At 41.6% G+C, this 144,179-nt stretch overlaps 5 protein-coding genes across 12 annotated transcripts in view; all 5 read right to left on the bottom strand.

The window, feature by feature from the left end:
* The window catches only part of c5h6orf89 (chromosome 5 C6orf89 homolog), a 7,441-nt gene extending 6,218 nt beyond the window's left edge, over positions 1-1,223 (bottom strand). Inside the window, exon 1 of one of the 2 annotated variants that reach the window (XM_085776952.1) lies at positions 1,073-1,223. The gene's annotated coding sequence lies outside the window, so the exon portion shown is untranslated. The remainder of the gene's footprint in view (positions 1-1,072) is intronic. The other variant, XM_085776951.1, reaches the window with a different exon arrangement.
* A 748-nt stretch (positions 1,224-1,971) lies between these two features.
* Positions 1,972-14,678, bottom strand: LOC146987665 (DNA damage-regulated autophagy modulator protein 2-like). The gene is made up of 8 exons (XM_085776949.1): positions 14,454-14,678; positions 8,194-8,395; positions 7,903-7,970; positions 7,232-7,374; positions 6,207-6,384; positions 5,358-5,440; positions 4,325-4,417; positions 1,972-3,553 (listed from the first exon to the last, which is right to left on the bottom strand). The coding sequence occupies exons 2-8, from the start codon at positions 8,322-8,324 to the stop codon at positions 3,419-3,421; spliced, it is 831 nt and encodes a 276-aa protein (XP_085633075.1). The 5' UTR covers positions 8,325-8,395; positions 14,454-14,678; the 3' UTR covers positions 1,972-3,418.
* Positions 14,679-15,991: 1,313 nt separating this feature from the next.
* cept1b (choline/ethanolamine phosphotransferase 1b) lies at positions 15,992-25,745 on the bottom strand. Of its 4 annotated transcripts, none has more exons than XM_085776946.1 (10): positions 25,564-25,745; positions 23,406-23,698; positions 22,766-22,940; positions 21,630-21,777; positions 21,405-21,546; positions 19,696-19,780; positions 19,226-19,357; positions 18,778-18,936; positions 18,458-18,583; positions 15,992-18,148 (listed from the first exon to the last, which is right to left on the bottom strand). In XM_085776946.1, exons 2-10 carry the CDS (start codon positions 23,594-23,596, stop codon positions 18,026-18,028), a joined length of 1,281 nt encoding a protein of 426 aa, XP_085633072.1. In that variant the 5' UTR covers positions 23,597-23,698; positions 25,564-25,745; the 3' UTR covers positions 15,992-18,025. The 4 variants fall into 4 exon arrangements, with proteins under 4 accessions (XP_085633072.1, XP_085633073.1, XP_085633074.1 ...); XM_085776947.1 differs by having other exon boundaries at positions 23,406-23,687; XM_085776948.1 differs by lacking the exon at positions 19,696-19,780 and adding an exon at positions 20,783-20,867 and having other exon boundaries at positions 25,574-25,745.
* Positions 25,746-27,983: 2,238 nt separating this feature from the next.
* Positions 27,984-30,600, bottom strand: pth4 (parathyroid hormone 4). Its single transcript, XM_085778066.1, has 3 exons — positions 30,430-30,600; positions 29,117-29,205; positions 27,984-28,713 (listed from the first exon to the last, which is right to left on the bottom strand). The coding sequence occupies exons 2-3, from the start codon at positions 29,200-29,202 to the stop codon at positions 28,443-28,445; spliced, it is 357 nt and encodes a 118-aa protein (XP_085634192.1). The 5' UTR covers positions 29,203-29,205; positions 30,430-30,600; the 3' UTR covers positions 27,984-28,442.
* An 8,501-nt stretch (positions 30,601-39,101) lies between these two features.
* On the bottom strand, positions 39,102-128,900 carry LOC146987662 (plasma membrane calcium-transporting ATPase 1-like). 4 transcript variants are annotated; one of them, XM_085776942.1, is made up of 22 exons: positions 128,248-128,900; positions 95,108-95,551; positions 83,388-83,585; positions 82,833-83,090; positions 81,825-81,950; positions 80,937-81,062; positions 77,947-77,982; positions 71,182-71,355; positions 68,321-68,535; positions 67,926-68,168; positions 66,637-66,878; positions 66,283-66,520; positions 61,019-61,198; positions 59,353-59,440; positions 59,058-59,164; positions 55,198-55,389; positions 52,778-52,991; positions 52,457-52,668; positions 51,557-51,664; positions 50,120-50,302; positions 46,556-46,769; positions 41,705-42,608 (listed from the first exon to the last, which is right to left on the bottom strand). In XM_085776942.1, exons 2-22 carry the CDS (start codon positions 95,301-95,303, stop codon positions 42,604-42,606), a joined length of 3,555 nt encoding a protein of 1,184 aa, XP_085633068.1. In that variant the 5' UTR covers positions 95,304-95,551; positions 128,248-128,900; the 3' UTR covers positions 41,705-42,603. The 4 variants fall into 4 exon arrangements, with proteins under 4 accessions (XP_085633067.1, XP_085633069.1, XP_085633068.1 ...); XM_085776941.1 differs by lacking the exon at positions 46,556-46,769 and having other exon boundaries at positions 39,102-42,608; positions 128,248-128,846; XM_085776944.1 differs by lacking the exon at positions 77,947-77,982.
* Positions 128,901-144,179: the final 15,279 nt, after the last annotated feature.

Here is a 144,179-nt window from a genome sequence, read left to right as displayed (position 1 = left end):
TTGGTAGTGGGGCAAAACAAAGCAAAAAAATAATAAAATAAACTGCAAATAAAATTTTTTTAGTACCAGAGCACCAGCGTAGTTATTATGACTGGTTTGGTCAGTCTGTCTTGTGTTTGTGTGTTGTGTCTGTTTGTGTATGCGTGCATGTGTGACTGTGTGTGAGTGTCTGTGTGTGTCTGTCTGTGTGAGTGTCTGCTGATGATCCCTTTTTGTTGTTGTTGCAAGAATAAAAACAATTTAAGTGAGGTGAACAGACTGAGAACTTTATCTTATTGGATATAAGAGATGATGACAAAGTTTTTCTTTAGGTCAAAATTAGCAGTGGCAAAAAGGTAATAAGTCGCAATCCATCACAATATGTTACTGCAATTCTCAGGATAATCATATAATGTTTAATTAATAGTGTGTCATGGGACCTCTGTTGATTCCCATCTCTACTTGATGGACTTTGATTATTAACAGAGACTGTTGGCATTTATTTTTATCTATTTTCCTTATTGTCTTGTTTGTCATGTGTGTAAGTGGAAAATAAAGCAGATGGCGAGTGACATGGACACTGTAGCTACCATAGACTGTAGGTACTGTAGCTACATGTGCCCAGAGTGGTGTACCGTTTTCATGAGGCAAAACAGCCACACTATGACAGAAAGTGGCTCAACAACATCAGTACACCGGTGGACAGCGGTATCTGTCAGTGGGTTACAGTGTGTGACAGACATAAACCATGGATGTATAATAGATCCATGACATAAACATCGACATGAATATGACACAGTATCTGACATAGAAGCATGAACAACACACCGTTTACAGGTGCCATTAACTCAGCTGGTCAAACGGTGGTTCAGGTGAATTCACAAAAGCAGTGAGATGGCATGTTGTTAACTAAATTGATTAACAGACTATAGATATCAGCGAAGGCTTAGTTAAAGTAGCGGTGAGACCAAATAAAAACCTGAGTGACATTGTTGGAGTAACTGTCAACAGTTCACTGACAGGTTAGCTTGTCCATGCTAACCGTAGTTAACTATTATAAGGCGACGTCAAGAAATAAGCTCCAGAAACAAACCTCACCTCAGAGCGAGGTCCACCGCCGCAGCGCACAGCCTGTCTCTCTCTCTCTCCTTTTACAATATGCACAAATACATTTATTTAAAAAAAATAAACAAACTTGCTAGCTGCTGAGCATGTCTACCACCAGCAGACGGACCTCTTCTTCTCTTGCGTTAGCGGCAGTGCTGGCGTCACTGTGCGTAATACCGCCTCCACAGGGCGAAAATTGAACTACATGGATCACCAATCCTGATCCTAAATATTCCTAAAATGATCATCATCAACAGCAATGATAAAATAAAATAAAATAAAATAAAATAAAATAAAATAAAATAAAATAAAATAAAATAAAATAAAATAAAATAAAATAAAAATAAGAACAATAATAATAATCATTTCACATATTTTATTGTGACTGTAGTTGTACTACTCTCATTTATGCAATTAGTATCAGTTCATAACTTCACTAGTTTCTGTGATGCCTGCCAGGTTTTACATGGGTCGTTTTTATGTAGAAATTGTAAACTTGATGATCATTGTTCCAGATAAGCTACAGGGGAATGGCTGTGTTTGTACTAACTCATTAATCACAACTCACAAGTATCATTGATTTACAGTATTTCTCCAATATGCCACAGGAGATGGCGAGGTTGGCTGCTTTGCTGAGTGAAGATACTATCGTGATCATAATTCACAGAGAATTATGTTTCAGATTAGAGTCAGATTAAATTGCAATGACAGATCATCAATCATAGACTCCACCATGAAAACAATATCAGTGAGTTAATGTGGTTAAATATTGATACAAATGTATCTTCAATTGTGTAGCTAGTAGATCTGACATAAATAAGAGATTTTATATTTACATGATGTGACTAGGTTCCACCTTGAAGCATAAGTGTCACCACCAGTAACTACAAGAAGAAATAAATGTTTATTTTCAGCAAACAGTACAGCATATACAAAATAGTGAATAGGTTTTTATCTGATTAAATATCAATGTTTATTTGCAGATACAGTTTGTTCTCAGTTAACTGACAGTAAGACCTGGTAAGTCTGAAGTGTGCCATTTGAAAAATTAAAGATGTTTTATGAGATGTAATTTAAGGACAGTTCTATCTATAAATCAAATAGTTATGGTCAAACATTAACAGGAATCTGACCAGGCAGAGCTTTGATGCCTCACCTCGTACAATTAAGGAGTTTCTGACCATTTGTAGCTTTACAGAGCAATGTGTTTTCTGAAAGGCTCATTTAGTAGCAACATGATGCAAAGCCCCAATCATTTCACATTTCACTGCATGACCTGCAAGGGCAGTGAACAAAAGGGCTGCTAACTAAATACAGATGTTTAAGAAAATCCAAAGGCAACAAAGGAAAAAACTCTGATATGAACTCTAAAAATGAAATGTTGAAAACATCTATGTTTAAATGCATTCGATCAATTATAATTAAAAAATTGTAAAGCTGTACAATTCTAATGGCAGACACTTCATTTTAGCACAAACTGACTCTCCAGCAGGGGGAGCTGTTCACTTATTGTCAGTCCTACACCCGACCTCAATAAAAAAACAGAGGAAATCTTTGAAACTTAGTGACTGAACCAAAACAATGGCTGGTTTCAGAGATAGTTAGTTATAAGTATTAAAGGCCATAGCTACAACTTTTTCATCAAAAGGATACATTTTTCAAAAATAATGCATCCACAGAATGTCTAGAGGGGTGCAGAATAAAAGTATTAATTACTAAATTAGTAAGAACAGACTGTAAACTCAGTGCAGCTCTGAGTGCTTCCCCCATAGAGTTAATCAATCTATTATTACTTTATTTCCACCAAATGATCGTTGGTGGGCTTATAGAGGAAAAAGCGGGTGTCAATAATAAGAACAAGTAGAAACTCTTTAAACTTTCATTGATATAAAGTGCAGCTGGTGGAAAAAGTCGCTGAGCAGGAACCATTAAGTTTGAAAAAGTGCAAAAGCATCACATTTGTGGAGTTAGTTCATCCAAATAATAGAAAATAATATTAAAACTCCTTCCTCTGGTGGTATGATCAGAATTTGGAGATATGTCCACCCTGGTACAGTCGAGGTGAAGTGAAATTTGACTTTCTCATTTTGTTGAGACTGACTAATGCTGTGGGCACCTCAATCTAAATCCCATTCACCTCCATTATAATGAGGTCGAGGCAGAAAACTCCACATAAAACCATGTTACTACTAGAGGGAAGGCAGAGGATATGTTTTTGGTCAACTGATCCCTTTCACAGCCACCACAGCTGTTTGTAAAACTCCCCATAAAAAGCTTCTTAGACATGAACAGAAAAGGTGAACATTTGGTGTAAAAAAGCAGCTGCTGTCAGTCACGTTCCTCCTGCCAGCAGTGGAGAGGACTCATTGGCGTCATGTTTGAGATGATGTGATGCGACAACGTGTCCGTGTGGCCAGTCGTACAGGTGGCTGCTCTGCAAATCCACCTCTGCTCGTAGGGTTATTTTCTTCCAAAAAAAAAAAAGAAAAAAGGTTGAGGTTAGGATTCATTAGCAATTTGTCAACCCAAACCTTTACTCAAAGAGTCTTTTTCTCTTTGTGTCACAGTGGTTGACGGGAGGACTGACACCACTCTGAGACGTTCATACATTAAATATGACGTGGTTAGCCTGGCTTAGCCTTGGAGCAGCTAAACCACTATCACCCAGAAAGCTCTTGTCACTCACGTCACGTCATGTCACGTTAATCTCACCAAGAACCAGACATGGAAAATGGAGAACTTGTTCTTTGGAGGAGCTGGAGCTACTTCTTCCCAGGTGCTGTTACTTATTGCTGTGGTGGCAACATGTGTTTATCAGTTCATGTTGTTGTTGTCACTGTGAACAATCTCCACCAGAATCAGAAACTTGTACCAACCATGGCTCTGGCTGTCCACAGGTGGTGTTACATTACAGGAAGAAGCACATCAAAACTTCAAAACTGAAAGTGAGCCCAAGCATGTAGGTGCAAGCCCTTTTTGTAGTATAAATAAAGCTAGACTGTACAAACATAGGAGTGGTGGTGATCTGCTAATCTACCTCTGTGGAACAAGGCAAACAAGACCTTGTACAGTGTGATACATCTGAACATAAAGTGTCTCTAACCTGGACAACCACAAAAATGTAACATAAGAAGTTCCTTAATATAAGAGTAAACAACAGTAAACAAATTGACTTGAAACAAAACAAAGTGGAAAGACCTACAACTGAAGCGAAGGGTGACAAAATCAGACCAAGTACCTGAAAGTCTCTGATGTATGTGAGGAAGAAGCTGATGAAGGAAAAGGCCAGAGACCATTCAGAGATGGTGCTGATGATGTGAGCCGTGTAACCCTGGGAACAAAAAAACAAAAATTTACAAGCCTGAATGTTGTGCCTGTACATCCAACTTAAAGGGCTAGTTCAACATTATTGGCCTATTGCCATAATCCATATAGTTTTAGGAGTAGGTTTGTTACCTTTAATTGTCGGTGCAAGCTATTTTTAGAACGGCGGAGCAGAGCCGCGAGCTGCTCATAGCTACGCTACGGAGGCTCATGGGATTTTTTGGTTTCCCTCATCAAACTCATCAAATGAACAATCCAACAACTCCAAAACGCTCTCATGGACAAGTTGTGACCTGCACATTCACCACACTATGAGATAATAACGGAACGTTACAAGTTGTTTTCGAGGTAAATTCATGCAAAACAGCTGATGCACCTTCCCGTCGGGGCAGTTCTTTGGCAAGCAGTCTCTGCATTTGCCTTGAAAACAACTCTGTTTCATAACGTTCCGTTATTATCTCATAGCGTGGTGAATGTGCAGGTCACAACTTGTCCATGAGAGCGTTTTGGAGTTGTTGGATTGTGTATTTGATAAGTTTGATGAAGGAAACCAAGAAATTCCATGAGCCTCCGTAAAACTATAGGGATTATGGCAATGGGCCAATTTGCCAAAAATGTTGAACTATCCCTTTAAATACTTTGAGGTGAAGCTGACCAAAATGTGTAATAACTATTAAAAATGAAGCTGCAGCTGCTGTAGGAAACATTTACTATTTGTCCAGTCTGATCTTTACATCTTTTAACAGATGTTGTGATTTAAATGTTTTGGTCCATTTAGACAAAGTTCTTGTGAAGCTGCGTTTAACCTCCGAGAACTTGGTTCACACTTCTCAAAGTATAATTTTAGTATCAATGCTGAAGTCAAGCTCTCACTCTCTCTCTCACACACACACACACACACACACACGCTCACACGCAGGGAAAGAAAGAGAGAAGGGACGACTGACTGTCTCTCCAGGAATCCAGTGCAGTTTGTGCGGTACGTCGACCCCTGGCAGGCTGCTGTACATGATGACTGATGATATGAACACTGACAGGCTGTTAAGGCTCACAGCTTCTTCTTGAGACATGTTCTGCTTCAACAACATTTCTCTTGTCCTATTCGGCTTGTGTTAGTATTTTCCAAAAGTGTGTGCTGCTTCTCATGATGCATGTTTTTAATCAAACACATAGCTTAAAGCAGAAGTAAGTGGTCCGGTCGTTTTCGCTAATGCTGCGTTCCAGGCAGGCTTTTGAAATCGTAAATTACAGCTTCAAGTCACAACTTACGACTTTGTAGCGTTCCAGGCAACCCACTAGTGTTTTTCCGACCTGTTTTACCGGTGAAAATCACTATAACGGCCACTCGTAACTTCCGACCGGTGAACTCGTACCAGATCGAACTGGTACCACTTCACGGTCGGAAAAATACGAGTTTCCTTGAACGCACCATAACAGTCCTCGTCCCTACGTCGCCACATTCACGGCGTCCCTTGGCTGCACACACAGCCCTGCATGCCGTTCTCTCTCCTCATTGGATAAAAACTGTAGGATACGATAAATGTTTTCTCTTCGGCTCAGAGCAGAGCAGAGTGACTGACAGACCCGTGATTCAGTCCAAACACTCTATGTAAGTGATTGCTGTCGGAAGATATAACTATTTAAGACTTATATTAACACAAATATATCACTTACTTCTGCTTTAATTTCTCTGCTGGAGGCTTTTAGCATAAAAACTCTTTTTCTTTCCTTAGTTATTACAATCACAGTGACTTTGCTCTTGGAGTCGTGTTGCTGTCCCCTGTGGTAAAGGATACTGCTGATGATGCTGCCCAGCGTCCAGACTCCGATGCCGAGCCGCACCAGGTAGATGGTCTTACTGTGGACGTGAGGCTGCATGTTGAGCGACATCAGCGTCTGAACCAGGATGTAGAGAGCCCCGACTCCGAAGGTCAGCACCGCGCCCACCAGGTGCATGGAGAACAGTGTGGTCTTCTGCTCCGACACACACACACACACACACACACATACAGATTCACAGCTGATACGTTAAAGGGATAGTTCACCCTAGAATGATATTTCGCTCATTATCTACTCACCCTCATGTTGACTAAGGGCTGGAAGAAGTTTCAGAGTCCTCCGTCCCTTCTCTGAGTTACAGGGGGTCTCGGCATAGCAGTGCATGTCCATATAACGGTTGTAAAGGGACACCAGAGCTCTTCGTAAAAAAACACACACAAAAAAACATCCAAATACCTCCATGATGCTCGTATGTAATGTCCGTCTTGTGCTGAAGCCCCAAATTGCGTAATTGTCCCGAAAAAAATTAAATAAGTCTATATTTTAAGCTTGTTTGTAGCGGAAGCTTCTCTAAGCTCCTCTTCCTGGTCCGTCCAAATCTCGCGTGATTCGCAGTAACCGCACTGACGCCGGCGCAAATCACGCGAGATTTGGACGGACCAGGAAGAGGAGCTTTGAGAAGCTTCCGCTACAAACAAGCTTAAAATATAGACTTATTTAATTTTTTTCGGGACAATTACGCAATTTGGGGCTTCAGCACAAGACGGACATTACATACGAGCATCATGGAGGTATTTGGATGTTTTTTTGTGTGTGTTTTTTTACGAAGAGCTCCGGTGTCCCTTTACAACCGTTATATGGACATGCACTGCTACACCAAGACCCCCTGTAACTCAGAGAAGGGACGGAGGACTCTGAAACTTCTTCCAGCCCTTAGTCCACATGAGGGTGAGTAGATAATGAGCGAAATATCATTCTAGGGTGAACTATCCCTTTAACACACTGTGCAGGTGTGAATGAGTCCACGTCGGGCTGTGCTCACCTGGAAGTTGGCGACCACGCACATCCCCAAGGAGCTGATGACGCCGAGCAGCAGGCCGAAGCCGTTCAGTCTGTGGAGTCTGACCTTGTCTTCACCAGTCAGAGCCTGAACCTGTTTGTAGCGCACATACACTGTCGCCATACCTGCAAACACACACATACACAGCAATCAATCAACACATGGGTTTAAAAAACAAATGAGCATAAAAACATTTGAAAATGAATGAATGTAGTAACAAATAACTAAGTAACAGTTTACATTTTATTCTACATCGACATATCTTTTTACTTCCAACACCATTTTATTCACTTTGATGTATTATTTAAATAGTTTTATACTGTTAAAGGGATAGTTCAACATTTTGACAAATTGGCCCATTGCTATAATCCCTATAGTTTTAGGAGTAGGTTCGATAGCTTGAATATAATTTTAGAAGTTGAACAATGGGAGGAAATAAGCAAAAATCTTATCAACCACACTACATTGCTGTCATGAGATGCCATGAGGTGTCATGAGACTGTTTCACAGGATGTAGTTTGAGTGTGTGTGTGTGTGTGTGTGTGTGTGTGTGTGTGTGTGTGTGTGTGTGTGTGTGTGTGTGTGCGTGTGCATGTGTGTGGACATTTCAAAAAGCTGTTGAGAGGTTGAGACTTGACCTTACAGACGGTTACCTAAAAAAGCTGACACATCCAGCATGATGCCGAACACACATCTCTCTGGTGCCATGGTTCCTGTGTCGCTGTAACACGCAACAAAGGCAAAGAGAAAAGTGGCAGATTGAGTTAAACAGAAAAAAAAATCAAGTTTACTATCAGTTAATGTGATGAACCATATTTTGCCACAAGAAGTCAAATAATTTCATAAGTTTCTGATGAATCGGTTTGAAATGAAACTTAACTAAATGAAATTAATTACAATTATTTTGAGACTTGTGTGTGTAATGTGTGTGTCCAGACTCAGACCTGATGTATGGCACAAGAGGATCCACATGTCTCAGGACCACCGCCGTGACATAAGCAAAGACGAAGGACGCCGCCGTCCAAATGACCAGAGCAGCGGGCAGGAAGCACAGACCCTGCTGGAACCACCACATGGCCTCTTCACCCTGTGTACGTGTGTGTGTGTGTGTGTGTGTGCGTGCGTGTGCGTGCTGCTGGCTTCGTCCTGTACACAACACACAATGAGTGACACGTATCAATTTATAGTAGGCTACACAGTGACATCGAACATCTCTGCTGCAGTTACAATAATACAATAAAAAGATAATGATACAAACTAAATCAGTTTTCCTCGACAGTAGCCGACTACAGGATTGTGAAACAACAAATCATTAATAATCCAAACATGTAGACCCAAATGATATGGAGTAGTAGACCAGGGGTCTGAGACTTGTGTTTATATTTGATAAATATTGATCTGTTTTGATAAAATATCCGGCTGTGATGCCATTTGAGGCTGATAGGATCTTGGTGAAATAATGTGATGGCCAACCTGGGCCAGTTTAATAAATTGATAAACCAACAAAGAATGAATTAATTAATTAATACATCGTTTATTAAGCCACTTTAAACACAAACACCAGCATATTCCATCTTTTCTACCTTTGCTCTGTTTCTTAACTTTGTAATGTGAATCCCTTTGAGTTTAAGCCTGTTTAAAGCAGATAACAGCGGCACGGCCGTTTCGGCTAATGCTGTGTTCAAGGCAGGCTTTTGAAACCGTAAGTTACAGCTTCAAGTCACAACTACGACTTGGTAGCGTTCCAGGTAACCCGTAGCTCGTGTTTTTACCCTCCTGTTGTCTGTGAAAGTTCCCTATAACGGCCACTCGTAACTTCCGACCCGTGAACTCGTACCAGATCGAACTGGTATGACTTCACAGGAAGGAAAAACACAAAGTACGAGTTTCCTTGAACGCACCATGAGTTAGCAGCCCCCGCCCTTGTTTTTTTTTTTTATTTATTATTTTTTTTAACAACTTTATTTACAACAAGAGTATACACAGGACTGAATACAGTTAGATGAAATAAGTGTATACAACATTAATACACAACCAAACCATCATAAATACGCCAGGGGATGACAGCAAGACAGAAAAAACATAAACTTAAATAAATATTTTGTAAAGCTTACAAAGATCATACGTTTTAACAGCTTTTTTATTCTCACAATCACAGAGGGAGGAGATATATTGACCAACATATGCAGACAGTTCCAAGAAGTTTGGCTTCTTACCAGAAAATTTAGACTTATGTATATAAAATTTGGATAAAATAATTAACAAATTAATCATATAAAACTGAGAATTTAGTTTTTTATCATATTCAGTGTAGCCAAACAAAACATTTTTCCAGCATAAATTAAACTGGGGATAAATATGATCACTGATAAAGCGTGCCAGTCTGCTCCAAAGTTGTCTTGTGTGTGGGCAAGACCAAAATAAATGAACCAAGGTTTCATTGACAGAGACACAGTGGGTACAGTTCACATCAATGTCCTTCTTAAGCCTTTGTATATAATGATTAGTTGGGTAAAATCTATGAAGCATTTTAAATGAAATCTCTTTGACCTTGTTGGTTAAAAAAAACTTATTAGGTAGTAGCCAGACTTTTTCCCAATTAATATTTCCAACAAATGTTGACCAGTAGGATAAAGCAGAGGGTGAACTTACAATGTCTTGTTGAAATAGTTGACGAATAAATTTATTTTTATTTTTATTATTACCTGTGAAACAAGCTTTCCCCATTACTGTTTCAGTAATGTTCAAAGGTATGGGCAAATTGTTGTTTACATTAAGATTTTTAAAGAGAGGGGCGGTGCGTGGCGCAGTGGGTAGAGCGGCCGCCCCATGTAGAGGCTACAGTCCTCGCCGCAGGCGTCCCCGGTTCGAATCCCGCGTCGGGCAGACCTTTCCTGCGTGTCATTCCCCCTCTCTCTGCCTCCCCATTTCCTGTCTATCTCTACTGTCATCACTATCAAATAAAGGCAAAAAGCCGAAAAATATACTTTAAAAAAAAAAAAAAAAAGATTTTTAAAGAGGGAAATAATACCCGAGGGCACAGCATCAAAAACAATAGAAAAATCCTTGGGTGTAACAGGGATTCCATACCGTTGCATAAATTCAACATATCTGTAAAGACGCCCATGTCGGTCAAACAATTGACTCAGTAAAAGTATATTGTTATCAAACCATTGTTGGAGGAAAATAGATTTGTTTTTGTACAAAAGATATCTATTGTTCCATATAAAGAACCTATGCGGAGAAAAGTTATGTTTGTAAATTAAACACCATGCTAGCAGCATTTGTTTGTGGAATGAGGAAAGTTTGAGAGGAAGTTTGTCAGCATTGTAAGTGCAGAGCAACAAGAACTGGAGCCCGCCGACTGAAGAAAAAACATAATGGGGAATAAAGTTCCATAAAGAGGTTGGAAACTTGAGGTAACGCTTAACCCAATTAATTTTGAAGGTGTAATTTAGGGAAGTGAAGTCCAAGAGATTAAGGCCGCCTTTACTATAATCATTCATTAACACAGATTTTCTAAGATAGTGAGTCCGGTTTTTCCAAACAAAGTCAAATAAAATTTTGTCTATAGATTTACACACACGACTTTCAATTCCTAGTGATAAGGCAGCATATGTTAACCTTGATATACCCTCGGCTTTTGAAAGGAGTATTCGACCTCTTAAAGACAAGTCACGTAAAAGCCACTGATTAAATCTTTTTTTGGTTTTATCAATTATTGAAGTGAAGTTATTATAACATCTTTGGGATTCATTTTTATCAATGATGATACCTAAATAAGTAACAGAGTTCTTTATTGGGATGTTAGAGATTGACTCAACACAACAGTCCTTTATAGCTAATAGTTCACATTTTTTAAGATTTAACCGAAGACCAGACGCTTTACTAAATTGTTCTATAATATCTATAGCTAAAGACACTTGAGAGCTGTCCTTTAAAAACAATGTTGTGTCGTCAGCCAGTTGACTGATTAAAACACTTCTATCAGCAATAAGGATACCTTGCAGATTACTACACTTGATATGATCACATAAGAGTTGGGCAGCTAGCAAAAATAAATATGGAGATATTGGGCAACCTTGCCGAACACCGCGTTTTACAGCAAACCTGGGAGATGAACCAAATTTGAGTTTTATTGAACAGTTGGCATTATTGTATAAAGTTTTGATGGCATTACAAAAAAAATCACCAAATCCAAAATTTTTTAATGAGTGGAAGATAAAACTGTGCTCCACAGTATCGAAGGCTTTGAAGAAATCTAAAAAAAGCATAAAACTATTATCAGAGATAAGGTAAGAATAATCAAGCATGTCTAAGACAAGTCTGATGTTGTTGGTAATGTGTCTATTGGGCATAAAGCCTGACTGCGTTTCATCAATTAGAGTATCTAGTATTTTTTTGATTCTTCTAGCAAGAATTAAAGCTAAGATTTTATAGTCGTTATTAAGAAGGCAAATAGGACGCCAGTTGTCAATGTAGAGAGGGTCTTTGCGTGGTTTGGGAATTAAATTAATCAAACCTTGGGTCATACTACTGGGAAATAAACTTTCATTAAATACTTGCAAAAGAAAAGGTGCCAACTGTTGGGAAAATAGTTTATAGAATTCAGAGGATAAACCATCTGTACCAGGGGTTTTGTTATTTTTTAGAAGATTGATACAGTCACTGATTTCTGTTTGAGATAACGGGAGATCACAGAATTTAGAATCTAATTCCACTAAATGAGAAGTATGTTGTAACGAATTTAAAAATGATAAAGTGTCATTTTCAGAATATTCAGATGTGTATAATTTTTTGTAGAAATTGGAGCAAAATTCAGATATGATTTTCGGGTCATCTGTTTTATTATCATTAATAATTAGTTCATTAATAGTGTTTGTTTTAGCATGAAATTTCTCTAAATTGAAGAAGTATGTGGAGTTTTGTTCTCCTTTTTCTAACCACTGTTTCCGTGATCTTATAAAAGCTCCTTCTGCCGCCCCCGCCCTTGTCAGGCATCAATTGGTCCTCGTGCTACGTCACCACATTCACGCGCATCCCTTGGCTGCACACACAGCCCTTCATGCCGTTCTCTCCCCTCATTGGATAACACTTGTATCCCACAAGGAAAATTTTCTCCTCGGGTTACAGCAGAGCAGAGTGACGGAGAGACTCGTGTTTAGGCTGAAATACTTCATGTAAGTGATTGCTGACGGAAAATAGGACTATTTAGGACTTATATTAACAAAAACATTCCACTGATATCTGCTTTAAGTCTGAAAATGTTCTTTTAGACATGTTTCACCATTTTCCAAAACCTGGACCAAACCATTATTTGTTTACTCAAGAAGATAATAGATGAATGCATTAACAACGATAGTCTTTGTTAGTTACTGTAGGCTACATGATCATCACAGATTAAATATGAGATTTGGTAAATAAACTGTGTTGTGATCATTAGCTAACTCATTGATGACCTTCAGAGAACATAAATCAAGGTATCAGCTGTAAGGGATTAGTCCATTAAGATTGTATCCATATGGGATGTGGTCATGTGATTTCCTACAAACTCATCCCACATGAGCCCAGACAGGCTGCACGACTGCAGATGGGATTCACTGTGTGTGTAACTTCAAATCATAAAAAAAGACAATGGAATGGCAGATTATAAAAATCACTTCCTCAAAAACCTCTGCTTTTCTCGCTGGGGAAGTGAAACAGGACAAGAATATATGTTCCACTGTTACTCTCACCAAAAAGTCCACCCACTCACAATTTTAGGCTTTTTGAAAAACTAAGCTGCACATATCACATTATCATGTATCACTAATAAGGCACCAAAGCACACAGCACACGTTAATTCTTTCTATCATCTATAATCATATTATCTAGGCTATCTATCATCTCTATTGAATACAACTGTTATAAATCAATAGTTCCCCACAGTTTTAACAGTTGGACCACACAGCTAGAGGACTGAGGACATACACATGAGCAGGGTTGCCAACTTTTGGTCCTGGGCTGGAGTGAGATTCTGTTGGTCTGTTAGCGGGGGGGTGTCTATAATAATAATAATAATAATAATAGTTATGTTTATTGTAGTTTTTCTCTCTCTCTCTCTCTCTCTCTCTCTCTCTCACACACACACACACACACACACACACACTATACCTGCAAACTGAGTAGGCTAGAGGTGTAATAGGTGACAAAATATATCCCTCTAGGGGGGTCTGGGGGCACCCCCCCAGGAAAAAATAGTGATTTTAACATGTATTTGTAGCATTCTGATGTACTCTGAGAAGAAAATAAAGGGAAAACACAACATTTGCTTCAGATAAGAGGGAAAAAAGCAGATCTGTGGTTCCTATCATTGTATGGCTGGAGTGTATGAAACTGGTCTAGTGGGGAGCTGTGGCTTTTGGCCTGGACCAGCCTATTGAGCCTATTAATATATGAAAGGACAGAACAGACATGTCCTGTGATTTTCAGTCTTCTACTACAGCCTGATGATACAAGTCAGGTCCTGAAATGTGTGTTTCTCTTCTGTAATAAACATTCTACATACCCATTGCGCACACACGTACACACAGACGTACACACACACACACACACACACACACGCGCACACACACACACACACACACACACACACACACACACACACACACACACACACACACACACACACACACACACACACACACACACACACACACCTGTTGCTGCGCTGTCTCTCTCTCCTCTGCTCTCTGGACTGAGCTGCCTGGCTGTACTTTTGTGCTACCCAGTCTGCATCTTGATGTTATAGTTTTCAACGGACTGGCCCAACCAGCCCGACCGCAGGCGTCAGTTCGAGCCGCGTTCAGTCTGAAAACATAACTCGGTCAGGTCAGGTTGTGTCTCGGGCTTCGCTCTCTCCCTCTTTTTTATGACCATCGGATTCGGACCAAGTCGGGTCCAGGCTTCAGCACCGTGCCGCTGTTGGTGGAGGGGTGGGGGGGTCGCGGATCGACAACTCCCCGTCCTACTGTGCTGTGAAATTTTTTTTTTTTTTTTTGCCAAATCGCTTGATTTTGGCGTGAGAATTGTTTGAGTGGCGTGAGAGCGTGAGACAGGACCTAAAAGCGTGTGACACACGCCAGATGCGTGAGAGTTGGCAACCCTGCACATGAGGTAAAGCAGTTTCTATCGCACACACACTCAAAAACGTAATGACACTCACGTTATCAGAGTCCTCCTGCAACCATAATCTGCTGCGGCGAGAGAAAGTAGGCTCCTCGATCACTTCGTTAAAAAACACCAACCTGGTAACCAGTCGTCGGTTAAAAGTAGATTAAAAGTAGATCATCATGGGTGGGTGTAGTGTGAGTTGTGTGCGTCAAATTGCCATTTAAAACCAGTGTTTAAGTTGTCACGGCGCTGCCGGGGTCATAGACCGTGTGATGTCGCTCTGTCAGTGCAGTGCGCATGCGCCGCGACTGACAAGACAACAAATACGGCTGCGCTCTCCGCCCTGAGCGCTGTCTCGCAGGTGCAGCGGCAGGAACAGCGTCGCTCTCTCTGTGCCATGGTGGCCTGAGTCGGGACTGCAGGTCAGGGGAGGCTCAGATTGATGCAAAGATCCTCCACACAGAAGATCACAGTGTTAGCCTGCAGTGTTCCGCTATGAGATGGTAGACACTGCCTGACATTTTATGTTTATTCAATAGGACAATGAACAGAGACAGGAAAACCTGGAGAGAGACTGGGGGAATGACAGTGGTGGTAAGTATCGTCTCGGTTGGGAGTTGAACCGGCGATCACCACTTCATTCTATGCCAATACACTCAACCACCAAACACCCCGTGTATTGAGGTTTTAAGATATTCACTTCTGAGAGTTCTGCCTTCAGTCCAAATACATTTGACAATTTAGTTTGATGTGCTAGAAAAACTAGTAAAATTACAACTGTATTCTCATTAAATAATTTTCACATTCAGACAAAATGTAAAATTAGATATTACATCTTTATTCACTTATTGCCTTTTGAATCAAAATACAATTTTAAAGCTTCAGTTTTGTAAACTTACTGTATCCCTTAAATGTCCATTTCAAATTTTCACAACATTACAGTAGCCTACCTTTGATTTAATGCCACCACAGAAATTGTGATTTTGCTTTCCATTAAAATTCTGTCTTAATTCCTCTTTTTGAAATTTTCTACTCGAAAATGACAAAATTACCATCATATTATTGGGTTTATTTTTTCAAAATTATCTCTTTTTTTCACAATCTCATTCTTTGCACCCAAATTATCATAATTAAGCCAATAGTTTTCCTTGATAACCCTCAACACATTGTGATACAATTTTAAAACAGAATAATTTTTCTTGAATAAAACTGTAACTCTTATGTTTTAAATTATTTTAGATTCTCATGATACCCTATAATTTAGCATATCTTTCTTTTAAACATCCATTCTTTTCTTTCAACTTGCTTCAGTGATTTGGGTGAAATGACCCTTTAACACTTCTCAACAGTGTTTAGAGAACTGTAAATTCTAGATCTTAGTCAACATTTTAAATAAACTATAAAGGTTTAGTTTCTGTAGACGGGACCATTCAATAATAAATGTAACAGGTACAATACGTAAGAGCCAGTGACTGATCTATGCTATGCTTGTCCACATGAATACAGAAGACAAACACACGCATTGTGCAGAACTACAGCAGCATCAGATGGTCGAGGGGGAGGTGGAGGCAGAATGAGCAGCAGCCACACTTGAAATAAACAGGTTTTTATTAACTGTCAGGGACAAAGTTTGATCCGATTCTCATCAGTCACCACCTTGAAAACTGTGATGTCATCATGTGACCTCATCTCCTACACATTCAGTCCACATACACCTGTTCTGCTTCAGCAGGTGTGGTTTTGAGGGGGAAACTTAATTTGTGTTAGTGACAAACACATTTTAGCAACAGTGTTTCGGTTATGAAGACTCATCCACCGACGACACAGGAAGGAGTGCAGTGTTCACACAATAACCGTCATGGCAGGAGGCGGCGCTCAACGCTGACGATGAGCCAGATCACAATCTCTATTTTCATTATTGACAATAAATCCCATGAACTGATCCAACTAATGCTTTATTTTATGGCTCTGTTACAGTACTTCCCAGCTAATTACTGAAATGTTTCTTCATTTCCCATTTACTAAATACCTGCTAATTTTTGGGAAATTATGAAGGTTTTCAGAGAAATGGCTGGAAAACACGCAAAAAATGCAGTGTTGCCAAGTTATTACCTGATATATTTAATTTCTCTATGCCACTGAGCTCCATTATTGTCCACAAATTATTTTAATTAAAAAAAAAAACACACATTGTGACTGACAAGTTCCTTCATCGTCGTGAACACATACAGTACATTATTTAGACCTGATTTCACATAAACCATATTGCTTGAGCAACATTCAGTCAAAACCTCAGTCACCAGCTGTTTTAGAAAACTGCTGAGCCTTTGATGAAAAAAAGAAACTAAACAGGAAGAGAAGTACTTGTCATGGGATTTGTTGATGATAATGAAAATTTTAAAATGACACCAGGTAGAGGTAAAGAAAAGGAGTGATGAAGGAGTGACAGTAGAGTGATATGTAACAACAACAACAAAAAGAAAGTTGAAATAATAACCGATTCAAAGCAGCTACATTAAATTTACTCCACCTCTGTTCTAATTAACCCTCACCTGAACCCAAAATGTGAGAAAATCCAAACATTTATGTTAATTGTTGAGATCAAATGTCGACTCACTCGCTCTCAGACCTTTTCATCCACGTGTACAAAGCTCTGACTGTCTTGACTTAAAATATATTTCTTCATGTGCACACAGCGTGTCTGTTTTAACTTACAATAAAGTGAATGACACATTGAGAAGACTTACCCCACGAAGCATTAACCAAACCGGTAAATTTAAATGAATATTTAAGTAAATAATATTGCATATGATAATAATTAAACATAAACCCCCTCCCCATACATGGATTGCAGTCCAAGGTCCCACATGGGCCTTAAACCAAGTGGTTACAGTCAACAAACCAGCTGAAAAACAGACAGTAAATAATAATGAAGGTTTGTTCAATAAAAATATTCTGATATGTAGAAGAAAAATGTAACAAAGCTGGTATTAAGTTTCCTCCAAAACCGCATTTTTGCTGATGTAAAACAGTCACACAGTTGGTTTTGCTTTTTTTGCATAATGTGCAGGAGATGTCGATCTTTTAAAATCATATACATGAAGGAAGTTTTCATAAATGTGTCGAAGCAGGATTTTTTAAATTAAAAGAGAAGCACAGACACCGTAACAGTTTGGTATTTACAATAGCAAAAAGGTAAAGTTATGCAAATATTACAAAAATTATAATCATGAAATGAAAAGATTTTGATTCGTTTCCTATACATTTTTTTCTTGCACACAAACAGTTAAAACAAACTTAAGTCTTTCTCCTTGAACTCACTGAGTAGCACCTGTACTCTCCTGAAATATCTGCTCTGTGTAACCATGAGTTTGTCAAGAGGAGAATTATCGTTACTGGGGCAGAAGATGAAACTGGTACAAATTCAATTCTGCACTGGTGAAAAAGAAACAATGACAGTAATACTCGAGTATCTTAATATATATTATTTGTCCTCACATTCAGTTGGCAGAAGCACATACTTTACACCACGTCATCCCCTGCATCTCTACATGGAAAACAGAGGGAAGAAAAGATGAGTGCGGCTAACGGGAAGGGACAGAGTCAGTAATGGCCGGCATGTCCTCAGTGAGGAGCTGAGCTGAGGACTGAACAAGGCTTGATTTTGAAAACAAAAATGTGAAGATGGCAGGCAATCTGGTTGCAAACACTGACACAGTAACGCACCAAGTCAAAGAAGGAAATGATCTGCAGGAGAGAGAGAGAAACAACTAAATCAATATTGACTGCTTTTAATCTAATGTATTTTATAATCTGACATCCTATCGCACAGTTACGACCTCTGGCTTTATATTTCATATTTTCATTCCTTACATTTCACATATTTTCACTATTCTTGTCAGGAGTTGGTCTTCCATACAACAAAGAAAATGAACCATCATAAAGGAAATATAACCACGAGCCAGTAAATATCAATGTCACTGATTAAAATTAATCTGATACGTGTGATTATTCCTGAAAACATTTATCTGGAGCTGGCCCCATGTGTGTACTTACCAATGCAATCCACAGCACCAGGTACTCGTCAATAAAACTATTGAAATACTGATCCAGGAACAGTAGTCCTGGGCCCAGGAAGGCTAAATCGTGAAGATGCATCTCACTTTTTGTCATATGCGCTACCTGTGGACAGACAGACAGATTTTGGTGAAATCGTTGCATTGCATAATGTCCAAAACATGTAGATGAAGGTGTTGTGACTTTTATCTTAAATGTATTGGTCAGCGAAGACCACTAAATCAAGAACAATAGCTTATGGGAGCTCAGCATTATGTTTGACCTCCCTCTCACAACAAAGAGAGGTGTGTTTGACTTACAACTAATTTATTGGTGATTTTGGCAGAGACGAAGCCGAACGCCAGGATATAAAGACACGGATGTTTCTCAAAGAGCTGGACAGCAGACTTCTTGTATATCATCACTGCCAAAATTATAACAGAACCAATATGTAAGACTGGAGAGAGGACGCTGGTTCCCTGAGGGCAGAGACAAGAAAAAAAAAAACAACAGGTCAAAAGAGATTTTTTCTTCTCTGAAATGTTATATGTCAGAACATGAGGCATTTTGTTCCACACTATAACTACCTGCACATTAAACTGACCTCTGAGCATGAGAAATATTAATCGAACAGCTATAAACACAGAGTAACATGTGCCTAAAACTTTTCCTCTCCATGTTTCTACTGATTTACTTTATTGAAACCCACAGCTCTGACAAAACCCCTAAATGCCAACAGGAAATAAATCAGAGGTTTCTTCGACTTACTGCTATTGTGGATCCGTTTTTGCCCACACCTCCTGTGAAAATAACTCTGAAGTAATTGGTGCAGGAGAAGATGGCTCCTAAAAAAGTGCAGATGGCAGGAACCATTTTCATCTGGATATTTAGGATCGGAATCTGGGAACCGAGAGATTAAAAACACTAAAATTAAGGACTGATAATACACCACAGGGATTTACATCAAAGTATGTGCTGATCGTACGAAAATTTTCCATCTATGTTTGTATGTTAGTACATTCACCTTTACATTGACAATGGAAGCATCATCATGAGTAATGTTAGAGTATTGCAAAAAGCGCTCTAAGTGTATTTGTAATGACTACGACAGTCGAAACTAAAATATTGCAGCAGTATGATAATTATCTTAGAATTACCAACATTAATATTCACAGTCACAATTATGCCATCATTTTCTTTAATCTCAGTCTGTAGGAATTAGAACCAATCACAATTACCAGTGACTGCCACAAAGCAGATCCTCCCACGGCGGCCAGCAAATACATGATTATAATGAAGATTTGCACCTCAGTCACATCAATGCTGAGTGGGAGGAGAAAGCAGAAAGTTTTATAGTGAGGATTAGTGATGTCTACCAGCACACAGTCATCCTGCAGCCTTCCCTCCCCACAACACACTGCTGAACAAGGAGCTGATGGGACACTGTTGTGCTCCTCTGCACAACAAAGGGTTAATTTGGAGGCTCGGGGAAGTGGCTACGTTAGAGGGGACAATCAGTCACATTTCACTGGCTCCGTCAACAAAACAATGGTGGTTTAACAGCGTTTCAAGTGTTAGTGATTCACCCAATCAGGCCTGCTCCCTCTGTCACTGCTGGTCACTACAAACGGCTCAAGCACACAACTCACCACAAACCACAAGTTGTCTTTTTTCCATTTGAACCTGTTTGCACACTGGGCAGTGCCAGGCAAAGTGTTTCTCCCTGGTCCTAGTCTTTATGCTGAGCTAAACATTCTGGGTGTGTGTATTTACTGAGACTGCAAGTAACACCCATTTATGTCCAGTTGATATTTCAAATGAATTTGATGATAATGTGCTGCATAATCTCCAAGCCTTTGCAAAATCAATATGTCCGTCACAGTCTGTATTATGTCCTGTTATGTTTCAAATTCATATTTCAATTATATATACAAAAAAAAGCAAGTCTCACATGTACCAGTCTAACATACAGTGGGTATCGTCTTAGCAGTGTTAGAGATTACAAAGCAAACATTAAAAATGATCAATATCGGCATTCTAATGTTAGTGTTTACTTCTGAACTCAGCAACACGGCTGTCTGTCAATGTCAAAATCCACCTTAGCAATGAAATAACACTATGATCTTTGGAAGACATTCACACAGTGTTCCCACAGTTAGTTTCCGTCAGCCGATGTTAGTGAAGGGTTGTAATTTACCGACTGCACCTTTCAACAGGAGGGACTAAATTTAAATTCTACATGTGCCTCCGTGGAGCTCAGCAGCAGTCAGTGTGAAGGCAGGCGGCAGTGAGCCATGCAGCAGCAGCAGCAGCCAGGAGGTTTACCATCATGTTCCACAGGCATGGACCCACAGTGGCTGTGAGCATCTGTAATCCTGCTAGACAGATCTGCACCTCTGTTATGTCAAATCTACACACAGATACATCCACATTTACTGGAGCTCGACCCCACATGGAGCCACTGCAACATACTGAAATGACTTCCACTACAATACAGCTAGTTGTGCTATCAACCTGGTTGTTTAACTTCATGTAATTAACACAAACAAAACAGAAACTCTGAATAAAAGCAGGTGTTCAAGGCCAAGTTTCACATTAAAAGTTGTGCAAACAAATGAAGAACAGCCAAATAAAAAGGAAAACAGTGTGGGGGTTAGTTGCTTTCCTAGCTGAGCACTTGCTTTATCAACTCTTGACTCTTCAAAAAAAGTGAATGCAATATTAAATCAGTATCACACTACATTCAACGAGTCTCCTTATGCAATGACTTTCATGACCTCTCTCCTGTTTTCATTGGCTGAAACAGTTATTGTATTGGTACTACAACAAATAATAACCCCCAGACCAGCTGAGGATGAACTGTGATGCACGACTGGAAGTTTTCTTTTCACTTTTAAATAAACAAACAAATCAAAAAAAGGAAATGAAGCAGCTTTTGTAGACTCACATGCCAAACCGCAGTGTTCCTGACACGTATGTTTGCCAGTGGGCACAGTAGAACATAAACATCCCAGCGAAGCAGCAGAAGAACATCCAGTCCGGGTTGGTGCCCAGTTGCACTGCTATACTGGTTCCCAGCACCACAAACACTACAAGGACAATTTCAACAACACAGGCTGTTTAAACAGAGACTGACTGAGATACTGCAGAGGTGGACAGGAGACTGACTAACCTGTGGAGAGGGAGTCGCAGCCGTGGTCAAACAGCTCGCCCAGCGGAGAGCTGCTATTGGTGCGTCTGGCCTGCTTCCCGTCTATGGCGTCCAATGACTGGTAGACAAACAGACCCACTGCACACAACAGGTACGCCCAGAGAGGAGCCTGAAACAACACACACACATATGCTGCCTCAAAACCCACCAACACACATTGTGCAAAATATATGTCATTGTTGTCTCAGATGTCCCTTTTCCAACACCGATGGGTCATCTAATGGTTATTTCCATTGTCCAGACTTTCCTGATTAATAGAGTCTGCTGTAAAATGTGAAAATGTGCCTTCAGAAATCTTGTTTCATTGAACTTCCATTCACACCGTAAAGATACTGAGGTTATTATGGTTTGACCAAGAAAAGCCTGAACCGACCTATATTGAACTGACCTGTATTTTAATCACGACCGGATAACTTCATTCATTGACCTTGTTTCACCGACAGGTGGGCTGAGATTTCATTCAGTGTGTAGTGGACAACTGTTTCACTTTAGGCAAATCTCCAGGCCCAAGTAAGTGATAAAATTACTGTTTTGGGAGATATAACTCTTTCTATTCATTAAATAAGGTTTGATATTTTATATATGGACTGGTCTATGTTAACATTAATTAATCAGCAAAACAATTAAATAATTTCTCAGGCTTCTACCTTACTGCTTTTCTTTGATGTGACAGTGAATTATCTTTAGCTTTAAAAATACAGATTTGGAAGAATTTGCATTTTGGTGGATTCTGACTGTAAATAATACATTTTTTTTTTACCATTTTGTAACATTTTCTAGATCTAGATCCTAATTATGCAAAATCTTCTGTCCAAGTTTTAAGATTTAATGGATGTTAATAATAGTAATAAACTCATCTTTCAAAAACATTTTTCACACATAAATTGACACAGATCATAGTCTCTCAGATTCCTGGAAATCTTTTAATGTCAAAAATCTGCTTAGATTGAGTTTAATGGACAGTTTACAAGGACAACTAAAAGTAAAGCAAAGAAGCAAGTGGAGATAATGTGAGCGCGATAACTGTCTGCGTGAATGTGATCTGTAGCCTTTTACTTGTATGCATGTTTTAAAATGAAGACTGTCTCATGACTCACCTGTTCAGTGGCAGTTGGGCAGTAGTAGACAAGCACAAGGGTGGTGAAGACATTGGTGGCGAGGCCGATGATGGTGATGAGGTTGGGGGCAATCCAGGACGGGACTCGTCCTACCAACCATTCCCAGTAACGCTGCATTAGAGGCTCGAGCAGGGAGCGTCCAGCACTGCTGTACCTGCAGAGACCAACAACAGCCAGGTGAGGACCTGATGACTCCAACCTCACCCACCCAGGGAGCTCCAGAAACAGTCCTGTCATCGTAATTAGCCATTATTAAAACTATTAAAGCTGACCAGTTATTGGTTTTTATATTCAAATTGTGGTATAAGAGTGAAATTTGAATTATATCTAGATACAATTACAGAATGTTAACATGCTGACCAAGTGACAATTCAAATGTCAGTCATCAAAAACAGAAAATATTACAAAAAGTTTACAAAGATATAATTTGGGGGGTTGGAAATCACATCATATCATTTTAAACTGTCAAACTGAAAACCTCTGATTTCGTCCTCGGTCTGTGGAGCTAATGTTGGCTCAAGCAGCTACTTAACAGAGCTCTCGACTGGAGTCCACGGTTGGCCATGGTTTGCTCAGAGCGCATCTCTGCCGCCCGCACCACAGGGCTACATAGAGTTACCTGTGCTCCTCCAGTCTCTTCAGCTGGTGTCGGGACAGGGGGGGTGAAGGCAGCTCAATCAGCCTGCGCAGCACTCCGGGGGCAAGCCAGCAGGCTGCCTCCATGCCCACGCCCTGCCCAGGCTCCTTGTCCCGGCCAAGGGCTCGGCGAGAGCGCAGGCCCCCCCCTTGCTGCTGCCCCGTCGTGCTCATGGAGCCCTGCTGCCTGCTGGTCTGGTCCGGGATGGCTCTGCCTCTGCCTCTGCCACTGTCCTGACGGAGGGGCTAACGATCCACAATGGGGCTGGATGATACCTTAGAAAGAAAAATCAATTATCATCATGCTATTGTATGAAAATATCACATTTGATGAACACAGCTCCAGGTCACCCATGAAGCTTTTTACTAGACTGCAATGATATGAAATAATTTAGCAACTAATCCTGTGTTCTGTAAACTGTCAAACCCGAATGATGTCAAAGGACATTATTTCAAATTTTGTTCTGTTTAATGTGACCACAATCTGTTAATGACTGATCATTTCCATATACAAAATAATTACTATGTACTGTGTGTCAATAACAAAATGACAGCTGGTGCACTTCAAGTGAACTCATGTTATTTCATGCAGCTACAGAAGAGAGCTTTCAACAATGTCACAGGGAGTCCTCAGTTCAATTGGAAAACACTGTCAGAGCTGATTCACCAGGAATTTAAACAAAACGAAATAACTATATAACTTATTATAATTTATGAATGAATAAACAATACTGTGTCACGTCATAATTGTATTGAAAGTACCTGTGTCGGACTCAGTGACATATAGGAAAAGTAAGAAAAGTAAAAATTCTGTTTCATAAGATTACCGGTACTGCAGATGTTTCTTTCTTCTGCTTGAGCAGGTTGGACAGTAATTTTAGGCTATAAAGCCAGTTTTACAGGTCAAACACACCTGCTCAACACACGTGTGCTTCTGCAGGCTGAAAACTAAAGCATCTGTGTAACGCTGATCTCAATGCTTGTTTTTTTCACCTTAAGCTGACAATCAATTGTAGGCTGTATAATTTGAATACCATTAAATGATTGGATTGTAAAAGGTGCGAAATCCACTGATAACAGATGCACCTCAACACGGAGATAACCGGTACTGTGTGTGATGTGGAGGAGTCAACAACGACACTCCTGAAAAGGATGAATAACTAGATACTTTTAATATTAGTTCACTTTGGTTGTTTTCTTTGCTTAAAATTTCAGTTGTTTATTACACGATGAACTTCCTGTTTACCAGTGTTGACAGTGTTTGACAGGGCTGACTGGTCAGATGGTGTGTACTTGAATTCCAAGAAATTCCCAGGATTGATTGTTGAACTGTACATTTATATGAAAGTCCCAGTGATCAGATGACAACCAGAACTAGTATCACTGCCCATTTCCAGCAAGAGAAAATGTTTAAATATTCGTTAAATCAAATCCAATACATAATAGGCCTACCACCTTCTATAAATAAATTCAGTGATTTTAAAACTTCTACAGACCTACAAATACTTACATAGCATGTACACATGTACATGATATCTCATCTCTTCCAGACTAGGGTTGGAGTACAAGCACCAAACTGACCAGAACCTGCCTTGAGCTGTCACACGTGTGATTGTCACATGTGTTGATGTTAGTGTTGTTGATTACATGAGTGCCCGAGCAGTACAGCGGTATCAGATGTCTGCCCCAGCTAGCACACACCTAACATGTTACATTTCCTGTGTACAAACCTGTCACTGGCTTCAATATCCAGCGACAGCTAAGCCCTGCTCAAATCAACGACGGTGTGAAACATCCGCTTCATGGAGCGCACTGACGACACTCCGCTGTTTCTTGTGACTGTCAGCGACACATGAACCACCGAGCAGCCGCTGTATCGACCTCCCTCGGCGGCGTGCTAACGCTGCCTAGCACACTTGCTGTTGGCTAACTTCACTTTAGTGCTGCCGGTGTTGAAGACGAGCACGCCCTGGACTGGTTGTAACTTGTTCTGTGTGGCTTGTTCTCACCCCTTTAGACTCATGTTGTTGACAATATCAATTATATCACTGAAATAAAATGACACAGCTGCATCTGACACCTCCCTGTGCGCTAGCCCGAGCTAGCCTGGCGAGCTAACCCAAAGAGCCGACGGATGTAACACCGACTGACCTGGCCGATTAAAGGACGAGAGCCGCGGACAGTCCCAGAGGAGGCGACGGCGCTTCAAGCCGGCAGACAGCACTTCTCTGCGCCCGGTTACTTTTTGGTTTTACCGTTATGAATTAAAATACCGACGACACGTTTGCAGCTGTAGGTGGATCACCACGACCGGTGTCACTGTGGTTAACACAGCAAGCTAGTTAACGGTAGCAGCCGTCAAGGAAGTCTCGCGATAATTACTCGGCTTCTCCAGCTCTGCCCTGAGTTTAGCCTCGCAGGGAGACACCTTCCACCTACAAGGGAGAAATTTGCCTGGAAAGCCCATGGATCTATTATACATCCATGGGAAAGCCTCAAAGGTTTTCTAAAACTGAAACTGAAAATAATAAGCAAAGAAATTCAAAAAGTGATGATATGGCCCAAGCCTCAAACCCCAATTCTAAGCCCTGAAGCTGCTGACACTGAGCTTTCTTGAAGATGCAGGTCGAGTTTAGGATGAAGGGGGAACTTCAACGATTGGTTGACATTGAAATTAATTCTCAAAAAGACAAAAAACAAATAAACAAACAAACAAAACAGAATAAGGTAGAGACATTTTTGCATGGAGTGGCTTGTCTTGATAGGTCATGACATGTCATGACATGGCTTGTTTCTTTTTGTTTTTGGATTAGAAGTACAAAAGACTCCACCTTCCAAACGTTTTGTACAACAATTATATGTCTAGCTGCAGGGCCCATGCAGGCAGCACCCCTGTAATCACCTTAGCTGACAGGCTTCTGCAAGTTATAGACCTTATATAACTGTGTTTTATTATTTAAATGGTCGGTCAGTTGTGAAATTTAAGCAGAAAGGTAATCACACAGACCACATCCATGCATCCATAACATTTAATATAAATTATCACAAGATGAAACTGCAGGCACTCAATCATTGTTAAACAGTCACACGTCTCTTGCATGCACAAAGAGAATTAATCAGACACATGAAATTCATTAATAAGGTCATCCCATACACTGATTCAGTCCGGAAGTATAGTTCGCACTATATCAAATTATAGAAGAGGAGTAAACACAGTAGCCTAGTACAGAAGTGCTAAGGTTTTTTTTCTCTTTTCAACCAATTATCTGTACTGAAGAAACAAATGAACATGTAGATTCTGTTCATGGATAATATCACACACTGCAGCAAAGAGCATAATAATGAACATGCACATTTGTATACATGCTGAAAACTGAGCTTGCACAAGACCTTATGTTGATGATACAAAATGTTAAATACACACACAAATACTAAAATGTAAAGTGTTCATATTGTGCATTATTTTCTGCCTTATATTTCCCTTAGCCACAAAACTGCATCAGTCCCCCTGTCCATGGCAGCTACAGTTTTAAATAAGCTATTTGTAGGCTACATTTTGCTAATGCTGCATAGCCAGTGTTATCATTGACAGCTGTGTGGTCACAAGTTAAAAGAAAACATTGCAAGTTGAATGTCAACTAAGCTCCTTTACTGTACTGATTTGTCTCCGGTGGCGTAAAGAAATTAATTCAATTCATTTACTTCATTTACTTCTTATACTGAAGTTGGCATGCTAACCAGCAAACCCCAGTTCAGCCAGACCATCTTGTCTTTCCAATACAGAGTCACTGCATGCCCCGAGGACGTAGCACTGCTCAGTGGTCAATTTATAACCTTTAGTATGGTCAACACAGTAATGGCTGAATCTCTCATAAACAGCTGTTAACGCAAGCGTTGGCTATTTTGGAAGAGCAAAACTTAGAAGCAGTGTTGAAAGGACTGGTATGGGTTTTCAACTTATACATGAATGAAGGTGTTTTTGTTAGTAATAATTCCTCCTGTCCATACAAGCTGTTCTGTGATTGCAGTAGCTAAAATACTAGACATCAGCTGAATTTAAAATGAGGCTTTAAGCAGGCGGACAGTGTCTAATGTACTTCTTCTTGTGTGTTACTGGTTAACTAGTTAACTACAGCAGACAGTTCCTGAATGTTTTGATATAGCCTACAGTTTTACTACCACTTTACATTGTCTGTTGATGATACAGTGATAGTTTTAGGCAGCAGAGCTTTGTCTGAATCTTTGGGCCGATGTGACAAAATGAAGTCACTGAAATTACAGAAATACAAGTCTAAATAGCCAAATACAGCTTGAAGGAAATGTAAATGCCATACATGGGTATGTTCTGAAGCACTGAAAGCAGGAAGTGTTACTTCTTGTAGCTACTACTGTAGACTACCGCAGACAAGTCATACGAGGGTTGTTGGGGGATGGGGGACCGACAGCTCAGGACTTCACAGGACTTATATCCTGATTTATTCACGTTAAAACCTTTTGATTTGCTTTGAGTAGATAAAGTATGCCAGTGGTACAATAGTGTGATGACAAAGTGCTAAAGGAAGGACTTTTCAGATTTTCAGACAGTGCAGAGTTTGTTGGAAGAGATTGGAAATGCATGCTTGAAGATAGTGGGAGATAAAGCAATCAGGTCTGGGCAGTACAGATAATTAATTCAATCTAATTAAACTTTAGTTTTTGTGTACAATATTAACAGTGTTTAGCACAGTTTAGCACAAGTTGACCTACAGATTTTGTCATGTTTTGGTTTTGCTGTATTTTGTCTAAACATCAACTTTATCAAAATTGAGAATTGTCCCCAAGCTTGAAATGAATTTTTATTTTTTGTTGTATCACCCAGCCCTTGATTTAAAATTAACGTGACTGAACATGTACAACATACAAAATATACTATGTATATATCTATTCTTTTTCTGTGGCTGAGCCCATTGACAAACCTTATTTATTGTTCAAACGATCAATGCAATTTATATTTTCTTAATGTCTGTGCTCCAGTGTGGTGTTAGGGCTCTCTGTCTGGCAGCTGGGTCAGGTAGGGGTTAAAGAAGTCTCTCAGGAGGCTCTGCACCCGGGCGGGCCGGGGACTCCCAGCAGCAGAGACCAGCGCCGGGTTCAGATCCAGGTTCAAGACCTTTGTGGGGTTGAAAGCAGCAGAGCGGGTCTGGGCAGTGTGGAGACCCTCGATGGCGCTAGACAGCCAGATGAGCCTCTTCAGACTCTGGATGTTTCGGCCACGGTCGTGCATCAGCTGGTGCTCGGTCACAGCTCGGCGGCTGTGAGGAGACGGAGGAGAGAGAGCGGAGCATCATCTGTCAGTCACGATCAGCACATCCTCACAAATCAATCAACACTCAGGTTTCAGACAATTATACAAGATGATATTTAAAAGCTGAAAATCATCAGTCTGAAGTTATGGTTGAATAAATATTCTATGACATTTTCAGTGAATGATTTAAGTTAAAACCAAACCATTTGATCATTTTCTTATGTCACTGATAAAAGAAATCAGAGAGAACAGGTTCTAATTTCGTTGTTTTGTTTTGATTTTGAGCATGAAATTTACAATGGGAATCTCTCCCCCTCTTTCACTACCACCTTTTTTTTTCAAAGCTCAGTTTTTCAGTGCATGCAGAGCAGAGCAAGTCTGAAAACAGCATAGAACTAAAAATGTCCCACCTCTCGTTCTGTTGACACTGGCCTGCTGCACAGATGACAAGAAGCATGACAGCAAGCCACTGCACAGGTCTGTGGGACATCTGCATCTTCTGCAACAAGACAGAAAGGCACTTACTGTACATCAAAACCTGTAAAGGAAGTTTACTGGAGAAACCTTTTCTTATGACACATTTATCTTGTTACCTCCCTGATTACCTGAGGTCAATTATTAACTCAGTTCAAATATATAAACCATAAATTACTACTCTGACAACAACCCATGAATGGTCAAAAAAACTCAAATGTTCAGATGCCCCCTTGACCTTAGTCAGATCAAACTGCTGAACAATGGAAAACACACCAACAGGCAGCTCATCATCCAACCAAATTATTTTCAACAACACATTGACATCCCGATTTATTAAAAGGGAAATCTTCAAATGTTGTATACAAATGATCTATTGTATATTATCATTGTTCCATCTTTTATGATGCCTCGTCACACCTATGCTGTAATTAGTACCCTGTCCATTAGTAAAAAACGACAACCACATTTTTACTCTTCAGTGCTGAAAAAGAGCAGAAAAATCATAGGTAAATATGAATCACTGAGTGAAAAAAATAGAAGCCAGAAAAAACTATTGTAAAATATTAATTTCTCCCAATTCACAAAAATGTTAAAATTTCTCAGTAAAACACAGGGCGACCCATATGCCCTGCAAGTCGAATGTGTCTGTGAATGGAGAAGGATTTATTGTACATGTGTTACTTTTTACTTCCTGTACAGTGTCTTTGAGTTCTTGAAAAGCGCTTTATAAATAAAATGTATTATTATTATAGCTATATATTTTTGTTTGACCACTGGCTTTAATGTCAGCAGGATGATCAGACGCCAAATCTCAACAGAGTGAGTGACGAATGGATTGGTTCGATTCCATCGCCAATTGACCTTTCTATGTGTTTGCCTCTGTCCTGTCTCCAGTCTATCTACCACTCCATAATTTTCTTCTTCTAAATGTGAATTTTTGAATCTGACCACCAAAGAAAGTAAGTAAGAAAAGAAAGACATTTTTTAAGGTAAAGTTCACTTTTACAGTTTCCTATTATAGAAAAAAAAACACAGAAATAGAGCACGATGGTGTTCTAACCACCTAAAAACAGGAAAATCTGTTTTAACAATTTAAACACAAACCATCACATCAATAGAAATTACTCTAAAACATAACTGAAAAAACAAATCACACAATGATGAAATAAATTGAAATAGACTGATATGAAAATGTGTTAAAATGTAAAGCTCTTTTAAGGCGATGATGCTCTTTAAAGGTACTTACATGGTCCCTGTTGATGACAGCTGCTCCTCCACTGATCAGACACCAAAGTGACTCCAAGTTCGACCTCCAGACCTTTTATAAAGCCCACTGACACACACACACATACACACACACACACACACATATATATTTGTTCAGACCTCCCACGGGCTGAAGTGTCACCACAAATTCAAAGTGGGGCCTTTGATTTGATTAGAAAACAGGCGTCAGCACCATCATCTCTCTGACATGTGATTTTTGTGTCTGCGGAGAAAAAACATCAAACATTTTCCAGGTTGTTTGTGTTAATACAATCCCCCCAAAAGCCTCCCGCATCTCAGTGCAGCTGTGGAGGACGTTAACATGCACCCTTTACATAATCAGGTGTTTTGAAAAGGAGGATGGAATTCAATTGAGGGATTATCATTTTTCTATTTCCTGGTCTAATCCACCCAGTTCCTCTTGGAGAGATTCAAGCATGTGACTAAGAGGAATTTAGCAATATATGAATATTTAAAAAAAAAATAGAATAAATAAAAGGGTGTGAAATGTGTTTGTTGGTGTTGAGGGTGCAGAGACACAGCAGTGAGTCAGTGCTGATGAAGTGTACGTCAGCAAACTGTCTGTCAGCCCAGGTTTTAACTTTTCCAAACACACTCAGTCTGCGGTGGAGACTCATGTTGCCTGGAGCTCCTCTTTCAGCTTCTTGACATTACAACCCCCCCCCCACCACCAACTATAATGAACCCAAATAAACTAGAGTCTCTGGTTGCCGCGGTGCCAACACAGTTACCGTTAGAAACGCAGTTGTCTTGACAACACCTTCCAGGATGAGTTTCCCTCAGTGAGAAATGCAGGCTGCTGTCAGAGGCTCGTGGGCAGAGGCATGAAGCTAGGAGAGGTGATTGAGTTCATTAAGAAGCAAATGATCGCGGCGTGAAGAAACACAAAGGAGATGGAGACGGACGGAGAGAGAAGAAAAGGAAGAGGAGAAGCAACTGATCAGCAGATGGAGGTAAATCATCTCTCAGCAGGAAGGCAGCACACACACTACAAAACCAACAATCAAGTTATGTTTTACAGATGAAATCAGAGTTTTTTAGCCTATTTGTTGAACTGCTACTGAAACATAAAACTTGTTTAACTTTAACTGCCACACACAAAAGAGTAAAAGCTGTTTTTAAAATGTAAAATGTTTTTGACTTGAAAATGTGTATGATGTGATGTTTTAGTAGGTTATTTAGACTTGATAGCACGTTAAACCACTTTGTTATTTTGTTTTCTGTCTGTTTATCAGCTGACACACAACACAAGATTATATTATCGTTCTCTGAACTTATTTCTCTGATGTGATGTATCTTGTCCTGGTCGTCCTACAGTTTGTTCTGTTCACCGTGTGGACACACCGCTCGTGTCCACATGGTGGCAGTGTTGCACTGGGCAGCTGAGTGTTGCAGAGAAAGGAAGTCAGACTGGCTCTGGTCATGTGGCACCAGTACTGGAGCTGAGGGAAACCAAAGGCATTACAAATTGGTCTGTTATCAAACGCACAGTATCTTAGTACTGGTGGATAGCGGCCCCTGGAGGCTGCAGTGGTTGTTACAGTGAGAATGTGAACAAACATGTTAATGGTTCCTCTGGTGAATCATAATGTACATTTTTCTACCACTTTGATTTGATAAATTCAGCAATATAATCACACTTTGTGCTTTCAACACTTTAGACTTATTTTGATCCACTTAACTTAAACCTGCATAAGCCTGTAAATGTTTCACAATAAAAGCCCTGTTGAGAAAAGGAGGCTTTTTGTCCACTAAAGTGCTTTTAAATCAAAAGATTTAGTGGAGTTGTTGAGATGGTATTAACAGCAGTTAGCCTACTCGGTAGCCAGTCAGTAACTTCAACACAGCAAATGGGAGTGACTCACAATAAGGGTTCATATAGGTCGTAATTTATATACCGGTAGGCTACTTTTTTGCATTTTCTTGCAATGCCCAGTTCTCCTCCACAAAATCCTAGTTGAAGGTTGAAACATCTGTATCTTATTACTAATAACTGTGAATATTACAATAGCCTATTTCCCATTGTCACGCCAGAAAAAATCTTGTGACCCGTACGTACTGTACCAAAGTCTCCTCTGTTTCTGATATGACTAGTGCACCCTTTGATTTCCAGGTTTGACATTTCATTACCAAGATAAATATCACGTTTTGTAATTTTAGCAAACTCTGAATCTCAGTCATGAGAACTGACAACGGAGGATTAGTTTTAGAGATGTGTTTTGACCTATGGTTTTGACTTGGGTTTTGCTCATCTTACCTTTAACATTAGGTTTTTTACTACCATCCTTGTTTTCACTCAGGACTTTAGGAGTTTTATCCGGCCGGTTGCATGAGTTAAAAAAAAAAAGATGTGTGTGTCCCCACCAACACCTCAGTTCAATGAAGTTCACTGTACTAGTTCAAATTGTTGACCCCCCTGTTATCACTGTATATTCATTCATTATAAGAGAGAGCCCAGCCCAGCCCACCCAGGACCTGAGTCTGGGTAGGTCCACATTGTTCAGGGCTGGTCTCAGGTCGGTGTGTCAACAAGTCTGATTCATCTGTTCTCTGTGCAGGAATATTATTGCTCATTTTAGCATGTGTTATTGGTAACCTGAATGGCAAACTGGGTTGCTATGGTAACTACATTACGGTATGTCCACCATACATATAGGCTACTGTAGGCTACACCATGTGATTCCTTGGTTTGAATCCTGAACATGAGCTCTCTGCTGCTTATCAGCCTTCATCTTCACTCTCTAAGAAAATAAAATCAGATGAGAGCAAGGTCCACTAGGAGTTGGAGAGCCCTACATGTAACCAGCCAGAGGATTCAGAAAAAAGCTTTTCATCACCTACAGGTTTTAACAACTGTTGCGAAATCTGCTCCATAACTCTGAAACTTTCTCAACTTATGGTTAAAGAATTTCCTCTTTTTTTATCCAGATGTCCTCTTTATTTGTAAATAAGAGACATTTATCTGCTCTGTCATTATTATTAATGTGCTGCATGCAATAATGCAACCTTAAGGCATGTATCCCCATGACAGACCTTTAATATGGAAGCATGCTGTGTTTTGAATGGCAGAGAGCCCATGAGATTTAGGGTGTTTTAATTTCTTACCTTCATTTTCATAAGCATTCTTTCTCTAGTTATTCTTTATTATACCACACAGTGGTGCCATAATGAGAAACGTAACAATGCAGATGTGGATCCACTGCAGTTTAGCACAAAATATGGGGGGAAAAAAACACAATTGCAAGTGCATTTTGTCATGTCACACGTGTTTAGCTGGGGTTTCTCAAACCTTTAGCTACTGTATGTAAATAATCACAAACTGACACAGATTTATTTCAAATTCCAATGGCTTTATTTTATGTATATAGATTTGTATATATTTATATTTATTTATATATATTATATATATACTTATGTAACAACTTTTACTCAGTTGCTTGATTATCATCTTTTGTTCAGCTTAAGTTCAAACAACATGACACTAAGACCAAGGCATTCCACATGATCATATCTTACAAAAGAGTAAAGAAAACAGCATGTTTGTGTGTGAGTATGTGGGTTTGTGTCTGTGTGTGTGTGTGTGTGTGTGTGCGTGTGCACCTGCTGTACAAACACACACGCATACATCAATGTACAGATATTGTGGAAGAAAGAACTGAAAGACCAAAAAGCAGGTAAAGACAGAGACGAGCAGACAGATTGAGTGAGAGTGTGAGGGGGAGAACGTGAGAAACCAAATGAACCACCGGCGCAGAACTGGAGGATTTCTGTTGCATAGATCGAAGCAAACAGGAGGAGGATGCTCGATAGAGACGGAGACAGGATGAGAGCGCACAAGGGAGAAGGTGACACACACACTGAGGAATCACACCCTCACCAAGCACCCAGCAGCCTGGCTGACACCAAACGCACACACCTCACACACACAAACTAAACACACACACACACACACATACAGAGAAGCACAATATTGTTTTTCTTCTAATTTTGGCTCACAAACAAATCAATGCTGAGGCTCACAATCTGCCAGACAGGACCCAAGATACAACTGAAGACACTAAGGTCACATCCACTGTATTTCAACGAGGAGTGTGACGCCATTGAAGGCCTGCTGACACTGGTTAATTAGCCCTGAACTAACAAAGTGAGCCGATAGTGATGGGAATTTTGTTTCACAGGTATTTGATTATAAACCAAAGTATTAGATTAACTAAAACTTGACTTGACCTGATGATGGTGCCTATGTAAACTCAAGTATGGTGGCCCTTAGAGCTCAATGCAACTAAAGAAAACACATACAGAACTGCAAACGTGCTACAAATTCAGAAAACATCTTTATCAAAACTCACAACAGCAAATGTGTTTCTGGGGGACACAACAAAGTGACAGACCTGGCTGGGGTTCAGTGCTGTTTGACTTTTTGAGGACCTGTTTGTTTGGTTTATCACGTCATTTTTCAGATAGCCTACTACTGTTAGCTTAGCCCCATTAGCCGGGTCTGCCACTTATTTGTGTCCTCATAAACACTTCTGTTGTGTTGTAAGTTTTTGCAGGGAATGTGTTGTTGGATTGATGAATTTCTTTTCTTAATTTGTAATGTGCTTGTGTTTTTGCACGTGTTTTCTTAAGATGCAGTGTGTTGAGCCCTCCCACCCACCGTACTCAAGGCTGTTACAAGTTATTACCAAGGAGGAGACATGAGGGTGTTGTTTCACAGGCATGTTGATGTTAAGATATTTCTTTAAAAAAAACGACAAGTGTCTGTGGCAGATCTAATGTCAGTCTATCCAATAGGAGAAGCAGATCCAATGCTGCATTCATGTCACCAGGGACGTGTGGCAGCAACTGAAAATTACTGTAGGCTACATCAATAACGCAGCACTAAAACCCTGTGTCCATTAGATTAAGGTTTAATTACCTCAAACACTGGAGTTTAGATGACATAAGATATCCATGTTGTTTATTTTTCCTCTAAGTTTTGTGCCAAGTGATGGACATCAGAGTAATTTCTACACGGATGTTTACCTGAAGATGGAAACTAGTAATTATGGTCATCTTGATGTCACATGAATGCAGGGTTAGACAGTGCTGCTGCTTCCAAACTCACATACACCACAGTATGTGGGACTTTGAATGTCCTGCGGAGAAGTTAATAATCATCATTATTTGAATCAGTGAAATAAGATTCATTCTAATTCATCTCAGTATTTCGCAAATCCAGGCTGCGGCCAAACTATTAAACTCAACTGGACCACAAGAACCAACACTCATCTCAACCATTTTGTCACCATGACGGTCGTTTCTACAACCTGATGGAAAAGAAAAAAATGTGAGCGTGTAAAAATACATGAAGTTGTGTCTCTCTGTTGTGTTTGTTAATGTGGATTTAAAAGAGAGTGTGATGGGTTGTGAACGCCTCCTGTTTTCTGCCCAAGAGCTAAGGTCCTTGCAACCATCAGACTGACTCTGATGTGAACTGGAGCCCGACTGATACCGATGTTAAATATAATAGTAAAGTTAATGGTGAATCTGGTTACCAAAAAGCTTTGAGGGACATTTATGTGGTGCTAAAGGTATTTGAGTTTACTGTTGATCAATTAATGTGCAGCTATTTAATCAGCCAATTCATGTGAAACCCTCAGATCTGATAACATTGAGAAAACAACAACACACATTTTCTGCTATTTTCTGATAATTACGTAATATACAAAACAAAAACTAGCGCACAAATCAACATTGAGAATGGTAAAAGAAAAAAAAAAAGCTCAGTTGAAATAAATTATGCTTAACTACAATCAGACTTATTTATACTGACACAGATAGTCAGTGTTATCAGTCGGGCTCAAACATGGACACAGACATTTTACAGGTGAGCAACAAACTCCAAACTCATTGCCCATCCCTCCCCCCTCACCTGGCCAGTGGAGGGAGGGAGGAGGATTGATAATGGATGAATGAATAGGATGAGATGATGACACCATCAGAGCAGAGGCCTACCTGAACCCCATGCTGCATGTTTCAGGCTTGTTAACTGTGATCACCCCCTCTCCTCCTCTCACTGCACAGATGAGTGGGACATGAGTTCAGGAGAACCCGATATCAGGGTGTATGTGTGTGCAATGTGCATGTGTGTGTTGATGACACAGTGGTGGGAGGTGAATGAGCGGACAGATCTGTTGTTGCATTTTCTTTTTTTCTTTTTTTTGTGGACAAGTGAGTTGATGAAAACAAAAAGAGAAGAATCTTCAATTGTCATTAATCCATCCATCTGAATCACACAGTTTTAATTTCCTCAGTGTGTTTCACCTCACAGTGCAAATACATGAGTGTGTGTGTATGTGTCTCTGTGTGTGTGTGTGTGTGTGTGTGTGTGTGTGTGTGTGTATGTATGTGTATGTATGTGTGTGTTATGCTGAAATGTGTCTGGGGCGTGTGTGTGAGATTCATTTGGAAAACACATCAACATTTGGGATGTTTCATTCCATACTAAAACATGCAGAACACAGAACATTGAACACATATACTGAACAGTTAGTTTTATGCAAATGCAGTTACTCTTTTTTTTTTTATATCTCTTTTCAAAGTGGCTTTAGGCTACACAGAACACGACGGAACCAATCGCACCAGGTTGGACATATTGCTTTAAACCACCAATTTTGTATATATGTCATGCATGCCACATAGATGATATTATACAAAAATAACACCAACGCCTATTACTGTGTATCATAGTAATTACAGAAAACAAATCTTTTTCAGTCTTTTTTGCAATGAAGTTCAACTGAGAAAACATATATACATATCTATGTATTTATATCTAATATATATATGTATATATAAATATAAATGTATATTATATCTATATACACACACATATTTGATATAAACATATAGATATATTATATAAATATATAGATATATATGTTAAGTGGTTATGACTTTTCCATCTGTAATATTCCAGTTCATTTGAACCATCTATTTTTTTATTATTTGTGAATTTTTGAAGTGAATGTGATGGTTCTCCAAAGATTTTCCTTTAATATCCGACTACAGGAAGCTGTTCTGAGACCAGCAGCGCTCTGAAGAGGAAGCAACGCAGTCAAATGCAACAGTGACTGGATGTGAAGTGAGTTCCTTCTCCACACTGAAGTCCTAATGGAAAACTGTGGCAAACTGAGATCTGAGATTCTCCAAAGGGAAAAAAGCAAAATAAACCTTCAGAAAACTAAAACCAGGTGTAGATTTTCAGTCCGATGCTGAGTCTCGTCCTTGACTGTTTGTTTTTTGTTTGTTTTGTTTTTGTTGTTTGTGATGTGGCTGAAATGAGAAGCACAAACAAGGTGCTGGAGCGTCTCTGATGGTGGGACTGAGCTGTGCACCAAGCAGGAGACGTGAGGGCAACCAGTCCAACCAGTCCAACCAGTCCAACAGACGACCACCACAGCCACACTGACAACCTTATCCAAGCTGGGGAGGAGGAGGGGGGAGGGGAGGAGAGCGGGGTCAAAACCGTCTAAACACACATTTGTGCAGAAGAGGTGAGGAAAAGAGAGAAGGACTTTGGCAGAACACTCTTAAAGCTTCGCTGGGTGACGATTGGCTGATTGCCCCCCCTCCTGTCACTGACACACACAGCAGCTTCACTTCATTCACTTATATGACAATATTTACATGGCACTGGCTGCGGGAGCACACGTGTTCTGTCAGATTCAACACAAAGAGGAAACGCATCATCGTTCCACGCACACACACGCACGGCAGGAACAGGAAGTGATGTCACGAGCACTTGGCCTGCCCTGCTCTCTTCGTGGGATAGAAATGTTTCTGAAGCTGTTCGTCGTATAAAATGGTGATGACATCTACACCTGCAGCTGTGTCCTACCACTGGCTCCGCCTCTTTCCCAGTTTAAAGTTCATGGCCAATTAAAACAAAATCAGGAATGAAACTGGGAACTGGCATCGCTTCCTTCTTTGGTCCAAATCTTTCGACACAACCTGTGGTCCAGGGCCGGCCTGAGGGTTTCTGAGACCCAGGTCCTGACCCAAGGTGTGAGCTGACATAGATTGTTGTGTTCATGGCCGTTAAACAAACCAACACCAACTCTCTCTATGAGTTTAAAGCCGTCTTTGTACAGGCGAATGTGCTTTAGCACATCCACTTTGAAATGAGTCTCACAGTGGGAGGGGCATCACTACGCACCCCCATCATGCAAAATGTGCAATGATGCTGCGGTTGTGTGCTTGTTCTGAGGATGCTGCATCCAGCACGCAGGAAGCTATAAGATGCGTTTAGAGACAACACCCAGGTCTGCTTAAGAAAACGTACAAATGGATCCAGGTATCTTTATGGGGTGGTGGGGCAATCAACTCATTGGCTTTTTAATGATTTGGGCCGGCTCTGCTTTGGTTGTTAGGTTGTTTTCTCAGTTTTGATCTGTGTGAGGCGAGGACGCATCCTCATAGGACAAGCCCACCACGCAAAGGAGGCGGAGCCAGAGGTGGGACACAGCTTTGATCCTCTTTAAAGTCATCAGCTCCGACAACAGCCTGCTGGTAAACAGCATCAAACCACTCGTTCAAAGAAATCAGTTGTAGTAGCTTCAAAAGTACAGAAACAAAGAAACCCAGAGGTTGGATAAATAATTATACACTCCCATTTAATGTTTGATACAGTTAGCTGTATTCACGTTGCATTTGCTTAACTCTAATGGAGTCGGATAACTGCGAAAATCACATAGCGTGTAGTGTGTCACAACATCTTAGATAAGGTGGATATACTCATGTAAAAGGGGGCTGATGAGACTAGATTGTTGAATTTCCAATTTGAACGGCCAACAGGAAGTAAACAAGTCACTGCAGGTTTCTTAGCCCTAACATCAGGTGACCAAGACGACACACGTGGCATAAATATTTAGAGAGCTGTAAAAAGACAGAGTCCACGGTAGATTAATCTCATTCATGTACTGTACTGTCACCAAACTCTTCAGCCTATACATATATATTCATATATCTCCAAAATATTAAAAAGTACTTAATATAAAAATACAGAAGAATTGTAAAAAAATGAGCAAAACATTGAATTTTATATGAAAACCATGCAAGAAAGATTCCCCATTTAGTTAAATAGTAACTCTAAGATTCAGGAAAGCAAGGGAATGAAAGGGAAGTGGTCGGATGAGAGAAGCGCAGGCGAACTGCCACCCACTCGCTTTTCATGTAAACATTGTAGAGGTCCTTTAAACTTGGTTCGGCAGTGACGACTGAAGATTTTCTCCTTGCTTTTTGGTCATGTTTGGAGTAAAGGGCCAGGGAGGAGGGGGGGACAGGGGGAGTCAAGTTTGGGAATGGAGGGGTCAGGGGTGAGAAAGTCCAAAGGAAACCTCAATAACAATGAGATAAAAAACAATACAGACAACCTATAAAATATGGCTCTGAGTTACATAGAAAAAGCTCATCAGAGGGGAGAGGAAGAACCTAGTCATGACAAAAAGTTGGAAATATGGCAGTAGTAGCACATTACTTCAATAACGTGTCCTAGTTCATAGATTGGTAGATGGCTGCTAGTCGGACTAACAGTGGGGGATTAGACGCATTGCTGCTTCTGATTGGAGGATGATTCCTTCTTCTTTTAAGACAGTAATCTGCGGACAATGACGGCAGGAAGTACTGAGCGGCAGCAGGGACACACAGTGGATTTAACTTCTACATAAAACTCAGCGTGGCCACCGCATGCTGCTGACGTCTGTTGATCAAACGCAGCAGAGCCAGAGAGAGGGACGACGGCGAGTGAGCACCGAGCACACGTCCTCTCTGCTGCTGGCTGAGGGGTGTCACCTACGGCTGATTTAAAGTCTCTGCTCATAAACGTTGACGAACAAGGGGAACAGAAATAAGCGGTGGAGCTAAGATTTGTCTCAAACACGGACAGACAGACAGACAGACAGACAGACAGACAGACAGTCCAGGCCCCGTTCAGAGATCCGTCCACCTCCCGTCCAGTGAACTGAACTTCTGCACTGACACAAAACAGACTCATCAGTATGTTAGTCTTTCATTTAAGTCAATGGAAAGACATACAAACAGAAGAATGTGTTTAAGCTCTAGCTGAAGAAATTGTGCTTATCCCGAGCAGGAGAAGTAGTGAAACTCAAGGATAACAACTACATTAAAGTGGAGATCGATCAGTGTCATTAATATTCAAGAGAAAGAAAGCTTGAGAAGTGTGGTGGTGTGGAAAAGGAAACTGACCTGCAACCTCACCTACAGTCCCGACCTCTGGCTCAGAGACTGCGTTTTTACTCCTCAGATTATTATTATAGGAGACCTGCTGCTCTTTTGTGTTGGTGTGATTTACCCAGGATTTAATATTCCACCTGGTCTGGAGACACTGCAGGATGGAAGCGGAGCTGCGAGACGTTACAGGGGAGAAGATACAGTGGGCTGAGGGCTGCAACCCTGAGGTGGGGCAGTGGTTAGCGTGGTCCCTTCACAGCGTCGTGGTCACAGGTTGGAATGTATCGTTTCTGATTGGTTTACGTCAACAGGGCGGGTTCTTATCTACTAAGAGCCCGTCGGGGGGAAGACACCACGGAGACGAAGGGAGAAAGAGGAACGAGATAAGAGTGAAAGAAAATTAGTGTTTGAGGCTGCGATGGAGAATGAATGATAATCCTCCTCCCCTCAGCACTTTAAATTAGTTTGAGTCGGGTGTGTTTGTTGAAGATAGCTCAGTGAGAAGAGGACCAGAGCAGGGCTGCAACTGCTCTGCTCCAGTTACCTCTGATTGTATTGATGAGTCTGTTTCAGTCCTGCGACGTAACAGGAAGTTCAGTCCGACAGAACAGGAAGTCGATGGAGCTCAGAGCAGACGCTGCTGCAGACTAACACACGGATGGGTGTCTAAACAGAATCCCAAATATTCATTCCTTAAGTTATCATGCGACTCGACACCAATGAAACATAACATGCATCCTACTAGAGGGTCAGTATGAGCCACACTGCTGTTTCCTATCAACACTGTGGGTGCACTGGGGAGGGGAGGGGTCTGAGAGAACCATGACGACCCTGACTGGATGAGATGAGGTCAGACTCCCACTGAGCAGAAAGCGAGCCCTCTCCGGACGCCGCCATGTTCGATATTTTGGAATAGTAAACATTCTGTCTTTCCACATGCAACAGAGCAGTTAAAAAAAAAGAAAAAAAAAAAGAAAAACCAACACATACAGACACGATAAAGGGAAGAACATTTTTTTTAACAGTTGAACCTTGAAGACTGTAGTGTCACACTCACAAGACATTCTCAGGAGTTTGAATCAACTATCAATTAACATTCGTTAGAGGTTTTAAAAACAAACAATTGCTTAACATCTAAAAAAAAAAAAAAAAAAAGGTTACATTTTTGCATTTGCCTAAAAATCTTCTGATCATCAAACCCGGCTGTTAGCTGTGTAGAAGAGCGGAAGCGTATGTACATGAGAACCACTGCACTCTGAAATGTTCGGTGCTGTTTTTGAGACTGTTACGCAGGAATGAAGCAAGTACAGAAGAACAAGACATGCTGCTGCGAGTCCCACAAAGATTGAACCCAAAGGTGTGGTGGTGTAAAAGCTTCAAAAGGATTATCGAGTAAAAAATATACACGAATGGACAAAAGAACAGGCCTTCCAAACTTACAGGCAGGACAACGCCACAGTCAATATGAAAAACACAACGTGGCAGGAATAACTGAGGGGGGTGAAGACGATGTGAAGCATGTGTGCGTGCAGGATGAGGGGATGAGCAGAGTGATGACTTCCCCCCTCAGTGCGACAGTTCAGTTGGTGGAATGACACATCGGATGCTGATGAAGAGGAGTGAGGAGGAGGAGGAGGAGGAGGAGGAGGAGGGAGTAGCTCAGATGGATGAGTCGCGGCTGCGGGGGAAGACGCTGGGTGGCTCTCCTCCTCCCCTTGCCCCAGATGAGGCACTGGGGAGGGGTTCGATCTCATCTCCGGTCTCCTCGATGGGCGGGATGCGGGCCTCCTCCTCTGACAGGGGGACGAACTCGGGATGGGCCATGAAGCTATGGATTGAGCTACGGGACTCTGGGCTCTCCAGCCCCTCGTACAGGGAGCTACGGAACGCGTTGACCACCTTAATCTGAAAGGAAAACCAGAGGAGACGTGTCAGCAGAGGAAAACAGACGCGCACAGCGTGTGATGTCAAACAAGCTGGCAGGGGCTGATGGGACGCATGGTGGCTGGGGCGTCTGAGTCTGGGCGGGGAAGGTGCAAAACCAACAACACACAATATGAACAAGTGGAACAGAAGCTGGATGATGAGAAAACTGAAATATTTTCACAACACATCAACACAAAAGGTCAAAAAAAGGTCAACATGATGTTGGAGGCAGCTGCAACAAAAATCCATGAACAGGCGGCTGAATGTGGGGCTGCATCCAAACACAACACATCTCACACACACACATGCAAACACATGCACTTTCTATAAAGACCTCCTCCAATCATAGTTTCTTTTTTTTTTAGCTATTTTAAAGCATTCTCAGTCGTCTTTAAATTGTGATTATGAAGTTTTTTTGCCAAAATCACAAAACCTGTGACATTTCCCAGGGCTCTCCTTCTGCAGAACACCAGCAGCTCATTAGCAATGCACCTCTGAGTTGTGGGCGGAGGTGGTGCTGCTCTGCACCCTCCCCTGTTTGTGGCGAAGAAACCCCCCCCCCCCCGTTGAGAGCTAGACACTGTACAATTTACGATTCAGTGTGTTTAGCGCTTATTCGCGTTCCAGCGCAACCTGCCCATTTGTACCTGTGAGGGAATTGGGAAAACACTGGGAATGGGAAACACAGAGCTATCCAGCCTTACAGTTTCGAGCCAGATGCAGAGCGGGGTGGGGCTTGTAAGCACTGAGGTTGTGACGCAACAACCCCAGTCTGCCTGAAGCTGCCAGCGCCTGCCGTTGGTTCACAGCAATTTGAAGGCAGAAAAACTCCGAAATGCAATTTCGCACTTACTTTTCTACTGATATGTCATGTAGCATCAGGAAAATGCCACATGAACATGTGAACACGATTTTCATTGGAGGGGATCTTTAAAACCTGTGGTGTGATCTACATCCTGTTCACCAACTTTTATCTCATTTTAAATCATTCATTCATTTTCTATACCGCTTATCCTGCCATTTTAAATCAACAATCCAACATTTTAATATTTAAATTCCACACTGGTTAAGTGATATTTATTTCAGGCTTTCCACCACATCTCTGGACCAGGCTGCACAGATGTAGTCCATCCAGCAACACTGACACTGGGCCACAGACTCTGGTTCACAGTTGTACAGACGGTCCAGTTCATCCCATAGGTGGCGGGTGGGGCTGAGCTCAGGGCTCTGAACAGGCCAGTTAAAGTCTTTCACAACAAAACTAGGAAAAAAACCAACACTTTCTCAATGGATCTGGTTGTGTGCTTGGGGGGACAGTTATGTTGAAACAGGAAAGGACCTTCCCCAAACTGTTTCCACAAAATTGTAAACACACTATTGTCTAAGAAATGACAGTATAAAGATTTCCCTTGACTGAGATAGAGAGCCCAGGAAAAACACACCCAGACTCAGAGTACACTGAAGGATGTGGATGGGCTGTGTTTTCTGTTTTTCTCTTGATGTATTAATTGCAGGCTAAACACTTTCACAAACGTTACTCAAGACTTCGAGGCCATCTACAAGGCAGGACCACAAGGTTATTATTACAGAGCAGTCTTTGTAGATTCCCCAACAAAGCTACTGTACAATTGCATATGAAAACCTAAGCAACTGATCTAGACCTAGATCTAATTAGTCCACGGGGTTTCAGGTATGGACAGTGCTGTCCTACAAGGGACAAGTCATCATAGTGCAATCAGGGTTGTGTTCCCATAATGCAGTGATCACCCAGGACTGGGTCTGGAAAGGAAATGAACAAAAACCCAAAAACAGAAGCAAAAATTTGCCGGATCAGATTTAAAATGTTACATTCTTTTGTGAAATAAAAACTTAAGTTTGTGGATATTCACACATTCCCAGCCTAAGCCAACATTAGAGAAAAATGACATGTTTTTTCCTTTTAGCCTGAATAATCAGAGGGAACACGAGTGAGGTCTGTGTCCCTACACTACAGTGAACACCCTGCAAACATGAGGTCTGAAACCAAACCTTCAAACAATTCCCTGCTCCAGTAAACAACACACGCACACTTGGGGAAAAACAACAAACACATGCACACTGTTAAGTATTCATAATCACATTCAGAGCCAGAATGGTTTTGTCCTCTAGCTGCTCTCCTCTCGCTGCCTAAAGTCACAGCCTGTGTGATGAATCCACAGAGGCTGCAGCTGATCACACTGATTTATACGCACCAGCAGACACTCTTCATTATAATTAATAACCCTGCAGTTCAAAGCTCTCTATTACTGAACCACAGGAGAGCTGCAGGGTGAGCACTGCAGCTTAGAGCACATGCAACAGTCACAGTAACACACACACACACACACACACACACACACACACACACACACACACATGCACACACAAAGAGCTCACAAGTTAAAAAGCTCTTGGCTGTTAAACCATGAGACTTGCTGAGCCTGACAGATTTAACCCTGCTCAGGATTAACCCATAAAATTATCTTGGTGCCCAGGCTGTCGCCTCCGAGGAAAAGAGAGAAGGAAAGAAAAAAAAAAAAACAACAAAGAAAAGAGGACAGGGATTTTTTCCCCCCGCCTGTCACGAATGCGAAGGATTCACAGCTTCCTTCTCTTCTCATCGACCACGTGTGCCAACAGTTGTCGTCTGTCATCGACTTGTCAGGCAGCAAGTCACATCAGGGTTAATAGATGCATATCCACAATGTGCAGAAGGGGGACAGCAGCAGGCTGGGGGGGGGGGGGGGGGGCTGATGCCACGTATTAAAGACACGAGAGATACTGAGATGCTGCAGGGAAAAGGTAAAGCAGGAATTGCACGGAAACAGAGGCGGAGATGGAAACACAGATCAGGTCATCTGCAAGCTCCAGCTTTTAGAAGTGTTCAGCAAACAGCCCATTCATTTCTAGTGAAGCTGTAGAACCGGTCCTCACAAATCTATAATTTCAGTAATAATAGTATAGAGCTTGATCATTTGAAAACAGCAGGTATATTACATGTCTGTCTGTTTGGATCAAACAAATAAGATGAGGGATGTGAATTAGTGAGCTCCTTCTAGCCTGATGCTAAGCTAGGCTAGCGACGTCTAGTTCAGTTTTCGGTAACACTTTATTTGACGCCTATCTCTATAATGCATTATAACCATACTTATAATGAGTTATAATGTAGTTATAGCACTGTATAACTATACTTATAAACACTCATAAATGATCATAATGCTTTATAACAATAATCATAACACACTATAAAGCAGTTTATCATGAATTATAAGGTCAGGTATTATAATACGTTATAATCGTTGAGAATGCCCACATCGATAATGCATTATAAATATAGATATAATGTGTTATGTGGCTTTATAACAATAAGTATAACACATTATAGAGCATTATAACTCTATTATAATACTTGACATTATAAGCCATTATAAAATGCTCTATAATGTGTTATGCTTATTGTTATAAAGCTTTATGATAATTGATGAGTGTTTATAATGATAGTTATACACGTTTATAAGCCAAGTATAACCCATTATCTGCATAACTCATTATAAGTATGGTTATAATGCGTTATAGAGATAGGTGTCAAATAAAGTGTTACCCAGTTTTCCTCTATGGGCCTGTTTTTTTTTTTTTTTTTTTTTACTATAGTTACAGCATATCCACTACACTTCTATCATGAACTGTTAGTCAGTTATTTATAATAATCGCTCAGACAATAATGAAGATATGTACGTGGGTTTAGTTGTGGACGTGCAGACACCTGCTGAAGACAGAGACAGCGAGGTGAACGAAGCGGGTGAGTCATGCAGCGGTGAGTGTTTTCATGCAGTTTCACACAGAGAAAGAGAAACAGAGTCCAGCCGGGTGAAGCGTGATGTTAGCTGGCCTCCGATCAACCGACTCACTGCCTGTAGTGGAGGAAGAAGCAGCAGCAGCAGCGGGGGGCATGGCCCCGGCGGAGTTGGTGAGAGAAGAGGAGGAGCTAAGTCCTACGTGGGTGGGGCTAGAGAGAGTTTTGGCGGCAGTGGCGTCATTGTGCTGGCTGACGACGGACGGCTGGCGGCGCAGGGCACCTGGCACCGCCGCCTGGCCCGTCTGGAAGGTATAGACCACATCCATCTGAAGGAGGGACAGCCACAACACACCGTTAGACAGCAGAGACAGAGACAGAGCAAGGAGACAGGACAGAGGAGAGGAAACAAGGAGGAAGGAGAGAGGTTAGAGAAAGTTTTAAAGATGCTGGACAGTAAACCTTTGCGTTTATGAACACAACAGGAGCTGGGATATGTCTGCAGAGTGAGTGTTACAGTATAATAAAACTGGTTTATTAGAGAGCCGACAAGTGTTAATGGGAAGTTGACGGTTGTTGATGTGCATCTGCCTGTGGTGATGCATGGTTATGGGTGGACGTTAAACAAGTCCACAAATCTCAGCTCAACCTAACCTGTCCTCTCAAACCTCAGCAGGTTTTTCAGTGCAGAGGCTCAAATGTGTGTTTGCACGATTGTAAAGTTGCGACTGATCGCTCCAGTGCACAGGGCTGCAGATACCGGAACCTCCTGGAGCGATGCAGATAGAGGAAGAGCTGGTGTGCAGCTTTTTGACTGGCAGCAAACGCACTCATTAGCCTTTGTTTGTGGCAGAGAGAAGAAACATGAAATAAAGAAATAAAGAAACAGAGAATCTTTTCCCTTTCAAGTGACTGTTTTTTGACACATTTCAACCCATTTACTAAATAAATAAATATATCATCATCGTCGTCGTCTTTTTTAAAAAAATCTGGTCTTCCAATGACAAAAAGAGAGGCGATCATGTTCGAGAGAGAGAATATTGAGCCTGCAGAGAGGATGGAGAGAGGAAGAATAACATGTGACGGGAACAAAAAAAAGAAGGGATGATGGAGAGATTAGGACGGGAGAGTGGTTTCAGGAATGAGGAGAAAGGAGAGCAGAGAGTTTGAGAGAGAATGCATAAAGAGAGAGAGAGAGAAAGCTGCCGAAAAACCCAGAAGATGGAACGAAGGGATGAAAGAGGAAAACAACAATGAAGAAAGAGCTTTTGAATCAGGGTGAAATCACTCCGAGAGAGGAGGAGTGGAGAAAATGTGTCACTTGGAATGACTGATAAAGTTTCGGCAGTGAGTGCTGCTTGTACCAATTATTCCCCCACTGTGTTTGACTGTCGAGGCGTTGAGCGGCACAACGCTGCCCACCAGGATTAGAGAGGAGGAGGACAGGAAGAGGAGCATGGAAAGATAAGAACCTAATTAGCTTGCAGCCTTTGGTTGCCTCCCCCTCCATCCCCTCATCCTCCCATCCCAGGAGGACGACAGACTGATATTACAGATACACAGGCACAAAAGAGGAAAGAGCTTCCTCTTTTTCTCCGCAGCGTGTCTGTCTGATGGTGGAGAGAGACCGAGGAGGACGAGACCTTTTGTTTCATGTCGCTGCACAAAGGCCATGTTGTCATCGCACACTTACCACACCCGAGGGTCACCACACCTCACCTGACAGCAGGCAGGGAGACACACACCTGTCCACACATGTAGTAGCTTTTGATTTGATTCCTCATCTTAACCAGTAGATTCACTTTTTGATTATTTTTTTAATCCAGCGTTAAAGATATTGACTGTTTCAAAACTAGTGAAGAATAGTTTGATTAATTACATGAAAAGTACAAATAATTGTTGAAAAAACAAAAAACTAAAACACAGACAACAAAGACACAGCTGGTTGTTCATCTGACTATTAAAACACATGCAAATCCTTTTGTTATATTCTGTGTTTTAGTTTGAGGTGTTCCAAGTGAAAAGTGTGAGGGTGGCACTAAAAAACAACAAAGAGGAGGATTTCAGCCATTAATTCAGATGAGTTTACCCTTCGGCCACAGTAGGTAGAAGTTAGTTCACTGCTAACTGAGATAAGGACGCCTGACCTCTCTGAGTTCATGTGTGTGAGTGTGAGTCTGTGTGGTTGTGTGTGTCAATGTGTGGAAGCAGAGCGTTGGCTGCTGTTACCATAGGTGGGTGTTAGCATCCAGGCTAATGAAGCCCATAGGGACTGAATGGGACTGCCTGTGGACATTTTGATGCTCAGCGAGTGTTGATCTGACTTGTAGGAGGAGGCTAACACACACACACACACACACACACACACACACACACACACACACACACACACACACAGCAAAGTCTGAGACTGTGAGATGAGTCAGTTGTGCTGCTGTTCACTTCCAACACTTCCGTCTGAATTTAGTGCATTTTTAAATAGACATCATTAAAATTTGAATAATAAATTCATTCATTCACTCATGACACAAACAGCTGATGGTGCCAATTCTCTGTCAGACGTCATTAAACCATGGCAGAAGACATGGGTGCAAGAGGAAGGAACACCTCATAGAGAACATGATGGAAATCTGACTTTTATCATCACTCTGCAAAAGACCCGATGAGTTTGTTCAGGACGTTTCAGCCGTTAACTCTTGTCTGTATTTACTCTGAGGAAATGAGCATAGGAACAGCAACTGGATGGAAACAGAGTTACTGACAGACTGACTAATGAAAATATTCAATATGCAAAGTGTTTAGTCCCACGCTGGTTACAGTCTTTAATTTCTCTCTTTTAATGAAGTGGTTCTGTGCTGGAGCTCAGCAGCAGAGTGTGAAATTAAGTGGACAACAGTTACACTATGTGTGTGTGTGTGTGTGTGTGTGTGTGTGTTGAATTTCCAGTTTTACCTCCACACACTCCACTGAGTCTTTGCAGCACCACGTGCAGCCTGCTGCTGCTGAAGTGAACTTTTATCATCAAGTATAATACAGTATATAAAGTTGTGGAGTTGTGTGGACCTGGGCTTTAACTGATGTCTGAACTCAGACAGGAAATATTAAGAGTTGAAATTAGCACAATCCAATAAAAAATAATCTGTGATCAAATACATTAAGATTAGTCAAATTTTCATTCAATCTCAGTCTCTAGTTTTCAGACACAAACTACAATTATAATCATTTCATCAGCTCTTTAAATGGTAAATGGTAAATGGTCTGTATTTATATAGCGCTTTACTATACCTGAACGATACTATGTATCAATATGAAATGTTTTTGCCATTGTCAGTTATACTGTGCCTTAAAAAGAAGTTTCATAAAATCACAAACCGAATTAACTTGACGCTAATTAGCTTCACCCACTTCATACTGCTCTGATTTGACTCAAATGAGCTGCAGTTCGTGTGAACTGTCTGAAATGTTTGATTTGTCTCAATGAAACACAGCGTCTCTGGTGGGACAGATCGTCTCTGTCTCAGTTTGTTTTACCTCGCTTTCCGTAGCTCTGACAGAACAGATGTTCACAAACACCATCTTGTAAACTTGATATCAGAGTAACAAACAATTAAAATAACATTTTAAGACAAAAAGTACGGTCGATGACACAGTTAGCTGTGGTGCTGTTGGGTGCTCGTACCTGCGTCTGGATGCGGTTCAGACCTCTGAACCAGAGGATCTGGCCTCTCCTCAGCTCCATCTCGGCGTGGTCGATCTCGTCGGCGCCCTCTGTCAGCTCCTCCTCGTGGATCTCCTCCTTGGTGATGCCATGACCCGCCTCCTTCAGGAACTTCAGGTGGTGGGTCGGGATGGCCGAGATCAGCTGAGTTCGACACAACAAAATGTTTTATTAAAAGTCCACCCAACGACTGAATTACCAACAAAATCTTGATTTATTCCAGTTATCTGTTTATTTGTTTGGGTTGTGGGTGGGATTGTTGAGTCTCGTTGCATTGTGGGAACTGAAGGATCCAGAGTTTTGGGGCGTTTCAGCCATACTGGATCTCTCTCTTTGCTGCTTCAATCCTCACGTTAATCTGTCTTTTATGAGTCCCTCAGTTCCATAAAGGTATAATACTAAATACCTGGAATGTCTCTTTAAGAGCAATGATCATATCAGGGAAAATGAGAGCTTTTATTTTATGACTTATTACCTTTTGTGTAGTTATTTTATAATAACTACACAGTACGAAGCATTAGTTAAGCATTATTAAATACTTTTTTTCAGATGATAGTCAGCATTAATGCATCATGCATTATAACGTTATAATAACGTCAAGTTATTTACGATTATTTTTTATTTAGTGGCTCATATTATCATTATATTATGTTATTCATGCATATTTATCACAGACATTTGATAATTATGATGAATTATAATATTGAATTTATGTCATGTTGTGTTACCTGTGTTGTTTTGTCTTTGACTTGTTTATTGCTCAATTAAAAAGGCAGAGGAGAGACACCCCACACACAACCAGCCTCCCGCTGCAGCTGCACATCAATGTTTTATGTATCTGTCTCTCATTCCTCCCTCTCTCTCTCTCTCTCTCTCAGAAACAAAAGGCACTTTACCTCTAAAATAACTCACAGACCTGAGATCAGTCTGTGTCTGTCAGCATCTCTCCGTCTCTCTGTTCTCCGTCTCTGCCCTTCAAGTGAACCCACCAGGTTTCTTACAATTGAACTCCCTCTCCTGTAGATAACGTATGCTTTCCAAGCCTGTGTGTACGAGTGTGTTCATGTGAACAGGTTCACACATCTGGTTGTGCGCGCGTGCATGTGTGCGCACGCGTGTGTTTTGTATCCACAGAGGGACTGACACGCTGGGTTTGTTTTCGCACGGCGTTCGTAAACAGTAGTCGCGCTGCTTTCATGTGCCGAGCTGCTCATTACCATGGCGATGGTCGTGATGGCAACCCAGCAGCAGTGACAGGCAACAGTTTGCTGCCACGACGCTCATGCATCCACCTCTTCATCCTCTCGGTACATGTTGTTCGCTCTCAGAGCTTTGCACTGACAGATGCTGTTTGATGGCGACAGTAAATGGTGAACGGTGCGGCGGCGGCGGTCTCACCTGTCCCCACAGCAGCTCTCCCACGCCGATGAACACGCACCACAGCCACTGGTCGATGGTCAGAGCCGTGCAGGAGAAGGGCTTCCCCCCAAACTGGACAATGATGATCTGAGGAGGAAAAGGGAACACAGGTTGGTTGTGTGAGCTCTGATGGTCCTGAAGCCCTGAAGTCCCTGTCTGGGTCTCTTGTCCCCCTGCTCCAAATATGATGATGATGAAAATACAGCACGAGTAACTCGATCTGTTACAAGGGGTGAGTGCAGCATCCCACAACGTAGAACTCAATTTGGTAGCTCTTCTTTCTCATGTGGGGCCATGAGTCAGTGGAATGTCCTTCCCACAGAATTTATCTGATGTACAAATTCCTATACATTTTCATGCTTATCAAAGAGCTGGTTACTTAGTAAAGCAAGCTTGCACACATTGTTAAGTTACATGTGAGTGTGTATGTAAATGTGTCTGGTTATTAATATGTGCATGAGTGTGGTTATTAGATGAGGGTGAGGATGGGGAAGGAGATGGTTGGACTGTTGTCTATGTGTGTGCTTGTGTTTGAATGTGTGATGATGAGAATAAAAGAGAGTATGTGCTGTTCATTTAACTCTATTGTGCATTTCATTATTTGGCGCTCTTGTTCCTTGCTTTTGCTAGTTTACTGTGTCTATTTAAAAAAATATTATTATATCAGATCATATCACTTTTATTCAACATTCTTAATATTGTTATCTGTCTGTTTCTTGCCTGCCCAGGGACTACAGGTGGAAATTAGCAAATGTTGCTACAACCTGGCTCAAGGCATCTTCCCTTGTTTTACAAGATTAATGTTTTTGTGCATTGTCCCTGTTTTAAATAAATAAATTCCTAAATTCCTAAATGATGATGATGATGCTGCTGAGTTACCTGCAGGACGAAGGTGCCCAGCACCACGCTGCAGAAGATGGGGTTCCTGTAGATGCCCTCAAACACGTTCCGCTCTCCGTGGATCTTCCTGGCGTTGATTTCGTTAAAGAGCTGCATCATGACAAACACGTTGAAGACGATGGTGTAGTGTTCTGAAGGCGGCGAGTGCAGGGGAGTGTTGCGGCCGCTGTCGATGTCGAAAAATGTCTCGCCTAGAGAAACGCGGCAGGAGAAGAAGCACAAAATTAATCCATTTTTTTCCGAAACAAGAGAACAAATTCCGATTGAATAGCCAAATGGTTGGTCTGCTGTTTCACTCACCGGCGAAGAGCAGGGTGAAGATGATGACGAGCTGGTACACGGCGTGGCCAAAGATGTTCTTCATCATGGTCTTGGAGATGAGCGGCTTGTTGCGGCCGTAAGGTTTACGTAGCAGCAGAGACTCAGTGGGCGGCTCGGTGGCCAGAGCCAGAGATGCCAGAGTGTCCATGATGAGGTTCACCCAGAGCATCTGGACGGCCTTCAGAGGGGAGTCCTGCAGGAGGAGGAGGAAACAATCCATTTACAGGAAGAAATAGAAATCCTTATGAGAAAAAAAATGATGGTGAATGACCCCATTTTCATTTGCTCTGCAGCATAGCAGCAGTGTGTTTGTGTCAGGATCAGTCCCGTCAGGTCTGACTTGTTGCAGATGTTGGGCATGAGCAGGCATGTGAACCATCAGCCGTGGGAGCTGCCCACAAAACAACAATCTACTGCCACATTAAAGGAGAGGAGAAAGTTTCTGTTGCTAAAACGACAGGAACCAGTTTATCACTCTAATGCTCCGTCTGTGACGACACACGACTCGGTTCTGCTGGAACAGCTGAAACTTTCTGTGTGTGTTCCTTGCAATATTACCCAAAATTCCAGTTTCCTGATTGGGATTTCTTTTATCTTTTTTTTTTTAGAGCAGAGTAGAAAAAATATTTAATTTGCCTCTCGAATGGAAAAATAATCTACTTCGCAAATCTACTTGCAAAATTATTGTTTTCACTTGCCTTTCATGGTTTCTGTAGTTCTGTCAGTGATTTCTAGAGTTTTCATTTCATTGTTAAAATAGAATATAATAGAATAGAATACATTTTAATGTCCCACAGCTGAAATTTGTTGTGGACTGGTAAAAAAGCTGCCTTAATATACATAAAATACATAAATGACAGTTGACATGTACACACACACTCATGACACACCCAGTTACGGGTTAAAAAAAATGTGTGTCTCTTTTCCTGCTGTACAGTTACCACCAGTTATCTGGGTTTGCTTTGCTGTGCTGTCTGTTACTGAATTTACACAAGAGAGTTAAAGTTATCTCATGTGTTTCCATCATCAATTGAGTGAGGGCCGTCCTAAACACCCACAACCCACCATCCTATTATTTAGATTCACATCCATATATATGCAGGAAAAGACACACACACACACACACACACACACACCCCTGGCTCCATCCTCTGTATAAACAGAAAGACATAAAGCGGTTTACCCTCCTTTAATGATCTGTATCAACATCTCAGTGGCCTGAATGATCAGTGAGCGTAAACACAGCACAGAGACCACAGACCTGCTGAGTCCCTGTTATATTTCAGGATTATGATGGTGTCGTGTTGCCATGGTTTCAGGCTGTATCTTAGCCTACTTTCTGTTTTCTCCTCTGTAGACGAGTTAGTTATCTGTCCTGCCAGCTGTGAGCCTTTCAATTAATACACAGTTGCAACTTACATGTTTTCATAGTGTCAGGAGTTCACTCTCATGATTAGAGACGTATTATTATAAAACAACAAAAAACAGTGACACGGTTGTGTCACCTCCTCACACAAAGTCACAAATGATTTGCTTTTCTTTGTTTCTGTAAATCTGGTGACAGATATTTACAGATGATTTACAGATGTTTACAGAGTGTGAGCGCAAATACATCAAGCCCAACAGAAAACCTCAAAAATTAATCGACTGATCAAAAACAAAACAGCTGTTGTTTGGGAAGAACGATATGGAGAAGGATCTGGCGGACCCTGTGATGTTTAGGAAGTCAAATGTAAAGAGTCAACAGTCGTACTGCGGCTCCGTGATGCTGCGCTGAGGCAAAGTCCAAGTAACAATGGCAACATGCTGATCTGATCGTTCGCATGGCTTGGCTCAATTTGCTGATAAGCACATGGGAACGTTTACAGGTTTTATGTCATGGATTTAAATAATACATCTATGTCAGTGAAAGGTGAACTAAGTGCTATTTATACAATGAAATTAATTTTCCCCCCAATGAAACACATCTTCACTACACTGCCAAAGTCACAGATCCTGAGGACCAACACCAAATTTAAAGGACACACATAGGACATGAACCTTGATACTACGATGTAACCCAGCCCCTTTCGGTTTTTTAAAATATATTAAGATAACATTAATATCAACCACACATGGTTGAAAAGTAGCTCTAGAAAACTTGTTGTGAATTGGCACCATCCAAATAAAACCTGACCAAAGGACACACTGACAAAATCAAATCTGTCCTGACAAGACGCAACAACATTGGTTGATAAAAGTTAGTTATCCCATAGTTTAACTGTGTATGTGAGAAACCATTTCACGTTTTGATAGCATGCACATGAACGTCCCGGCGCGCTGCAATGAGCAGTGACCACATGTGAGCTTCAGACCACATGTGAGCTTCAGACCCGGTACGCAGCCCACAGCCTACGTACCTGTGTGATGCAGGCGCCGGTGAACGCCACGATCACAGCCACCACGTTGACGGTCAGCTGGAACTGCAGGAACTTGGAGATGCTGTCGTACACGTTCCTTCCCCACATGACGGCCTTGACGATGCTCGTGAAGTTGTCGTCGGTCAAGATGATGTCAGATGCCTCCTTCGCCACATCTGTGCCGGCAATTCCCTGACAAAACACAGAGGGACGAGTGTTTGATTTAGGAAACGGAGGCCGAGTGCCACAGGTTATCATCATGTGTCGACAAGAAATCAGAGCACGAGCTCCAGCATGAAAAATTACCTGTCGCTCAAGAGCACAAACACTGTAGCTACAGGAGGGATCTGACCAACCAATCAAATGCTCACTTTTCCCTTATCTACCGATGACACGTGGAATAATTAAGACTGTTACTGAGTGAAGTGTTGGAGCTGAGTGATACTTGATGCTGCATCGTCATCAACATCTTCATCATTTCACTATTTTTTTTTGAACATTCTGTTTATTGAATTTTTTTCCATATGCAGGACAAGTATTTAAATAACACATATGAACATATTTTCAATCCAAGCCCCCCTCCCACTCCCTCCCCCCATTTCCCTTTACTGGTATATATACGTATATCTTTAAGATATATTTAAATATAAATAATAGTACAATAGGATCATAACATAAAATAGATAGTAATAAATAAATAAATAAATAATAAAACAAAACAAATGAAAATACATAGTGAAAATATGGATAAATTAATAAAAGGAAAAGCCAAGTCAAGTCAAGCATCGACGTGCCACGTATCATTTCACCATTTACAATTAACGGCGATGTCAGTCGACTTTGTTGATTCTTTGCTCAGAAACTACACTCCCACACTGCACCATGTCTGATAACAACCACATACAGTACTTCTCATTCGTCTGATCCAGGCGACCATTTCCTTTTCCATTTAGAGTTTTCCACAAAGTCTGATATTAGTTCAAAGACAGAACATGAAAAAAATGACTCTTTAATTCACGTCTGGAATTGAGGAAACTGTGGTTTTAAATGCCATGGTCGGAGTCACGAGCAAAATCTGAGGGGTCATGAGATGATCAGTGAAGTGTTATGAGAGGACATTGTTTCACTTTCTTCTTCCCAGCTGCAGTCGACCTCATTAACAAGTCTAGAGACCCCATTGACCCACGCTCCTCATTTTATTCTATTGCTATAACATTTTTTGCAGATTTTATAGTAAATACTTAATTCTAATCCCATCGTTGCATTTCTCTTTTCTGTTGATTTGCGTATTCTAGCTGCACTGCCTGCTGCTTGTTCACAGTTTGCCTTCCTGCTGTGTTTACTGTACCAAACACCAAAACACATTCCTCTTGGCAATAAACCAGACTCTGATTCAGATTCAGAAGTCACAAGCTGAAAAGATTAGGAACAAACAGCTGAGACAACCGACGCCAAATGTGTGTTTCTAAAAATTAGTTTGAATGTTTCAGGAGCATCAATCTACTCTGCCTCTGCCTCAGTGTGATAGAAGAGAAGGTGTGACAGGTAGAAGCTCGGCATCAGAGGTATGTAGATGTCATTTACAACGGACAAATACTGGTTTGTTCTTGAACCCTGGTGTTTTAGGATGAAACAACGTGGCCAGTGACACTCTGTTGATTTTAGTTTAATATTCCTGGTGTACTGACACATTGGTAAAAATAAAACAGGCGAATGTTAACAGTGACAACGTAACCATGAAGAAGCTGTGATCTGAGCTGCTGAGTCTCTCTCTGCAGAGTCAGACTCTCCCCAACAGACGGAGGTGAATCGCTCCGTTTTCCAGCTGAACAGGTGATAATTGAACAGGGACACTCGGTGCAAACTGAAAAGATTCCAAATGGGACACATTAGTGTCTGGAAGGTCACTGGTTTCGGTCCCCAGAGCGTCTTCGCGATGTGTTTAGGAACAGTAAGTACTGTCAGGAAGCCGTTTGACAGCTCGGCAGCTGCTCGGCAGCCTGCAGGAGACACTGGTGTTCAGATGACTTTTTTTCCTCCGTAAATAAAGGTTATAACAACACATAAAGCTCAGCTGACGACACAGGAAACATCCCCGGGCCATTTGAATTGATAAATATCAGTTGATCATTTTCAGTGTAGCACTTGGTGATCTGGTGTCGGCTGAGAGAGACTCCATGTATCATGGACGACCTGATGAACAAACAATCAGCAGCCTCAGTCATTCTCTATGTGTCTGTCTCAGTAACACTTCACATGTATCACTTCCTGCTGCTGGTTCACAACTGAATTTAACGCCTTTAACTCATTGAGTGCCATTGACGTATATATACGAGAGGGTGAGGGGGCAGCAACTGCAGGAGGAGAAGTAGGAGAGCAGGCATCACTCTGCAGAGTAGGACTCCTACTTGTTTTTTTTTGTACAATGAAAAAACATGTGAAATGAAATTTTCAGATTTCTTACATGTTTTTGAAGCCAAAATTAAAACAGATAAATCACAGTTTTTCTTGAGAGACTCTCTTTCACAAAAATGCATTTTTCTCAGCTTTCTAGAAAAACAGTGGTCTTTTTGGTGCAACCAGGCTCTATACAACTTAAGATAAATCAAGAATGGAACAAGGTACAAACAAATGTTTTTTTCCCTAATTAAATAGAGAGTCTCCTCTTTCCTTTGAGCTATTTGGTGTTTTCAGAGTCATAGTATAAAATATTTTGTGGGTCTTGAAATATTACTCAAAATGCCCCGAAACGCTGGCACAAGGCACTGACCATTTTATAAAAGGGCTGGCACTCAATGAGTTAACAGAACTCAGAACCTCATTGATCCCAGTGCTACACATCTGAGTGAGTAAAATTGTATTATATTGCATTATAACTTTGTTATTATTGTCAGATTATGTTGGACAACTACCTGATACCACTACATGTTTGTTTGTACGGTAGGTTTCGCACTACAATTCCCATCATGCTGTGGATCTGAGTGTAGTGTTTCAGTTATCTGTTGTGTGTCGGTATTTGCCGTTTCCTGGGACTCAGTTTGTTTTATCAACTCTGCTCTTCATTCACAAGTCAGTGTGTTGACTTGTGAAGTCAGCAAACTCAAATATGACTGTAGGACACAAAACACTATTAATGTGCTATATTATCTTCTGATATTCACCTACTGTAAACTTTCAATTTCAATCCAATGTGTAAAATACGTTCTTAATATAAATATACAGATATAACCATCATGCCAATTTGGGAGTTCTTAGATGTGCAGATCATGGTCAGATTTTCTGACCAGAAATATGACTCAGACAGCAGACATCAGAGAGCAGACATGATGGATGACAGGACTCAAACATGTTTAGTGAGTCTGTTAATGATGAGGAAGGAATACATAAAAAAAATCTAAAACACACCAGTATGGCTGTTGATAAAACCTGCAACCTCACAGGTACAGAAGGACGCATTATTCACTATATACACTGTGTATATATATATATATATATATATATATATATATATATATAATATATAATAAAAGCAAATGTCAAAGATGTAAAGAAGTCACCGTCATTGAGTGTGTGTTGGTCTTGGAAAGCAGACTGAGACCCACACCCAACGTTTGATTTATTATTATCGATTTATCATTCCATTTTACAGCTATCTTAATAATACCATGGCAATAAGCTCAGGCGTTATGTGGATGATGTTTAGAGAAAATACCTATTTCATGGCTGTGTTAGAAATGTAATTAACTTAAGGGCTTTTTTTTCTTTTGGTAATTATGCGAGTCAACTGAAGCAGCAGATGAGTGAGGCAGTGAAGAGCTGGGGAACAAAAGTGACAGAGGGAAAAAGGAAGAGGTGGTTACCATAGCGAAGCCAACATCGGCTTTTTTAAGCGCCGGCCCGTCGTTGGTACCGTCTCCTGTAACTGCCACCACCTGTCGGGTCTCACCCACCGTGCTGTCGATGATGCCTGATCAACACAGTTGAAGAGAGGAACAGTTCTCCGTCTCAGTAAGGGTATCAACATTTATACAGCAAAGGAGTGGAGAGGATATTAATGATCTCCTTCTGTTGAAGAATTCAAATTATATACAGTACATGCAAAAACTATTCAGTTTTCAATTTTCATGATTGGATATCCTGTTAGGGCAAACTCACCTTTGACCAGAGTGTGTTTGTCTGTTGGTGAAGAGCGAGCCAGAACACGCAGTTTGGGCCAAACTTTGTCCAGACGCTCTTGTTCTACCTGGAAAAGTGAAACATGAAAAATACTTGAGTTCCTTTTAAAGAAAAATAACCAAAGCACAGTTTCTATCTGTGTATGTTTTGTCATACAATGTCACATATAAATATTTCAGTCATTGTTTCACACTTTGTGTCAACAAAACATGAATGAGAGCAGCTTAACTGGGGATTCATCCGTATTAAAACACTGTAAATGTGGATGACGGTGAGAGAAACAGATAAGATCAGCCTCGTACTAGGTTCAGTATGTTAGTCCTTATTTTGAAAAAAGAGAGTCGAGTGATTCAAATTAAGATTGATTTAATAATTTAAATTAAGATGACATCTTGTACAGACTTTAACTCCAGCTATATCTCTCCACTCTGCTCTCTGGTTTATTACTAATGATGTCTGTAACAACCATCATTGCACTGGATCCTGTATGAAAAGCTGGATGGTTCTCCCTCTCCAAAGGCTGTGGTTTGCATATGTATTTGTTTATTTACAAATCTTACATCCATGTCAGTTTGGTCCACTGGACCACATTACAGCAGGCTAACACTACATGTCTCTGAAGTTCATACTAAACTGCTTTTGACATGAACTCACTTTTAAACATAAGTGTTCACTTGTATATCTGTAACATCTGTTTGTTTTAATTTGATGTCTTTTTAACTGACATTTTTATCTACTTGACATCATTGTAAATGATCTTGGAGTTTAAATAAAGATGTATACTAATGTAAAAAACAATACAATGGGAGGATTTCTTGTCATCTTGTTTTATCAAGGCCCAGTCACACTAATAGTAACTGCCATGTTGTACCTACAGTGGTTAGTTAGTCGACTGTGATGAAAACATCAATGACAATGCTTTTATTTTTTATGTTTTGTTGTGTACAAGTGAAACAGCAGAAAACTAAAAGATGATCACTACTTTCATTAAAAAAGAGAAAGTAATATTTAGGTGATAATGTGTGAAGCAGCTACAATACACATATACAAGGTGTTTGTCTAACACCTTATTAATAATTCAACAATCATTTATCAGTTGGTTCTGGGAACGTTTTTGTGAGTTTGGCTGTATCACATCATAAATGAGGCCATAAATCAAAACACATTAAACAACAGTGAGTGGAATATGTTCATCATGGTGTTAAAGTAAACACCTGAACTGGTCCATGTTACAAAGATCAAAGTCTTTACTCAGGTGAGCGCAGGAGAAAACAACAAAGGACACAGTTCTTCCTTCTGTCATTGTTTCCCACCACGTTCTCATTGTTTCCATGACAGCGGTTAACGAGAACCGACTTCCATCAGGCGGCAAACTGTATCTTAATTCTGCATGTAACTTGCACGGTGCTACCTGTCTCCAAGTGAACAGTGTCGTTTCACAGCTGCTGCCACAGCTGGACTCTGGCTCCCTGTCTGCAGGATGTGGATGTTTTTGTTCACAGCTTCGTCTCAAGGGCTCGATCGGGCCAAAATTACATCAAGGCTCGGCTGCTGTGAATTTTGGTGTCATTCTGTTTTTGGAGCTTCACATAGCTTTAGGTTTTTTTTGTGAACTATTAAAAATAGATTTTTGTGGTTGTCTCACCTCTCCTTGGTCGTTTCTGATCTGCTGGTTGAACTCTTTGCCCTCCAGACACAGGAAGTCCTCTCCCGGCAGCAGGATGCCACACTTGGTTGCGATGGCGCGGGCTGTGTTGATGTTATCTCCAGTAACCATGCGAACAGTGATTCCTGCACGCTGGCACTTGGAGATAGCTTCAGGTACCTGAGAGAGTGTCAGGAAAAATAAACAGGGAAACTTCAACAACAGACGAGCACAGATGTCAACAGTCCAGAAACTCAACATCCTCTCTTCCTGATCTGTCTTTGACAAAACTATAACACAACTCACAGTATCAGTTGTCCTTCAACATTACCCAGGGTGCTCAGTGCACAGTAATAGAAAATGACAAATGAATAAAAACCTCTTTACTTGTATAGGAATAAAATCTGAGGAGGAGCTATGACAGCACAAAATAACTCTTCAAATATGTGTTTTTTTTTTTTTAACTGAGTGTTCCTTTAGTGCTTTGACAGGTGCCAAAAATAAATTGTAACATTATCATTAGTGTAATTATTATCATACAGTGTTGCAACACCTAAACTAAATAGCTCATTCTTGCAAAACATGAACAGTGTTTCTCCTTTATTTTCATGTTCTCAACATCAATAACTAACTCATGTGGAAATGGGCTTTTGGCCTGAGACATGTCAGCTGCAGCCTCAGTGACTTTTCATGGTCCTTATTTAAAGGTTGGGTGGCCCGCTCTCTCTCTGTGAGGCCTGAAAGGCCCTGGATTTGATTGATTTATTCAGCTCGTATTTGTCTTTTACTCCCCTACATTACTTCACTGCTTTCTTCACTTTTATCCATTTTTTAATCTTTATATTACATCACACCCTACTTTTAGCTGATCTAAGCACCCTTATTTTAATATTTTCATTATTGTTAAGGTTTTTGTTTACTTTCTTTACTGGTCTCTACCTCAAATAGTTCACTGGTCATGATTTGTTGATTTTTCAGATTTCCTGAACGGTTAAATTGGGTCTTTATCGTAATTGTAGTGTTTATACAATGACATGATGTCAGTCGGCTCTGTTCTTTAAGGAGGTGGTTATGCATACAGTTGCTTCAGGGTTTTAGGAGTGGAGTTAGAGTTGGAGTGCAGACTGGACGGTCAGGCCATTGTGTTTCATGTCTCATAACTTGGAGGCAAAATATTCAGAGGAGTCTTGTGTCCATCACACGTCGTGTCGAGATAAATGATGAGCTGCTGATTCTCCTGCTGCTCTCCAGTTATTTCCATCCCGTCTGTGATCTTTGTGCGCTGACATTAAAGCAGCAGGCAGCGGCACCGATGCTTTCTGAGCTTCATTACAGGCTTCATTTAACTTCTGAGCGCTTCTGAGTGTGACACACCTGAGCAGGACTCACCTCAGCCTTCATGTTAGAGAAAAAGTGTTCATTCATCTCGACACTGTCATTCACCGCAAGCCTTTACCTTATAGCACAAATATGAGAATATAATGAGGAGAAGCCTGTCACATCAGTTACACTCTTCATGTGGAAGATTTCGTCTCAGTTTTCTTTTCCTGTTCTCATGATAGAATAAACTGAGCCTCTGTGACTCTGCTGTGTCGCTGCAGAGTGCGACTGCTAGTTTCAGACCAGCACAGGTGTGATTTTTCCCATCCAGCACCTGTGTTGTTTAAATAGAAAATACACTTGTGTTTGTAAAATGAGGTGTGGTCAGGCGCACTGTTGGCACACTGCTATCGTGATGACATGATTAATGAACAAAAACCTGGTCTCAGTGGCTGTCAGGAGCAATGCCAAGAGATGTATGTGCCAAAAAACCTGCCTCAAAACCTATTTTTATCGAATGACATTTCTTGATTTTACTTAAGTCTATATAATGATGATTTGTTTTAAATTTCTGTGTCATTTTATTATTGTTTTATATTATTAAAATTTACAATGTTAAAGCTTTATTTAACTGCGTTTAGAAAATTGCTACATAAATAAAGTTTATTATCATAATTATTATTATTCTTAGTAGTATTTTTTAGACATTGGGCACATAGAGCATACACACACACTGTTACACACAAGCTCTACGACGTCCGTTGGAGCTTCTTCTGTGAAATCTGTCCACAGGTTTCATAACGCAACACACTGAGGATATATTCACACTTTTCATCATATCACATTAATATTTCTAACATTGTGACGTTTGCTGTTATTTCACTGTAGAGGTGTTTGCAGTGCACTCAGAGTCCACAGAGCTGGATTCACTATGTCACTGCAATACACCAAGGTACAAAGGTGCAAGCTAAAGGTAAACGAAGATGGAATTGTGGTTTATGGGATGTTACGTCGCATCTCCATGAATGAGATTAAGTTCAACCCTTTTGAATAATGTGAAATAGGAAAAAAAACAAAAAAAACATGGGCACGCCCTAGATGCACTCGCACCACAGGCTTCAGACTGTGTGCCTCGGATCATTAAACCAGAGTCCTGATTGTTCCCCTGAAGATCTACTAGACACCAGACAGAAGTTGAAGTGATGCTGGAGGTGACGGATGCTAAAGCCTCGCTGAGCTGCGGGCTCTGGTTGCACTTTGTCAGAGGAGCGAATCTGCTTCTGTCACAACGACAGAGTGCAACATCATGAACACCTCTGAGGGGACACCGACTGTATGAAACGGTGCACCATTATCCTCCTTATTTATATGATTCATGGAGTCGAGACAAAAAGCCAGATACACAGGAGACAGATTAAGGTGGTGGTGGTGGGATGCAGCCCAGAGGGTGGGAGTGGGGGTGGGGGGCATGACAGCAGATTTTTCATCCTGCCTTCCAGTACTGAAACTCAGAGTGTGATGATTTTTTCCTGATTTGTATTCATTGTGTCCTCATTTCTCTCACTTGCTTTTTTCCCCCCATGTCTTAGAGCAGTGGGGTCGCCTGAAATGTCTAGTAATTGATAAAAGAAATTACTGATAAAACTATTTTTTAACTAATTATTATTCTTTTTAAAATTATGATTAAAAACACCACACACAATCTTAAACAACTGTATTCTATACCTTCACTTTCTTGAATATAAATCAAGTTCAAATAAAATGCAAATATCATGTGACGTGCACGTGATCGTGGGGTCGCCAGACATTTTCTGATGTCAAAATGGGGTCACGAGCCAAAAAAAGGGTTGGGAACCACTATCTTAGTGTCTTGTCTTTGGCCTCAGTCTCCTTTCTGTGAAGCTATGTCGGTCTTTGATGACGACGGCACAGCTGGATCGGCTGTCAGTTTTGTTTGGTTAAATTAAATGGGATGAAACAATAACACTATTCATTTTCCTTACTAGTAACGCAACACATCCGTAAATGAGGCGGTCTAACAGTCAGAGACGTCACATCTCTGCTAGTTTATATTATCTTGGTTCAGCAGGAGTTTACTAAACAGCTTGTGCTGCCTCCTTTACTGCTCCGCTGTGTTGCACTCTGAGAGCAATATCATCGACTCAAGCAAAATGTAACCACACTTTATATTGTCTGCCACAGCCTCTGCCCTGCTGCTCCCGCCCTCACGCAAACACTACACTCACAACTAAAAATTAGATCAAAAATATTCTGCCCTGCCTCCCTGCTGCCTGCTACTGATAAAAGGTTTTTTTATATTTGGAACAAGTTTAAGGTTAAACGTCTTTCACATCAGCAACATTTCGGCACTAGTTTCCTAGAGCAGGCGCAGCGCAGGTCCCTTCTACCGGCGGAAGTGGGAAGGCGAGGCGCACTGCAATTTTGTCATTTTATATTTCGACCAAGGGGGCAGTTGTCGGTCTGAGAAGTGAAGCTCACTTCCGCGTTCAAAAAACTGCAATCCCCTCGGATTCCTCTGGGGGCTGGTGTCAGAAAGCAGCATTCCCCATAGACCCCCATGTTAAAATCGCCGACTTTACATCCTCAGTAAACATGTTAAAAGCCTGGTGTCAGAACGTTTTTTCGTCTCAATCGATAGTTTCTACCCCCGCACACACTCTGAGGGGGGTGAATTTTTTTTTAACTCTACAGTTTTACTGTTATTAGTTTAAAATTCTGGCCAATCAGGGCGCGGAAACGTTGAGTGACAGGTCCGAGCAGCTCCGTGGACAGCTGCTTCGAGGCCAGTGGGCGGGTTCTCGACCGGCCAATCCAACATGGCGCTGTTCAGGCCGCCATATTTGAGTCACAAAAACGACTCCCCAAACCAATGGGTGACGTCACGGACGCTACGTCCATTCTTTTTACAGTCTATGATTTCGACACAGACGACGGAGACAGCGACGCCAGACGGCAAAACTTTGGTCAGGGAGGTCCAAGCTCACAGTGGCCGAACATATGGTAACACGAACATACCTCCAAAGACTGATGAGGCAAAAGTAGTCTGGGAGGAGGTTACTAAAAACAAACAAACAAAAAAAACACACCTTTTTCCACTAATAAAGACGCTCACATTTAGTAACCTATATTAAAACCTGTGTTACAAAGCAGCTGTGCATAAAGGACGCATTGCTGAGCTCTGTGGCCAGCGTCTTTTTCTCTCTTTTTTATTTTTATTTTCTGAGATGAGAGATGCTGAATATATAATCACTCTCTGATGCTGAGGCTGTTTGTGGTTGGCTGAGAGAGATGTGAACTCCTTAGTTTGCATCAAGTTTTCATCCAACCACCTTTGATCTGATCAATATAGATATAAATGTATGTGCTGATTCAGATAGTTACATTTAATAGTGGTTGTTGTGATTATTTATTGCATCGAAATGTGCCTGACATTTTGGAAACCTGCCTGTGAGGTCTTAGTGACGTGTGCGCACTGTGCGCCGGTCAGCCAAACTACCACTGCACCGGCTGTGCTTCACCTTGTGCCGAGAGTAGACCAGGTTGGAGCTGGCGAGCTTTCAGTGCTTCAGAGCCTTTTGGTACGAAATTGTCACCGCACCAAGCTGAATCTGTGACACCTCCCCCCGCTGCGCCGCCACACCCATCTCGACGCACATCGGTCTGCCAAACTGACCGCGCGTCGTGTTGCCCTGCACAAAACTGATTTTAAAAATGTAATTATTTTAAATTTAGACCGTTCAACTAGTCAGTTCTGCTGGTTGACAGTTCGACACTGTGAGAACACAAGAAACAGCCCCAGGAATGCTCTGATTGATCAGCTGCTGATCATTATAAGATGATTTTCATCTCAATATGTGACGGTAGATCGGACACGTTCAGCTTCAGGATTGTCTGTGTGAGCGAGGCTAAACTGAGCTCCGCACCTCAGGTCTGACGGGGTCCTCGATGCCGACCACAGTGATGCAGGTGAGGTCGTTCAGGATGTCGTTCTCAACGTCCCAGTCTGGCTCACCACCCTCGGCGGGAAAATCCCTGTAGGCCACGCAGATGGTCCTCAGCCCGTCGCACGCCATTGGCTCAATCACCTTGCGCACCATCTCGTCGCGGTCCTTTGGCTTGAAGCTGCGCGGCTGGCCCTCGGCGTCCAAGATACGAGAGCATCTAAGAGAGGAGAGCAGAGAGAGATCGAGAGAGATTATAAGTGAGCGGGGGACTGAGTAAAGAACGCCATCCATTATTTTCTGCCATCAATACACGATAAAGATCTTGTGACTCACTTCCTCAGGACAATCTCTGAGGCTCCTTTGCTGTACATGCGGAAGCCTCCGTCAGCGTTCTTCAGCACCGTGCTCATGGACTTGCGGGAGGAGTTGAAGGTGTAAACTTTGTAGAGACTCTCCTCAGGCACCTCATCCCTGATTGGCTGGTAGTCCCTCTTCAGCTCCAGCACCAGGCCCAGCAGAGCACACTCGGTCTTGTTGCCCACGTGGCGGGGGAGGCCGCCTTCTTTCTCTGGAGGCTGAGAAGGAAAAGTTTCATCAGTGTAACGCCATCAAAATCAACAAGGAGGGGACAGCACCGATTTACACTGAACTCACTAAGTTCAGTATTTAGGATCTATCTCTGATTGCCTAAAATGCTGACTGTTCTGTTTTTGTTGGAGTAGCAGAGTTCTGGTTTTAAGACAGCTGACTCCTGGTTTGAATGAACGTTGCTCAATCCCAGTCTCTGTTGTGGCAACAGAGTGTGGGTCCATCCTTCAGGGCAAATTCACAGCCATGAGGAGTTGTGTTGAATGACTGAATGAATTGTCTCTGCAGGAATATCCTTTAAAGGGATAGTTCAACATTTCGGCAAATTTGCCTATTGCCATAATCCCTATAGTCAAAGGGGGTTAATTACCTTTAATTATCGGTGCATGTTGTTTTGAGATCCGTAGGGCAGAGATGCAGCTGCTCAGCTAACACATTGGAGGTGAATGGTACAGGTCCCCTGTCCCTCATCAAACTCATCAAATATACAACCCAACAACTCCAAAACGCTCGAATGGACAAGTTGTGACCTGCACATTCACCACGCTATAAGATAATAATGTAACATTACGAGACAGGGACAGGGGACCTGTACCGTTCACCTCCATTGTGTTCGTGTCTCCGCCCTACGGATCTCAAAACAACATGCACCGATAATTTAAGGTAATTAACCTTCTCCTATGACTATAGGGATTATGGCAATAGGTGAATTTACCAAAATGTTGAACTATCCCTTTAATATTTAAACCCAGTATGAATCTATAGAAGAGGGTTTGAGATGAGGCTGGTTTACAACGGCTCATTTGGATCAAATTTAGAGTTTTGTCTATAGTTTGTTCATATGATAGTTTTGTAGTGCCCTCCTTCAGTGCACGATGACCTTGTCTCCCTGTCTGCATGAAATGAGCCAAAATGTACTGATGTTGTATAACAGATGTCTCATCATCATTAAAAATCCCAATTACAATGGCGGACTGTAATTGTGGACAATGCGCTGTCTGGGTTCATGTTGAGGGTTCATGTTGAGGTCTCACCAGGATCTTGGTGGTGTACGCTGAATTAATGGAGATGCTGTTGACCATAACTTCAAGTGTGTCTGGTTTGATGGCATCCGGCTCAGGGACAGTTTTGTAGTGCGTGTCACCGATGTACGCCTGCACCACCGTCATCCGGTTCATTGTGAGAGTGCCCGTCTTGTCGGAACAGATGGCCGTGGCGTTGCCCATCGTCTCGCAGGCGTCCAAGTGACGCACCAGGTTGTTGTCCTTCATCATTTTCTGAAAGATGGACAAAAAAGGTCTGTTTTTAGACACGGTCTGACAGGTGTCGTTATCAAACCCTCAATAAACATGACATGATTCTCTGAGGGGTTAAAAATCCATTAGTGTTACATTTCCCATAATCCCCTTTTGCTTTCCATCCTGCTTACCTTGACAGAGTAGGCCAGAGAGATAGTGACAGCGAGCGGCAGCCCCTCGGGAACGGCCACCACCAGCACCGTCACACCGATGATGAAGAACTTGACAAAGTACTGGATGTAGATGGGGGTGCACTCGGCCACCCAGGACCGACCCTTGATCCCGAAGGTGTCGATCACAAAGTAGAGGATGAGGATGATGACGGTGATAGCTGACATGATCAGACCTGGTTGGCACGAGGAGACAGAGTTGTAAGACAATAGCCAGTAATAACCACACCCATCTAAAATCTTAACTCAGAGGTTTTTATAATCCTTATGACTTCCTGTCAGTGTTTGCACCTCTATCACTTCTGACAGATGTTTTTTATTTATTTTTTTATTTTTTTATTATTTAGCACGAACAATATCATTTAAAACAGCATTGACAATCATCATGACTGGGATGTGCAAAGGGGAGGTATGAAACCCAAAAGGGCTTATATAAAAACCTCCCCACTTATTCAAAAACCTAATTTGTTACAGGTTAAAAACAATAACATAGGAAATAATCTGACCAGGTTATGTGTCATCCCCTGTCAGTCTTGAGTATCAACTATCGAAAAATGTGATTTTCATGCTCTTGAAATATCCCCTAATGTTTGGTTTGACTGGCCGCTGAATGCAACATCTGAATCTACCGGGCTTATGAAATACACTGAAATGTACACGGTTAAACTGCAGGACAAAGATGGTTTATATTTGAGCAAAGCTGTGAGGTTGTGATACAGAATAGAAGTAAAAGTTCAGGCCCAACAGGAAGTTTACCACTTGACGGTACAAAAAGGGGAAAACATGTTTATTCGTCTGTAAATCAGACACATCCTGAGTGTAAAATCAGAAACAGGTGAGAGCAGTTAAAACACAAAAATCCACTGCTTATCTTTTTCCACATCACCGCTCCTGTCAGTCACTTCCACTTCCACTTGTTTTAGTCCAAATTCTATTTCTGTCCACTAATGAGGGGCAGTTTATTGCTGAAGCTGACACCCCCCCCTCTCCCTCCACGGTGTCCTGAAAGCCCCTCAGTGTATTAAGGTCAATTGAAATGACACAGAAAACACCTTCAATTCCGGGATGAATCATGTACCCAATAAAACATCCATCCAATAAAACTGAGTGCGTTCTGACCCCTCAGCCTCTCCGTCCCCGACCTGAGCACTCGGTGTGCCACTGAAAGGAACAGCCCCACATTTCACCAGAGCCCCTTGTTCTTTGTCTTCTCCAGAGTCAGAGAGGACAAAGATGGATATCAGTTTCATCTCTGCTCGTTCAATAAAAGGGAAGGTCCGGGATGTGATGGCCTTGCTTAGCACAAACACTTGTGTGACTCAACTCCTGTGTCTGTATTTAAAGCTTTCCATGTTCAACTGTATATAATTAATGTTATTGTTCTAAAGAAAAAAGCCAGACTGTAAAAGTCTCAGTTTCAAGCAGGTCAGTGCAGGTGCATCTCCATTATTCTTCAATTTCACACTGGTCACATCAGATTATAAACTATCTCAGTCTCATTTGTGTCTTCCGGTCATTATTTATCAGTTGTCAGCAGCTTTGCTAGCGTGACTTTGCAAGAGCCTCTGCTTGTAAGATACCTCTGCTCCAGACTGACTTCACCTCTGCTGGCGGCTGTGGATGTAATGTACTGATTATATTAAAAAACCTCCTCAGGCCACCGCGGGGAGAAGCCGCCAGACACGGTGAAAATATTTATTTCTCTTCTGTGGCACATAAGCGAAACACATGACCCTGCAATAACTGCTTCCACAGTCTCTGTAACATTACTATTCAGAGCCGATGAACAGTAACATCACCTCAACCTCTGGAGATAGCAGGGCTATGTGCTGGCACACACACACACACACACACATAGAGAGAGAGACACACACACACACACGGAGAGATGAGCTGCAGTACAGTTGCTCACGGTGAACTCCCTGAAGTGCTGTGTTTTTAAAGCATCTTTGGTCTCCCTGTGTTTCCAAAAGAGACTCAGAGCTGCTCATGTCTGGTTTTCCTCCGATTATCCTGACCATTAACGCACACGTCACTGTCCTCGTTGTCCACGTATGCACGAGTGGTCAGTGTCCGCACACCAGCAGCGCGTGTCATGAAACGTTTCATAATCATAATCAAAAGTGCTTTCGGCAGCAGAGGACTTCCATATTCAACAGCTAGACGATCGAAAAAATTCCCCCCACCACCGAGGGGTGGCAACATTATTAAAAAGCTCCTGCAGAGGGAGGCCTTCTGGATTTTTACTCTCAACACCATGGAGCCAAATGGTCTTAATGAAAAAATGAATTTGTCTTGTTTTTAATGAATGGTGCCCTTACATGGCTTATTGTATTGTTGTAATTTTGCGTATTTAATCATGTCTTGATTGGAATCATGTCCTTGTATACTTACTCGTATTCATTACACTTGTATTATTGTGCGATGTGGTAGCCTATCACGTGAGCCGTTGGTTTATGGCGCGTTTCCCTGCTCTCCCAATCAGGGATGCAGGCACGGGATTTAAATCCCCCGTCCACTGAACAGCTCCGTTTGCTCTGAAGAAGACCCAGCATTGAAACGTCAACAGCTGCACCTTAATAAATTTGTATCTTTCGACCGTGTGCTCCATTGCTCATCTGTCTCCAGCCCTGAGACGCACCGGTCCACAGTTCATCAAGCTGAAGCGCGGAGGATCTCCCTGTTTATATTCAACAGCTACTCTGAGGATGGCGGTGACTTAACTAATATCTCTTTAAATTTCTCTTTTGTTAACTTGACGTGGCATGGGGATTGTGTGTGTGTGTGTGTGTGTGTGTGTGTGTAGGTGTGTGTGTCCTTACCAGCCTTCCCGATCTGTACAGCCAGTCTGGTCAGTTTGCCCTGCAGCACTGACTTCTCCTTCTTGGTCACGTTGACCTTCTTCACCGGTTTGACCTCCTCCTTTTCGTCCACCTCGGCGGCCTCCTCGCTCTTCAGAGGCTGGATCTCCAGGGCGATGCCATCCTGGGTCTTGGCTGGAGGAGGAGGAGGAGGAGGAGGAGGAGGAGGAGGAGGAGGAAGGGTGGGGTTGGGGGAGGGATACAGTGGTGGTTAAAGGGTAAAAGGAAGAGGAGGGGGCAGGTTTTAGGGGCAAATGTATAAGGAGAATGGACAAGCAGGGGCAAAGTGGACGGGGAGATGAAGAGGGGGGAGGTTAAGGGGAGGTCAGGGGTGGATGAGAGGAATTGATGGGTGGATATGGTGCAAAAGGTAGATGGAGGTATTTTTTTTTAAGAATGGAGATGGAAAAGGGAAGGGTAGGGTATGACAGGTTTACAAAAGGTGGATGAATTAAATCAAATATAACAACCAAATACAACAAAATGAAGAAGGGAGGAGGGTTGAGGAGTGGTTTGGGGATAAAGGGTAGAGAGGTAGAAAAAACGTTACAGATTCAGTCGGAGGGAAAGTGGAAAAACGACAGGACGGGAGTTTTTTGCACAGAGATCAGAAAAGACCCCTGACTCTTTATCATTAACATGGTGACCCTTTGGCTGAATGCAGAGAGCAGCATGTCATCGTTTTTTGATCACAGAACATTCATGAACAAGGTCCAGGTAGCTTTCAGAGAGTGTCACAGACGAGTTGGGAGCAGCAGGTCATAATGAAGAGCAGCAGACAGAACAGAAAACAGCAGATACAACAGAGAGGATTTAACAGGGAGCTGTCAATCACACACACGCACACACACACACACACACACAAACACTCTGTTTCACATCAGAGCTCAGAGAGTTTGGAACGAGAGCCGGGCTCTGAAGTCTGACATGGTGTCTGGTTTCGCGTCCTGCTCGGCGGCTCTGCTCGTCATTTGCATAAACAAACTGTGTATTTGCATTTCACTTCATCAGCTGTGATCCTGTTTGGACTGTAGTGCTGTAAATGCAGCTTTTTGATCTGTTTGATCTCTGCTCATGAGCTTACACTGAATTCAGCTGCACTCTTTCCATCCACTGCTGTTTGTCATATTTCCATACCAAAGAAATGTGAGCAGGTGATGAATGGAAACAGAACAGATCTACAATTAATCTGACACACTTGGGTTCGGATGTGCTGTTTGTCCTCATGAACAACTGAGCTACAGTAATAACACTGTCTGAACCTGCAGTTATTTTACCATGAAATCCCATAGTTAAAACTTTCTTTGTACAGTTATTAAAATCAATACTGGAAATGTTTGGCCACAAATTCTCAAACTCCATCCATTAGCTAACTGTGTTTTCCTGTATTAAATCCTATAGGAGAATCATCACTGCTGGAAACAATATCAACACCACTTCTGTAACCAACAATACCAACAGATCATGGACATAAAGCAGGTTTAGATTCCTGGATGACCAGTAAAAAAGTTTCCAAGGCAATTGTTAATGAAATTCAAAATGAATGGGGGGGAACATGTCTGATAGAAAACGTCTATTTATTATAATCTTTTTGTTGTTCTTGTTATTATTATCTACCAGTGTCAAATAATAAAGCCTGTTGGGTCAGCAAAGACAATTCTCTTTCTGTTGAATGTATCTCAGTTTTCGATTTGTGCTGGAGAAACTTTCACTGGAAGCAGCAAAGAGCAAAGTAAGTCGATAATAATGATTGTTGGAATCTGCAGCGTTGGGGAGTGGGGAGCATACAGACCGCTATTGTGCTGTATCTGCAGTGAGTTTTCAGCAGAAAGTTCAAATTGAAACAAAGTCACTGATTGAGCCTCATGGAAGAACCAGTACAAACTGAATGTGACTGATGTGAATGTGTGTGTAGTGGCTAGGGCTGAGCTGAGAGTTGGGAGTCATTTTGCTCCATGTATAAAGTATAAACACAATAGTCTGACCAGGGTTGTATGGTTGGAGAAAATCAAATGGCGGACCATGGCAGCGGCTGCCACAAGGGCAGTAGCCGGTAAACTGAGCTAATCTGCTGGGGCCAACCTCCGTCCTCATCCCAGGGGGATCCCGCACGCTTTTAGAGGTTTACCGCTGGCTGGTTAAATTCATTTTAGGAGATTAATGTTGGTCTCATTGATGAAATTTAACAACTGTGGCAGTCACATTAGTTTGTTTGAATGAAAAGTGAGCAGGACTACCTCTGGGCTACGTAGTGAAATCACCACATTTACGTAAATAAATAAATGTTTTACAATGAACCGATCAGTCTAATAAATTTTATTTAGTTAAGTCAACATGGTTACTGTACATGGCAAAGATTATTACCACTTTATGACTTAAAATTACTCGATATTTCTATGGGAGTCCAATGGGAGTGTCGCCACTCTGTTATATCAATCGCTCTGGTCGGCAGTAGTCGGGGCGGTGTGTTTCACTGCTTCCTTTCTCCCGACTGTGGCCAACAAGAGGTGACAGACTTGTCGGACAAGAGGCCATCGGGGTGGTGTGGGGGGGCCTTTAAGGTAATTGGGAGATTATTTTACATTGTAGATGCAGACGTGTTTAACATGTTACTAAAAATGGACAAGGTGTCACTGGAGACACTGAAACCTGTGACACAGTTTGAGAAATGAGACTGGTGTAATACAGCTAATGAACTGTAAACAGACTTGACTGCTACAGTAGTTCAGTATAGGTGTGTTTACTAACAGAGGAGGGTTGTAAATATTAACTCTTATTAATTCTTCTGCAAATGGTATATGGTAAAAATGAAGAATTTAACTCCCCACAGCTGCTAGCAAAAGGACAACAAGGTCAGTAATGTTTGTATTGCGTTATCCACTAGTAGTGGCCACAGATAAGGCCCAATCAGGGAGCATGTTGATGTCACTGGTTCTAAAAGTCTCACTTTTCGCCCATCCAGACTACAACACACAGAGTTTTCAGACTAATATGGTTTTGGTGCTTGAAAACACAAGTATCGTGTGGACAGGAGGTGAAAACTTGAAAAAGTTTCGAGTTGAGTGTTAAAATGAAACTGTAGTAGTGTGGACATAACCTTCATGTTGAACCCGTTATCCATCATTTGGTTCTGTTGTTAATGGCTGCAGTAGTATTTCTCAATTTCTCCACTCAGCCTGAATATTGAAGCGATACTTAATGGCACATTTGTCATGACATGAATAAAGCGAAACAAGGACACAAATGTAATGAAGTGGCATTTTGGTTGATTGTGGATGATGCTGATTACGAAATCTCATTAATGTACTTGTTAATGAGCAGTAGCATTAATCAAGGTTAAACCAGCAATTTACTGCAAATTTGTCTGAACGCTTGAACGAGCAAACTTGACAGAGAAACATTAGACAAGATTTAGGGAAGAAAAATGAAATGTTCTTGCATGAGGCTCGATGTAAAAATGAGATTTCCTCCCAGCTTGCTGTTGATATTTTGTAGAGAACATCCACATTGAGCTTTGAATATTTAGGGATGTTCACACAATGAGTTGTAATGAGGTTTTGGACACTTGAATCCCAAACAGCTCCTTCACTCTCAGTGGCATTGCCTCATTTCAAGTTTCATTTAGTTGAGAATGAAGCTCCCCACACTGAACTTTGTGAAAAGGGAAGTGATTTCAGGACAGCACGCAACCTTACATGACATTTAGACATTGTGAATGTGTCAGTGTCAAACCAGGAAGCTGCAGAGCTTTATGCACATGGTCCACTCTGAGGACAAGCCACGACATAGAACTAACTGACACAGCTTCACATGAACAGGACTGAGACCCACTGAACCAACCACAGAACTGTAAACAGGCGCAGCACTGAACCATGGGAGAACACGTGGCGGGCAGAGGGGACGAGGGGGTGTCTTGACAATCAAAAAAAACAAAACAAAAGAAAGCAAGTCAACAAACAGAGGACAAACTCAAAGGATCACCCCAAAAATAAAAAAAATTATAATAATTAAAAAAAGGAAAGAAAAGAAAAACAACAGCGATGCAGAACCACGACAGAGAAAGACAGGAGGAGGTAGAGGAGGCTGCAGAGCTGTGGAGGCTGCAGGAGACTTCAGCAAGACAGAAAAATAACAGAAGAGGGAGAGAGTCAAACAGTGATTACAAGACAACATGAAGTCCTGAGCAACACCCTGCAAGGAGGCAACAGTAAGAGAAATGAGAGGAATCAAAGGCGAGAGGAAAAAAGAAACTGAAGATACACGAACAGAACAGACGACAGCCCACAGCCCACTAATACTGCAAGGGTGCAACTCCCACACACACTGACAGCCTCGATACAGCCACAAAAAAAAAAAAAAACATCACAGCACTGTTCGTTTTTTCCTCATCGGTGTCAACACAAAGTCACATTCATTTACAATGGAATAAATAACCACATGGTGGGAAAACGGACCATGTAGCATTTTAAAGCCTCCATAAATTCTCAAATACAATGAACATAACAGGTCTCCCTCCTTCCCTGTTGACTTTTACTCTGTCACATCTGCGAGAAGTAATCTGAATTTATCAGTAAGTAAAAACAGTTTGAGTGTTAAATTGATCGAGTCAGAGCAGCAAAACGGTGAGTATGACAGCGTGCTGTTGAGCTGATTTCTGTTTCAACACTTCCTCCATCTTTAACTGTGAAACAGCCTGAAGCCAATTTCCACAACAATTAATATTATCAGTCCAACATGTCACACTCACCTCAAATTTTGTTCATAACACTCGTCAGTCAGTTATTACTTTCAGTTACTTGTACTCTACTTAGCTGTTTTTTTAAGCGCTGTTACAACAACACACAATCAACTAACTGTCAACAATTTTGTTAATTGATTATTCATAAGTTGAATTTCTGGAAAAGTTACAATTCTGATTACTAACCAGAATATCTTTGGTCTGAGATGTCACCTTTGTCTCTACGAAAGTGTGTTGGGAAGATTTATTGTCAATGAAAACTATGCTTCACTACGATCCATTCCTCTTTTGATTGAAGCCTCGTACATAGCTACAGGAAGTCTTGAGTTAAATGACGGCAGCTTTACGGTGATCAAAAACACTGTGAAGTAGAAGCTTTTGAACGGGTGTGTGTTAAATTTAGAGGTGCTTCACCCAATTTTCTTGACCGCTGGGGGGCAAGAGGACTCCTCCGTCAGCCCTGAAACCTTTAAAGTGCGAACAGCTGCCTACTTTCAAAACCAGCCGAAACAAAGAAACATCGTTGCTCTGGATTCATGTGAAAACAGCTGCTTGCTGCTGGAGTCTGAGCCATGGAGTTCATCTGGCATTAAACCAAAGCTGGAAGCTCAGAGAGGCTAAGAAGCTCAGCAGAGCTGCAGAGATGGTGAGGAATCGACCGAGTAGATGATGTGACTAAAGGCGTTTTGATCTTGATGTGTGTTTTAGTGGAGGTCGTCTGTAACTGCAGCTCTGGCTGTGAATTATTTTTATGTGCAAAACTGTGATGAGTGTCCAAGAGTAGTGTGCATGTGTGTGTGCGTGCGAGTGTGTGTACATCAAGAAGCATTCTGCCTACAGCAGATGCTCAAACCATAGGAGGTCGGGAGGAGGGTGGCTCTGTGTGTGTGTGTGTGTGTGTGTGCATGCGTGCATGTGTGGAGACAGCTTGCAGAGGAAGTTGGACATGTGTTGGATCACACGAGACATGGAGGACGGTTGGCTGGTCAAGTTTGGAGGTTGGAGCAATGACATCGTTACCACATATACACACACACACGGGCAACAACACACACACACACACACCAAACCCATTAAATATTAAATATTTAAAGGCACGGAAGGAGCACTTGATGTCAACACAGCGTCACACACCAAGGACACCTCAGAGGTCAGGCTGGTTTGGACTGATGCTCATGACTCATTCATGAGCGTGCAGTGGGACAATTCGAGGACAGAATTTTACAAACATGTGAAATGGGAAAAATAGGAGAAATTAATTAGAGATCAGAAAAAAATTATATATATAGTGATAATATATATATTATTATATTATCACTCCAATAATAATTTTATAATAAGTTTTTTTTGGTAAAATATATATTGAACACTTTGGCACAACTAAATAAGCTAGAAATATATATATATATATACATACATACATATATAATATTTTAAACTCGGTGGCAGTAATGCCTTTAATAACATGGCTGTGTGGAGCCCTGCGTATAATATACTGTAGCTTGCTCTCTCACTAACAGTTATTGTTATTGTTGATTCATCTGTGATTTATTTAATAAAAAAAAGACTATGACTCATAATTTCTCAAAGGACCAACTTGACATATTTGAAGCTTGTTTGTCCGACTAAAAGTCAAGACAATTTCTCACTAGCAAAAACATTTTTTAAATGTACTCAAACTGTCCCATGCACTCAGAACTGAGCCAAAAGATATAACTCCATGGTCACCCTACGGTGGTTGCCATGACAACTGTGGACACTGTGATGGGCTGTCAAAGACCTGAAGGTTGAGAGTTGCACCCTTTGACAGGTAAAGCAAGGCGAAAGAACGCCCCCCCCTTTTTTGTTTTACAGCAGAGAGAGAAAGAGAGGGAGAGAGAAATGGACTGGACACTCCCCTCCTGCCGCTGGGTGGAGGGTGAGGAGGGGGTGAGTAACAGGGAGGATGGAGGGACAGAGAGGGGCAGATGGATGAATGGAGGGGTTACCTTTGTTGCGATTTTCAGGGGGTCCTTGTTTTTTACCTGTTCGGACAGAGAGAGAGGGCGGAATGCTGATAAGATGGCTCAAAGGAAAAATAAGATCAAATCAAAACCGAGGGAAAACACAAAAGTTCAAACTGATAGAAACCCACAGGTGTGTGTGTGTCGTGTGTGTGTTGTGGGCAGGAATGGACCAATCAGAGGAGAGAGACACGTGATTTCCTCAGTGTTTGACGGCCAATATAATCAATTTATGAACATATCTGTAATGAATAAAAATGTTCATTTCAATTCAATTCATTTGATTTAAGAGAATGTTAAAAAATATTGTTATACATTATTGTGGGTCTGTTGACACACTGCGTTGTTGTATACTTAGAGTATACAAATAACTAGTTCTCATTGTCTGAGGCTAATGAGCTGTGGTAGATATAAACTGAACTTAAATACTTAACATCTACATACCAAAGACTGTGTAGGTTGTATTACTCAGCCCCCTCTTTCTGTATTTCTAAACTCAACTCTGCAATCTGTTTCACTTTGGGGTTTTTTAATACTTGCTGAATGGCCGCTGGCAGGAAAACTTTATTGAATGTCATTCCTCAACTGTCTGTCATTTCCTTTCCTGTCATCTCTTTACAGTTGGCTTTCAAATAAAGGTTGATTGTCAAAAAAAGTTAAGATTTTGAAAGGTCGATCTTCTTGCTAAAAAAAAAAAAACGGCTCCAAACTAGATTGTTGTTCAATGTAGTGGAGGCAGCTGATTGGTCAACACTTAAAGACAACAATGTGCGGAGACGGGGGTCAGCTGCTTAGCTTGTTTTGGAGTGACTGATCTTTATTGCAGCACAGATCTAAGCATCTGTGTATTGATCCTCTGCAGTTGTCTGTTAACACCTTTTGATCATGTATTGATCAGACACGTGACAGATGTGAGAGCTGCAGGTCAAATGCATTTCCCTCCACAGGGACATTCAGCTTCCTGTTGCCCTAAAATGGAGCCCTCTGCTATGTTTTTTTTTTTTTTTTTTTTTGTGGTTGAGGTTGGGAGGGTTTGGCAAGGTCAAAGACACACACACAAACACTCCCACACACACGCACAAACACACAACTCTTCATTCTTGACATGCTTTGTATTTGATACTGAACTGCTGCAAGGGTGTGTGTGTGTTTGCACAAACTGAAGGCTGAACAACGGGTGTGCCTCCAAATGAATGCAAGAGTGTGTGTGTGTGTGTGTGTCTGTGTGGGTGTAGGTGTGTAGCAGGTTAATGAAGCCATGGGTGCTCGTAAAGTCTGTTGTGAAACACGACAACAACAGTGCATGTGTGTGTTCTTGTGCATCTATCATTGAGAAGAAGGGAGTTTCAGACTTGGTGTGTCGACCCTGAATAGTGGCGTTATATATAGTTATTTATATAGTTATTATGTCAGTGAGGAATGAAGTGCAGCAGTTCTGGCGCATGTATTCATTTTGATCGAATGTGAAAAACTGGTCGTGTAGTTTTCTTCATTAGGAATTCATCACTTTGTTTTTAAAATGAGTGGCTGGAGGCCGAGGTGTGAACCTGAGCGTCTCTCTCCACTGAGCTGGTACATTCAGCCAGTTCACAATGAATGCCTGACAAACTAAAACTTGAGCAAATAAAACAAATGATCGGACAAAAACAAACCAAAGAAAAAGACATGAGTAAAAAGGGGGTTAGCGTGATCACAAGCAAATCAAAAGCCATAGAGACCGACTGCAGAAGCCTGTTGGTTTTACATCAAACTGCTCTGTGATAGTACGAGGATCGTCTGGACTCTGGCTTTTGAAGGGTTCCACTTCAAAAAGCAACTGAGTGTAAACAGGGACAGGTACGTTTCACATTTGTAGCCAACATTACATCGCTGTCAGATCAATACCTCAGTATATCTGGCATACTGTATATTAACATGAATAAATGAGACTATGATGTAGGGGTTTTTTTTAAACTAGGGTTAGGGTGTGAAAACACTGACTGAAATGTGCATGATGATGCCTTCATTTGCATTTGTCCTACAGTAATTGGAAAACTGGCAGTGGTTCCTAAGCCTGTCAAGCTTCCCATCTCGCACGTATTCTGTTAACATGGTGGGAGATCCATCATGAAAATCCACACTAAGTTATCAAAGAAACAGAAATAGAGAAAAACAGCTTGTTGTTCATGAAAGTCACTGGCTGATTCGATCAGATCTAGTAAACAAACATTAACTCTCTGGACTTAATTCAAAACTGTCTCCAGTTGATTGTTAAATGGGAATAAAAGGGTAATAATAATAATGAGAATATTTCCTTGCATTGCAAAGAGAAGCTCTTGAGCTTGTTTAAAAACAACAAAAATATGATCAGTTCCAGATCTATTTCTTTTAGCCTTTGTCACAGCTGTAGGCAGTAACATGTTCAGCCAAGAATACTAATGTTAGCAGATTACAATGATTACAAATGACACCACCCTACTAAAGTCTTTGGATGCAGAGTATCTTTCTTACAAAGCTCAGGAAACTGAATTTAACATTTGGTGAAATTCCTGCCAGGTATGCCTTAGACAGGTCGCTACGCTGTGATTGGGCGGCCACTGATTAGGGGGCGGAGTCACATCATCAGTAAATATCACCTCATCCATGGTCTCATTTATTCACTGACGATACATTTATGTCGAAATTAAAACTAAATCATCTTTAACAGTTGGACCCTTCAAACAGCGCTGCTGTTATCAGCCCAGACTGGATGAGGTCTGACAGGAGAAACTTCAAATCAACACCAGCTGATTAAAAAATAAAAATAAATAAACAACAAAAAAATAAAAATGTGCAAATATTTCCAATCTGCGCTGTTCAAACGGTAGAGTAGAAATATTCAGAGGCTGACGCAGTGACAGTCGTCTTTCAACTTCCCTCCCAAGACTTCACACATCTACTGACTCCAGTGACCTTCAATGTGAGTCGTTCGTCACAGGCTTTGTGTCATGTCTTACTTTTCTTGACCTTCTTCTCTTCCTCGCTATCACCGGCACCCAACAGAGTAAAGATAATGCCAGTTTGAGAGTTGAGGCCGACAGCGCTCACGACCATCCTGCCCGATCCCTCCATCACATGGGTTCCTGAGGGAAGATTTGAGAAGGTACGAGTCATCACCAGAAACTTGATTTCACACCGCCACCGTGACACTGTCATTTAACAAATTACTGATTATTCCGCTCAAGTTTCTCAAAGATTAATCTTAAACTACTGATCCTGAGGACAGAGGCTGGAGGAGGAGGACGTCCTGTTTAAACGGTAGTGTTACAGTAAGATTACAAAGAGCCTGCATCCTTAGATACTGATTTTACAAGTCAGTGTGAATATTCATTACATATTATTATGTACATGCCCAATGCAATATTGGGGTTCCCCTATGGCTCACCTGGAAGAGTGCGTACCACGTCGGCTTTGTCCTAACTGCAGCAGCTGTAAGTCTGAATCCAACCTGCAGCTCTTTGCTGAATGTCTTCCCCTTTCTCTGTCCCTGACTTTTCTCTCTATGTCTCACTGTCCTGTCACAATTAAGGCAAACATTCTCAAAAAATAACTTTAAAAAGTGCAGTGCGACATTTGTCATTGTTTCCTGTTAATGTACGATTAAGTTTGCATAAAGTAGCGTTTTTTGTCTATAAATAAACACTTGAAGGTACATGTTAATAGATACATTACGTGACTGACTATGGCACTCAATTGATTAAACATTTTAATAGACTGACAGCCCTAATTATTATTATTCCTATAGAGTTGCAAGTTCCCTTTTACACATAATGATTATTAGGGGACTCACTTCAGACCAGACTCATTCACGCTGGTCCATGTTGTGTTACTGAACAGACACTCACCCGACAGCAGCATGGGGTCTTTCTCCATAGACTTGCGGACCTGGTCGGATTCTCCAGTCAGAGAGCTCTCGTCAATCTTCAGGTCGTTGCCTTGGATCAGGATCCCATCAGCAGGCAGCAGGTCTCCTGCAAGGACAAAGGTCAGAGGTCAGAGGGTCTTATTTCCATCACCCCTGGGAAGTGAGGAGGATCTATTACAGCACCTGAATGTCATTTATTTCCCAGGGCGTTGCTTCAGTCCTAAAACTCTGATAAAGGCTAACAACAAAATGTTACATTTAAAACCCAAACCAAACTGCTGAATACCGACTTTATCTTGCTTTTTGTTTATTGAAATAGATGTTAAAGTAAAATAGAAATGATGAGTATTTTTGTTTTTTTTTCTAAATCTGTCCATTCTGTAGTTGCTCTTGAGTAAGATTCACAGCACACTGTGATGTGTGATGCTTCCTTTTACAAAAAAAAAAAAGATGAAGTAGGCATGTTATGTAAAACTGCTTTTTTGGAGTGTGTATGTAAGATTTCCCATCAGCCATACACTATATGGCCAGCCCAGCTGGGTAGCCCTGTTCACATACTTCTGTGTCTGAGTGTTTTTCCTGGTTTGGTCTTGGACCCCTAGATCCAAAGAAGGGAAATCTTAATGCGATGGCATGCAATGATATTTTAAGCTACAGCCAACATCCAGCTTTGTGTCAGCAGTTTGGGGAAGGTCCTTTCCTGTTTCAACATAACAATAACCTCAGTGCACAAAAACCAGGTCAACAAAGAGTAGTGTGAGAACTTGAGTGGCCTGCACTGAGCCCTGACCTCAAACCATCCAGCGCCTCTGGGATGAACAGGAATGACACTTATGAGACTCATCACCAACATCAGAGACTGACTTCAGTAGAGTTCAACCTCTGCAGCCAGGCTGCCGTAGCAACATATACGTTCTGTCATAGCAGATAGCTAAGAAGTTCAGGTATTAACATCACATCTTCTAATCTGGCTTCCGTGATCTCTTACCGTATTTGATCTGCGCGATGTCTCCCACCACGATCTCAGCCACAGGGATCTGGATGACCTGGCTTTTGCGGATGACGGTAAACTTTTGTTCCTGCTCGATGCGACTCTGCAGCCCACGGAACTGCTTCTCCTTGGACCAGTCGTTGAAGGCCGTCACCAGGACCACGATAATGACCGAGAACAGGATGGCGGCACCCTCGATCCAGCCGGCCTGGGCCTCGCCCTCGTCCTCGACGCCACCTGCGACCTCGCCACATGCTGCAAGAGGACGAGGAGGCGTTAAAGAGGAATCACTCTCACCAAATACAGTAACCATATCCAGACAGATGAAGTTCTACTGTAGCAACTCAAAGCTTCAAATACTTTGAGCATCAATGTTTTCAACACAAATGCATTAAAACACTTTCTGTCTTTGTACAATGAAACACATATTTTTTTAATCCTCATTCATTTTTTAACATTATTGCACAGGGCAAGAGCCAGACATTCAAATGAGTGTCCTACAGCCCTATCCTTCAGGTATGCAATGCATGTGAGACGTTTGAGTGCACCGACCTTCACTGTCACCTCCTGGTGGATGGTAGAAGGACAGGCCCAGCGAGATGATGGCGGCGATCTCCAAGATGATAAGCGTAACATCTTGCAGAGCTTCCCACACCAGCTGCAGGAAAGTCTTGGCCTTCTTCGGGGGGATGAAGTTTTTCCCAAACGCCGTGTGACGTTTCTCCAGATCGACAGGGTTACCAGAGAGACCTGCACACCCGAACACAAGACAACACAATGTAGTGAATTCAGCACAGAATAGGAAATAACTGGAGTGAGCTTTGCTTTACACAAAAAAACATTTGAATTTATTAAAGGATAGCCCCTACACACACCGAATAATAAAGTATTTTTGTAAAAATAAAAAGATGACTTCAGTCACACATAATGCTTGTCAAGAGGCGAGAAAGAAAAACTCAAGGCCTCTAGGTAGGAGAAATGATAAAGCACAGCTGACACCACCCTGATCTGACTAGAAACCTTTATCACAGTGCTGAAGGAAAATTCAAACACAAGACATGACACTAATGAGTTTCAAGTGTGCGGATGGAAACAAAGGTGTCGCATAGTTTATGTACAGCAGCACACTTGAACGCTGTACAATGCTTCACAACAGCTGTTCTATAAATTCTACTTTCATTAAGTTTATGATCGTTCAGATTTTGTCGAGACCGTCGGTAAAGGTGACGGTTCAGGTCAGAATCACTGCTGCTAGGATGCATTATTCTGAGGGGTTGGAGGGTGTGTCAAGTGTTTTGTCTGTCCCTGAGGGGTTTTTATATTACAGCCTCCTCAAAAATGTGTCAAAAAATGTGATCCCAGCTTTTACTGTGTGAGCTGATCATGCTATTGAGTTTTTACCTTAGTCTTATACTTGAACTTGTAACAGGTAGGTTTTATACCTTTGATAATATGTCTATATATCTATCAATCCAGTTTCCTTGCCCCTAATAGAAACTCCAGTCCTCACCCTTAAGTAAGCTGTGCTCAGTTTGGTACATAACTGTGCACCTACACACACAGTGAGGGCAGAAGATGCACCACAGTTTTGGAAAGTAAAGATTGTACACAACTGTATGATCAGTAGTTTTGCAACATGACCTACTTTTGTTGCAAGGGGAGATGCAGTGTTTCCATATACAGTTTTTTTCCCCCTCTTTGGGTGTATCAAACCAGATTTGTCCCACCCAGATAAATTGTGTATTTTTGTATTCGTCACTTCTTTTTTGAACTAAATATAATTCTAGATATCGGGGGGGGGGGGGGTTGTGTTCTTTAGCTTCCTCTTCATGTCGATCATCCTGCAATGCTTGTGTCCTTTTGTGTGGGTCCCCACCCAGAGGTTAAGGACAACGATTGTGTGTTTGTGTCCGTGATAGTGACGAGTCCATGGCAGCATGAACTGACCTGAACCCACCCCTGCTGTACAAACAATCTGCTGCTCCTCCAGAGCCAACACCACCTGATCAGGCTGATCTGGTCTGGATCAGCTGACACACGGGAGGGAAGCTACTGAATAGCCCCCGTCCAGATTTATGTGAAAATCAAGACTCCTCAAAATAGATTAATCAATTGATAGTTAAAATATGTATTAATTAGAAACCAAGTATCACATGGGTTATATTTCAAACAAATAAAATTGGGTTAAGATAAGAGCGCTGTAATGTAGCATCGCCCTTGACGCCTGCAGGCTCCTTTAAATATCATTCACAAGACATTTACAAAATAATCGATTAGCTCATTGAAAAATGTGTCTGATGTTTTGCTCCCTGTCCCCGAGAAGAAAGACCTCCTTTACTCGTCTGCTTACTGAGACGGAACAATATGTGTGAGTTATTGATTCCAGAGCTGTGACTGTCGTTTTCCAGCATGACTCACATCTAAGGGCTCATTCATTCTCCATATAAAGACAGTAAAGTTAAAGAGATTGCTCAGTTGACACGAATGCCTCCAAAGGCCGGCAGGGCTTCATCCCCAGAGCTCAGTCCATTTGACTATTAGTGAACTGGCTGAACATTTGATTTCAAAAACACCATTCCCAGGCTAATTATGGAATCAGTTCACATAGGGTAATCAACAAGTTGAGTTTCTGACTGGTTTCTGAGCCGAGCTAATCACAGGACCTTGTTAACTTAAACTCTAGTAAACAGGTTTTATGTTTGCACAGGAACAAATCTGAGTGAAATCTGTGACTTCCCCCTGCACTGGCATCAACATGGCTGCTGTGAATTCTTGGTGGAGTTAGAAGATGTGCAGTGGAACGTGATCTGAATGTCAACAGATCGCACTGCCAAAGATGTCTCACGGAGGAGGACTCAGCACGAACATGAGCTCAGACATACTTCTGCCCTTATATGTTTCAATAATTGCCCCTTATTTCATCTCCGATTATTCTCTCCACAGAGACAGCATTAACCCAGCCTCCTCCTCCTCCTCGTCCGTCTTGCTCATTTCTACCTTCCTCTTTTCTTTGGAGGCAGTGCAACATGGCAGTTTCTGCTATTTTGCTCTTTTTGAACGATTGAGAGTTGGTTTGACAGAGAAACGAGGGGGAAGTTTGTACAAAAACAATGAGTGAGGATGAGGTAAAATCAAATGATATCAATAGGTTTGATGTAGGGAGATACAAACTGATGTGAAATGATGTGTGGTGGCATGAGAAGATCACATTATTGGAATTTTCTGGCAGTCATCATATAATTTCAGCTCCAGAGTACTTGGGTCTGTGAACCTGACATGAGTGGGTGAGAAGACACAAATCAAGGTGAGACGAGGCCAGATAAAGGGATGGTGGTGTTTTGAAATGAGTTAATAAAGGAGAGGCAGAGGAGATGAGGATGGAGGACACAGAATGAGGTGAAACAAGACCAAATGAGACGAATGGCTTGTGCCAGATTAGAATAAATTCTCTCAGGGAGTGATGGAGAAATCTTGTTCACAATAGCAAAATCGTGATTTGTAAGGCTGCAGTTACTTTGACCTTTAAACCTTTCACCACTCAAATCTAATCAGGTCATTCTTTATGGAGCGACCTATCGACCGATCGATCCCTTCCTGAACGGCCCCGATCGCTACTGGAGGACTAAAAGCCATAATACATCCATGCTAAATAAATACCTGCAGCCTCTGGCCGCCTGCGCGCATTTTAATGACGTCAAACACCCCTTGTGGTGAGGCACTCACATGATTGGCTGTTAGGGAGGGAGACATCTGATAGGCTACAGACAATCCCCTCCTAGAAAAAACGCATTTGTGGATCGGCGTCACGTTGGGGGAGTCTCAAAAGTCTCATACACAAATGCGGCGAGGTTTACAAATTAAAAGCACTTTGTAAATGCAGGTCCAACAAACCAACATGTATTTGATGAAGATTGCAAATACTTTTACATGCATATATTTGTGAATTCTTTTTCTATTTGTGTGTGCATCGGAAATATGTTTATTACTCATATTTTTTATATGTGAATATTTTTTTACTTATACATGGAATGAAACATATTTGTGTGTGCATTGCAAATGTATTTGTGTTTTGAGTCACACATATACTGCATATAAATCCCCAAATACATTTGTGAGTCTTCTTTTGTGCATTTATTAATTTCTGTGTGCATGTATTTATTATGAGACTGTTCTAGCTCCATAGATCCTCAAGTCCTGATTATTTGTGCCTAATTTGAATACGTTTCGTCGATACAAACGTGGGACAGGCGGACAACGGGCAAACTGTCATCGGCACAGAGGTGTAAAAACTAATACCACAGTGCTTTGCTTTGATATATGAATATAGCTCAGTTAATTTGACCTACAGCTTCCTAACATGTCTGCCTTCCAGTAGTATCTCTGTGGTTTAGAGCCGAGACAGAAACGGTTTCAAGATGAGCTGGTGCACAGAGATTTTAAAAATACACCAGCTGTCAGAGTCATCGTCAGCCATGTTTCATCACACTGTGGGTTAGTTCAAAGTTTGGTTTGATCATTTTAAAGTCAGCCATTGATGTCAAAAACTCCTGACATGCTAAAATAAAGAAAAGCAGAATCACAGAGAGGCTGCTCGCCGGCTGCTTGATAGATACGAGTCTGTTTTTTTCCTGGTTTAATGTTGTGATTATGAAGGCGGGTTTCATCTGGTGCCTGAGCTGCATGAGCTCGTTGTGTTGGTGAACGTCCCCACGGAGATGCAGATTAAAGCTCTGAGATGATGTTCCAGCAGGAGCAGAGCAGTTTGCCGCACTCGCCTGTCACAGATGTTTATTCATTTCGGCTTCCAGCAGAAATGGACCTCATTGGTCCAAAAAGAGGTCTCTTCCAATTCAGGGCTCCATCAGCCAACGCGCAGCTTCGTCTTTTTCACCGCACGCGCTTTTCACTTCCATTCATTCTCCCTCTGACAGATTAAACTGCAGCAGCATGTATTAATGTCCGGTCTCATTGTTCGAACTTTTTGATGCCCAGTACAGAGAGAGGACTGTTTCCTTCATCATCTCTGCGGTTCAGCTCTATCCGCGCCCCCGTCTTTTTTATCATCATCATCCTACAGAGCTTTACTCTTTCGCTGCCATCCCAGAGCTCAACTGACAGTCGCAAACACATACAGAAGGAAGCGCTGCTATCGGTTCTGTCACCTCTGTCCAGTTTCAAGCATCAAACCCAACTGGTAAGTTCGGATAGAAAACATACTTTAGGGATAATTAAACTGCTGCTGCACATTAAGAAGACTCAAATTCTGAAAATCAAATATGGATGCAATCTGAAAATGTCAAATACAATTTGGGTTTGTGAGATTTATCAAGTTAAATTTAATGTGCAACAATTATCCCACGCATAACTATGATTTGGAAACAGTGCTTTCATAAGAGACGCCATCATTTTACAGTAGCTCAGCATCACAAACGATCTTTGTCCATATATTGTCTCAGCAGGCAGGAGCCGGTGTAAACAGGAAGCAGATTGTCCTGATTAATTGCATAAAATAGGCTATAGAAAAGTGCTGCAAGGTTAAAAGGCAGGAATTAATTCATTAACAGCTGCAGCAATGACGACAAGATGCTTGTGTTTCATTACCCATGTTTCTTTCTGCACTTGGTGAGGGGCAGATAAGACCCAATTAGGAAGAAAACATTGGTCTCTATGTGAGCGTTTCCAAAGATCTTCACCTGTTTTCACTCAAATGCAGCCCACAGTTCAGACTAAAACAGGGTCAGCAGTGTTTCCTATTTCTTTTTTCTGTGCTTGAAAACTCTGAAAACCATGTGGACAGAAGGTGAAAACATAGCAAAAGCCTCAGTGCTCCTTCTGCTGGTGGCCACAACACTTTTGATTAAAATGGATAGCATTTATGTAGGCTGCAACAGAAATGCAGTGTTTTTGTAGGAGTAGGAATGTCAGTGTAATGTGTCATGTGTAACCATTGAGATTTCTGGTATGGTTAGTTTATCTAAATCTGCAGCAACATTTTCCAGGTTTTAGATCCACCGTTGTGCCCTGATTAGATGCAGTGCATTATGGGACATTGATTTTTAATAGTAATTAAATGCAGCAGGGTTTTACTGTCTTTTAGTTAAAGAAGCAGACACAAGCATATTGGTTGATAAAGGAAACTCAGACTTAACAGACTCACATGGAGCACTTTTCTATCTTTAGTTTCCACAGACTGGTGTCTACAGGAAACAAACCTGCCTTTAATAAAGACACTCACATCCCCTGCTGCAGAATGATGCAACGACTGAGCCTCATAAGTCCTTAGGCTTAAAGTTTTTTGAAGCTGAAACCCTTTACATGACAAAATTCTTACATACAGTACGTTTTAGTTAGATTGTGTATTTCTCAGTTATTTTTAGATTTTTGGAAAAGTCTGGAGAGGGAATTGCCAAGTACCAGATACTTTATAGATAACATCTTACTTAAGTTTATTATAAGACAGGAGGAGCATTGCATGTCTTGATGTCTTCCTCCCTCTTGGTGATCGCTTAGAGGAGCATTCTGCTTCGACTGGCAGAGACATGGTTGACCCGAGGCTGTGTGTGTGTGTGTGTGTGTGTGTGTGTGAGTATTTATTACAGTGAATAAAACTTAGGTCACGCAGCTCGAGCTGAATCTCAGATTGGTCGCTGACTTCTCACGCCACAGACCTCGAAAAGATCTGACACGCCAGCAGGCCAAGAAACCACTGAACCTACATACAATACTACTACTGTGTGTACATGTGTGTGCGTGTGTGTAAGTTTGTGTGTGTGTGTCTGAATAATGCACCATCTTTACTGTCAACTGAGCAGAGTCATGGCAGAAGAATGACAGTTGATGCTGAAACCACTTTTTAAAAATGTTCAAATAAAGACGGTGTTCAAATAATAAGAGTGTGTCATACTGTATAATAGTCACGGCCAATCACTAATACAGGCGAGGTTAAAAAATACTGAGGAGGCTGGAGTTGGATGGTCGCTTTGACATGATGTACTGTACCTCTGTTTGTAACAGAGATCATGTTTTCAAATCTAATTAGACTTCACAAATCACAACTCAACACATGCTGATGTTTTCCAACTATAAAGTGAAATCTGGATGTAAAAATATTGAAGGGGGTGTTAAGTTTCATTTGTAGTAGCTAAGCCTGGTTTGGAGGCAAGAAGCAAAGTGCTGCTGTAGAAAACTGATGTAGGCTACTGAGGAAACAACCGTTGTGCAAAATCAACACGTGACGATGGAAGAAGTCTGAATTATCTGCTCCAAACGTTATTTGGTTCCAGATTCCAGCTTGGTTCCAACTTACCGGTCTCCATCATTACACTTACAAGACAAAAGGTTATAATAATATGTCCTCAGGTGCAGGCTGGACGTGATCGTGACTCGGTATCACTTTCTTCTGATCACATGTTCTGTGTAACTGTGATCTGAGGGGAAGATTTTAGCACAAGAAATAACAGCTTCACTGTTCGTGTTTGAATCTAAATAAAATTGAACATGTGATGATCAGCCGACGACACGGTCAGACTAGTGACTGTTAAAATTTATTTTCATCTGACAGTTTCAGCTTTAGTCCTGGATGTTTATTTGAAGACGCTACTCACATGAAGGAATAAAAAGCAAACCTACAGAGACAAAAAGAAATCACCTTGTCTTTTTCTCGCCTGAGCGATGACAGAACATGTTGTCGCTCATTAGCATCTTCCTAAAATAGTCGTTTATTTTTAGGTTTGTACTGTATGTGTCACTTTGCCGAGCTCTTTGTAACCCAGGTGCTGTTTAAATAAAGTTTACCATCTAGCTGTGCGTCTCGTGCTCGGAGGCTGCGTGTCCTCTCAACATGAAACGCGCTCAGATTTTGTAAAATGATGAGGGGGGCGATCAATGATCTCCAGAGAGGCAGCAGACTGATTCATCAATACGCATTATCCAGCAGGACACACAGCTACAGCTGAGCCATAATTGTGTGTTTTAGGGTGTGTGTGTGTGTGTGTGTGTTGCACGTGTGTCAGTGTGAACTTGGGACAATGACAGTCATTTACATCCAATCAGGGGCAGATTTCACAGACCGAAAGTAAAAGCAGCTGAAGAAGCATCTCATTATCACCGCCGAAGCAGCGAGCTGATGAAACAAAGTTAAATATAACTACGTGCGGTCTCTAACTGCTACCACCATGTCTCTGCTTCTTAGCTAATCAGGTTAGCCTACTGTTAACTGGCTATCATACATCACAGCAGGTTTTATATTGTGTTTCAGGATGTGAGAAACATGAGATGTCTCGGTTGCAGACCAGCACCGACACAAAACAAACTGGATTAACGTGAGAAATCAGACAGAGGTGAGAGACGGATGAACTTCCTGCAGAGATGACAACCCCTCAGATTTTAGAATCCTGACGTTTCTCAGTTGTTGTCAGTTTATTTATATCTACACTCCCGAGTCTATGCCGTTGTTTCCATTGTTAGTGGCAGATTCGGCTGTTACTGTGAGGGATTCATTTTACCCCCATCTGCACAACAGACTGTGTGGAGTATTGGTTCATTATCCGCCGTGGCCATGAGCCAAGATCAAAGATCTTGATCAAACCATGATCACAGGAAAACCAATCACCTGTGGTTCACACCCTGCTGTCTGCAGCTAAGAGAATTTTTAAACTACTGTGTTGATGAATTGATTTACCTTGTAGTTTACAGAAGGTCAAAAAAGTAAAATTAAAAAAAAAAAAAACGCTTATTGTAACTAATCAAGTCCAAAAACCAAAAGCAATTACATTTATTATGAGACCAAAAGAGCAGCACATCTTTTAATTTCAGTGCCTGGAACCAATAATCAATCAATATTATCAAAATAGCTGCCTAATAATGTTATACCTGATTAACAAACTGGTCACTGCAGATCTAAATATGTCACATCAAAAGGCTTGTTGAGCTAACCACCGTTGAATGATGTGTGAAGTGGGGGGGGTATTAGGTGTTTTCCCTGTTTTTCCCACTCTCCTGACAGTGCCCTGAACGCAGCGTGAAAGTGAGAACATCTTGGCCTCCGCTGCTGCTGCTGCACATGTGTTGCTGCGGAGGCGCTCGATGAATTTTGGTACGACTCTTAAATGTTGAGTGAGCACAGATACGTAACGATGCTGATGGAGGTCAATACGTTGCAGCACTGACACTGAAAGCTAGACGGCTAGCATCTGGACTGACACGAGTCCAGCCCTGTTCACTGCAGCAGTCAATCATCGTGTGCGTTTGCCCTCAATCTTGCATTTATGTTTCCCCCAGTTTTGTCCACCCCCCCTCCCTCCCTCCCTCCCTCTCTCCATCTCTCCACAGTGAAAATATAATTACACTTTCTTCATTAAAGTGAGTAATTTCTTGCGTGGAGGACGCGACTACAGCTGTCCTCTGATTACTAAATGGAACAGAGCAATGATCTATGGAGCCATTAGGGGAACGGGCTGGAACTAATTTCAATCCTGGAATGGACCGATGGCTGCAAACACACACACACACGCAGACACACACACGCACACACGGATCAAAAGATGAGACAGGGGGAGAGAAATAACAAACAGCAGCTCGTCGGCCATTTTCTGGCCTCGTATGAAGCTCTGACTGAAATCCAAACTGATCACCTTTCACCACAAAATAATAAGTGTGTCAACCAGAAATGTTGCCTGTTTGTATCAATTATCACTGTGTCATGATTCACACGCTGGCACCCCTTAATCTTTGTATGTATGTGTGTGTGTGTGTGTTAGGGTTGTATCCAGTTTTCCCAATTCTACTCTGATTTGCCAACTGGTTTCATAGTGGAGCAGTTCCCTTTGCTTTATCTCTACAGATACTTTTATACCCACACTAAACCTAAACATCACGATATGAAGTGTGTGAACAAAACAAAAGTTAACATATCTATATAATAATATCATATAATATCTATAGAGTGTGCCAGGGCTGATGTCAAAACCCGGAAGTTTAGCATCATGCTGGTTCCCAGAAAAGAAAGTGAATGGGATTTTTGCATTTTGGATTATGTCAGAAAATATGATCTGTGGCTAACAAGTTTATGATACTTACAAGTTTTGTTCAGCAAGATAATCTTCACATATGAACACCTTTTATACCGTATTTGAAGCTTAAATGCGATCGCCAGAAGTAAAAAGCTTTAACGGATTGCTACACGGTTGCATGACTTTTGACGTCACCACCACTAAGCTTTCCACTGGTTGCAGCTGCTTTATTTTAAAAACATTGAATAATGGGGAAATCGGACTGTTTTTACTTGTTGAAGACCCATAAATAACATGAAATAACATACAAAAGAACACTCTCGCCTGTTCAGGGCTGATGACGTTTAATGTCCCCAACAGGGTTTGTATTGAGCAACCTGTTAGCAACCACTTTTTTTACGACACGTAAAAGCTTCAAAATTCACAAGTAGGGTACGTGTTTTATGTCGTAGAACAAAACCTGAAACACACTTAAGCTTTTGTTAACCACAGACCTAATTTGAAATTGTCTTTGAAATCCCATTCAAAAAACGTATTGACTTTTAGACAAGGGAACAGGAAGTGCTACTGTAAAAGCGCTAGGTTTTAGGTCCGGGTTTACTGGCAGACTCTATTTGTAAAAAAAAAAAAAAAAGGAGGGTTAGCCATCTTGTGACCAGAAACTGTCTCCTTGCTCTTTATTATAATCTAATGCAGTGGTTCTCAAAGTATAAAAAAATTTTGGTCAGAAATCAGAAATCTCTCAAAATTTTACAAAAATTTTGAGAAATTTCTTGAGAAATTTCTCTAAATTTTGGTAAAATTTTGAGAGATTTCTGATTTTTTTATATATATATTGGGGAAAAAGTGCACTTTTTTTTCCAGAAATATAAAAATTTTTTCCTGAAATTTCTCTAAAGTTTCCTAAAATTCATGCCACTGGCCCTAATTTGAATGTACATTGACTAAAAAAGTAACATTATTTAACAAATATTTGTGTATTTCTGGTGTTTGTTTCCAAATTTTGTCCAATGGGGGTCTGTGGTCTAATTTGTGTCAGTTTAGGTGTCCTTGATGTAAAAAGGTTTGAGAACCACTGATCTAATGTATCCCCTTCTTTCATACTGATGTACAGTTTGGATGAGTACTTTCTACTACTCTACTAATTCTGCTAACCACTGGTTGGGATTGGGAATGTAATCCAACAGACTCTTACTATTCATGACATCAACATTATGGAAGAGTGTGTTTTTATTTATAAGATATATTCGATTGATATTCCTGAGCATTTCAGAACTTACTTTAAAAGAAAACTCACAGGCCCATTCTTCACTCAACTGATCAATCTTTGATTTTGATCCTCCCAAGGTCTCAATAAGATTTATGGCTATAAAATTATGGAATGGCTTTTTCCATGTGCCAAAGAACTGTTCCTCCATAACACGGTACAAACAATGCTTAAAGACCATTTAACTGCTGTTTTTCTCAGGGAAAAGATGTTCCTTGAGCTCTGCTCTCTTTTTCCATCCCAGTCATCTTTTTCCATGTGAGTCAGGTTTGCACTTCAGTCATTTGGAGATAAGACGTGAATTGTAAAGGTTTAGAGCCTCCCATCTAACATTGCCCTATGTACAGAGATATAGCGGAAATAATCTTTTTTTAAGGGCACAGGGTAAAAATGTTCCGCTTGACATCAGACTTAAAACTGGATTTTTAATAAGCCAGGCAACACAGGGCTGCATGCAAAACCTTCATTTGTTGATACTATGATGCAAATAGCAAGAGCCAATTTTGTGTGTACACAGTGAATCTGGGATCCTGGGAGTCCTGAGCAGATAGCATCTCTGGTTAATTGCTGCAGATTATTTATCTGCATTGAATTTACATTGGCACTGAAATCCCAAATAATTTAACTCATTCACAATTTTAAATGATTGGTTCCCATCCCCTGAGCTGTGGCTCTGTGTTCGATTGCTGAAGATTTGCAACAGGCGAATAGTGTGACTCAGCAAAGACAAGCTGCCTGGTTGTCACAGGCTTTGTTTTAGGTAATAACCTCACATTTTGACCACTCCCTGTCAGATTATGAGAGCGTGACAGAGCACTGATCAAAGGTCAAAAGTGTAATGCATAGGTTTGTGATATACCGGCACTTTAACATGTAATGATTTTGTAAAAGATTAAAACCAAATCTGGTCCAAATTTCAGTTTTTCTGTGGTGATTTTCCTTCATTAAACTTGAAGGATTGAGGATGAACAGTGGTGTGGTGGGACACGTCTTACCTTCTATGGGCGATGTTTTCAGGCGGCGGCAGAGGCCCTGCACGTCTCCGTACGTGTCCCGTATATTGTTGACGGCCTCGGCGCTCCTCAGCTCCATCAGGTCCCTTAGATCTGTCACGGCCACCCCAAAGTCTCCATCATGGTTGCCCTCAGCAACCGAATTCCCCGGAGGGTGGTCTGCCGTGTTATTGGCCATGTTGGTCTTCTTCACAGAAGTTTAGCGGTGGCAGTAGTTGTTGTTGTTGTAGCTGTTGTTCCTCTGAGAGTCTGTTTGACCAAGTGTCAGGTTGGGTCGTCTCTTCACAGGGGGTTCGTAGTCGTGTCGTTCTCACAGGAAGCGGGCGGCGGCGGAGATGGAAACTGATGTTAACTCCTGACCTGGACGTGCATGCTCTTCTCTGTTGTCATGGAAACAGGAGTAAACATGATCCTCTGGCTTTGTCACTGTGGAGGAAAACAGAGACAGGAAAACTGATTTTTATGAAGCAGACAGGAAGTAGCCTGAACACACGGCCGCCAAACGTCATCATGATCATCAGCCGCAGACAGATCAGTTCAGGACTCCCTTTGATTTTTCACTAATGAATAGCACAAAGACTAATTGAGCCAATTAAAGGAGAGTTTCTCATCTCAGATTATTAAAGGAGTCTCCACCATCACAGAGGCTGTTATGATATAAACTGATTATCAGTGTGCACTGCTCCTCTGAGACACACGATTGGCTGATAAATATTGGCTCCTCCTGAATCGTCGTCTCCAAGACAACTTAAGTAGAAACAACAACCTAATAAAAAATAATAACAGTATCACTTTGTTCTTGTTTATGGATGAGTCACATTTCATCCTTCACATTAACCAACAGTGCATCACTGGAAAATTCATCAGCGACACTCATATCAAAGGTTAAAAAGGGAAATAAAAATAAACAGCAGCGACCACCATTAAGAAATGAAGGAAAAATAAAGAGTCACACATGGAAATGAGAAACCTCATGCACCCTAAAACTCAGCCGGTCTGGCAGGTCAGGGTCCCATTGAAAACACAGTACGCTTCCAATAAAGGCTGAACACATGAGTTGGCCTTTGAATTCATTACTGCAAGCAATTGTGAGACTGGAAAAAACTGTATCAGCCTATCAGGCAACCAATTAAATGATAATGATTACAAATCAGACACAGATAAGGTACCAACACAAAGGCTGTAAAAAATAACAACAAGGAGAGTGGATTGATAGAAACTTTATGGAGGAACCATGGGTCAGGACTGAATACACGGTAGCTCTCCAGTGTGTGTGTGTGTGTGTGACATGGCGAGGGAGTTAAGAGTGTGTGGCCAAAGTGTGGCATTCCAGTCCATCACCACAGATTATGTAAGTGCACATCAAAGGCCGTCCTCCATTTTTCACTGTTTAGTGTTCTGTCATGGACACACACACACACACACCACACACACACACACACACACACACACACACACACACACACACACACACTATTACCAGTGCAGCTCATACATTTCTGAGCAGGGTTCTCCTGAGTGGTGGTTTGTTGAAGAGGTAATACAGGCAATTGCTTCGGTCAGTTGGTCTCGGTTAGAGGTTGGGGGTTGGGGGGGTGGAGGGGGTCTTAGGCCCTTCTCAGACATCGAATCAGTCACACTGCTGGCTTCATCAAGCATTCACAGTGATGGCTTTCTGTGACTTCAATATAAATGCTCCTTACATACAGCCATGACAGGACACTTGTGGAGAGTTGTTTGGCACAAACAGAGCAGCATCACTGATTCAATACGTTTAAAGGGATAGTTCAGCATTTTGGCAAATTCTCCTATCACCATAATACCTATAAAGTTCTGTCACGACCACCCCATAATTTGCCAAAATGTTGAACTATCCCTTTAATGTTTGAAAACTCACAACTTTTTTTTTAACAAATAATGATATAATAATAATAATGATATAATCAGACCAACTGTTATTTTACATCTTGAATTAAGTATTTACATTAATGGATTTTATGAATAAGCATTCATAAATCCACAGATTCAAATCCAAGGCATTAGTTTTTAGCTGTCATAGACATAGCCTACATTGTGTCTCATGTTTGAAGTAGTCTGAAGTTTTTATTAGAGAAGTATCTTATTATCTTATCTTACTGTCACCTACAGAGAGCCAAAGTTTGGGTAAGTTTGCTTTATTTACTGCTTTATACAGTCTTTCATATTTGTCCTGTCCTATTGGGTTTCACAGAGTGCTCTGTCAATGTAGTGTGTGTTATCTTCTACAGATCAGGACAGATGCCCCGACTCTGAGTTCAGTAATTATCCGTCTGTTCCCAGACCAGAAGTCGAGCCATTATTACAATGAGACAATAGAGAAATTAAATGCCTACAGACCTCATCACATTAATGTTTGTAGTACACAAGTAGTTGATGATGTCATTGTGATGGAACGTGTTAATTACAGATAATGAGATTGCTTAATTGTTCAAGTTCCAAGAAGAGGAAATTGGAAACTATTTCATTAAAACAAACCAAATATTTCTAACATATATTGTTCAGATTTAAGTATAGCAATTAGTTAGTGTCGGTGGAAATAATGATAAATATTAAGTTTCCAGAGAGCTGTTAACAGGTAAAATAGCAGTTTCCTGGCTTCGCTTCAAACTCTGATTTGTTTTTCTGTTGTTTTTGTTTAGGTTTTTTGTTTTTTGCTTAAAATTATTTTCTCTCTTCACTACTTTTTTTTCCACTCCGGAAAACTGAGTCATACCCTTCGAGACAAATCTACTTTCACAATGCTGATTACATAAGGAGGTGACTTTTTGTAAAAAAAAAATAAAAAAAATAAAAAGAGAGAAAAAAAAAGGAAAAAACACTGGATCACTGTGGTCTGAACTATGAGTCAGCTGAGAAGTTATTTCTCTGATAAAAACCAAAACAAAAAAAAGAAAAGTGTCAATATTTGGCAGAAGCACATGCGTGTGGGAGCCAAGTGTAGTAGATGGGGAGTGTCTCACTATGCCAGTTTGATTATATACCACAACGAAACCTCCTGATGTAAACACCAGCCATTTCTAAATACCTTGATTATGGCTGTTTTCAGAGGGAACTGTTTACACAGCACATTGCTGCTGCCATTAGCCACAACGGAGCCACTTTACCATCCAGACAAACGCAGATCAGGAGCTGCGGGACCTGCAGCACCGGGGTCGTCTCCTGCCTAAACTCAGCTACTCTGTGCCATGATTTACAATGCTTATTCTGGCTTGTCAACCCGCTGAGGTGCAGCTGGTTTATCTGTGCAGAGCTGTAACCTTTACCGAGAGAGAGCATGCATTTTACATGAGTGATAAAGAGGAAACTCCCTGCATCCAGATCACACACACAATGTTACGCTTGACAGGTCAGCTTTTAACCTTGATTTTTTTGTTGGTGGCAATGCTGAGAATGTGTGCAGCGCTACATGCTTGTAAAAACTGCACATACAGCGGTAGAAGTAAATACAGCTCCCGTAATAATTAAGTAATAAAATGAAACCGCTTGTTTTCCAAATGTTAATGCAGTGTTCCTTTTATAATAAATACTGAATCTCACATTTAAGAGACAAATAGTGCATTTGTCGGTCATCTGCTTCAATGTGGATCTCAACAAAGCTTCAATGTGGATCTCATAGCTCAGTTTGTTTGATCAAATCCAAGGAGATCATGGTTTTATGTCACTGAGGCACAGTTATACATTTGATATTTGATGTTTTATGATTGTCATCGCAATAACACTGTGGTGTTTACTCTGACATTTCTGGCCACAGCAATGAAAGAATATACATTTTATGTTATATGCCACGTCCTGACTGTGAACTGCTGGAGGACACACACACACACACACACACACACACACGCACACACAAACCTTTAGCATTTGCTAAGTACAGCACCACACCCCAGTCTAAAGGTAAGCATTCCTATTTTTAGACCTTCATAACACACCTGCTGACACACACAGACACACACCATTTCTTGCTCTTGCTCATGTGACTGAGTGTGTATGTGTGTGTGTGTGTGTGTGGCTGTTACGCTTTAATGAACAAGTATTTGATTAACGTAGACTTATGACACGATGATAATGTTCCACGGTCACTTAGCACGCTGCCTCTCACACACATAGCATCAGATATGTGGAGAGAATACACATTGTGTGTTTGTGTGTGAAGGAGAGATAAAGGAGGGCGGGTGGGTGGCTGAGAAGACACAAGACAATATGGACAGATGAGTCCTGACAGCTGGACTTCATCTAATAGTGAAGATGCTGTTTCCTGTTTTTTGTGATTTTATTCTGGACCGGTTTTTGTTCCTGTCAGAGTCAGCCCGGGTCTGAGATCTGGAACTGACAAGTCTTTTCAACTGATCCAGGCGTTTCCTGTTCACTGCCGAGTTTATAATGATCACACGGATTAGGACACTCGTCAGTCCCATCACCAATAACCATCGTGTAATAGATTACATATAACCAACACAAGAATTTAGCGTTCGCAACTTCCCACACGAGTTCCTTACATCCTGACAGGCTGGAGCTTCGACGGTGACTCAGTCAGAAAAGAATCTCATCTGATATAATCTAATGTAAGCTACACTACAGAGCGAACAGAAGAATGAAAGGCATCCTTGAATGAGTGAATGAGTCAACATACAGTATGTCAGCTGACTCTTTGCAAAGTGGAAATTATGATCAGTTTGAACAGGTTGCACCACATGAGCTGGTTTCTAGGAGTATTGATTACTACAAGGTGGAACTGTTGACTCAACCACAAGTCAGAACTAACGAATGACTATCATTGATTTAAAGTATGTGGACTGGATCACGGTCTACAACTTTAACCAGGCACTTAATCGCAGCTCACAGTCTGTGTATGGAAGGTTATTGTGCATTTTATGACTAAAAACTCTCTCCAGTGTTTCTTTAACCCAGGAGGTTTATTTTCAGATGTGGGGTTATTTCAGATGTGCCCTCTGGGACAGGGCAGAGTGTGGCCCAGACCAAACTAGCATGTTATCTATTAGGATGTTCGCATATACGCTTATTAGTCAAGTAATCCCACAGAACATAGAGCAGAGGCTGTCGATGTTTTGACTAGCTATAGCTGCATTAACGCCACAATGGTGTGAACTGGAAACATTGTTGTCTACATGATGGTGCAACCCAGTCCTCCTTGAGAAATGACGTTTCTACATAACTAAACTGCTACAGCAGATTCATTATGAAGGGAACGTAGTAAGTCTGGATCAAACTCCGAGGCTGAATATCAACTGAATGAATGAAGCAGCAGAATCAGCGGGAGGCGGTTGGGGTGGATGGTCGACATACAAAGTTTTATTTTAATTTTAATGATTTTGATGATGTGAATAAATTGTGTGTCATTTTAGCTGGTAAACATTGCATTAATGAATGTGCCAAAGCCTGCCACCTCATCCTCAATAGAAGACTGTTTCTTATGAGTTCCAGTTCATAAAATAATTGTTTTGCTTTGTTTTGTTTTGTTTGTATGGTACCATAATGTGCGTTTCTATTCATGTTTTTAGTAGTTGGTGTCTCACAACTCTGTTTTTGAGTGGTCCCCAACACTTTTAATTTTGTCAAGGGGGAACGGGTCATTTTGTAATCAATACTGTATTTTTATATTGTCTCTGGATTTTTATTGTGTGTTGTGGAGTGACACCGAAATAAAGCTTATCTTACAAAGTGCACGACTGCCACACTGGAGATCTGGTCTCACCATAGGGACACTTATTCCTGCGGTCCGTGGTCTGAATATTTTCAAGATATTCATCACCTGTGAGCAGTTTACTGATTTGCACTTGTTCTCTCGCTCCATCAGCCGTTGTATACGGAGGTATCTTCTAGGACACCAGGCTAAATGCAGAGATACTCCACACTGAGCAGCAGCTGAAGCTCTAGGTGAGAATCCTAAGGAAAGATATGAGGAACAAAAACAATCTGAAGAGTCCAAACAAATCTACACTTGGTAGTTGGTTGGGTTAAATGGTGCTATTAATGTTTCCTAGCAACTGATTTACCCACAACAGAGAACCTACAGTATATAGACAAGAGGAGAGAGAGGTGAAACTGAAAGTTAACTTTTATTTGATGAATCATTATTGAAAGAATCTCTGCATTGGTTCATCAGATTGAATCAAGCCAGGAAAAAACCTTCAATAAGAGCGCAGCAGGAAGTGATGTCAAGACTTTTAGTTGGCTCTATATATAGATGATCTATTCAGCCAGGGATTCAGTGTGTGTGTGTGTGTGTGTGTGTGTGTGTGTGTGTGTGTGTGTGTGTGCGTGCGAGAGGGAGAGAGACAGTGTGTCTGTTCTTTGTCCATCTTATCTGTTTGTTATTGACTCCAGATGAAATTATGGTGTAGCAACATGGTCCACCATATTGCCAGCCACTCAGGTTTGTGTGTGTGTGTGTGTTTGTGATAAGTCAGTGTGTGTGTGTGTGTGTGTGTGTGTGTGTGTGTGTGGAGGTGACAGTCCTGGACCTGATGTGTCTGGACGCTCTACACTCTAACGTTGTTTGTTTTAGCACAGGTTACAATTTGCCTGAATATTTGTCCCTCGCCGTGTTAATACGAAGGTTGGCGATGGAAAGAATCTCATATTTATAACTTAAGAGTTGAACACAGGCTGGTGGAAAAGACGAGTTGTTTGACTGTTTCATGGCACATAGAAGAAGTTTTTTTGGAAAACACCTGAAAACATAAACATGTCGGCACCTCTGCTCACATTCAAACAATTTTCAAAAATAATCCGTCTCAGCGAGGACGTGATGTGTTTTTTGGCAGAGTGCACCGCGCGCTTGTCAGGATTATATTTGGGTAAACTAAACAAACCCTCGGAGCACAATGACTCACACTGACTATCACCATCATGCAGTTATTATGAGGAAATCAGATGTGCATTAACACAGCAGACAGAGGAGGATCTTTACATGAAAAACACCGCATTCTGTTGAGAAATGTTGGTTTTTAATCAATTTTAAAACTAATTAACCAATTAAATAATCGTTTCATGTATAAAACGAACAGAAACAGTAAGAAGCTGGAACAGAAGAACGACTGCGCTTCTGTTGATCGGCTAATCAATCATTCCATCAGCTCTAACGACACTACATGTGACAACTGGACTAATTAGTAAAACAGCGAGCGGCCTGCAAGACACCGAACAGAGAGAACACGTGTAAAAGACATGGGCGAAACAAACAGCTGTCTCTGTGAACACCACATCAAAACATCTGGTGGGAAGAGGTGAAAGGTCGTCGGCCCTGAGTGAGCCAACAACAGCCACTTGACACAGTCGCAGCCCAGAATCATTCCCTAACAAACTGACCCACAATCTGCAGCCTGTTCGACTCCAGTATCAGCACGGTGATGGTCATAATATGTGTTTAAATGAAAGCCAAATAAAGATCATCATCAGTTTTTCTTTGCGTTCCATTTGCTTTACAAGACCCTCAATATAACAGTCACTCACCAGCACTTTGTGGTTTAAGTTTGACCTGAATTTTTCAAAGGGGAAATTTGTTTGTGTGGTGCAGCCAAAAGGCAGGAAACAGCGTGGGCAGTCGTAAACAGCCTATACCGCGCTGCCAAAGCAACTACTACACTCCACAGAGTCAAATATACAGCTTCTTATCCATCTTATCCTTGACTGTCATTCTTCTCCGTCCGTGGAGTCTCTGCAGCCAATCAGCTTCCTTCCCTTCTCCTCCTGCTTGGATTATTGCGACATAGCCGCTGTTACAAAACAAGGGTAGGAACAAGTGTTATTTCCTGAATGAGAGGTCAGCTCCGCCCACTCATGATTAACGGGCTGGGCATCACAGAGCCTCGAGGTCGTATGTATCAGAGTTCAACATGACGGAACGAGGCGAGGCGGTTAATGAGTTTCCGAGCTTGAGAAGGTGAACGACGTTGTGGTGTGGTGGTAACTTTGTTACCCAGAATTCAGCTCTTCAGGCAGCCCATCAACAAACTCTCACACTCGAATGTGCATTTCTTACGAAGAAATACCACAGTGCAGCTACTGATACACACATGAAATGATTTGACTTGAGGATTTTAAAATGTCTCACATGCAGTATTAGTTTCAGGTCATAAAAAGGTTTGATTCTTCTCTCTTTTATCATCCTCCATCAGACCGTCCCTCTGTTCAGCTGCTGTTATCCTCCCTCCTCTTCCTCCTCTCTGCCTCTGCAGACACACCTGCTCTGCATACTAAAGCAGCACCGCTCCTACACACACACACACACACACACACACACACTGCTGGCCACACCCTCCCCATAGAGAGGAACTTTTTCTTGTTGCACCCAGCAACAGATCGCACACACACAGACACACACACACACACACACACACAATCCCATTCAGTCATGTCACATTGACTTCACACAGACATTTCCACATGCAGGGCACGTCAAGCAGCCGAGACCGAGCCGGTCTAGACGACAATTTAGCATGAGTGTGAGTGTGTGTGTGTGTGTGTGTGTGTGAGGGAGAGAGTGTCGCAGCATGCCAGACAGAGTAACAAGAGATCGAGGGAGAGAGAGAGAGAGAGAAAGAGTGAGGCCAGGAATGCAGGAGACCACACCCATATCTGCAGTCATGTGACCAGTGGAAAAAGGAAATCCCCACACTGCAGAGAGACGAGGCAGAGGTCTGGACTCACTGAATGGAGCATCAGACACCCACACAAACATGCACAACCTCAAATCTCTGGGACATTTACACGCAGACACACACACACACTCTAACACACAGCTGTTTGTCTTCATCTTACAAAGATACACAGATAAGACCCACACACACACACACACACACAACTTGATGAATGACTCATCCTCACAGGAAACAGTTCAGGTGTTTCCTATTTGTCTTTAACCTGCTCTCTAAATCACTTTACCCTCACGTGTCGCTCTCAGGTTATTACGGCGGTTTTGCATTCCAAGCGCAGCGGTACGTCACTGCAGCTCTGCTGTGCAGTCAGAAAGGGAGAAGAGGGAGAAGAGGGAGAAGAGGGAGAAGAGGGAGAAGAGGGAGAGGCCCGGCCCCCAATTAACTACAGTACAAACATGCACTGTTTGGTAGAAGGACAAGCACGACGTTGAGTTTGAAGATATATTAAAACCTGTTGTTCAAATTTCTGTTCTGTTTTCGGATATTTAAAGAGAGAAAGTCTGACCCTAACACACTATTAGATCTCTAAGGGACAAACTGTTTTCACCTGTTTTGTGGTTGCATACTTGCATACTACTATAAACTGTGTGGACTGATAAATATGCAGACATTGAATATAATCTATTCGGTGACACTGTGGCTCTGTGCAGAGAGCTCATTCTTGGGATTCCTTGCTGGCTGGCGGGATGAGTGGACAGTTTAGACAACCTGACTGAGGCCCCACGGTGTATTGTGCTGCTGCCGTGCATGTGTGCATCTGATTTCCTCCCCTCTCTGCAGCAAAGCATCAAACTGTGGCAAGACAGGTGCCCAGGATCCTGTGGTTTCTCATGTGGGACGCAGCCAAGATTTATACGGCGACTTACTGCTTCCCAATGGGTTCAAACCTGTCACCCTTTACCCATCCAAGTGGCCACAAAGACTCTGCTGTACCACATTACCACTGTTCATAAGTAGAGTAACACAGGAAACCATTGTAGAGTGATGTGTTTGTGCAAATATGGATGGATTCTGTTGCCATGACACTAGCTGAGGAGCCGACCCTTTGTGGACTGAAGCGCAATGACTCCAAATGTCTGGAATTCACTCCTTCCTGCTGTACGCCCCTACCCCAGTCCCCACAACCCCACCCCAAACCCCTTTCATCGCTATTTTCAAGAAGCAACGCACTCATTGACCCTCCCGAAGCCTCTGTTGCAGTTTGTCATGTCCATCAAATCTGTTAGTAACAGTCTGTTAGAGCTGTGAAAGACTTAGAAGAAATAAAAATGATTCCCCTTTGCTCCCAGCTTTTGATGCATTAAGATGTTTAATGTGTAATGTGATACAAAATTTAAATAATGTCAGGGCAAGAAAATAAAGTGATTTCAAATGATCACCTAGTTAGTAGTAGCAAATATTCAAACAAGACACTGAAGCCACGGGTGATAACCTCGGCAGGGCTAGCTCCCTGGTTCCATCAGGGCCCACAGCAGCAGGGCTAGCTTTTTCTGCTATAGGAGCACAGTGGCCCCTAACTTCAAATTTCAGGAGCGCAAGCAGAACATTTCGGGACGCACACCATAAATCGTCTTGCAAAGCCAATATTCACATTTCATGATCCTCACGTACATTGGCTTGCCACTTGTAATGACAGATTCATGAGCCTCTGAGTCGCCCCTTCCACATTTCACCAGTGTTTAAAAGAACAGCAAATTTACTCTTTGCACATGCGCAAGAAGATGACAAATGTACTGGCAGTCAGTGTTTCAAATTTTAGGGGGACAATACCCCCATTTAGGGTGGTCTGCAGCCCTGCGGCGGCTCCAGCTGGGCCCGTAGCGGCCCTCCTACTCGTCTGTGCAGTGCCCTCAAGGCACCCGTTGACGGCAAAAGCCAGATATGGGCACGAAACTCCAGCGATCTCAAACTGCATTTCCTTTTCTTCACTGGTAGTGTGTATCTGCTATTTCTCCACGCTTGACAGCGTCCAGTCACCATCTTGGTGGTAGTAGCAAATATTCAAAGGAGAACTTTGAAGGTCGAAGTGGAGAAGGGTTCAGTGTGAACAGCAGTTGAACATGGGTCAGTCCTGACAACACGGGGGCGTGCACAGTTGAGCCCGAAAGCACTAGCAGGGGCCCAATTTGAATGTTGTGTTTACAACAAAACAACACACTCTACCTTTAAGAATCCAGCTTCGATACAGCGGCTTATTTTGATTGTGATTTATGAAGCAATTCTGAAAACGAATAGAAACTTCGGTCATTTCTATCTGTGTATGAGCAGCTTCTGACAATGAATTGCTGCCATTGGAGGAAGTAAGTGGATGTATTGAAGTCAGAGAGACAAATAAGTGGAGAGAGAGAAACACTGGTTATAAACCCTAAACGACACCCAAGACAGCAGCATATAAAGGATATGTCCTTTGTGTCCTTCACATCATTGTTGGACCAAACAGCGGCAACAGGAAGAAGACGGATCTGGACCAAACAAAGCAGCAACATCTGGAGAGCGTCCAGAGATTCAATAATCCTGTTTACAGGCTGAAGCTCTGAAGCTCAGCCTGTTCATCACAGGAGACTCTTGATCCACACTGATCATAACCCAAATACACTGGAAAATACAGCAGTCCGGGAGAAAGAGAGAAAGAGAGAAAGTGTGTGTGTGTGTGTGTGTGTGTGTGTACACATCAGACACTGGTGTTGCTGCTCCGTCCCCAGGTGTGAGTGAGTATCAGGAACAGTCTGATAAAAGCCTCCATTGTAGCAGCACATGAAGGGAAAAACGGGCAGCAAATTTAAAAACACTTAGCAGAGCTGAAAGATTTGGAGCCACGTCCCTTTAATGTTTGTGCTTTTCATGAAGCAGTGTGTGTGCACTGCTCCATGTGAGCCACCCACAGGTCTGAAGATAACAAGATGATCATTTTTTGATTCATATCCTGCAATTTTGAAAGAAAAGGGAAAAAAGCTATCTTTTCACTCATCACAAGGTCAACTTTTTTTTCCAGGGCTTTCAGCCACATCTGATGGATCAATGTGAGGAGAGAGTGAGTTTGCTCACTCTCACTCTCCATATAGCTCTGGTATATATACACATGCACACACATGCTATGTTACAGTATATAATACATCATCCCTCTTCAGAGTTTGTTAAATTGTCACTCTGCTGCTTCTCAGGTTCGTCTGTCCGTCACTCAGTCCTATATGGGAATACCTCAGAGTCAAACTATTTAACATGTAATCATACATATATTCATGCTTCTCCTCCTATTCCCACTCTGACCTGCATGCTCTTTGAAGGGGAACTCTTTTGAAGTGCGTCAGCATCTGTGCAAAGACCCTCCCAATTAGCTCAGACAGCTAACGAGCTCCACAGGGCTGTGAGGGTGGGCCGTCCTGCCTTTGATATGGCCCAGGTGACGGTATACCTGCAGCTGCGGTTGGAGCCGGCTGACCTCCTCTGGGCTGGATACTAACAGGTGGAGTCCTGAACTAAAACTAAAAAGAAAGAAACGAACTATACGGCTTCAATCAAAGGAGTTTAGACTGATCATCAATTCTTACTGAGAAGCCTGAGGAGTGAGCCGTAACTGCTGCTATCTGGTGGCTGAGCCAGTCTGATTAACACAGCACCGTCAATATGAGAAACGTACTGGCTCATTTCACTTCAGTTATTTGAACACTTAAAAAAATTAAGTTAATAAAAATTAAAATGAATGTGATTCTTTCAAATTAATTTGGACACAGCTTTAATGGTCGATAGTTAAGTTATTATCCTTTCATGTTGCTTAATAAGTTACAATAGTTTTTAACCGTCAATAACCGTTAAACGGGTGGAGCACCAACACCTCTGGGTATCTGGATCATTCTTGTGTCAAACTGGTCTAACTGAGAAAGGCCTGCTATGAGACTTTGGTTGCAATGTAAAAATCATTTCAGGCGCAGAGAAACAAAGAGTTTCTCCTTTAAGGGCATCACAAAGCAGCTTTGGAGAAGAGTGTGATAAAAAAAAAAGCCAAGGCATTCCAACGAGACATGGAGTGTGTCTCCAACATGTTGGATAACAGCGGTCGTCTGCGGTTCGAAGATAAGCAGGACACACCAAGTGGGACATGCCAGAATTTTCCTCACAAGGTAAATGAAGAAGAAGCTAAAAATATGACAACAGAGGGCTGCAAACATCCTGATGAGACAACACAAAGAGACAACTAACCCAACCAGCCAGTCTGTGACATTATAATACAATGGGTTATCAGATGACTCCAGAAGCATTATTTGTTTATCGACTGGTTATTTTGGAACTGATGGTTCCTGGTCGACTCCAGTTAACCTGTGAAAACATGGGAGAGGAAAATACCTGCAAATAAAGACTATTTTCATTACTGATCAATCAAATTATAATTTTCTTGATTAATGGGTAAATCCTTTGGTCTATGAAGCGTAAAGAAATTGTGAAATATATTCAAAAAAGTTTCCTTGTGTCCAATGTGACTTTTTTGCTTTAAGAAAATGACAACCAATTACCAATAATATAAATAGCTGCCAACTACGTCTCTGTTGATTGTCTAGTCAATTAACAATCAATGTGTTACATGCCCAGAATGGAAAAACCTCAATTAGCATTTTCTTCATTACCATGATGCTTCAGTCTAATTAGGCTCAGGAAAAATATCCTAATAAGAAGAAATTAAATTTAGTTTCTCTTTGTTATTCACTCTTAAATCACGTCTATATATTTTTGTGGGTGATTTATAGTGAATCATATCATTGGTGTCTTTTGCCCTAAATTATAAATGTGGAATTGAGTTTCATTTTTATATGATGTAAATGCTGTGTCTCTGTACCCTTGAGCTCTGAAAAATAACAGTAAAAAAAGACAAACAACTTATAATTTGGGTCCACATGTTTGAACACAGTTGGGGTCTGCAGCTCACAAGGACGCAGCGCATATGAATGAATATGAGAGCGACCTCCTGTCTGAGTCAGTGAGCTGCTTTACATATTAACATGGCAGGACAGTTCATAACCAGCCAATGGAAGCAGCTTATCTCAATAGCTGAAATCTTAAATGGGAAACTTAAGACCCATTTTTAGTCTGAGCACTCCTCCAATATATATTCATAGACCAGAAGCCCCCAGACCCACTGTTGTGGAGCAGTGGGAGCAATCAGTCAGTTCCTGTTCTGCTGCAGCGGCTCAGATTTACAGCCTCTGTGTTTTTGCTGCTTATCAAGAGGGAAGTGTTGGGCTGTTAGGAAGGCAATCAGTTTCTTTCCTTCCGCCTTTGTTTTATGTTGCACATAAAACACTTCACCAGGGTTGAGAAATAATGCCGAAAAAAATCACATTGCAATTATTTTGGCAGATATTGCAATTTGAGTCACGATTTCAGACAAAATACACAAAAAAAACACCTTCTCTTACATCTGGACAATATCATTTACCACATTTACCTTTTAGTATACAGCTGTTTGGAATCATTTGCATATTGCACTTGACCATATTGGGAATTCAATAATATTTTTGATTTATTGTTTGGCCCTTCACTTAACTCCCGCTTCCAGTCATGCCTTGGTAATTTATTATTTATTACACAGCTGAGTATAAACACACACACACAAGCACAGGATTTACGAATGATACTTCGGGAAAGTCAACACACGTGATTATAACTCCCCTTCACTCAACTTTATTGACACAAATATCTCCTCAAACCTTCACTGCTAAGGAGTCGTTATTGTGTATGAGGGTTTGTGAGTCTCAGACCGAGCTGATGTCATCACGGATTTTGAAACGTCTCTTCTACAGCACCAACAGCTGAGGAGTCAATTAAATGAGACAAATACAGAGTTTCCAACCTTAATGTGAAATAAACTCCTCCATACAGATAGTAGTATACCTTCCCAACGTATTTTGGGAAAAGATGAAGGAAAAACAGAAATGCTACACCACACAATGGAGGCAGCCGGTGTAACAAATGAGTGAGTGAATAGTGTTGCAATGTTGACAGGAAAGACAACTTTTTGAGTTTATAAGTTGAGAACAGTCGAGGCAGCTGTCGAAGGAAAAAGTTCTTCACCTTTTCTGACCTATTTCCTGCAGGAAACACTAAAAGTCAGCCGTGTTTCATTAGAAGTGCCATATCAGGCATCTATATAAATCTATAAAGAAGGGGCTGAAAAGTAGCAGCCATGACCTCCAAGTGTATCAGGAGATGAAAACAAAGTAACTTACTTCTCTAAATGGAAAAGAGAAATGGTCTCCAAAGGTCAAAACCTAAGCAAGACCTGTGGTGTTAACAATCGCATCAATCTACCACTAAAGTATCACAGGAGGCAGAACAGCAGAAGAGTTCACAGGGAGGACAATGTTACACTGAAGTCTATGAGTCTTAGTAAGTCATATCAAATAAGCCCTTCTAAAGAAACGTCAGTGTTATGTTTGGTTTACTGTAATCTCAGAGATCCCCTGCTGCCTATATGTTGTTCATTTATCAGCTATAGATCGAGGGATATTGCAGATAAGAGCGGCTGTGAACAGGAAACTGAAATCAATGACCTAATCAATTTTTCAAATGGAGCCAACTATAAAACTCTATTTTGCTCAGTAAATTTCTTTTCACTGTGCATTGAAACTTTGCAAAGATTGTTACATCTTTCTGTGAAACCAACCCTACTGTCCTCCTCATCGTGGAACTCTCCATTATCCAATCAGTTTTGCCATTAACTAGCCGTCAGTCAGGTTGTTTTCTGCGGGGGTGGAATAAACGCAGGCAACAGCAACACAATTGAAGAGTTAGAGGAAAGGCTAGACACAGTACAAGCTGTAAAAAAAAAAAAAGTAAAAAGTATTTAAACTCATATTTTCCTGTCAGCCAAGAAGAATAGATAAAAGTGTCACTTAGAAAAGTATGGGGTCATTATGACAACTATTATTCATCCATACAGTCCATCCAGCTCCATCTCAGGAGAGTCCTGGAGGAAGACGGAGAATCCATCCGTCTGATTGATTGATCCTGTTACAGCCTCTCGCTGCGAGAAGAGAGAAACATCTTTTAGTTTAATGTCCTTACACTCCACAAGTCAAACTGAGACTCAGGCAGCAAAAACACCCTGTAACTCCCTGGAGGACCTTCACCAGAAAAACCTCTCTCTCTCGGCCCTTCGCCCTCTTATCTCCACCTGCTTCGAGGACAAGGTCGTGCAACTGAATTTTTCACCCTGCTCACACGTGATATTCCCCGTGTTCACAGCTGAGCAGCAATCACAACACACCTGCACCACATGCAAGGCTGCCGTTGTGATGCATATTCATAAAATACAGGTTACAGTGTGTACTTTCTACCACAGGCTTCATTGAAGTAGAGCACAGAGATCCAGTTTAATAATCGGGTTCTGCACAGATAGAGCAGAAAACTCGGCACAGCATTTCATCTGTTCCTGCTGTTTGTGTTCCTCCACATCAGTCTAATATCAGGAGACAGCCGGCAAGCTGGCAGAAAGGCCTCACACTTAATGAGGCAAGGGTAAACAATGTCACCTTGTGACTAAATCGATCACGAAATGATGATTCAGCTCAGCAGGTGATTGACTGATCGATCGCATTGTACCTTCACTTCATGGGTGTTGATCAGAGAAGCGTTTTGCTCTGTTAGACGGAGAAGAACGAGTATTTTGAGACATTTTGTGCCTTTGCGATCGATAGAGAAGAGGTGTAACATGTGACAAAGGTCAGAGGTCATATAAGGGATGCTGTGGTGTGGTCAGTGCTTTAAATCCCTGGGCCAGCCAACGCCCTCTTTCTGCATACATTTAGTCGGCTTCAGACACAACGCCCTGTTGTATTGGGACAACTCTCTGTACCACTGCTGCATTTTTAATGATGTCCCAGCTTGTGAAATACAGTAGTACGATGGAAGGGAGATCCTCGCACTCTAGGTTTTTAAAAGCACATGGCAGAGTCGGGCAGTAGAAGCTACAAGTTCAGTCTCTCTAAAAGAAAATGACCATAGATTAGATAGTTTATATAAATGTTGTTTTTTAATGTTGTTTTTTATGACATAATAAATACCAAAAAATCCTGATCTGACTATCAGGCAAATACAACATTATGGAGTCCTAATCGGCTCCGTGGTGCACAACATTTGGACATTTTTTTTGCAAGTGCACAGAGAAATAACCCCAACAGCCATCAGCTTGTTCCAGCGCTCGCTCAGCAGTGAGAGAGCGCATTATTCAGCCTCAGATGACTGCTGGTGGAGCATCTTGTGACTGAGAGCAGAGTGGAAAAAAAGCTTCACAGTCTGCTGTTTGTTGGGCTGAAAACCAGTTGGACAATGTGACACCAAACATTCCTGCGTTTCACGAAAAAAAAAATAACCGAGAGAATGCATGAATGCAGAAAACACAAGCTGGCATTCATGTTAAAGGCAGGGAGGAGTATATCTCTCAGTCCAATCAGGGAGCAGCTGACTGTGTGACAGACGCGTATTCACAGGAGGAATGTGATGTGAGGAGGTGACAGGAAGCAGTCAGTCATCAGTTTGAGACTCGGTTTGAGGGTCTACAGCACATTCAACATGAAGGCAGCACATGATAGAGGAAAACAGAAATTGTGAAAAACAAGTGATTTATATGTAAAAGAAAATATATATATATTCAACTGAGAGACGTGGGGAAACACATAAAGAGGAAAATAAATTAAAGTAAGGTTTAACATTCACTAGCAGAGGACAGTTTCCTATCATTTTCTTCATTTCTTGTTGGGACGTCATCTTAAAACTTTGACAGCTGCTCAGCTGTCTGTCTCTGCCTGTCTCCCCTCCTAGTTTCAGATCCCTGTTTATGCCCAGTCTATCAAACCTACGATATGAACCATTTGTGTGAAATATTGTCATATTTGTCATATTTTGTCATGAGTAATGGCTAAAAAAAGGTGTTTTGTGAGGTCACAGTGACCTTGACACCCAACATCTTATCAGTTCGACCTTGAGTCCAGGTGAACGTCTCCTTCAAATACGAAGACGTTCCACTGAGGCATTACTGAGATATCGCGTCCACGTGACTGGGACGGACTACTACGTACAGACGGACCAGACGACCTGAAACCAATGAAATAAAGAGTGACGGCAACTTATGACCAACTTTTTAGAAACCAAAGGCCAGACTCCAGTAAGACAGTCATTCATGGTGTCCATGTTGTGCAATCATGTTGGACTAGCACCGCTCCTCCCAACAACCGCCTGTCGACTCTGCTGCCATGAAACAACAGGGACCCAGTCTCGTAGTATAGTCTATGAATGGAATTTCTGGATGACGAAACCATGAAGCGCACAGACAGACTACCTGATTCACCGCTTGCAGCCGCCAGCTTCGTCAGGACGTCAGGAGCTCCCCACATAACATTGAAAGCAGAACACAAGGGCGACATAGTCAAAGTCACATGAAAACATGTGGTGTGTGATACCGTGCTGCATGGACACACAAACACACAAACAAACAAACAAACAGATAGCTCTCATGTACCTCTCTTCTTCCACCCTTCTCCTGCTCATTTTTCTTTCCCGGTGAACTTTGAAATGAAAAGCCACTTCAGTTTCATTGAGCACATGATCTCGGTGCCGAGGCCAAAGGCTCAGTCACTGTGCTGAGAGACTGATTGAAACAGAATGACAGCTCAGAAAAAAATAACCCCCAGATCTGGTTCAGGTCAGAGGTCACTGAGTTATAATCATATTTAGAGTTTGGATGGCGAAGAACTTCATTTTTGTGTGAAGGTTTTGCAATTTTTACAGCAGCAGCAGCAGATCCCTGTACCTCTCTGGTGTTTTTTTTATTTATTTTGTATTATCTTTTAACAGATTTCATCTCGTCTCAGTTTGGGGTCAGTCTTGGCTGTGAGCGCGCGTTCAGATCTGAGCCGTGTGTTTCCATGTGTACATGCCGTGATGAATGGCTGCGTGCTGACTGTTCAGACATCACGGCCAAGCGGGGCCACGCCCAGCATCTACAACATAAACACTGCATTCCAGCGACCCCGCTCTCCTTGCACAGACCACAGACTGGGACCAGGAACGAGATCCGAGTCGGGCTGAGAGCTGGTAACGCGGAGATGATGTCTGTGCCGTAGATTTCCCTGTCGTCAGGACAGAAAACATACCGCGGCAGGAGCTGTTTGCAGCGTCTGCAGTCTGAACAGGAACCGGGACTGAACGTCAGCAGGGTTTCCCCCACAGAACCGCCCCCGTCCTGACTCACCTCATCTCGTGACCACTTTTGGCAATGTTTTGAAAACCTGCTGGAAAATGAAACCATGGCCGCACAACATTTAAACAATAGTCAAACGTATTAAATAAATACATGGCTTATTGGCTTATATGGGTATTATTTCATACTGTATGATGTTACCCCCCCAATTGTCACATACTCTGTCTCCGCTCTGTTCTGACTCTGTTGCGAACGCTGGAGCAATTCGCTCCCATTCAAGTCAATCAGAGCATTACCTCAGTGTGCGCTATACGATACGTCTCTGGTCCAGCGGTCCGACAGAAATACACAGGGGTTTTTTTTGTTTGTTTTACGCACAGAGCATCCGGTAAATTTCGAAATAAAACACAACAGACAAATCGTAAATTATCACTTTGTCAACATTAGTTTCACCCACTGGCACAGGCAACAAGTCATCAGTCAGTCAGAGGAACCTAAAGCTCACAGGACGTCAAGGGTGAAAAAAATAATAAAATAATAACCAATCTACAAGAACACAAATCGAAAGTTAAAAAATATCACAGAGTAATGTTGAACAGCAAATCAACCTCAGAAAGGCAAAGTGATCTGTTGTTTATGAATCTCACTTTATACATGGCTGTTATCACGATCTCCAGTGATCTCAGGTCTCCAGTTGCTCTGGTCTCTGGAGATGGATCTGAGATGCAGTGGACGAGGGTTTGCTCCGTCAAACGGAGCGGAGACACAGTATGTGGAAATTGGGGGTTAGACAGTTTCTCACATGTGAAATGTACTTGTGGGATGGGGAGGTTCCCTGAGCAATACAAAACATTACAGAAATGTACAAGACATGAGTCAGCATTAGGGCTGTGTCTGTCCTCTTCTATTCAATACTCATCTACAGTTGATACATGGTTATGATACAAAGACAATACAGACAAAGCTAATTGACAATATAGACTATGATTTATTTTAATCAAGCTTAAGCTTGGATTCATTATTTTCTTGTTGCTAAATCAAACTATTTTAATTCTGAGTAACTTGAGTGAAAAAAAAAAGAAACGATGTTCCCTACATCTTTGTATTTTAGGTACTGAAGGAGAAATGCCCCAGATGCTTTTTATCTTCAACAACACTAAACATGGGCAGTGATGCACTGGGTAGTTTTTTAACCAGTCTCCAAGGAGAAGGATGTTTTCTCTAAAATACTAAATGGTCAGCACCGTCCATCTGTATTCAGTTTATGACCTTAGTTACAGCTGGGCCAGTTGGAAGTAGCATTAGCTGCTAATGTGGGTTGACTTTACAACACTCTGGCCTCAATTTCACTCAGCATTTGCATCATCTGTAATCATAAATGTATCATCATCATCATGATTCTGGGAATTCTGTCATTCTTTAGGGGATGGGATAAGACAGGATTTGTTTGTTTATGTTGCTATGGGAACGGGATGGGTCAGGAAATTTTCAGTGGGAGCAGGATGGGAGAATCGATGCCTGTGTCACCCTCTGGTTAAAACACTTAAAGTCTGTTGATGTGTCGGGGGGGTTGTCATTTAAGACCAGATCAATGACGCAACCACAGTAATACCATGATATAGATCTGCTCTGGTTGGATTCTGGCCAAAACTCAATAAACTGGACTAAATAATCAAGCCATTTTTATTATTTCTACACACAATAGTTTGTCAGAAATCGTATAAGGACTGTGCTTTTTAACACTTCTAAACACTCCGATCTCTTTAAAGTTCTTTTGAGGTGAGGAAGGATGAAATATAATCTACAGAGAGGTAGAGATGGACTGAAATATGACTCACACACACACACACACACACAGCACCTGTTGGCTGTGAGCACAGGGAAGTGAAATCCCAACTGTTGCCAACACAACATGAGGAAACCATCAAGCCTCCACTTCCTGTTGGCTCTCTATCCGCCTTCCATCTGCTCACTTCCTCCTCTGACCGACGCCTTATTCTGACTGTCTCTGGGAGGACACGCTCACTGACGCACTGAAGCACACACACACACACACTCACATACACTCACATACACTCACATACACTCACATACCTCCCCCTACACAGACTATGAGTACACCTAAGGCTGATAGACTGCAAAGGTTATCAGTGCATGCAGGAGTTAGTAAAACTATGAGTGTTTTCAGTGAGTTCACCTCGTGTTTCTCAGTCTTCTCTGACTCAAATAATACAAAACAGATAGTCAGCAATTTGTCACATTTTCCAGGATGTCATACAGTTGTGTAATATGTCACACCAATAGGCCTATAAATAATCAATCATGACTCATTGATTGCTATATTGGATTTTATGTAGTGTCCTTTGACACAAGGGCTTTTGAATTTTCTTGACTATTTTAAATTCTCTCTCAAAAAAAAAAAACTACTGATTTTCCAGACCATGTATATAAATCACAACATATATAATGATATAAAATTACCTGATCCTGGATAAACTTACAACAATATGCCCAACCTTTGATGCTCAGGAGGAAAAACACAGAAAACTGTGGCAGTGGCACAACACTGAAGAGAAACACAGAGAGAATCTGAATGCAAAACAATGGATACTTGAAGAAACGTGAGTGGAGGCAGCGAGCAGTGTATCAGTGACCCACTAACTGAGTCAGTTCACTTGCAGCTCCGTTCTGTGTGCTTCAGCTCTGGCAGATTGTTAAAAAAGCTTTCTGCTCTGATACGCTCACTCTCTCCTGCAGCATTCAGCTCTTTATTCTCTTATCTTTATCAGTTGTTAACATGCTGCAGAGGGATGCCAAATGAGCTGCCAACATTTAACACACACACACACACACACACACATACACACAGTCTGCATGGACACCACTCAGTCCTGGAGCTGAATGAGTTGCATAAAGTTGTACGGTAACTTTTCACTCATCATGATCACAACAGTAGCTGTGCCAGCGAGGTATCCGCCCTCTCGCTTCTGGCTTGGCTATGTGATAACATTACTGCAGGGGGATAATAACGGTCTGCAGCATATGGCAGAGGTCGTTTGCAAGATATAAAACGGTGACGCAGAGTTTTACTCTCCTGCCACCTAATAAATGTACAGAAGGTAGTGAGGTGGCAACGTTCAGCTGGATTTATACATGAACTTGACCTGCTGATGTCACCGCCACTATACTCAACAGGTACACTGTGTGCGATCAGTGCGCTGACTTCCATTCCCTACGTTATTTATAGTCTTACGTTCAGTGTGACTGAGAGTGGTGGACATACAGTTAGCAGTAGAGAAGCCAAGATGAGCCTTTTTTTTATCAGGCCTCTTGTTGTATGTTACAAACAATTTCTGGACCAATCCCGGGCTGGCCAGACACCCATAAAGGAGACAACACAGTCAATCACATTTCTATTGGTCTATAAAGGCAATCTCTGTGGTCCCAATTTCGAGTTACAATTTTGGCTCCAGCTGATACTTAAGTGGGCTCCAAATCTACACCGTGCACTGCAGAAGTATAAATCTATTTTAACGGCGTGCTGTGTGAAAGCCCATTTGCTGACACTGGAGCACTGACTCTTTTGCTTCTCAAATTTGACTTTGCAGTACCCTAAAGTACACATCTGGACGTTTCATTGATATATTGTCAGCAACTGAATGGTGAGAAAATGTGTTAATCATATTGACATAATGGTATCGACTAATTAATCATTTATGAATGTTAAGGACAGCTGTTGAGTTGTGAATTCTTACACTGCAAAGCTACTGGCAGCAGATAAAAACACTCTGCGCACGGATAATTATTGATCCTCATGGCAACTGTTGACGCACGGCAACGCTTTAACAACCTACAGTACAGAGCAGCAGATACACTCGCATGTAACCTTCCCACTCAGACAAATCTTTACCGCGCGCTCTTTCACACACAGCTCAGCTCACTACAGCTCATCACATTCACAACAAGCTTCAACACCTCTCTGCACCGACGGCTTCATCAGGATTAACACACACACGCACACACACACACGAACACAATTGTGTCATAGCAGCACCTTCACCTTTATGAAGTGAGAAAAGTTAAAGTTGAAGCACTAAGACAGGAAAAGGGAGCCAAAATGAACAAAAACTCGAAATTGTGTTGGATGTAATGATAAAAGTATATGACATGTAGGAACATGTCTCATTTTTTTACATTTTGAATATATAATTGGAAAGAAATCGCTATTCCTTCTTTAAATTAGGAGCTTCTCTGCTCCCGCTCCAGAACTTGACCAGCTCCTGTCAAAGACCGTTAAGCTTCATTTGATGTTGTATACAAAACACGCTGCACATCCTGCTTCAGTATGTGCACATTCATCGATGGGCTGGGTGCCGTCCTGCGTATGTGGTCTGCTGTGTGCATTGAAGAACATTTCCCTGGTTGAAGAACAAACCAACCAAAGCCGTTGAAGGTAGGCTTACGATTACATGTGGCTATCACAATGTAGAGCTTCATTGTCTTCCAAGTTGTAATTAGACATTTGCAACTCTAACAGGTTGTTCAGAGCAGAATAGACATTTCTTGATTATGGCCTTTCCTGAACTGAAAACGGTTCCGCTTAACACAATGTGAGAGTGAATTATGAAGAGAAAGAGAAATTAAAGTCCCATTATTACAGTAGCTAAGCACAGACTAAAACAAATCCATTTATAAATTAGCATTACTGAGGGAAGACCGGAGGATAAACTGCACGTGCCAAGTCACAGATTGCAAATGACTTTCTGTCCTAAATCATTTTCAATAGAGAGGCTAAATGCTACATAATTACACCAAGACTGTGTCCAAATATCAATGACATCTAACCAGACGTTTAACTGGTTATCAGCTGAACCACAGTCCAGGATCTTTCACTGCTCAGGCTGTGATGACTGCAGACTGACACATTCATTTATAATAATGACTTTATTAACAATAACTAGTTCGACTTAATGTGAAAATAATTTGTGTTTGACTGAGTGATTGACTTCTGTTAGCCAGGTTCCAGCTGCTGCCAAAATTATCCAAACAATTTGTTGAGTTCAGACACTCCATCATGAAACCTTCTCCCTTTACTCGCTATTTTATTATCGGCAAATAGCAATGCACAAAAGGGCAGCAGCTTCTTCTTCTGACCATGACTCTTAATGCCACTTGAAGCACATTTTATAAGCACTCAACAATTAATGAAAAGTAAATATGGGACAAAGTTAAACTGGCAGTTAACAGCCTCTCTACAGCTGCACTCCAAAAGACACCACACTATAACACCACTCTATTTCCCTCAGTGGTGTTTTGTTTGGTTTTATCATTTCAAGGAGAATCTCTCAGTCCAGCTTTTAAACATATGATATCAGTTTTCATTTACAATGTCACTATTTCTATTCATTAGGGCCCAAATTAAGACCTATTTGGATCGAGACACATTCAATCAACATTTCATTTCTAGTGTTGCTAAACTAAATCTCCACTGTTTGTCACTATTAATTAGGCCACTGATAAAAACTGGAAAATGAATGAATTCTCAGCCAACAAAAGGTGATGACGGATCAAAGCTAAATGTTTTTATGATTAATAATTTAAGTTGCTCGTACATGAAAACTGAACCTCGGTAAATTTGATCAGAGAGAGCGATAACCTGTCATCGTCCTTTTTTGAAAAGTGTTGTTGAGGAAGATGATGTCGCTGAACGTCCGTCCTGCAGCTCAGCCCTTCCTGTCTGTCACACACAAACTCCCACATTCCTACCTACAAAACACCTGCCAACCACACACACACACACACACACACACCCTCACAGAGGTGTTATGTAAGCATGTGTCAGGACAACGCTGTCAGATGGTCTAGTCAAAATCATCGCCGCCTCCACGACGTCTGTGTGGATATTTCTACAAGGCGGCCAGGTGCAGAGTGGACCCACAGCAGTGAAGTGTCCCCATGACAATCGTGTCCAATAAGGAGGCAGGCGACGCCACGATGGGAGTCCATTATCGTCTCTACGTGGACATCTTGGAGTCCATTACTGTCTCCTCTATCATTTCCACTGGCCAGAGGACTGAGGGTCAGCTGTGTCTCAGTCCTCGCCACGCTTTAAAGTTCATCTGTCATTGGTTTTCATCCACGGGTCGGTTAGTTACACCTAGTCAGTTAACGGCTAACAGAGCCTGAAGCATCAGTGCTGTTGCTATGGTTACCTGCACTATAACATACATACAACATGTCAGCGAACACATCTGAAATCTGCATGTGCTAAACATACTGCTGGTCTATGAAACAAAGAGAAACATTAATTTGTCTAACCATTCAATTTTGGGTTGGGCTGCAAAAGCCCTTGAAGGCAACAACAGTTTCTCTATTTAATGTAAACACTGTTTTTATCCAAAAATGTATTGTTCACTTCTTTGCTGTTTTCTTTTTAATTGATGCCATCACTGAACCCAAACATACAGGATGCTACATGTAAACTAAGACCTGACACGCAACATCAACTGTCACTGACAGGAATTTACTATAAGAGAGTCTTTTATATATATATTTTTATGTACTCACAGTCTAAAACAATATTAATAATGGGGGAATACACAGACAACTAGACCAGTCAAGGTGAGGAGTCTCGCTTCAACGTCCAGCTGATTTATGAGGCCAGTGATTTCAAATTAATTATGCTTTAGTTCTCATAGATAAATGATGATAACTTATCTGAACTAATGAGGTGTAACATGTCAATACTGACCAACATTTGGGCATAAATATCTTTGCTACGCTGCGTCATACTGAAGTGATTAGGTCGGTTAAACATCTCAGATCCACGATAATAATACAAACTGACAGGCTGCTAGCCCGAGTCGTCTGTTTTGTGGCCACATTAGGTGAAAACTACAGAAATAACCGGTGCGAAATAAAAGCATCCGAGTGTGCATGATTTGTGGTGCAGTCCTTCTTGAAGTACCAGACCACACTAACGTCTGGAGCAGTGGAGAAAACAATGGAAAAATTGAAGCAGGTTTCTCCAGGCAGTTGAGAAGGCAGTGTCTTTTCGGCATGGCTACAGAACCAAAGCAAACTCTTCATTATAAGTAAGCTTGAGGGGGTATCCAGTTTGCAGGTGAGAAACACCAAGGGACCTGTTGCTGCTGTACAACAAGTGAATTGTTAAGACTGCATTAATAAGAAATAAAGACAGTGGAGGGATCGGACACAAAGAGGCCTCATACCCAAGTTATTATTTGTAAAACAAGCTCTTTCTTGGCCTCGTCTTAAAGCTGTACAGAAAAGAAAATTGAATTTGAGCCCACTGTGGGTCCTAACATTAGTGTAATAACTCATCTATCAGACGATGTAGACCAAACTATGTGCAAAATTATATTTTCGAGTAAATCCGGGATGAAAGTGTGTTTTTTTTTTTTTCACATTGGATAATGCAGGCGCACGGATTATATGTCAGCCTGCTCACGATTCATCAGCCACTGATATTGGATCCGTCATCCGTCAATCAAACGTCTGAGACAACACACACACACCGAGCTCGGTCTCGACTCTCGCCCCAAGCATTGAATATCCCGCCCGCTCGATAACGACCAATCAAATTCGTTTTCCTCACTCGGGTAAACTCGTGTGGCAACTCGTGGAAACTCGGAGCGACAAACAGGACAAACGGCCATTTCTGAACACCTTTAACATCGGCCTGTTTCAAATAAATACACTGCATTACTTATAAGCACCTGTCGTTTACCACTCACACTTTGAGGATTAAGGATTAATAACTGAACTGATCAACTGATCGTTATGATAAGCATCAACTCATATGACATATCTAAATGTTCACAGTCAATTGTATTCATATTATCTCTGTTTAATTCTTACTTGTGGCATATGTTGTGTTGTTATTTGTCTTCCTGTTTGTTTATAGGTCTTAATGGCTAAGCGACTTGAAAAAGACCGACACTGTACCGGATTAATTAAAGAATTAAAGGCATTATACACCGCTGCATTTCAGTGGCTCTCCATTACAGAAGGGTGAACTCTTTCCTGCCAGCAGAATTATAAAATAATTATAAAGGGCAACAGCTCCATTATAACCATGAGCACTGAGGCTCCGCTGAGCAGAGACCATCCATATCTTAAATATAGGACTGAGCCTCTCGCAGCTGCACTGCATCCATTAATAATTGATGTGGACTTACATAAGAGACAAAGTGTGCGCTGCTGGATCTGGTTCACAGGCAGGGATTCCGTCTGCACAGGGGTTTCCACATTTCGCTGAATTTTAAAGACCATGTACCAGACGGTGTGTGTTGTGTTCGCTCGGTTTTCTTGGGTCCCAGTTGTGAATGATACCATACTCCGACTGCTACAGGAGCATGATGCAATGTAGGTGTGGGACGGTGATGGTGCTGCCACGCTGATGGTATTCAACAGACAAGGGTTGGACATTATGATACAATGAGACCAATGCCGTGTCATTTGTGAATTGTCCCAAATTGTAACAGTCCAGTGGATTCTTGCATTGATTTAGTGAAGTTAGTGGATTTTACATGTATCGATTAATCTCAAAAACTGTTTATAAAGACCCTGCCACAACTACAGAGCTTTCCAGCTATCAGTTAATTTAAGGTCTTTTTTCGTAGTCAATCAATTAATGATTTGAGAAAATATTTGAAATGTCACAGTCACAATCACCCAATCCTCGAGTCCAATTACTGCTTCATCGGGCTGTATTAAATGATGTGTATGTGTGTGCTTTAACCCCCAAGTGCCTCTGCAGTTAGTTGCTAAGTAATAGCTCAGGTAGCATTTCCTCAATACAGTTGTGCAGTTTCAAGTTCAGGTTTGTCAGCTGTAAAAATCTGAAATATATTGCTTTGTCAGGACGAGTGTATAAAACTGCTGGACAAAACATAAAAGCATCAAGGCGAAGGCATAAAACCTGAGCGCAATAAAAGATCAGCATTTGCTCAAGTGCATCTAAAAGAGTCAAAATAACAGAAGATGAGTTACTATTATATTTTGGGGCTTTTGCACGTGGTCCATGATAGCTACATAACAATCTAGTTTCAGTTTCAAAATTCACTTCACTAAAAGAATTTCACAACATGAGCTAGATGGGAAATCATTTTGATCTGTAAATCAAGCCACAGAGGGTTTGGTCTCCATCTGGGGTCTGAAAGTCGGAACCACTGATATCGCAGACGCAGAGTAACACGCCTGTCTGTCAGCAGTTGGTCTGAGGTGTCAACATTTCAAACCCACTTCCACTGAAACCCACATAAGCACTGAAATTATCACAACTGGCTGTGTGCTGCTGCGTTAGGTTTGCACACTTGGAGGCTGACTAACAAACGAGCTTCTTCAGTAAATCAATTGACTGGCCTTTGTGAAGAAATTACGATGAAGTATCAAACTGTTTTGTTTGTCGCTGATGGAGCCTGAATCTCCCGCAGGATGTGAAGTGGACAGACACACTGAGTCAGCAGCCGTCTCCCTCTGTGGCTGTCAGAGCGTCAGCAGCAGCTTCAGACACAAACAGGGCACTCATCTGTCTGCAGGTAAACCCGGCTGTGTCCTCTGTGTCTGGCCGAGGTTTGACGTGCATCATTTTCAACAGCAAACTACAGCTGGCACCGTCCATCCGTTTATTATCCATTATCCTGTACAACAGCGGCCGGTCGACAGCTTTTTTTCAGCCACAGAGCCCTGAGCTCGGCCTGAGTGAAAGTCAAGATCTTCTTATTGTACCGTCAAGAGAAAAAGACAACCGGGAATTGAGGCCTCTTGGGCAAACTGAATATAACATGAAGCGCCTAAGTCCAGCTGTCAAATGAATGTAACCAAGAATGCACCGTAACTAGAATGTGAAAGCTTCAGCTGTCATTGATTTAGGAAGTTCACAATACATCACACTTTCAAATCTAACTAAATGTTGAATTTCATCCCGACAAAAAAATAAAGCCGTGTGGCCTATTTGTCACTTTTATGAGGAAATTAGTTTGTTCACATTAGACAAAAGATCTTCACATTTGCAGTGAGAATAGCACATTAAGTACCATGGTTCACTCACTGTTGTGTTTTTTCACTTAAGCTTGTTGAGTTGCAACTCATAATTGCATTTACCATTTTTCAGCATTTTTAGAAAGCACAACTGTAATTCTGCAAACAGCAACAACAAATTCTCATTGCAGTTAAAAAATTTATCTTTTCTCCTTCTTTGGTGTGCCTTCCTACTGTTGTCTCTTCGTCTGGCCGTGGAGTCGGCACGTAAAAAGACGCAGAGAGCTCCACTCTGCCATTGCAATCCAAACTGGTTGAAGGTGAAACTGCAGCTTGAGTGACAGAAATAAAGCCCTGCTGCCTCTTTTACATTCTTTTACAGAGGCTACAAACAGATTTTGATAAACATCTACATGTAAATAACCATTATTGTTCTTGAGATGAAAGTCTTAAAGCTCCCCGTCTATAAATTCATCTTGCACAGGGTGCCAGGGTTTTTAGGCCAATCCTAGCACACAGTCTAACACAGGACAGGCTTTAATACATGTACACGTTTCATAGAAAACCCCGTATTCCAATAATGGCAGAGTCTCACATTACAGCTAGGGTGTGGCTGGCACAAGTAAATATGGGCTTGGTAAAGAAACAGTCAGGGGTGGAATCACCTGTAGCCAGCTCACATTCAGTATGAAATACTGTACACCTTCACAGCAGCAGCAGCAGCTCAGTGCAACACTTTAATACACTCCACAGCACTTTTGTCACTTTCACTACTGCTGTTTTCATTTCCACTATTTCCAGGCTGCTCTGATTAATAAAGTGAACACTTCCCGTGATACTGGAAATAGTCACTAACAACAATGAAATTCCATCATTCTCAAAGAACAGCTACACAGTGTGCTCAAATAGACACACACATACACGCCAACACCCATAATATAGTAAGTGTGCAAGCAGCAGTTTACACAGAGACAGAATGAATGGTAATGATGATGGCCTACTAATGCAGTGAACACCCCTCTCACGTTATGAGCTGCTGCTACATTAGCCTACATAAGATAACATCACTCAGTCTGTGCACAGATCCGGATGCCTGAGGCACTCAAATAGGCTTGAGGTGTTTCCTCCTCTAATTTGTAATGTCCTGTGGCCCTATTTGCACACTGGCTTTTTATTGTCTGTAACTCAAAAAAAAAAGATTGATTTCTTTGCAATAAGATCACTTGTGGAAGTATACAACTTACAAATAAAAACATCACCACATCAACCAGTCCATTTGCTTGCCATGCAGGTCGACAGCATTGTTGTGTTGGAATAACTCAACAGAAGCGTTAGCCTTTAACTGCACGACACCTATTTTCCTCAATCAATTATCCTTATTATTATTTCCTGATGTGACTGTGTAATCACAAATGTCAAAGTTTAAGCAGAGCTTTCAGTGATATTGTTAACAATTATATAAAGCTGAGGAAAGCAGCAAGTAGCCCCTCTATAGAAAATAGAGGCGGTAAATGTTCAGAGTTTTGCTTAAAAAATTACTCAACAATAAACTCATTATCAAAATTGTTGCCAAATACTTTTTCCCCCTGTAGATCGCCTAATGATTTATCAACTTATCTTTTCAGCTTTAGTTAAATCAGCCATAGACTAACGTCGCCTCAAGTGAGGACCACCCCTTAACTTCATGAAAAATAAATATGCTTTCATTAAAATTAAACCGTTAACCTTCAGGGAACAAGAGCAGAGGTGCCATTTCACACAGCAAATACCATTAGCTGCTGTTCAAGCCGTCATCTATTAACTAATTATATCACAAGACAAGATGCATCAGGATCTGAGTGGCAGGCCAACTCGGCTGAACCGGTGCAAGGGGGAAATCCTCAACAGTCATCATCAGACTGCTAGACTTCTAATACAGGATCCAGTGAATAGCATTGACGATCATCTGTACTGAGTTTCATAAAATCCATCTGTGAATTTTTCATGATGAAGAATGGAGAGATGAAAACCGAAAATATGGATTTTGAGCCAGTGCATCTATCAGCAAGACTCCATTGTGTGCAAAAACTCCAGGAGCCTAATTATAATTACTCATCGGGCTTTATGAAATTGTGCCATTATGCAGCACTCATACAGATCTTATAAACCAGATCAATGCATCACTGAACATTTTTGCTTTCTCCCATGGATGTAGAGCAATTTAGCAAGATTTAATAACAAATTATCCACCTCTGATATCACAGCTGGTGAAATGTTGAGAATTCGTGTGTGGAAAAACAAGCATGTTTCACCCAAAGTGACGATTCTTCCCCCCCCTTGAGGATCCAGGAAACAACAGAGTCACTGCGCCATATCACTTTGCTCAGGAAGAATCACCTATTAGGATATTTAACCTGCCTCTCTGAACGGGCATCAAAGTTATCTTGCGAATGATTTCCTCTGCAAAAGCCTCGTCTGTGTGGAGACATGGCAGCAGAGAAATATACACAAGAAGCAATGCCCTCGTTTAGAGGTCACAAGCTGAGGAGTCACCATGAGCCAAGATGCGGGATCCCCCCTCCTTCCTAACGCAATAAGGCAGGACACACCCAGATAGAGAGGAGAGGAGGAGGCGGAGGGAGGAGGAGGAGGAGGAGGAAGAGGAGGAGGAGGTGGATGAAATGAGAGGAGAGGAGGAAAAAAGAAGTAGAGCTACTCCTGCTCATCCGCCCATCTCGGCAAATGACGTAAGGACGGTTCTTCGCGAGCTGAACGCCCGTTAATTAAAACAAAACGAGCTCGGTAACAAACAAACATAGCTACAAACACACAGCAACAATAAAAAAAAAATAAAAAAAAATCCCCACCCTGCTTTCCTACCGCCCGTCATCATGACAGCCTCAAAAGCAGAAGTGTTATTGACAACGTGAGAGCTAAATGTGGGGAAACCACTCCAACAAGCTGAACAGGCTCACCCTGAAGGCGCCGCATTCACGACAGCACCAGTCACACCACAAACACGTTGTAATATCACAACTACGGCGGCGACCGCACCGCAGCAACCAGTGTCCCCTGGAAAGAAACACAATGATAGCCTAATAATACAGGTTTTATAATGAAGTTACAGCCGGGAGACCGCGGGGCAATGGGTTCCCTCTCGGTTACCAAGGAGAAATATCACTCGGAAAACAAAACAATGCGGGCAGAGACTACTAGCAAACTGTTACCAGACACTCGCAGACATCCGCAGCCGGTCCGACCCCCGCCTCACGGCCGCTGCTGCAGCCGCTACGTGCCGCTCCGCCGCCCGGCCGGCAGACCGTCACCACAGCGCCATGCACACTCCCACTGATTCAACCAAATCTCCCGTCTAGGCACCCAAAGTGAACATTTTAAAACATCAAAAAGACCCATTCATAGTCCACATGACCCCCCTCTTCAATTCGGCACATTCCCACTTCACCTAAAACATCTTATTTTCACTAAAAAATGACAACTTTATCCCCTGACACAATGCGCCTGCTGGTGGTGGGCGTATGAGCCGAGCGAGGGCTGCAGCCTAACAACAAGTCAGAAAAGTTGTTGTGCTAATCAGAAAAAAGTGATTTTTGGATAAACGTAGACGCGTTTGATGCCAGGCTGTCGTAAAATGCAACAGTGTGTCGATATATTTGTATATATTTTTTTTTATTTTAGCTTGTGTCCGCTGGCGTTCATACCGTCCACATTAGTGAATGGAGGCTGGACAGCGGTGCCTGCAGCCCGAGGAGCGGCTCGTCCAGGCGGCTGTGGCCCAGCTAACAGCCGGGATGTCGGCGAGAAGAAGCGGGGAGGGAAGGGGGGAAAAACGTGCCTCCGGGGGGAAGGAGGGAGGGTGTGAGACGGAGCTCGCTGACATAAGGACATGGAGGTTATGTTGGATAGCTAAAGGATAGTAGCGCCTTCACACCTGTGGAAAATCCCTAAAATCGGCTGTAGTTGCTAATAAGTGTGTGTGTATCAAGGTAAAGAAACAGCAGCTGTGAACGAGACCCGGATGCTGAGCAGCAGCAACAGCAGCAGCAGCAGCAGGGCAGACAACACTGGAGACGCCACACACTCCTGAAAACACGTTTAAAAAACCCACTTTAGCACAAAACGAGGCCGTGTTTCTCGTGTTTCGTGGCCGCAAGTGAAGTAAAAGTGAGGCGAAGTAAAGAAAAGTTTAAAAGATAGGAGAGAGTCGACGTTACCTTCACTCCGGGGATCCTCGTCCAAATCACGTCCAGTGGTTGTGTGTGAGTGTGTGTGTGTATGTGTGTGTGTCGGTGAGGCGAGCGGCGTCTTCACTTTACAGGGGTTTCTCCATTTCCCGCCGGGTTTCCAAGTTGTCAGCTGCAGGGGTGACAAATATCTGACACATCGGGTTGAAGGTGGTGATAAAAAAAAAAATCTTCACCGAGCCTTTGTTCCGACGTTTAGACCAGTTTATCTGACACTAATTTACATTCGCCGAAGCGTCGGGCTGCGGTTCCCCAGCAGAGAAAGGAAAACAAACCAGGTCCAGGTTGAGTCAGAAATCAATCCGTCCAAGTCAAAGGAAAAAATAAACTCCCCCCTCTGTCCTGGAATAAAAAGCAGAGGAGGGATAGCTCTGATAACAAAGAGCAGATCCAGTAAATGAGCACTGCTGGTGTTTGTGAGTGTGTAGTGTAGTGTGGTGTGTGTGTGTTGCAGAGCGGTGGGTGGGACTGTGGGGGTGAGGGGGGGGGGGGGTCCAACACATTCAAACAGGACCAGAGAAAAGACCCAATGTCCGGACCAGCGTCTTTTCCTGGTGAGCCGGGGAACTGAGGGAGAGAGAGAGACAGGGGGTGGTGAACTGGTGCCGGAGACCGCGAGAGAGGGAGGGAAGGAAGGAGGCAGCGAGGGAGGGAGGGACCAGCCCGGGATTATCCTGTTTTTAAGGTGGATCTATGAATTAATGAGGTAATCAAGCTGAAACCGAGCCCGAACATCGGGTCCAGGAACAGGATCTGTGAAGCCCAAAAGGGGAAGGTTCACCAAATTACACATCTGGATCTGCTCTGGGGCAATATATGGAGGCTCGTTTCTGCTAAAGGAAATAGATCAATTGATCATGATTGGATTGGATCTTAAATTTAAGATTGAAAGATAATGTCAAAAATAAATCTTTCAAGGGAGAAAAGGTCATATTAACCTATTTCCAGAAATTCTGCAATATTTTTATATATTAAAAAAAACATTGAAAATAGTAATATTTTGAGAAAAAATAATCTTCATCAAAAGTTGTATTGTATTATTTCAGAAATAAAAAATCAGAAAAAAAGTCAGAATTCCTAGGCTAAGGAGGGTATAAAGATGTTAAAAAGTTAAAAAAAAAAAAATATATATATATATATATATGACCTATAGAAGGAATAGTTTACCCCCCTCCAAGAAAATTATAAAGTTGTAACAGAGTTGTAACATTTCAGGAATAATGTAAAAAAAACAAAAAAAAAACATTGAGACAAAAGTCTCAGAATTTTGACTGTTAAAGGGATGTTTAACTTTTTGGCAAATTCACCTATTGCCATAATCCCTAGTCATAGGAGTAGGTTCATTACCTTTAATTGTTGGTGAATGTTGTTTTGCGTGATTCAACTAAATCTAAATTAGTTGAATCACACAGCAAAGAGTCCGTGCTGAACAGGAGTGCATGAGCTGTTTCTGTGTCATGATCATGTTTCCGGATACAACCTTCAAGGACGAACAGATGCTCGTCTTTTATGGGGAATGATGGGAATGGTTAGGTGAAAAATCTGTAAAACTTCTCCTATGATGTAATTAAAGCCTCTGACCATCTGGCATTTGATCTGTAGTTATGTCTATAACATTATTATAAAAGGGCGATGGAGATATAGAATAGTTTGTGCACTGTGCTCATGAACGGTGAATTTTTCTGGTGCAAACACAAGAGCATGAACAAAGAATCTGAAAAGAAATTTCTCTTAAACTGCCAACTGGCCACTCAATCAGCTCTGCCTCCTACGCTATGCTAATGACAGAGAGGCAGAGAGGTGGTTAAAGCTGCCATTTAACAACACAGCGCACTGCTCCACTTGCAATAATACACTGACTGCAGATGAAAGAGAGCAACAGATTCTCATATCTGTTCCTGAAATCACCAGTCACTTGTCATCCTTCCCCATCACAGGACTACATACAAATTGTACACAGTATCTAGTAATCTTGTAGGGCCTATATCCTGCAGTTGAATGACAGATCAGTTTTCTTGTTCAACTCTCTGCTAGAAATGATGTTTATGAGTTGCTTTCAGAGATGAGAGGGTAAACTGAGGTCTTAAAGAGCAAACGTGGAATCCTCATATAAAGGTAGCTGGTCAAAATATATTTAAAAATGCATTGCAGTTTTAAGTGAAACAACAATAATTTGCAGTAACTGATTCTATGGTCAGTTGAAGGCCATGAAAACATGAATGGTCATAGTACGAACACATTAAGTTGATACAGGGAACCTGTTAGCAAACAGTCGCCTATTCATAAAATCCAGCAGACACAGAGCATCTCATTTGGGGTTTGTGGTCCTGAACGTAATTCACACTTATTGGGTCTCCACCAACTCCTATTTGGTTGTTCAGCTGCCAGATGTTTCACTGTCTTCACCAGTCTCCAAATGTTTTAACCCATTTTGGCCTGAGTTTCGAGTCACACAACTTATTTGGGCTGAATTTCAGCTTCATCTGGCGTCATTTGTAATGCAGTGTACAATGAACGATTATCTTCTCTAAGATTGCTCACCAAAATTGTTGACTTGTCAGAAAGTCTTCCAACCATTCAGCATCACGCTTTTGCAGCCCATTCAATGTCAACACCAACATCAGTGCCTTTTTTCTGACTGCGTCTGTGCAAAGTGGCAAACAAAATGTCTGAAAATGCCACGGTCACACGATGCTGGAGGAAAATATAGTCCAGTTGTGGCAACAGCAGCTGCCCCTTTGACGTTTCCTCTTCTTCACATCATGACCAATATGAACGAGAGAAGAAGGTGGCGCCTTTTTTTTAGAGGTTTCGCCACAGATGACTGCATGCCGCTTCTCCCTTGTTAGCGCTGTCGCTAAACAAACCTGCCTTGGAGGTTTCAAACTGATTTTTATTGACAGCTGCCAATAGCCAGGGTGGTGGTGGACGATGTGAGCACTCAGGTCGTGGCTGAGTGTAAATCAATCAAATAAATCATGAGCTTTGACTTTACTCTTCATGATTTAACCCCTCACCATGTGAACTAAAAGGGGCTAAAAGGTTTCAGTTGCAGATCCTGGTGGTGACCCCTTTTCACGTGTAAGTGGTCATGCGGTCCATTAGTATTGACTACACCCACTTTAAAGGGGACATACTATGGAAATATCACATTTTGAAGGCTCTTTAACATATAGCTATTTGGGTGTTTGGCTTGCCCCAAAATGTGAGAATTGACAAAAAAAATCTGTAATGTGCAGGCTCCCTAGGTTGAAATCCATGTGGTTTTATGAGCTGTTCCCTCAGTTGTCTTCCAGTGATGTATCTAGGATTTGTATTGTATATTTGCATAACCCCACCACTACCTGGGACCAGTAGAAGGGGCGGGGCAAGCAGTGATTCATTTGCATTTAAAGGGACAGGCTCTGAAACCAGCCGTTCTGAACAGGGCTGAGATGTTCGATCCTTGGGGTATTTTGACCAAAGCATGTCATAGATATGTCTTTAAAGGACAATTCCAGGCAAATTCAACTCGGGGCTGTATTTTACTAACATTTTAGGTCTAAAAGAAGGAATCTGTTTACTTCAAGCAAGTCAAGAATTGATATTCCTGTGTTTATGACATAAATGGGAGCTTCTGACTGCACGTAAACCGAGCGCGTCAACTTGGGTCTCGCGCAAGACTCCACAAGACTTTGAATTAGATCTAGTTTTACAAACATGTCAGCTTGCTTGAAGTAAATAAACTTCTCGGTGCATGTTTGAGTAGCCATCTGACGCTGTCTGTGGAAAAGAATTGCGGCTTTGAGGGCTGTAAACAGCCTAAGCAGCGGAACTTACATCCACTCCCATTCATTGCTGCCGTGGCGATGCGGGGACAGACACAACTACCGCAAAACAGGAGCGATTAAACTGAAAATCTTCAGATCCCTTCTTTTAGACCTAAAATGTCTTCTTTCCCCTTCGCACCTGCCTGATGTTAAATTCAAGGGTCTTTTTTAGGTGGATGTTATTACTGACTCAAAGGTAACACTGCTCTTTTGAGCTACCACCAGTCAGACTGTGCTACTTGAGATACAAAACACAGGACAAAACCAGTCAATAAAGCATTCAAGCCAATTGATGTGAGTGAACAGTAGCAATTCAAATCAACTAGAGGAGTTTATGAACATTTTCATTAAGTGTCAGACAATCTCATATTTGGATATAGGCAGTTAGATTGTCAAGGATGTTTTAGTCAAACTGAAAAGAAGAAAGCAACAAAACACCACCACCCTCCTGTGATTCAGATCAAATCAGAGGAATGTGCTATGTCAGGACTCATCTGCCCGATTGGCTGCTGTCGTTCACCTCCCCTGCTGTTCACACTGTTGTCACAACACTCCTGTGTATCTAATGTCAATAGATTCTGCAGGACCGGCTGGTGAAGAGCCGGACATTTCATCTGAACATATACTGTCTACAAAGCCTGCATGACATCTGTGAGGACGAGGAAAACACAGAGAAAGGGGGACATCCACCAAAGTTCAAAAATAATACTTACTTGCCTGCTGTAGCATGAGATCAGGTTTATTATTATTCATCATTATACCCCTCAGCTTCCCCTGTACTGCAGAGCTGCAGCATTTTGCAGAGTCACAGTAGCGTAGAATTAAACAAACGTTCATTCCTGCTGTTGCTGGATTTGCTGATCAATTGGCTGCACACGTACTAACTCCATTATCCAAATAAAACCGGAACCTTTCCAACAGTCCTTTATCACTTTCCTAAAACAGAATGAAGCCCGTTAGCAGCGGCAGACTCATTTGCTGCGAGTGGCTCCTAATCACTCAGGTGTCCTCTGGACTTGTAAGTTTTCACAGACAATGAAGTCGGGTTGATGTTCAATAGCTCATTAGATTTAACTTTTAACATCGGCAACAAATAAAAGTTTTAAATAGCTAAAACTTTGGCTAAGCACAGAACCTCTAAAGACCATTGGAAACTGAATAAATTCAAACTGGCAAATATATGCTACTGAATAGGCCTCAACGTTTTGTGTAAAGACCAAGAAGAGAAGAAACTTTTTTCAGAAATGGAGAAACTGAGTATTTTGCAAACCATGAACCAAGTCTAAATTTAACCAGAAAACATCCATCCATCCATCCATCCATCACTGGCTTTACCACCTATCCGTGCAGGGTCAATTCCAGCCGAGGGCGAGGGCAGGGTGGACAGGTGGCCAGTCTATCACAGGGCTGAGACATATACACATCATTAATTAATATTCAAGCAGCTTAGTCTCATAACTATGGCCATTCTGACTATGAACTATGAAAAGTTATTTATACATAGTAAAATGTAACAAATGGCAAATTGGCTTCAGGGTACTTCAGGGTACACACAGCTGTCCTTCAACCCCTGAGTATGAAATGAAAAACTTGTAATCATGGTAATATTGCATAATGCTATCTATATAGAGGATAATCACCCATTTTATTCAGTTGTCTTTAATATCCCAGTTTGCTGCTGTTTCTTCTATAGCATGAGCACATCCTCACCCTGAGCAATCCTTACGGTGCGTTCACACCAAACGCGATGGACGCGATGCCATCACCCGTAACGCGAGTATCGCATCGCTTGACACATTTGTCACATTTTTCACCATCGCTTCATCGCTTCATCGCGCTATGATACAACCCACCTCCCGCTATTTTCTTTCTCTCGTCAACCATGGCTGAGAAATATTAATAAATATAAATACATGTGAAATATTAACAAGGAGGAAGCTGTAGGTCCTCTGACCCTCTGCAGGCATTATCTTTTTTACTACCATCGCGGTAAAAGTACGAGGTTGTGTCATAAAGCTCCGGGAAATGGATGTATATTATTGATCTGAGGAAAACACACACAGCCCCGGGTGGTTTTTTTTTTTTTTTTTTACACAGCCACTGGTTCTCTGAAGGAGGGTCTGTTGAGCGAGACTACAGCCACAGTGATCTTCTCCACCATGTTTTGAAATGTGTGTCTGCAGCTGTGTCGGTGACGTGGTTGAATATCAACAGCGTCACGCGATGTCGCTTGAAAAGTTCAAATTTTTCAACTTCAAGCGATGGATGCGATGATGCGATGGCCGCGATGGACGCGTCATCGCTTCATCGCGTCGCTGGTATCGCCCGAAACGCGTCGCCTGACGCGCCATCGCGTGTCATCGCACCATTTACATTGACTTTTAATGGAAAGTTGTGGCGTTCATCGCGCCCATCGCGTTTGGTGTGAACGCACCGTTAGCCACACACATGTCAACAAACTGATGTGTGCAGATGAACTGGGAAGGTCATCAGTGAGCTAACCTGCAGTATATGCCCTTGAAACTTGTTAATTTCTTCCTCATTGTTTTTTCCTAAGATGGTGAGTGCAAAGTCCATTTGCCATAGTCAGAAAGATTAGAATAATGGCAATAAAATCCAGGTTGTAAAACACCTGGGTCTCACCTGGCCTAGCGCTGAGGAAACTTTGTGAATGTGGCAACTAATCCACAAGCTAAACCATCTGAAGCACTTATTTAGCTGCTGGAGGACTTCCAGAGTCTGTGGGAGAGTGTCCTGTGAGACCAAGTTCAGGGCAAGAGAGCCACCTTTCCATCTGTTCATGGCTGCAAAGGCAGGAGGAGCTCTTTCTCTCTCTCTCTCTCTCTCTCTCTCTCTCTCTCTCTCTCTGTCTCCCCCCTCCCTCTTTCTCTCACACATACATACACACACACACACACTGACAGACAAACATACAGAGATAGATAGATAGATAGATAGATAGATAGATAGATAGATAGATAGATAGATAGATAGATAGATAGATAGATAGATAGATAGATAGATAGATAGATAGATAGATAGATAGATAGATAGATAGATAGATAGATAGATAGATAGATAGATAGATAGAGATAGAGAGATAGAGAGACAGTGAGAGAGAAGGGAAGAGAGAGGGAAGTCTGGTGACTGGTGACTTGAACTTCTCCCAAAATGCCTTTTTGGCAGCCAGCGTAGTCACAACATCTCTGAGCCCCATATCCATTTTCCTGGGATGGATGTTTTGCAACTGACTGTAATGACAGTGCAGACAGTGAGCAGACCACTTTCCACAGCCACTTGTCTTCCAGCGATTACTGGTGTGACCAGTAGCATATGACCAGTCCTACCAGTCTCATAAAAGTCTGTTTACCCAACTAAATCTAGATGTTTTTTCTGCCTTTACATAAGTCTTTCACTTCCTTCTTTCAGTGGAAATGAAACTAGTCATTAGTCATGCATTACCAATTTCCTATAGAGATAGGCGTTGATGGTAAAAATGATTGTAAGCAGTATTTGTTAAAAGCTTCGAGCAGCACAGACTAAAGCGCGCTGTTGACTGATCTTGTTGTCTGCCGTGTAATAGCGTCATACATCACCCTGTGATGCGTTATTGGTGATTCTGCCCCGCAGTTTCACAGATACGAAAGACTGATTCCACCTGCAGCTCAGAGTTACCGCAGCGTCGAGCAGCTGTGTTTCATGGTAACATGAGTTTATTTTTTCTGTTTTTTTTAGTTTTAACCGTGTGGATTTGAACACTTTGATAAAACAAGAGTTGTAGAGTTGATAAGAATCGTGTTAATTAGTTTTTGATTAATGTTTCACTTTTGCACAGAGGATCAATCTTTTCCTGCAGTAGCCAAAGAGTCTAAATCCAGTGCCAGTGTGAATATTGGTTCAACTTTGACCCACAGTGCTGCAGTATTTAGGATGACCATCTCTGATGCCACCTGGAATTTTTGGCACACTCTCCCTGCAGGCCTGATATTTAGTCTTAAATGTACTGCCTTGTGTGCGTCGATATACCAAAAATGGTAGTAAAATCAATGTCCAATGAAAACAGGTGTGCCATCATGTGTAGTGTTGGCAACTTTTGACATTCCTTCAGCCTTTTCTGTAAAAGCCTTGTGACTAATGCAGAGCCCCTCTGGTCGGCCACCAGCTCCTGTTGCCAATATTCCTCAGTGAATGTGCACTCATCCTGGACTGGCTGTGTTCAGTGAGTGGGAGAGCAGCATCAAGTACCATAAGTCGGCCAATCAGCAGGCAAACAGAAACATGAATCAGTTTGTGAATGTGCGCACCAGTGTGTGACCAATCACTTATGCCGTTGGTTCACTCACTCCTCTTCGCTGACCATTTACCTACACAAGAGTCAACTAAAACCTCTCTATTAAAGATACTAATAACACTTTATACTGCAAACAATATTAAGTAATAGTTAAATACGAGAAAATATTTAACTCTCGATTAATAAGGTCAATTATAATGTGTTTATCTTCATACTTAATAAATTACGGATTCAGCATTTATAGATCAAGTATTATATCAATAACAATGCATAAATGCATATACTTCACCCAATGCTTGAATAGCAAGTTGAATAGGTTCAGTTGTAGTGTTTCTGCCCTGTTGGGCTCGTATATGAAACAATCTTTAACTCAGAATCTTAAAACTTTACTGTCTGAACTATCACCGTCAGCTCTGCCTTGATTCTCTGTGATGTATTTCCAGGTTAAAAACTAACTCAAAGACCATAAACTCCACGGAAACAATCATGATGATATTTCTGCAGTAGGTGTTGTGTTAACCTCATAAACAAGTCTTTATAGGCTGAGTGCTGCACTGACCTGAGGACAGTCAGATTATCTGAATCAGTGGAAAATATCACAGTGTTGTGAATGCAGGTCATTTTGTAGTTTATAGATGCTGAGGTGTATTGGACAGACATGCATAAAACCAGAGTCCTGCACATTGTCCAATTCTTGAACTCTATGTGAGATAATTAGATTTTTATTTAGATCGGTGCAGCGCACATTACATTCAAACATTAACCTTGTATAAAACATTGTGGTGACTATGCAGGTGGATGAAACAAGAAATTAGTGATGGAAATGGACACAAAACACCAGGTCATGAAATTACACAAAGATTACCATCCCCATAACCCTTTCGACATAATAACCATGATTCACAAATAGGTGCAAAGATGCAGCAATGAAACAGGGCACAGTCAGTCCCAGTTATTGAGTGTTTCAGTCTTCAGTTTTTACTGTTTTATCTTTTGTGACCATATTTTTCCTGCAGTGTATTGTTGTGGCTCGTTTTCCCCATTTCTAAATTAACACCAGTGCCCGTTCTCACTTTAAATGACTAGAACCAATTTCACCACATTTATCACGTCTCTGATTGAGAGAAGAGCTCAGTATCACATTTACTAATGTAATTAATTTTGTTGTTTTTGTTCGTTTTCTGACTGGCAGGTGTCCGCTTTATACGTGCAGTGCTGTATTAAATGTGTCATTTGTCTATGTGAATTTTGACTGATATGAGGACAGTTTAAGGAGGCCTTGATTAACTGAGTTCAAGGGATAAACTGTTTGTATGTGTCAATAAGATTTTACGATGTGCAAGACCCTGTCTGTCTGTCCTCAGGCTGTATCCCACATCACCCCCTACTTGCTGTATTTTATTAGAGTGTCCTAATTCTCACTACAGTGTCATCAAAGACTCCATCAATGGAACAAAAGTAGTGTCTGTGGAGCGCACTTTCTGTCAATGGTGATGATTCATAGCAGAGGAGAAGAATGATGAAACCAAAACTGTGAAAAGGTTGTTTTTTTTTTTTTAAACAAACAAAAAAATAAAACTCAGAATTGTCCTTCAGTGCTCCTCAGCAATGTGTCCAACTTTTAAAATATTGTGTATTGTGTCTTCAACTGGAGGATTTTACTCATGTGTCTCGTAAATGGGAGGTCACTGTGAAGGCGAAATCATTGATTTGATCGTGAAATCCCTGAACAGCAGTCCTGCTGGAATGTGGTGCAGTTTTCTCAGAGAAACTTTTTCCGTGTTAATGTTAATTATGAAATGGAGGCTGTGATTCAAATCCATCAGGCTTATGTAACGCTGTGACTTCCCGGGGTCAGGATCCACCTACACTGCAGCTATCTGACAACACACACAGCATTTAGACAACTACTTGAGGTGGAAACACATAAATCTCTCCATATATGCACTGACAAGGGTGACTGGATGTTGTATCCATGGCTACCTCCTCACGTAATCTGTATTATTTTTATCACAAAGGCTTTTCTGTTTTTTCTCCTGAGCCTCCTGCTAACATGATAGTGATATACACAGATTCAGTTCTATATGTGAAGGAACCTAAACCGAGCAGGCTCAGCAGCACAGAGAGAGGCTTTTATCAGCAGCAGCAGCAGCATGAACAGGCTGGAGTCCATTACACTGATGACTGAAGTCTGTGATGATGGTTTTCATTTGTTTGATATCAGTGTAAGTGATGAGGATAGACCTGCAGACGACTTCCACTTAACATAACTTTTGTTAACACTGTTTTCTGGAGCTGAATGTAGCCACACAGCTGATACTAAATAAAAGTTACAGGTACTTTGATGGACTGACCAACAACTGATCCTTTACACAAGACTAACTAATTCAACAATGTATTATGTTGTATGACATATATCAATCTTTCTGGGAAAGTTCGTCAGACTTTTCTAGACATAAAGTATACTGGCAGGTCAGTATATTTTACTGTATAGCTATTTGTGTGGGTTGACATATGTCAATATATTGTTCCAATATCAAATAGGTTTCATGTATGAATTTCTTTACTATATCTACATACATTTCTGATATGGAAATTTGATATGTATATTACATTGGCATATAGGAGAGCCTACACTTATCCTAGAGGTTCATTTATGCTAATGTCAAAACGCAAATGCTGGCAACACATCAATATTAATTTACTTTTCCCCACCAAAAACAGACCCACTTTCTACATCGGCTTTGACCTGCTGCTTCTGTCCTCACTTTTAGTTTCAATAAAGTGTTTAACATAAAACTGGAAAACCTGCTGGTTTGTTTCCACCTGTCTGATAATCAGAATACCTGCTCATCTCTCAACTGCTCAGGCTTCCCTTACTGAACTCACCGTGTGATCGGGTTTTAACCTGATGATGGACAATGATTGGATGATGGAAAAAAAACAAAAAAAAACACACTCAGTCCAGTTCTTCAGTTCAGTTCTTTATTTTGCACAATTTAAAAGAATACATATAAAATATGTTAGGTAATAATGAAACAGTGCAAGGAGAGGCAACCCCCCCCCCAAAAAAAAAAAAAACATGGTGGGCTTATTTGAAGCCTCCACCTTATAATAATATTAATATTACAGTTTCATGTAGGGTTGTTTCAGTATGCACAAGTATCAAAAACATGAAATAATTAATAAAAAATAATAGTGGTTAACAACAATAATATAGAAAAATAACAATAGGGCTTTCGCTGGGCGACTTGCAGTCGCCGCTCGGGCCCTAAATATATAAGTATATTATATTATTATATACACTGGATTAAAGCAAAGTTTTAGATTTAAAAGCAGAACAAGGTCACAGAAGATTTGTTAGGTTTAAATTTCATTTGTCGCTATGCTCAGACAAAGCCTGCAGGAGTACACTGGCAGGTATCGTGTCCTGTGTTTTATTTAATTTTATGCCTTTATTAGAGAGCATGGTAGTAGAGAGAGACCAGATATACTGGGCAATGAACTATAGGGAATCACTGTTCAGGGAATCTGAGCACATGTGGTAACAGGTCCCATGCGTAGTTGACATATTCATCCACTAACAATAAAGTCACCTAGCAATGAAGCGTCACTACAGGTCATGATAAGTATAATATGCTGCTTTTTAAAGGATAGTATCTCTTACTACACATTTCCAAGGATCACTGTTGTGAACTTGCTCTGAACCAACATAATATTTTATTGTAACAGCAAATTCAATTTTATGCACCTTGATCACAGTCTCAGCCTTTTCCACAGTTGACAAAGAAGAAATACAGCCTTCGACAGCTGAGGTGAAAGGTCAGGAGAGAATCCATATAAGGCAGGGTCATTTCTGATCGAACATCGATCCCTGTCACCTGCTTAGTGAATCTCCCATCACGCTGAGTGCCACAGCTCCTGCAGCCAGCTGATGGATACCCGTGCAGAGAGGAGTCCCCCGCCCCGGGTAGTTACCGTCAGGCTTCCCTCCAGCTCTGCCGGTGGTCCCTGACATGGGGTCAAACCCTGTCATTTCCGCTGCCCGGGGGAGGGGCTGCTTGCTGGTACCATTAACTTTTCATCAACAGCTCGGGCTGTAAACACAGAGGAGATGCTTTCCCTTCAACAGCCCATCATATGCTCACACGCACAGCTTCAGAAACGACTATAAATACACTCCGCTCCGGTCTATTCAATTCAGTTTTATTTATAAAGCGCATTTCATGCACAGGGTAAACTCAATGCGCTTTACAATAGTTAAGCAATTATAATACAATGCAATAATAGTGCAAACAATTAAAAAAGTGCAAATTTAAAGTAAGACAAAACAAAGCAAAATCAAAACAGTATCACATACACGTCTACATAAATGCTTAGGGGAAAACATTGGTATACCACGCACATACACACACACACAGGATCATTTGAATCTTGGACACTCATTTGGTGCAAACCAATAAAATTCAAATGTAATCCACAGCAGTTATATACAAGCCTATACTGACATACAGTACATACACCAGAAATCAAAGCAGAGTCAGTGAGCACCGTCAGGTCTTTTTACCTGCTGATGTACCTCAGATGGGTACATGTCACTGTAAGGAACCAGTTAGGATACCTGTTGAATCATTGGGTTGTGTCCATATTTCTGTGTTACTGTAATGTTAATTACTTACTGTGAGGATGGGAACAGAACATATGCACTAGTCAGTCAAATACTAATTTCAGCACATGGGTCACTAGTTTACTTGAGTGAACTAGCTCTGTAAAATGAAATATTACATACAGACTTGCAATATTCATGGACACTCACAAAATGTGGTTTCACTCCAAAGACCTCATTGTAAATATCATTAGTTTCCTTTGATAAATGTACATTTGCATTTGTTGAGCTAATGTGCCTCTGTGTTGTTGGACCCTGTTGGTCAGCTACCACATGGCTGTTGTCATTAACCATTTGTGTTTCCTTTAGAGTTTTAGAGTATTATTTTAGACAACTAACTAAAATCTCACAGCAGAAACAGCATAACACTGACAAAATGTGTCTGGATAGGAACATAACACATGTGCTGTACGGTCAGACCCTGTTATTTCATCAGTATGGATCACTAGTTTGTTTGCAGAGTAAACACTTTTACAGTATTTTATCAGTTTAACACTGTATAATGAAATATATACACTTCCAATAGAGTCACGGTGTCAGCACATCTATATAGAGCAGTAATTTGTTAAAAGTGTCCTCCTTGCTCTTTATGAGAGCTGAGCAGAACACTTCGGGCATTTCTCTAATGAACTGGCAACGATACACAGCTTCTACAAAAGGTTCCCATTACACAACAGACCGACATTACTGGATATATGGTGACTGCAAACACATACCTCATAATACCAGCCTTATATCTGCATACACTCAGACCTGATGGAAATGTATGCAACAGCCCTGCAATAATACATAAAACATATATGTATACCGGCATATGTATAAACTGCCAACTGACTGTATATATGGAGGCCTTGTTTTTTTGCTGACCTAGGGCGTTTGAGCCTCTTGTCCAGTTACAGTGACATACAGGTGCTCATATGTTAAAGCTGCAACCAGTGAACTGTGTCCATTTATGGAAGATTGTCATCATCTCTCCATCCATATGTGGCGCTGAATGGTATACATACATACATACTACAACTTCATGTAAACACATGCGAATGCACAACTGTGCTACAAATACAGTCCTGCAACACAATAGAAGTGTTTCCAGTGGACACAAGAATGGGTGTGGGGTGAGGTGGTACCATGAAGGCTTAATCCCTCTGGGCTTCTGGCTGGAGCCAATCAAAGATGACATAGGGTGAGGGCGGGGTTCACCCTGGACAGGTCACCAGTCTATCACAGGGCAGACATATACTGTATAGAGATTTGCACACAGAAAGGCCCAGGGATTAAACCCAGAACCTTGTTGCTGTGAGGCAACAGTACCAAACACGGCATCTCATGGGTTTGTATAATTACCATAAGTAAAGTATATCAATTTTATTTAAATGTATAAAAGGTTGCAGCGTTTTTATTCTATATCTTTGTATGTAAATACTTCTAAAAGCCAAATATGTATAATATGTGGTTCTTTTTGAATTGCATTTGCATGTGTTTTCTATAAGTTGCAGCGCTTTGACCTTTCAGGCCACATCTTATCTGAATGGTAAATGGACTGTACTTACATACGGTAGCTCATGTCTAGTCTTATCAATCACTCAAAACACTTAACACAACAAGCCACAGTCACCCTTCACACATTTATATAGCACTTTGCTATCACACACACACAAACACACACTTATGGTACATCAGGGGCCATTTAGGATTCAGTATCTTGCTCAAGGACCCTTCACATGTGGACTAGAGGAGCCTGGGATTGATGTCCTGCTCTACTCTACCGTCTGAGCCCCATGTAGGGAACGATGACTAAGGTATACAGGTGCTCAGTGTGTGTGCGTGCGCGTGTGTGCGTGTGTGTCTGCTGCTACACCTTGAACAAGAAGAGATGTTTCATCTTTGACTTAGTGTGCATTTGGTTCTTGTGTGAAATTTATACACACTAATCTTTCTCATCAGTTTCACTTTGAACACTTTCACAAATGGACACGTAGCCTATAATTCAATCAGCTGATGGTTGAGGATAAAATTAGGCTCTGACTTCAGCCACTGAGTCTCCTCTTGAAATTCCAGTCACATTTATCAACAGGCTAATTTTTTTTTACTTTTTCCTTTAATCTAATTTTTGTATTCATAGCACATTATAATTTTATAATGTATCCTTTCTGAGGATAGGTCTTGAAAAATGTCTTGTTATTATAATTATGTTTATTATTGTCCTTCCTGATTTATATCTTTAGAGTTGGTTCAGGACTGAGGAGGTGTGACTGAACTCAGAGACAATGTGGTCGACAGTTTCTTCATACTTTCCTGCATTCCAGATCTGTTTCATCCTTGACAATGTAATGATGAGATCAGGTAGTGAGATGCTGGTCTTGTACAGTGATAATCAGGCCCTCTGTCTCTGCCTTCAGTCCAGTGCTCCTCATGCTGTTGGTTCACGTCTGCCTCTTTCATTCTCCCATGGTACTTCCTGTGTATCACCAGGTTTTCAATTCATTTGTCATCTGGTAGTAACCTTATTTTTCTATTGGTGAGCTTTCACAGACATCATGCTTTCTTTTTCTTGATGGAAGGAATTTGATGAATGATTTAGAAAAGCCTGTTTTTGTTAGGTCATCTACATCTTCTTCAAATTGTTATTAAAACCATTACTATGCTCTTCTCATCGCTCAGCCCACCTGAGGTCTCCAAGAGGAAAGTCTGTAGCTAAATGTCTAAAAACAGGCAGAGGGAAGTCAAAACCTGCACTTCCTCTGCAGACGAGCTCTGGTCCAGTGATGCCTGGTGCAGGTTTTTGTTCATTTGTCTTCAGTGTTGATGTGTTTGTGGTTCGATCTTCTTGATGCTCTGCAGTGAGGCAGCAACACATCAACACATCCAGCCTGTTCTCTGATTCTCCACTAGGAGAAGTGTGAAATGGCAGGTTGTGATTGTGTGTGTGTGTGTGTGTGAGTGTGTGTGTATGCGTGTGTGTGGGCGGGCTCTGGCCTTTTCCCCTCCTCTCCCACGTCCTCCAGCTCTGCCGCAACATTAGCATGCAAACAGCAGCTGCAGCACTGCACCCCATCGCTCACTTCAAACAGCAGCACAACCCCAGCTCCCACACACACACACACACATACACACACACATACATACACACACACAC

Source organism: Trachurus japonicus, chromosome 5 (genome assembly GCF_045865225.1).
Source record: "Trachurus japonicus isolate A0001 chromosome 5, Traja_1.0".
NCBI classification, from domain to species: Eukaryota; Metazoa; Chordata; class Actinopteri; order Carangiformes; family Carangidae; genus Trachurus; species Trachurus japonicus.
This window is presented reverse-complemented; position numbering and strand designations above follow the sequence as displayed.

What these genes read in the sequence shown, in the direction of transcription:
- LOC146987665 (XM_085776949.1), bottom strand. Translation starts at nt 8,324, where the DNA reads ATGTGGTGGTTCCAGCAGGGTCTGTGCTTCCTGCCCGCTGCTCTGGTC. An exon ending in GGATGTGTCAGCTTTTTTAG is followed by an intron (nt 7,375 to 7,902) that starts GTAACCGTCTGT and finishes GTGTGTTTGCAG; the next exon opens with GTATGGCGACAGTGTATGTG. An exon ending in CATACATCAGAGACTTTCAG is followed by an intron (nt 3,554 to 4,324) that starts GTACTTGGTCTG and finishes TTTTTTTGGAAG; the next exon opens with AAAATAACCCTACGAGCAGA.
- cept1b (XM_085776946.1), bottom strand. Translation starts at nt 23,596, where the DNA reads ATGAGCACGACGGGGCAGCAGCAAGGGGGGGGCCTGCGCTCTCGCCGA. An exon ending in CTGCGACTCCCTCTCCACAG is followed by an intron (nt 21,547 to 21,629) that starts GTTAGTCAGTCT and finishes TTGTCCTTGTAG; the next exon opens with TGTTTGTGGTGCTGGGAACC. An exon ending in AAAACGGATCCACAATAGCA is followed by an intron (nt 18,937 to 19,225) that starts GTAAGTCGAAGA and finishes CTCTGCCCTCAG; the next exon opens with GGAACCAGCGTCCTCTCTCC.
- pth4 (XM_085778066.1), bottom strand. Translation starts at nt 29,202, where the DNA reads ATGCAGATGTCCCACAGACCTGTGCAGTGGCTTGCTGTCATGCTTCTT. An exon ending in CAGTGTCAACAGAACGAGAG is followed by an intron (nt 28,714 to 29,116) that starts GTGGGACATTTT and finishes GTCTCCTCACAG; the next exon opens with CCGCCGAGCTGTGACCGAGC.
- LOC146987662 (XM_085776941.1), bottom strand. Translation starts at nt 95,303, where the DNA reads ATGGCCAATAACACGGCAGACCACCCTCCGGGGAATTCGGTTGCTGAG. An exon ending in CTCTGGCCTACTCTGTCAAG is followed by an intron (nt 68,169 to 68,320) that starts GTAAGCAGGATG and finishes TCCATCTTTCAG; the next exon opens with AAAATGATGAAGGACAACAA. An exon ending in CTTCACCCTGCTCTTCGCCG is followed by an intron (nt 52,669 to 52,777) that starts GTGAGTGAAACA and finishes GCGTTTCTCTAG; the next exon opens with GCGAGACATTTTTCGACATC.